Consider the following 144,179-nt stretch of genomic DNA (forward strand, 5'->3'; position numbering starts at 1 on the left):
AGGGAGTCAGAACGAATGAATAAATTAAGAGAAAAAGTACCAAGGGAGTGAGAAGGGATGAATAGTTAAGAATAAGAATAGTTTCAGAGTTGAATTAGAGAACATAAAAAGAATGAATAGTGAATTTGCCATAAGAATATCGGGTGAAAGAAGCAAAATGGGGATTTTTTGTTTATATATAAAGATATGGTTGGGGATTTTAATATATGTTCTATTAACTAATTAAACGGCCTTTATTTGCAGAAAAAGGATTCGACCAATTTTATTTTCCCATTGAAGAAAAAATAAAATTCGTCATTACCTCGAATTACCTGTATTGGCGCTTAATGTGTTGGCTTGTGTTTAACTACAAAATGGACTTTAAGGTAAAAAGATATTTTCCCATAGGTATATAAACAAACATAATAGAGTATTTAGGGGGTTTCGATGTAGTTGTTTTTTTATCCACTTCCAACTCAAAACCTTCGAAATCTGAGTTTCAAAATAACGTTGTCCAATGGATGTCTTCCCTCATCGCAGAGCAACGACAGGATGCCTTGACAATGGTTGATGAATCGTGGCTTGCCATTGTTCTACAAATGGATGACCACCTCCAAACGGACGGGCCGAGATTCTTCATTCTGCTTCCAAACATCCTCATCTCGTAGAACGACCATGGCAAGGATAGGCATAGGTTCAAACCCCAGGCCGACGACGTTGCGCCTCCCATCCTTTGCTACAGAAAAGTCAAGGGAATTCTAGCCAGGGTTAACACTAACAACAGCGCAGAGCTAATCCTAATGCAAAGCATCAGGCTTCTCAGCTCCACAGAAGGTGAATTTTCATCTCGGGAATGTACCAACTCTTAGAATGTGTTGCTACATTCATGATCTTCTCATACACAAATTCAATATGTAATTCGATATTCCTGTTACATGCCCGGCCATTGCTCTCAAAATCAAATTACCATAGCTCAATGGGAAAACTGCCAAGATGTACAAGGGAGGGAAGATTTCTTTGACCATTCATTTCAAGTATTTGTTATAAAAATAATTAGATTATTTTATTTAATAACAATAAAAATAATTAGAAAGAATTTGGAAATTTATTTGAACACTAAGAGGAGGCAAGAATGGTGAGGGTTTTTGAGATCACGCTATGTGATGGTGTCATCTTGATCGTCAAAGGAGATTATATAACTGACAATCAACGACTCTACTGAAGGTATGAAGAAGCATACAAGTTTTTGCATGTCAGTTTTCCGATCTGAAGTACTATGGTGCAGATCATGACTCTCATATGTTTGAGCGGTCGCCATTGTGCCCTAATCGAGCGTCATCTCCCTTGACCCAAGGCACAGTGCATAGATCGGAACTATGGTTCTTCGATCCAAACCTCCGTAATGTAGATCGACCTCTTTTATGGACGATGGCAATGGAGAGGGTGTATGCACGGTATTGGTTTGAACCTGGAAGGCTCTTTCCCTCTCTAAACTGTAGGCATTTTTACAGATCATACAAAACACTTTTAGATCTGGTCATCCAGAAGACAGAGCAACCCACGTTCTGGCTAGATCTGAAGATATCTTTATGTCTTGGTTCTGTAGTGGTGGTTTGGCGCTTGTACCGTACAAATCTGCATTGGGAAGCAAGGAATCACATCCCTGGACTAGATCTGGAGAAACAAACAATAAATCAGGCTCCACCATGCCTAGACCTAATGGATTCAGAGCCCTACATTGCAGATCTACAATCTTTCTACACTAGATCTCGTTGTCTTAAGCCATATCAGGATTCACTTCATCGAGTTGGTATAGATCAAACGATTTCTACAATGAATCCCATCAACACACCTTCAAAGATGATTGCAAGGCAATCTGGGACATTAGAAACAAAACCACCTTACGACATCAATCTGGACCTTGAATTTTCGCAATAGGTAGAACCAATCCGCTTCCATTTTTTTTAAAAACACTTGCCAAGAAGTCTTCTTTAGTTTGGGTGCATGATACAAACATAGTACTCCAAATGAAGCAAAATATCATGCAAAAATATGGATATCCAATGCATCTGCAACACCTGATCTATGAGGGCAGATATATGTAGGATAATCGATATTTACAAGAATACAACATTAGATAAACAACCACCATAATCATCAATCTGCATCTGAGAGGTGAAGCAACGGGATCCAGTAAAACACAAGGTGTTGGAGGAGGCTCTGGGATCAGTACATCTAAGGGTACAGGATCACAACAAGAACACATAAATGGAGGACCCTTCTACAAGAATATTCTGCAAGGAAAAACTGCAGCTACAACACCCACAAAACAAGCACACACTGCCCCGAACCCCTACATAGTGGAGCAACTAAATTATATTCCAGAACTGCATATAGACACTACATAAATAGATGATCAATACACATCATATGAATCACAAGCCATTATTTGCAGATTCAACAGTTTATGGCCAAAACTAGTGGCGCTCTTTCATTGGATCTTCACCAACTGGACAATTCAATGCGAAATACACCTCTACTCCAAAGGGTTTTTCATTGTAAAGTTCCCATCACCGGAGGCACATGACATTATTCTTCAAGAAGGACCATGGTTACAGGGATCAATGGGTCTCTTCATTACCCCATGGTTCCCATAATTTGATGCAAACTCCATGATTGTATCCAAAATGTCGGTATGGGTCAGGCTACACAACCTCCCCTACATTTTTGGCATAATCAAGTCTCATAAGGTATTGGGAATATCATAGGTCGTTAAATCAAAACAAATACACAAAGAATGGAGGAAATAATCTATACTCTCGCACAAATTTGTGTGGAAGTGGATCTCAGCAAAGGCTTACTAGACCGCATACAAATGATACATAATAAACAGAATTGGACTCAGCTCTTAGATTACGAGAACAAAACCTTCAAATGTAGAATTTGACGACAAATAGGACATCAACAAAACACATGCCCTGAAACCAAGAAAGACACACGAAGGAAGAAGAAAGTAGGAAAGCAACCCAAAGGATGGCAATTCCCTCCAAATGAGTTTGATGATGAAGATGACAAAGCAGGGAATGATCCCATTCCTAATGAAAACAACCAGACATCAAAAGAAATAGAAGAAAAGGGGAATGCATCACAAGATCCATCTGACTTACAGATCACCCTGGCTCAGCCAGAAAAGATACCAGAAGAAAAGGATACCAGTGGAATTAAACGTCAACATACATCAGACAACTCAGATTCAGACAAGGACTCTACAAGAATAGAAGAAGGAAATCAGCTTGCTCTTGTCTCTTCCACGCCAACTCAAGGAGAATGGCGCAAGGTAGAGAAAAAGAAATGGAGAAAAGCTTAACTTTTCTCTTCATCTGTATTTAGTTTTTTTTGTATGAACTTATGATCATCAGTCATAGACTAGATGATGGAATGCTATTAAGCATCTGCAACATGTAATTTTGCTTTCATTAATAAAATTACGATTTTTCCTTGTTGGGGGGGGGGATAAAAATAATTAGATTATTTTATTTAATAACAATAATTATTTTTGTTTTTTGTTTTTTTTTTTTTTGTTTTTGTTCTAAACAAATAATAAATTAGGTTATTCTCTAGCTAATTAATTAACTTTTATTAGACATCTTTAATAAGATTAAGAATTCAATTTACATATAGATTTTTAACTAAAACCAAACATGTGTGTCAGGACTCATAGGCCTCAAGGGTAGCAACTAGCTCTGATACCATATGTAACGACCCCAAATTAAACAAACAATAATTCTATGAATTCATAGGATTCATAATTCACACCCAATTATTCAACTATTGCACATAGAAATTTGAGAAATATGATTAAGGAGATGACTTACCTGTATTGACGATATTCCTTGCTTGTGATTTTGGAGTTGAATACTCCTTGAATTTTGCTAACTGCAACAAGGTTTTGGGGACGACTCTCCACCCAACCGTAGGTTCAGTTGCACATAATCTTTCTACAGCTCCCACCTTTGAGCCCTCAATCAACGTACTACTACCAGGGAATCCTTTGTCTCACAACACTTTTCTCCTAAAAGAATGGATGATGGAATAATGAATCTCATCCTCCTCATCGTCTATTAAATAGACCAAACAAGTGAAAGGGGACAATATGCACACATTCCACGCGTCAACATGCAACTTTTATTTCTTTATTTTAAGTTTTACTTAATTTAATATTTCTCTTAGTTTAACTCTTTCTTATTTTATTTTACTTTTTGTTAACTTCACTTATTTTTACCATTCTTATAGTTTGCTTTTATATATATTTATTTAGAACTCTAGTATTGTTATTTACTATTTTATTTTATTATTTATTATTATATTTTCTTCATTATCTATTATTTATTTACTATTATTATTTTTTCTATATTGTTTATAAATTATTTGCTTATATTATATTATCTTATTTATTATTTTTATTATTATTAGGGGACAGTGCATCCCAAATATGTATGGAAGACCGCCTTCAAATCCAAGGAAGGCCTTTTTGAATGGTTGGTTATGCCCTTCGGTTTGAAAAATGTCCCTGCTACTTTTATGAGCCTAATGGATGACATCTTGCGACTATTCACTAACTCATTCGTGGTTGTTTATTTGGACGACATCCTCATCTCAACAAGAGTTGGGAAGAACACTTGCAAACATTCAATAGGTCCTTCAAACCCTTCGGCAACACAAACTGTGTGCCAACCTGGAGAAATGCACCTTTGACATGAGCTAGGTCCAATATTTGGTTTACATCACAAATGAGTGTGGTGTGCATGTGGATCCAACTAAGATCCAAGTCATTTGGGATTGGCTAGCCTCGATCACTCTAACAGAACATCTCAACTTTTTAGGTCTTGCAAATTTTTTTCAAAGGTTCATGTTGGGATTCTCCCATATCACTTGGCCTTTGAGTCAGATTACTAAGTGCGAGGCGAAGTCAAAGTTTTCCTGGTCCGAGTCTCAACAGAAGACATTCGTTGAGTTGAAGCACCGACTCTGCTCTACACCGGTACTCACACTGCCAGACCTGCAACAACCATTTGAAATCAAGACAGACGCTTCAAACTATGTTATTAGTGCAGTTCTCACCCAGCACGGGCATCCAGTGGCCTATCACAATGAGACACTTTCCGATACAATTCGGAAGTACCCCATCTATGATAAAGAGATGTATTCCATCGTGCAGGCTTGCCAACAATGGAAGCATTACATTATGGGGAAGGATATATCATCCACACTGATCACCAACCTCTTCAGTTTATATAGACACAAGGGAAGTTATAGAACGATCTTCATCAGAAGTGGTCTACATATCTGCAAAAATTCCACTTGAACATTAAATACAAAAAGGGTAGCTCCAATAATATTTCAGGCTGTCTCAGTCAACCCCCAGTTGCAGCACTGGCTACTATTCTCAAGTCTTGTGGCCAAGAGACCTCTAGATGGTCGCAACTATACAAAAATGATCTAGAGTTCGCCTCCACATATTATATGCTAGTATATGGAAAGCAAGTTCTTGATTTCCACCCCTAGGATGCATTATTATGGTACTTGGGCCACCTTTGTGTTCCTTCAAGCAAGCGTGCCAAACTGATTTGGGAGGCGCACTACAGTCGGGTTGCAGAACACTTCAGTGTGGAGAAAATTGTGGTTGTACTCCAAAAGTACTTTTATTGGCCCAAACTTTGACTAGATGTTGGGAAATATATCAGATCATGCACTTTCTACGCCATTGCCAAGCCAACCATAAAGAAGTAAGGCATGTACACTCCTCTGTCTACTCTCAGCCAACCGTGGCAATTCATCTCCATAGACTATATGTCTGACCTCCCTTCTACCAAGCATGGTAATGACTGTGTATTGGTGGTCACGGATATATTTTCTAAGATTTCTATATTGGTGACCTACAAGAAGAGTATCACAACAGAGGAAACTGCCAAAATCTTCTTTGAACGGGTATGGGTACATTTTGGGATCCCGCAGACCATTAAATTAGATCAGGATAACAGGTTTTTGAGCACATTCTGGTTAAGCCTCTGGACACTATTGGACACTAAGCTCACCAAGTCGACAGCCGTCCATCCCCAGACTCATGGCCAAACGGAGGTCATCAATAGGATGATAGTGCACATAATCTGCATGTACAACTCCAAGCATCCACAAACTTGGGATGAGAGTCTTCCCTACGTGCAACACAATTATAATAGAGCTCTCCATAGCTCGAATGGTCGCAGTCCCTTTCAAGTGGGTTTAGGATTTCAACCATTGTGCCTGATTGATCTTACCATGCCTTATGCGACTACACAAATAAAATCCATACATGTATTCTCCGAGGCTGATAAAACAACCAGATTTAGTGAATGCATCCAACACATCTGCCAGCAGGTTCATGACATCTTGGAGAAGTCAAATGCCAAGTACAAGAAGCGACATGATCAACATCGGGTGCCACACAAGTTTCAGGTGGGCAACAAAGTTTGGTTGCATTTGCAAAAAGAATGTCTTACCGGAGCCCATCGGAAGCTCATACCACTCTGATATGGTATTTACACCATTACCAAGGTTGTGGAAGACAATGCTTTTGAGCTTAAAATTCCACCATTCCTTGGCCTGCACCCAGCCTTCAATGTGGACAACCTTCGACCATACTTCCCACCATTACTAGACACATCAGACATTACAGAACAACTCACACCAACATAGTTAAACCCATATTGCATGGAATAGGCCACAACTGATCGGAATATGGACACATAGGTCATGAACACTCGCCAACAGAAAATCCAACTATATCGCATTATCAAAGCTGGCCAACTCCTGCACCAAGGCAAGCGGCTCACCCGGGACCAAGTTCAGTAGAAGTTTCCCCATCTCATGGAGGCACTCAATGCAATGGGGACCATTACTTCCTAAGGGGTGAGAAATGATCCAAGTGGATGTTGGTGGCCACCTTCCTATTCCACTTGGACCCCCACCATTATCTCTTTCAGTTTTTCAGCTTCCTTAATTGTAGCACAATTTACTATTTTTGGCAGTTTTTTCGGGTCCTAAACTTCGGAATTGTTTTTAAGGTCCTAAACGACGTTTTTTGGGGGAAATGGGGCCAACATTGAGCCTTGTATGTTATAGGCCACTCATAAGTTTTAGTCCTCGGATATATATTTCTAACGAGGTATTGTGCACGTCAAATGAAGATTGTATGCCAAAGTTACGACGCCATGAAGTTGATGTACCAATTTACCCAAACAAGGCCCATAATTTTGGCGCTTCATCTCCTCACAGGGCTTTCACTGGGACACCAATACCATACCACGTGGGGGATATATATTGAGTAAAAAATGGCATAATATATTAGGGGATATGTAGTGGGTGAAGGGTTTTTATATTGGAAGGTATAAAAAATGGAGCTCAAAGTTAATGTAAAAATATAAAGGGGTATAAAAAATGTTAATGAAAAAATGGATACTTACAATATCTAGTGAAATTAGGGGTATTTTAAATTGGGAAAGTGTATTGGGTTTGTATTGATAAGAGGTTAAATAATGTGATTTTTAGAGGTATTTTCCAATATGTAGTCAAATTAAGGGTATTGTTTAATATGCTATGAACACACGTGATATGTTAGAGGTTCATTGAGTGAAGCCCCCATGCATCTCCTAGGGTTAGGTTTTTGGATGTTTAGCGTTTTCCATTGTTTCTCAATAATAAATAGGCCTCTGAGCCTCATTGTAACACATTTCAGAGGCATGTAGCCACCACATCTCTTCTCAAAGATAAGCTACCATCGCCCGAGCTAGTCTTATTTCCATTCTGTTTGTAAGCATATTTTAGTATTTGATAGTAATGAAATGAAGTTTTATTTATGTCGCAGCTCGGTATTTATGGTTATATCAGTAATTTGTTGTGTTCCTTTTTAATTTTGGATAAGAGTAGTCTGCTCTTTCTCTGTTTTTTTTGCATGTCACCAACGAGGTCAGGATATAAGGAGTTAGGGCTCGAACTGGTCAAACCTTTAGAAGACCAATCTCGCAAATCCCGATGGCCTCTCATGGAGGAAGAGAAGAAAGACAAGGGGGCAGGAGATCCTTTCAGAATATTGCTCGAAGAAGACCTCGAGCGACAAAGGAAGGCGGTCATGGACAACTTTGCCTAAATCCTTTAGCAGCTACCCAAGGGCAACACATCTCCTTCTAGCAGGTACTCTGGAAGCACCACACCCTTTAAGGTACAAGTTAACTTTGACATCCCCATATTTGAGGGTCATATAGATGCGGACGCCGTAGATAAATGGTTAAATCTATTAAAAGGATATTTTTATGTTTGTGATTTTTTGAGCTGGGAAACTATTACTTTTGTACTTCTCAAAGTCGCCCCCCATGTCAATCACTGGTGGGAAACCTACTGTGATAAGAAGGATGAAATTACACCCTCACTATTTTTGGGCGCACCCACTTGGAATTCATTATAGGAGACCATCAAGGAGAAGTACTACGATATTGGGAGCTATGAGGATATATACATAAAGTGGACCACGCTCCAGCAGGGAAGGGACCAAGACATGCCAAAGTTTACCAATGTTTTTCATACCCTTTGCACGAAGTTGGGTATTAAGGATTTTAAGAAACATTTGGTACTCAAGTACTGCGACTACCTACACAAGTACATCTAGGATGAGATGGAGTTCCTGGACATCTCCTTACTTGGCACGGCATATCGATACATTGTCAATATTGAGCAAAAGTTTAAATAGCAAAAGCGAGACTTTGGATCTGTGAATGTAAAGCAAGGGAAAGGCGCCCCCAAACTACAGAGCAAAGGGAAAAGCTAAGGCGGGGTGACCCAAGATAACCTGCTGAAGCCGCAAGCAAAGAACAACACCATGAAGACAAAAGAGGACATGGGAAAGTGGTGTGAGTTCCATAAGAGCTCCACCCACAACACAAGTGAATGTTGGGCCATCCAGTCACTAGTGGCCAAGTTGAAGGATTCCGAGTTAGACGCATGTTCCGACTCTGAGTCAGAACCCGATAAGGGGAATGACAAAGGGAAGCAGATCATTGATGTGGATCCCAATGCCACTATGGCCACCACCAAGATCCAAAAGATTGAGCCTGAAGATCAAGAGGATGGGAAACACTTATTCCAATCATAGATGTGGGTGAAGGGTTCGCTGTTGCAGTTCATTGTCGATAACAGGATCCAAAAGAACCTCATTTCAACAGAGGTCATGAAGCGACTGGGCTTATTGACTACAACACATCAGCAATTGTACACCATTGGGTAGGTTCACCAAGGACAAGATCTCCACGTCAGCCAACAGTGACGCTTTCCCTATAGCATCAAGCCCTTCACAGATGAGGTACTGTGTAATGTTGCTCCTCTTCAAGTTTGTGATGTATTATTAGGAAAACCATACTTGTGGAAGCGACATGTTGTATATGAGTCTAGACCCAGCTCTATTATTATTTCTTTAGTTAGTAAGTTATACAGGACAATGAAGGTAGCCCTGCCTACCGCCATCTTTTTAATCTCTATTAAGCAATGCAGTAAAAACATCTCCTAGATTGGGAAATTCGTTTTCTTTACGATTCGCTCTCAAAGTAAGGGGAAGATCGTAGTCACATCCATGCCCCCCGGGAAAGGTTCCTCCACACAACAGAAGCAGGTGGATATGGTAGTGGAAGAATACAAGGGCATCTTCTCCTCACCCACAAGGGTACCGTTGCACTGTCAGGTCGAGCATTTGATTGATCTGACTCCCAAAGCACCTCTACCCAATGAGCTAATATATCGCCGCTCCATTATGGAAAATGAAGAGATCAAGCGGCAAATCCAAGAGTTGTTGCAAAAAGGGCACATTTGACCAAGTTCCTCATCTTGTGGGAGCCCGATTATACTTGTACAGAAGAAGGATGGGGCCTGGAGGCTTTGCATTGATTATCGGGCACTAAACAAAATCATTGTCAAGAACAAGTATCCAATCCCATGAATTGATTACCTTCTGGACCAACTCAAGGGGGCTAAGTATTTCAGCAAGATCGATATGAAGTTTGGTTATCACTAGTTTCCAATAGAGCCCACAGATGTATAGAAGACCGCCTTCAAACCCAAGGAAGCCCTTTTTGAATGGTTGGTTATGCCCTTCAGGTTGACAAATACCCCTGCTACTTTTATGAGGCTAATGGATGACATCTTGCAGCCCTTCACCAACTCATTCGTGGTTGTTTATTTGGACGACATCCTCATCTACAACAGGAGTTGGGGAGAACACTTGCAACATTTTTGGCAGGTCCTTCAAACCCTTCACTAGCACAAACTGTGTGCCAACTAGAGAAATGCACCTTTGGCATGAGCCAGGTCCAATATTTGGGTTACATCATAGATGAGCATGGTGTGCATGTGGATCCCACTAAGATTCGAGTCATTCAGGATTGGCCAACCCCGACCATTCTAACGGAGCTTCATAGCTTTTTGGGCCTTGCAAATTTTTATTGGAGGTTCGTGTTGGGATTCTCCCATATCATTTGGCCTTTGAGTCAGATTACTAAGGGTGGAGCGAAAGCAAAGTTTTCCTGGTCCGAGTCCCAACAGAAGGCGTTCGTTGAGTTGAAGCACATATTCTTCTCTACACCAGTACTCACACTACTAGACCTACAACAACCATTTGAAATCGAGACAGACGCCTCAAACTATGCTATTGGTGTAGTCCTCACCTAGCACGAGCATCCAGTGGCCTATCATAGTGAGACACTTTTCGATACAATTCAGAAGTACCCCACTTATGATAAAGAGATGTATTCCATCGTGTAGGATTACCAACAATGGAAACATTGCATTCTGAGGAAGGAGACGGTCATCCACCCTAATCACCAACCTCTTAAGTTTATACAAACACAAGGGAAGTTGTAGAATGATCACCATCATAAGTGGTCTACATATCTGAAACAATTCCACTTGAACATTAAATGCAAAAGGGCAACACCAATAATGTTGTAGACTGCCCCAGTCGACCCCTAATTCCAAAACTAACTATTGTTCTCTACTCTTGTGGCCACGAGACCTCTCGATGGCCACAATTATACAAAAATGATCCATAGTTCGCCTCCACGTACCAAATGCTAGTAGATGGAAAGCAAGTTCCTGATTTCCACCTCCATGACAAATTATTATGCTACTGGACACCTTTGCGTTCCTTCAAGTGAGCGTGCCAAGCCGATTTGGGAGGTGCACTATAGTCGGGTCACAGGACACTTTGGTGTGGAGAAAATTGTGGTTGTACTAGAAAAGTACTTTTATTGGCCCAAACTTTGACTAGACGTTGGGAAATATATCAAATCATGCACTTTCTACGCCATCGCCAAGCCAACCATAAAGAAGTAAGGTATGTACACTCCTCTGCCTACTCTCAGCCAACCGTGGCAATTCATCTCCATAAACTATATGTCTGACCTCCCTTCTACCAAGCATGGTAATGACTATGTATTTGTGGTCGTGGACATATTTTCTAAGATGGCTATATTGGTAGCCTGCAAAAAGAGTATCACAACAAAGGAAACTGGCAAACTTTTCTTTGAACGAGTATGGGTACATTTTGGGATCCTGCAGACCATTATATTAGATTGGGATAGTAGGTTATTGAGCACATTTTGGTCATGCCTCTGGACACTATTGGACACCAATCTCACCAAGTTGACTGCCTTCCATCCCCAAACTGATGGCCAGATGAAGGTATTCAATAGGATGATAGTGCTCATACTCTGCATGTACAACTCCAATCATCCACGAACTTGGGATGAGAGTCTCCCCTATGTGCCACACAGTTATAATAACACTCTCCATAGCTCGACTAGCTGTAATCCCTTCCAAGAGGGTTTTGGATTTCAACCATTCTGCCTAATTGATGTTGTCATTCCTCATGTAACTACACAGACAAAATCCACACATGTATTTTCCGAGGCTGATAAAGTGACTAGATTTATTGAACACATTCAACACATCTGTCAACAGGTTCACGACATCTTGGAGAAGTCAAATTCCATGTACAAGCAGCGACATGATCAACATCGGGTGCCACACAAGTTTCAGGTGGGTGACAAAGTTTGGTTGCATTTGCAGAAAGAACACCTTACCAGGGCCCATCGGAAGCTCAGACCACTCCAATATGGTCCTTAAACCATTACCAAGGCAATGGGAGACAACGCTTTTGCGCTCAACATTCAACCATTCCTTTGCCTGCACCCAATGTTCAATGTGGACCGCCTTGAACCATACTTCCCACCATTACTAGACACATCAGACATTGTAGAACAACTCACACCAACAAAGTAAAATCCATCTTTCATGGAATAAGACACAACTGATCGGATTATGGACACATAGGTCAAGGACACTCGACAATAGAATATCCAACTATATCAGGTTGTCAAAGTTAGCCAACTCCTGCACCAAGGCAAGTGGCTCACCCGTGACCAAGTTCAACAGAAGTTTCCCCATCTCATGAAGGCACTCAACACAATGGGGACCATTGCTTCCTTAGGGGGAGGAATGATCTAAGTGGATGTTGGTGGCCACCCACCTATTCCACTTGGAACCCCACCACTGTCTCTTTCAGTTTTTCAGTTTCCTTAATTGTAGCACAATTTACTATTTTTGGGAGTTTTTTGGGTCCTGAACTTCCGTGACGTTTGGAGGCCCTAAATGACGTTTTTAGGGAAAAAATAAGCAAACATGGGTCATTTACTAATGTAGTCCACTCAAAAGTTGTATTCCTCAGGTAGATATTTCTAACGAGGTATTGTGCTCATCAAACGTAGATTGTATGCAAAAGTTACGACCCCAGGAAGTTGATGTACCAATTTACCCAAACGAGGCCCATAGTTTTGGCATTTCATCTCCTAGGGTTAGATTTTTGGATGTTTAGGGTTTTCCATTGTTTCTCAATAATAAATAGGTCTCTGAGCCTCATTGTAACACAATTCAGAGGCATGTAGCCACCACATCTCTTCTTAGAGATAAGCTACCATGGCCCGAGCTAGTCTTATTTCCATTATGTTTGTAAGCATATTTCATTATTTGATAGTAATGAAATTAAGTGTTATTTCTGTTGTAGCTCTGTATTTATGGTTATATCTGTAATTTTTGCGTTCCTGCTTAAGTTCAGATCATGTTTGGCTTCTAGAAGCCCTTGTTTGTTTTATTTTGGTTTAACACATATGACCCCACATTCATGCTTGGAATATGGCATGTGGGTGATTGGTTAGAAGAGAGATTTGGTTAAGCCCAATCTATGGTCAGGTTGTAAGTGGAAGTACCTCACTTGGTTGGCTTTTACATATGTTAGTACGAGTCATTTCCCTATTGTGATCAATGAGCGCAAGTACAATTATTGTATTGATGTTATCGCTGGTTTGTCATGGAATTATTCTGGTTATAGGCATGGTTAAATGATGTGCTCTTGTTATGGATCTATTCATGATTTAATAAGTTATTTAATGGCTAATGTATGCATGAGCTAACTAGTATTTGATGCAGCTAGCTTGAGAGGACATTGTGTAGAAAGTTCACCTGTAGAACAAACCGATATATGCAATGTCCTAAAGCATAATACTTGTTCTACTTCTACAAAACATTAAGCGGAAGCATAATCAAAATCATGAGCAACATCAAGTAGAAACATGCATAGCTGATAAAGAGAATTAATCACACATAACACAAGAATTATCCAGGGGAAAGCACCAACGTAAAACCCCAACCATGTATTATCAATCAAGTGGAAATCCTTTTCAGAATACAAAAAGAATTAGCTCTCAAGCTATTCAATTCTCAATGAACTATGAATATATGAAGATATATCTCATGAACCACCCAAGCCCTGTTTATATAGGCTTTCCCTATGGTCCTTACGTAGTTTGCTTAAGAAATAATAGCAAAAGCATATGCTATTAATTCCAACATACCAAAAACAACCAATGGTCCAACTACGTATTCCTTGAGAACACTAGTTCCTCGACCATGCAAAAACTACTTACTAGAAATAGTTAAGCATCTGATAGTACACTGTCCCACATTTGATCTCAACTGGGTCTCTGATAGAACTGACATGCAACAGTTATCCATGAGTGAATCCTCAGTGATCTAAAATAATAGTTGTCACATGCATGCAAGCATTAACAAACTATATTTTATTATTTTAACAACTTGTTAAAATAATATAACTGGACTTGACTAGTTAGAACTAAGTCAACTGATTCTCTTATTATAGAACTCATGATTATTCCCTCAATCAGTGGAGGAAACTCATGAGCATGCTCACAAAGACTTCAAATTCGAATTTCCTTAATTAATTAATATTTCAAACTGCGGTTAAGACCCAAATTAATTTTACTTCCTATAGATAGACTAGGGATTGCTATAAATAGCAAGGGACCCAGAATTCCTATTTTTAGAACTTTCTATTTTTAGCAGTTTCACCTCTCACCTAATGTGGCCAATGACCTCACTGTCCAAACTGCTATTTTTAGACATGTTATTTTTAGCACATTCTAAATTTATCATTTCTTGTTGCACACTTTTCAACACTCCCTCTCAACAAGAAAGGGATTATCAACGACCCCGATCCTGTCTCTATGGAACTCAAACTTGCCCTTTGACAATGCCTATTATCACCCCAAGAAACTCTCCTAGGTTGTATATCAGAGATGCTCGGGAACATTACAAACTCAACAAAAGTGTTGGAAAATGGTGGGTGAATGTAAGAAACGCTGCATATTCAAGCCAGATAACCACTTCTACTATGCTTAACCCCAGACATGGGTGAACACCCCCAGACTACAAGGCTTTAGACCACCAATTATTCACAGTTTTAAGGAAAATGTGATGATGGAGAATACTGATCACACTAGCAGATGCATAGGACCCTGTGATGGCCAGCTACAACCAGTTAAAAGGTCTGCAAATCTATTTCTTAATGCACAGACAGGATGACAACTCTCTGGCATTAAAAGAACAGAAACCTGCATACATATTCAATAATACATGCTAAATTCTAACACAGAGGTGGGATGATAGCCCCTCTAATGCTAAACATCAACAACACATGAATAAATGCATAACAGGCACAACCTGGAACAAAGAAGAAGTGGAAAGTGAGCAATTAACAGCAAATGAAGCTTGTATTAGCTGAAAATGAAGACCAAAAGCTGCAGGTATCACAGTAGTTACAATCTCCAGAAGTTGAACCTTACACCAAGATAACACTCATCAACCATCAACCCCCTTTACACTTTGTCTTCTCGATATATATATATAGAGATTGATTACAAAGATATTTTTCCAGGCTTATGCGTGGAGGGTTATAGCTGACCACCAACCACATTTACAATCTGAAATGGGCCTCTGCTGCAATCTGAGTGTTTTAATGAACAAAATCGACCTTTTCTGGTACTCTGTAGTCCTTATCTGAGCAGATGGAATGTTGACTGAAAGAAACCCATAATTGATAAATGCTATAACTGCTTGAGGATGTCCTGTTTCCTTCCTTAGCCATGCTGCTCTTTGAATGTGGTAGCTGAGGATTAACTACGCCGGGCACAGGTAGGCGACTGCCTTGATTCTTTGGCAGCAGAGAGCAGTTGGGAGTATTACAGACAGTATGGCGAGGCAGACTTGAACGGAGGAACGAAGCTCCACCGTCAGATCGCGCAGATTGATGGTGGGGATTAGTTGATAAGGAGTATCGAGAGTTTATAAAATCAGGATAGACGAGAGCCGTCAGATTAGGGTGCGGTGGATCCGACGACCATTGCACAAGGAAGATGCGAGGACGATATTGGGCGAGGAAAGGCGGTTTAGCGGGAAGCAGTTAATTCAAGGATCGAATGAAGGCACAGGGCTTCGAAGAGTTCTGTAAAAGGATGGAGGAAAGCGAGGAATGAAGATTTTCATAGAAGAAACAGAGACAGCGGAAAGCGGGAGCGGAGGAGAATATAGGTTTACGAAGGATTTTGGGGGAAAATAGAAACAGTGGGAGGTTAAGATGGTATGAGGAAACTAAAAGAGGAAGGGAAAAGAGACTGCTGCGAGCTCCTATTTCATCATGAACCCACCACCAAACCCGAATTTGGCCCTTAATCGTTGAAGTTGTAGCAGAGCTAACACTGGCTCCTTTTAGGGATGAGATCCTCCCTGTGAGGTATTAATAACTGCAGACCAAGGCCTTCACACAAAACCAGCTTAAAAACATTTGCCTAGTATCCATTGGGCATGGAGTCAAATCAAGTCTACACTAAAACCTGTAAAGAAAATGCTTACAATCAACACAATTACTCAAAAATTGGCCAACTAATAGGCCATCAAAATTGTTTCTCCTGCTCTCATCCCCTTCATCATAGAGCTGCAAAACAGGATTGAATTGATCATCTACCTCAAACAATTTAGGACATTTGAGCTTAAGAGGTAGATATTGATCAAATTTCATTTCCCCTCTGTGTATTTTCCTCCTTAGACGTTCTTTACAGGAGCCTTTGTACACCTGCTGAATAACCACAGTTGCTGTGTACTTATCTTTATCACTTGTGGCCTGCATAATAAATATGAATGGTATACCAATGTGTTCATGTGTGGAGGATACAACGACCTCATCTGCTCCAGTATCTTGCTTTGAACAATCTTCATCCAAGGAGGATTCCCACAACTGTACACCCTCTTCCTTTGTCATCTGATAAGCTGCCTTTTCAGTCTTTATGGAAGCCATCTAAGTAGGTTTCAGGATATCAAGACTGAGATGATCAGTTTCAGCCTTGATCATTGAATTTTGTTCTGCCTCAGTGTTCAAGGGGCAACTTTGAGGGAATTTCACTTGAGCAGACAGAGAAACAAAAGATGATGGGGAGCTTTCTTCTCCCTCTTTGATCACTGGGCCGGGGACAAAAGCAGGCTGGAAAATTTGCAGATCTGCGTAATCATGGGAAGATGGGCTAGCCTCAAGCTCAGCTTCTTCGAGGATGAACGGATCTGCTGCTACTTGCTCCTGCTGATCAGCTTGTTGTTCTGTAGCTACAACAAACTGATAAGCAATGCCTTTGAATAATGCTTCTTCATTGGCAGCTCTGGTTAGGAAAGGGGCACTACCCTTATCTTCCAAACCATGGACCACCTCCTCCTCTTCATACTGCACTTCTTCCATGACAAAATTCTGTAAAAGGGTCTTCACCCCTTTATCCTCATTTGTAACTTTATTTCTTTGCAAAATCTGCAAATGTTCATTTGCTCCTCTATAAGGATTTGGAGTTGGAAGAGAAAAAGAACAATGAGCTTCAACTTCCTCAGAATACTGCTCAGTTTTTAATTTGGAAACTTCAGAGGCCAAAAATTCAATCATCCTAGCCAATTCATCTATTTCAGAATCATAGGATGATGAGGATTCACCTCCCTATCTTCTCCTTTCATCATCACCTTCGAGTCTTTCTGCAACAATAATGTTTGCTTCTACTTCAAAGGCTACAGCTTGCATATCAGCCAAAGAAGTACATCTTCTTTCTCTTAATAGCAGGCAGAACTGAGAATCGAAGGCATTAGCATAAATAAGCATGGCAGAAGCAGGGGTGGGTCTTACTTCAGCTGGCATTCTGCTGTACATATGATTGAATCTGATGTTGAAATCAGATAGCAGCTCACCATCTTCTCTCTGCAAGTTCCCGAATTCAGTATGATAATAGAGCAGATCTTTATTATTCCCCCAGTGCTTTAAAAATACATCATCTAGGGCCTCAATATCTGCTATAGACCTAGGGGGTAAATTTCTGAACCATTTTCTAGCTTCCCCATCTAGGCTTTGGACAAAAACCCTCATCCAGACATCCTCTTCATTGATATCTAGGTTATCAGCATAACTATAAAAGGACTCAAGGTGCTCTTCAGCTGATATTCCTTCTGTACTAGTAAACTTTGGCATAAATTCTTGATAATCTCCTGTAGGCATGGCATTCAAAGGGGTAGGCAAGACTAAGGGTCCATACCTAGCAGCAACGATTCTTTCTATCTTTGTAAGAGCTTGCTGGCATGCCATGACTGAGGTAAATGGAAGGATATTGGTAGACTGAGTGGTATGAATCAATGAAAAGAATGACAGAAACAGAGGAATATGATGGACAACATGGATGCTTCTTTGAACTGAGGTCTGAAAGGGAAATGAATAACTAGGAGCTGCATGAATCTCTGAAGGTATTTCTACACTGGCAGAGATGCATGGGATTTCTAAGGCTTACCTGGTCCTGATGCTCCTTACTGCGATATTTTCTTCTGCTTAACGATCTTCTCAAGATCAGGCACTGGTTCAGTTGGTGATTTCTAAAGATATCTCCGAGCATACCTCACAAACTGAGCCAAAACTATAATGTGGAGTCGACAAAGGATGGTCTTCCTCCAATGGAGTCGCCAGATAGATGATTACAACCAAAATATGTGTCCAAACCTTGTCTATCATCAAAATATGGAACTGTGTCGTTCTCTCAGGGAAGCTGAGCTTCAATCTCCTCTCCCCGACAACGGCGCCAATTAATGTTATCACCCCAAGAAACTCTCCTAGGTTGTATATCAGAGATGCTCGGGAACATTACAAACTCAACAAAAGTGTTGGAAAATGGTGGATGAATGTAAGAAATGCTGCATATTCAAGCCAGATAACCACTTCTACTATGCTTAACCCCAGACATGGGTGAACACCCCCAGACTACAAGGCTTTAGACCACCAATTACTCACATTTTTAAGGAAAATGTGATGATGGAGAATACTGATCACACCAGCAGATGCACAGGACCCTGTGATGGCCAGCTGCAACCAGTTAAAAGGTCTGTAAATCTATTTCTTAATGCACAGACAGGATGACAGCTCTCTGGCATTAAAACAATAGAAACCTGCATACATATTCAATAATACATGCTAAATTCTAACACAGAGGTGGGATGACAACCCCTCTAATGCTAAACATCAACAACACATGAATAAATGCATAACAAGCACAACCTGGAACAAAGAAGAAGTGGAAAGTGAGCAATTAACAGCAAAAGAAGCTTGTATTAGCTGAAAATGAAGACCAGAAGCTGCAGGTATCACAGTAGTTACAGTCTCCAGAAGTTGAACCTTACACCAAGATAACACTCATCAACCATCAACCCCCTTTACAATCTGTCTTCTCGATATATATAGAGATTGATTACAAAGATATTTTGCCAGGCTTATGCGTGGAGGGTTATAGCTGACCACCAACCACATTTACAATCTGGAATGGGCCTCTGCTGCAATCTGAGTGTTTTAATGAACAAAATCGACCTTTTCTGGTACTCTGCAACCCTTCTCTGAGTAGATGGAATGTTGACTGAAAGAAACCCATAACTGATAAATGCTATAACTGCTCGAGGTTGTCCTGTTTCCTTCCTTGGCCATGCTGCTCTTTGAATGTGGTAGCTGAGGATTAACTGCGCCGGGTACAGGTAGGTGACCGCCTTGATTCTTTGGCAGCAGAGAGCAGTTGGGAGTATTACAGACAGTATGGCGAGGCAGACTTGAATGGAGGAACGAAGCTCCACCGTCAGATCGCGCAGATCGACGGTGGGGATCAGTTGATAAGGAGTATCGGGAGTTTATAAAATCGGGATAGATGAGGGCCGTCAGATCAGGGTGCGGTGGATCCGACGGCCATTGCACAAGGAAGATCCGCGGACGATATCGGGCGAGGAAAGGCAGTTTCGCGGGAAGCAGTTAATTTGAGGATCGAATGAAGGCACAGGGCTTCAAAGAGTTCTGTAAAAGGATGGAGGAAAGCGGGGAATGCAGATTTTCATAGAAGAAACAGAGACAGCGGAAAGCGGGAGCGGAGGAGAATATAGGTTTACGAAGGATTTTGGGGGAAAATAGAAACAGCGGGAGGTTAAGATGGTATGAGGAAACTGAAAGAGGAAGGGAAAAGAGACTGCTGCGAGCTCCTATTTCATCATGAACCCACCACCAAACCTGAATTTGGCCCTTAATCGTTGAAGTTGTAGTAGAGCTAACAATGCCTTTGTCAAAATATCTGCATCCTGTTCCTCGGTCGAAATATACTGCAACATCATGATCCTCTTGACCACACAATCCCGTAGATGATGATAGCGGATATCTTTATGCTTGGACCTGTCTTGAAACACTGGATTCTCAGAGAGTTTAATGTAACTCTGATTATCACAATATATCATCGTCGGATCCATCATCTAACCAAACAATCCCACTGGGATCTTCCAGGCCTCACATGCAGCCTGACTTGCTACCATGTACTCTGCCTCCACTGAGCTAAGTGCAACTGATCTCTGTTTTCGGCTATACCAAGAAACTGCAGTTGACCCAAGGTTGAAGATCCCTCCAGAAGTGCTCTTCCCATCTGATGGACTACCTACCCAATCTACATCTGCGAAACCTTGGAGCTTCACTCCCTCTGTCCGCTTGTACCATAATCCATATTGTGTAGTGCCTCTGAGATATCTCAACACATGCTTTGCTGCCTTCCAAAATAACTTGGTTGACTGAACCATATCTTGACTCAGCTGTTTCACTACAAAGCATAAATCTGGTCGTGTGTTCACTAGATACATGAGTGAACCCACAAGCTGCCTATAAACTGTAGCAGCTACTATCTCACCTGAAGTAGCATCCTCCTTCCTCCAGTTACCTGCTAGAGGAGTCTCCATGGGCTTGCACATATCCATGTGGAAGCGCCTCAGTATCTCATTGCATACTTGCCTTGAGAAACAAATACTTCCCCATCTTTCTGCCACATCTCCATGCCTAGAAAGTAGTGCGTGAGGCCCATGTCCTTCATCTCAAACTCTCCTGCAAGATCCTTCTTGCAAGACTTGATCAACTCATCATCACCTGTCAAAATCAGATCATCGACATAAAGTACAATAATCAATAGCTTACCATCTACAATGATGTGGTAGAGGTTCACATCTGCTTCACTCTTGGTGAAGCCCAACCTGGTGAAATAGTTGTCAATCCTGGTATGCCAAGCACGGGGTGCTTGCTTCAGCCCATACAATGCTCGCTTGAGCTGACACACATGTGACTCACAATCGAAGGTCTCAAATCCTTCGGGCTGCTCAATGTATACCTCTTCCTCAATCTCCCCATTGAGGAAAGTTGTCTTCACATCCATCTGATGGATCTTCCAACCCATCTGTGCTAATAGTGCTAGAATCGATCTAATCGATGAGTACCTTGCAACAAGAGCAAAGGTCTCATCATAGTCAATCCCCTCAACCTGTGAGAAACCACGGGCAACAAATCTTGCCTTATGTTTCTTAATATTGCCATTAGTTGCTTGCTTTACCTTGTAAAGCCATCGGGAAGTAACCACTGACTTGTCCCCCGGTCTAGGAACAACATCCCATACACTGTTCCTCATGATAGAATCATACTCCTCTACCATCACATCCATCCAAATTGGCTGCTGCACTGCCTCCTCAAAAGAAGAAGGCTCGGTTGCTACACACTCCCCAACCAGGGCCATGTAGCCAGTGTATCTATCGGGAGATCTCCTCTGTCTACGATGAGAGGATGGCTGCCCTACATTCTCTCTCGCATCCTGCATCAATCTATCAGCTTCCCGAGAGCATTTCCGCCCCTCTCTGGAAGACTCTCCAGTAGTGGTGATCTCCACCACTAGAATCTCTGCATGCAGCTGCTCCACATCATCAGGAGGCTCCTCCTCCTTAGGAACTAGTAGTTCCTCATCATCACCATGCAACTTGAGCTCCCTCTCAAGTGACTCTCGCATGGTTCACCGCTCATCGAACTTCAGATCCTTGCGCACTCTGTCCTCTAACTGGCAGGCAGAAACACCCGATAGTTATGAGGTGTATCCATATACCCCACAAGTATTCCCAACTCAACTGTTGGGTCTAGCTTCTTCCGAGCATCTTTGGTCACATGACAGTAAACTGGTGATCCAAAGATATGGAAGTGACTTACATCTGGTCGCTTCCCTGAAAAAGCCTCTATAGGTGTCTTCATCCCCAAAATACGATGAGGACTTCTGTTCTGAAGATACACTGTTGTATTGCATGCCTTAGCCCACAAATGAAGTGGTAGGCTTTGGTCATGCAACATCGCTCGAGCTGCTCCCACAATAGATCTGTTCTTCCTTTCAGCCACCCCATTCTGTTGTGGGTTATGAGGTGCCATGAGTTCCCATTTAATTCCTTCTTAAGCACATAAGTCTTTAAACTGCTGGGAAACATACTCTCCACCGTTATCACTCCATAAGGCCTTTATCTTCCTCCCTGATTCTTTCTCTACCAAAGCTTTGAACTCACAAAACTTCAAGAAGGTTTGATCCTTCTTTTGCATGAAGTAGATCCAACATCTACGAGAAAAATCATCTATAAAAATAACAAAGTACCTTTGCTTCGCGGTGGAGGCTGTAGAGAAGGGCCCACATACATCTGAATGAACTCGATCCAGAACTGCTCCTGCTCTACCATCCCGATCATGAAAGGAAGCCTTCACATACTTACCCAGAGTACAACCTTTGCATGTGCTTGTCTGCTCCAGTTTTCACTTGGGTAATTCGGTAGAAATTTGCTGCATGATCTTAAGGGCCCCTTGATGCAAGTGGCCCAGTCTTCTATGCCATAACTCGCCAATATCTTGGCCATGCACCTCTTCTGCCTTGGAATTGAGAGCAGCACAATCTTCTACCTGTAACTTGTAGAGATTCTTAATTCGAATCCCAATCTGTTTGGTCTATCCAGTGCCGATATGCCTTAGGAAAACCTTTCACAAACTAAAGACTACATCATATCCTTTATCCTCAATCATAGCAATAGACACAATATTCTTTTTCAGCCCTGGTACATACATAACATTAGAAAGAGTGAGGGGAGAACCATGCTCCCTCTGAAACATAACTGTACCTTTACTCGAGACACAATACTTTCCGTCATCGCCCATCTCGATCCATATTTGGAGATCCTTCTCCTCCAAAGTGCTGAAAAGATTCTTGTCACCTGACATGTGGAAAGAAGCTCCACTGTCCAAATACCAAACACATCCCATGCTGGATGAAACCATGCATGCAATAAGCGAGAAATCCATCTCAAACTGTGGAGCTAGTGCATCACCATTAGATTCCTTGGAGGAACCTTTCTTCTTGGACTTCCTCTTTGGGCAATTATTAGCATAATGACCCAACTCATGACAATGAAAGCATCTCACCTTCGACTTGTCAAAATTCTTCCCTCCTTGAGAAGACTTGGAATGGGATTCCTTCCCTTTTCCTTTCTTAGCTTTAGAAGCTAAAGCCAAGTTCTCTTCCTCATCATGTTTTGATGAAGAAGCTCCATCCCTGGTGCTCTGTCTGATCTCCTCCTGCATCAAATCTGACCATAGTCGTTCCCAATCTGGCAGTTTTTCCCTTCCATTCACCGAGTCCTGGTAGCTATGCCAGCTCTTAGGAAGGCCAAGGAGTGCTAGACTGACCATATCCTCATCAACTGTAGTGACTCCTATGCTTGCAAGCTCATCTCTGCAGGTGGTGAGCTTGTTCAAGAATGTAGAAATAGAGTCACCCTTCTCACACTTGATCTTTCGAAGCTTGTCCTTCAGTGCCAACTTCCTTTGATCACTGTTATTCTGATATAAATCTTTCAATGTTTTCCACATTGCAAATGGAGACTCCTTCCCATGGAGGCTTGAGACTATGTGATCTTGAACACCCTCCAAGAGAATTCTCCTAGCTCTAGCCACACACTTACCCCATTCCACCAGCTCAGTCTTGTCAATAGGCTTAGGGACTTCTTGATCAATGAAATCCTTAAGACCATTATCTTCTAAAACTACCTCCATGCGATCCTTCCAAGCTATATAGTTTGAGCTGCCATCAAGGGCATACTCAAGCCTCAAACCATTAAACGCCATCGATGAAATAGATGTGATAAGAACTTGAGATCTATATCAAGAATAAGAAACTTCGAATTCCTCCTGCTAGTATATTGTTCTTGCTTGATCACCTGTGCTCCGATACCATGTAGAAATTTCACCTGTAGAACAAACCAATATATGCAATGTCCTAAAGCATAATACTTGTTCTACTTCTACAAAACATTAAGCGGAAGCGTAATCAAAATCATGAGCAACATCAAGTAGAAACATGCATAACTGATCAAGAGAATTAATCACACATAACACAAGATATATCCAGGGGAAAGCACCAGCATAAAACCCCAACCATGTATTATCAATCAAGTGGAAACCCTCTTCATAATACAAAAAGAATTAGCTCTCAAGCTATTCAGTTCTCAATGAACTATGAAGATATGCAGATATATCTCATGAACCACCCAAGGCCTGTTTATCTAGGCTTTCCCTATGGTCCTTACGTAGTGTGCTTAGGAAATAATAGCCAAAGCATATGCAATTAATTCCAACATACCAAAAACAACCAATGGTCCAACTACGTATTCCTTGAGAACACTAGTTCCTCAACCATGAAAAAACTACTTACTAGAAATAGTTAAGTATTTGATAGTACATTGTCCCACATTTGATCTCAATTGGGTCTCTGATAGAACTGACATGCAACAGTTATCCATGAGTGAATCCTCAGTTATCTAAAATAATAGTTGTCACATGCATGCAAGCATTAACAAACTATATTTTATTATTTTAACAACTTTTTAGTTAGAACTAAGTCAACTGATTCTCTCATTATAGAACTCATGCTTATTCCCTCAATCAGCAGAGGAAACTCATGTGCACGCTCACAAAGACCTCAAATTCGAATTTCCTTAATTAATTAACTCAACTGAGTTAATTAATTAATATTTCAAACTGCTGTTAAGACCAAAATTAATTTTACTTCCTATAGATAGACTAAGGACGGCTAAAAATAGGAAGGGACCCATAAATCCTATTTTTAGAACTTTCTATTTTTAGCAGTTTCACCTCTCACGCAATGTGGCCAATGACCTCACTGGCCAAACTGCTATTTCTAGACATGCTATTTTTAGACATACTATTTTTAGCAGGTCTATTTTTAGCACATTCTAAATTTAGCATTTCTTGTTGCACACTTTTCAACACATTGCGCCTTCTTGATGGTTCTCTAGTGAAGTTAAGAAGATCATGATAAGATATGCATTCATGACCTCTAGCTACTATGTTTACTATATGTGTGACGAAACGTTTATCATGTCATTAGCATGTTTTGGGCAAGATCTAATTTGTATATAATTTGTATAGACTTGTTATCATCTTAGACTGAGTTCTAGAGAATTCTGGGATGTTTTGGGCAATGGCTTGTAGGTTGGCCTTGAAAAAGTGGCATTGATCTCACAACTATACGCACGAAACTGGAAAATTTCGGTTACAACCACATGGAGGAAGGCCTGGGCATGCAGTTGGAGCCTTCCAATCGCACACACAACTTGACATGCTTGTGATGAGGGTGTAAAGTTGGTAAAGATAAAGTTTCAACTAAGGGATTGATCACTAATGGTTGTTGTTAGATACTTGGGTGATCTGGTGTCCCTGAGGGGTGGAAGTATGTTTCCGGTTAGTAGACCCCACTTCCATAAATGGAACTTGGAGTTCGGGTCATATCATAGTATCACTTAGCTCATGTTTACCCTTAAGAGCTTGTGAAAGCGAGTAAATATGGGATAGGGTGGTTACAACTACGCTTTTTTGTCTTGATTAAATAAAGGGCCTCTTGAGCAACTCAAATAGAGTCATGGATCATGTGACCAGGGACAAAGCCAAATTGTTTAGGAGATACAACTGAGGAGGGTAAATTTTTTAGTATGTTGAAAATGACTTTAACAATGACTTTGCATATCAAGTTACATAAAGATATCATTCGAAAGTTATTAAAGGAGAGGGGTTTTGAGCATTTAGGGATAAGAGCAATGAATGCAACATTGAATGTTCCAGATGCCCTCCCTAATGTCCTGGCCTCTTCCATTGCTTGCAATATGTCATTCCCAAACAGGTCAAAAAATTCTAAGAACAATTCAACTGTCCACCCACTAGGGCCAAGGCTCTTATCTTTTGCAAAAGAGTGAAGGGCACCTTCAATCTCATCCAATGAAACATACCATCCCAGACTTGCGGAATCTTCGTCTGAGAAGAATCAAAGAAAACATTGAATAAACTGGAGTCGGTCTTGAATCCTTTTGACAACAAGATCCTTGTATATACTAGCGAAATGAGCCATAACTAACTTTCCAAATCCTGTTGAGAGTAGTGAAAAGTACTCGTATCATCTTCAAATCCCCATATATATTTTTTTAATCTTCCTATGGTCAGCAAAGTTGTGGAAAAAATTAGCATTTCCATCCCCTTCCCTCGCCCAAATCGCACCGCTTTTTAAACACCACCTCTCCTCTTTGGCTTTGAGAAGTCGAGCTTTCCTTTCATCCAAGGCGTAGAGATGATGTTTAATGACCTCTGGAAAACCTGAGGATATAAAAGCATTTTGAGAGGAAACAAAAATAGGTTCATTTTCTTCGAACTCCCTTTTTTGATCAAGAATATGGTATCTAGCCCATCATTTGACACATCTTTTCAGTTTCTGTATTTTATATGTCCAAGAATCTATTGCAAACATCGATGGACCCATTGGGATATGTTTCCAGTAAGAGTGTATCAAAGATATGAAGAAATCCTCCTTAATCCAAGAGTGGTTGAATTTGAAAGGGTATTTAAAAGGAGAGATGTTAAACTCTAGCTAGAGGAAAATCGGGAAGTGGTTAGAGGTGATATTGGCATGCTCTAAGAGCGGTATCTACCCAAACAAGAACCAAGAAATCTACCATCAAAAGTCGATCTAATTTTCAAATTCAGGCTTCTGTGATCCATATATTCAATAATGAGAAACACTTTCTGTAGAAATCACATTAGGAATGTTTGGTCGACGTGTTTCGAACCATCTAGTGTGGTTCATCGTCAGGACGAGATGGAGAATCAGATCATGGCATCAGATTAAATAAGGAGAGTGCGATGCAAAGAAGCTTAATTCTAACGACTAGATTACAACAATTACTTTTGAACAAGAATATTTATTAATAAGGAATAATTTTTAGAAAGAATTATTATTATTATTCTTAGAGTTATTATTATTATTCTTATTATATTATATTATTTAATTAATTTATTAATATATTCTAAAAATAAACTAAAAAGGAAAGAAAAGACCAAAGAATTCTAGGATAATAAAGAGACGACAAAATAAAAAATAAATAAATGCAGGTTTAATAAGAAAACAAATCTAAAACAAATGGAAAAAATCAAATAAAAATAAAGAGCAAATGAATGAATGAATATATATATATATATATATATATATATATATATATATATATATATATAATGCCTCAAAATTGATAAATGTAGAAGGGATTAAAAATGAATGAAAATTTGGGAATTCAGCCATGGCAGTAGGATGCAGAGAGACCCGTGGGAAACTGGGAACCTGCATGGCACTGAGGGCAAAGTTAGGGATCCCGGGTGACAATCTAGGCGGAGGGGCAAGCAAAGCCATGACTCGCATCTGCTGGCTAAGGGTGCAAAAAGTGGGTATAATTGCAAACATCCTGCCAGGCTCTGGACGGTCCTGTGGGCTTGGCTCTAGATGCAGCGGGACGATTGGAAATTGAGCCATAGCAAGGGGGAGGGATACTATGAGGAGCCCTAGGAGAAGAGTTTGAAATCCACTTCCCTTGGCCACTTGCGGGCTCTGGGCTACCTTAACACTTAGGTGGAGAAGTATGTAAGGGAGGACCTGTATAAATGGCAATGGAGGGATGCTGAGCAAGGTTTAACGAACTTGACTTCGTTTGGATGTCAACAGGGCTCCACTGCACAGGTTATGGCTCGAGCAACGAGAGGACGTGGGTGTGGTAGGAGAGGTCCGGCCCCCCATACAGACAAGGGGTCGAGCACGTTATAATCTCGCATGGGTCGTAAGCCTATTGAGCACCTCATAGAAGAGGCAACAAGGACATATCAAGATGAGACGGACGTGAGAATTCAAAAGCTGATCGAAGACTGGGAAGCGAAGATCAAGTAAGAAAGTGAATAAGAAGAAGAGCTCGACAATTGGAGGATGCTGGTCCCAGATCCAGGGAATACCTGTGGGAGAATTACTCAGTTTAAACACACCCTTTATCTGTATTTTCTTAATGAAAAGCCTTCTTGGAAAAGCGATGGAACAAATCTCTGTGGGGATGGCGGTTACAGTGCAGGGCCTGCCAAACTATAAAAAAGATATGGAGAAAATCCTCTTCCAGTTGCACAAACAGGACATCAAGATGGATCAAATCGACCACCACATCCCTTGCATTCTGGAGCTGTATGGAATGCCAGGGGTGACTACTGGAGATCCTGCTCCTGTTGCTTCTGTCTCAGATGAGCAAAAAGACTAGACTCCCCATGCATAGTTTTTGTTTATGTGGTTAGCTTTTAATTTTCCTATTGCATATGCTAGTTTTTACAGTTATATAGTATATGGACATGAGATTGAGACTTATCTAGATTGGCTAGAAAGACTGAAACAATTCTATTTTGGATGGCTTATAACGCTAGCTGGTGGCCAACAAACTTGGTTTCCCCTTGGGGCAAGTTGAGGCCACCCAGTCAACCTGTGTGGTGTAATGTTTTTGTCCAGAATGACTATAGTAGGCAGCAAGGTGTCAAAGCCTTCCTCAAAGCGAGCAAAGGTCCCAAGGTCAAGAAAAAACCCATCGACCGCAGTTTAGGAGTCCACCTCCCCTTCATCCAAGGGACGATTAACAAGATTGCGAGAATCCTAAAGAAGCATAATATTTCCTCGACCTTTAGACCCCTCAACACCATTAGGAGTTCCCTCAAGTCTGTTAAAGACCAAGTGAACCCTATGGATATGAAAGGTGTTTATATCATCCCTTGTTCCTGTGGAACCTCTTACATAGGTGAAACTGGTCGTTCTATAAACTAGAGGATTAAGGAACACACTGCTGATATTAAACACGGGAGGACAAAATCCTTAGCTTTAGCCGAACATGCAGAGAAGACTAAGCATCATATATGCATTGAGGAGGCTAGGGTTATCACTAAGATTCCTCATTTTCATCATCGTAAGTTTAGGGAAGCCATTGAAATTGAGAGGTCTTCTAGTAATATTAACAGGGACGACAACTGGAAAATTAGTAGCTGTTGGATTCCCGCCCTCTCTTCTTAATTCTCTCTGGCCTATTGTTTCTTTTGTTTTTGTTTTTGTTTTTTTTCAATTTATTATATATATATATATATATATATATATAAACAATAATTATTAACATTCTGATAGAATTTGTTCTTGCATTATAAATATTTTTGTGGTAATATTAATATAAATATTAGTAATTCTAATATTAATATGAATGTTTAACTTTTATTCATAGTGATTTATATATATTATTATTAGCAGTTGTCTATAACGCGACTTTTTGAAAGCCTTTCCGGCGGGTTTTTCCGGTCGAAATCCGGCAGGAATTTATTGGAATTGCAAGTTTGATAGCTAGTTTCTGCACAATGAAAGCGTCCCAGGGGTTTTCGAGGGTGCTGAATCCAAATATGCAGTTAAAAAACCATTTTAACTGCAAGAAATCAAGATTTAACCTCAATTTCTTCCGCCGGATTCCGTCACCGGAATCTCCAAAAAGTCGCATTATAGACAACTCCTTATTATTATATATACAATTTAACATTAATATTATTTATTAATATAAGTAGGTGTTTATTAAGAATCTTATATATATATATATATTTAATCGTTATTATTAATTTTAATCTTTAGTTATTTATATATTTATTGATAAAGTAAAAAATGAATGGAATATTATTAATCCTAATATACAATTTTATATTAATATTAATTTCTATACATAGTGATTTATATATATATATATATATTTTGTTATTATATATATTCAATTTAACATTAATATTATTTATTAAGAATCCTTTATATTTTTTTTATATACATACTATATATTTAATCGTTATTATTAGTTTTAATCTTTAGTTATTTATATATATATATAGATAAAGTAAAAAATGAATTAAATATTATTAGATATAGCCATTAGATAGTTAACTAATAAAATTAAAAATTATATATTTATTAATTTAAATATTGTCTCCTTCCCATAGTCAAACATAGGTGTTTTCTTCTAGCTGTTAGGTTGACTTGTCTTCTTATTTAACCTAAATCTTCAATGTGACTTCTTCCGGAAAAACTCTTTATACATTAAAAATAAATGAATGAAAATTTGAAAACACAAATATATATGAATATAATAATAATAATAAATTTTTAATAAAAATAAAAATAAATTAAAAATGAAAGTAAAAATAGATAAATAAATAGATAAATAAATAGATAAATAAATAAATAAATATAAATAACTAAATAAAAATATAAAAATAAGGCAAAGGAGAGTAAGAGAAATAAAAACTTCTTAGGAAGAAAGGGAAGGGACCCAACAACTACTAATTTTCCATCCATCATCTCTATTCAGATTACTTGGCCTCCTCTCAATCTCTATCGCTTCCCTAAACTTGTAGTGATGAAAATGATCAATCCTAGCAATGACTCGAGCTTCTTCAATGCATATGTGGTGTTTTGTCTTCTCTGCATGCTTTGCGAACGCTGAGGAGCGGGTCCTCCCATGTTTGATCCTTTGATTTATTGATTGGCCAATTTCACCAATGTAGGGTGTCTCGCAAGAGCATGGGATTACATAAACACCTTTCATATTCTTATGGTCCACAAGGTCTTTCACTGGTCTAGGGGAACTACAGATTGTGCTTAGGGGCCTAAAGGTTGACTTAACCTTATGCTTCCTTAAGATCCTAGCAATCTTATTAGTAGTTCCTTGGATAAATGGAAGATGCACCTGTGAAGCTCAATCTTTAGGATCTTTTTTAACCTTAAGACCTTTGTCAATTATAAGGAAAGCTTTGAGACACCGTTGCCTACTATATCCATTATTTTTGAAAATATTAAGGAGATGAGTTCTCTCAACATTAAAGTGGTTGTAATCTAACCGTAAGAATTAAGCTTCTCTGCATCACACTCATCTTATTTAATATGATGCCATGATGTGATTCTCCATCTTGTCCTTACCACGAACCACACTAGATGGTTCGAAACAAGTCAACCAAACATTCTTGATGTGATTTCTACCAAAAATATTTCTCATTATTGATTAATTACTTAGTAATCCCTAATTACCCAACCTCCTATTTTTCCAAATTACAATTAAGCCAATTAATTTGTAAAACTATACTATATTTATTCAGCAAACACCAAAAATTTACTTATTTCCTTAGAAGAAATGGTATTATTTTCCCTAACTTCACACCCAAAAGCATTATAGCAAACAAAGCTCTAAAGAATCAAAACATAACAGGACACCTTTAAAGCATCTTCCCTCCTCTTTTTGAGTGACGAAATACTACAGACTCATGGTGCTTTCTAGACCTTCATGAAAGCCTCGTCCCTCCTTTCTTAGCCCCACCATCTTAAATGAGCGAAAAGTCTCCATAGCGATTAACTGGACTGGGCGGCATTTTCTGCTCTGATTTTGTTATGTTTGAGATTATTATTGATCTTTAGCTTTGCTTCCATCTGCAAGTTTTTGAAATCTCGGAAATAGAGATCGAGCCGCGCCGAATAATATAGGGTTTAAGCGCAAAACCCTAAGGTCAAGGTTCAGTAAAGTGAAGAATGGGGTTCCAGATCCAACCCCAAGGCTTGCAGGCCATGCTGAAGGAGGGCCACAAGCTCCTCTCTGGCTTAGACGAAGCCGTCCTTAAAAACATTGATGCCTGCAAGCAACTCTCCCAAATCACACGGACTTCTCTCGGTCCGAATGGTGCGCATTTGCTATTCCATTCTCTTAATTTTCCTGTTTGTTTCTGCACTCAAAATGCTTATCTTAAGAACTTTATACTAGCTGAAGAAGCGGGCATTTACCCAGAGAACATAATATTTCAGTCATTTGTTCTATTATGTATACCAGTTTAGATATGTTATACTTAAGCTGTTATGCAAAAGAAACTATAAGGCATTATTCGTAGCTTTTGTCGTTCCAGAAGCTGGTTTCGGTGGGCAAGTGTCTTGATAGTATTCTCTCTCAATCCAGTACTAAAACTGCCGGCTGTTTTTGCACGACGCCTTGTGAGCCGTCTTTGGATTGTGGCTGTCATCTGGATTGTAGTGGTTGTCCATGTGATGTTTCAAACTATCTTTGACATATCCCTGTGCTAGGATCTTGTTCCACTATAATGTGCCCCGTATAATATAGACTCATGAAGTATTTTCCTGAGATGCAAACCATGATGTGACAGAATAGATGACACATATAATAGAGGTTATCTCTCGAGTGCTGGTATCATAGTATCCTATAGAATTTTTGTGACGAACAAATTGAAGATGGCACACATCACAGATATCATCTCTCGAGTGCTGGTAGTACAGACTCCTAAAATATTATTGTGATAAAGTAAAAATTGTAACACAAGATAACGTCACACTCGAGTGCTGGATATGATTAAACTCATTTGATTCGATTCCAATCCAAAGTGCTTTTTAATCACTATTCCTCTAAAAAATATCTGATCCATATATAATGGAATACTTAGTCTACTCTTTATTCACTTGACTTAGTGGGCCTTCTATGCACCTGCAGTTTCCATGCCCATTGTTTTTCTTATTAAAATCCTATTTTTAAAATTTTTTTTCGGGTTTAAATCTGGTTATGTATTACAAATGCCAACTAGTTTATTCAGAACAAGCAAATAATAGCATAGGATACATGAGATTTCCAGAAAGCATGGCAGTTTTATCTCCTGGCGTCTTGCTTTCTTATGCTGCAGGGGTTTTTAAGCTCTTTTCCTCTAGTGTTGTACTAAAAGGTACAGTGGTTGGTTTGGAGTTTCTTATGTTTGAGGCTTTAAAGTTTAAGTCATTCCATTACGGTTAACTACCAGTTTGCTAATTAGTTAATTTTCTATGTCAGAGTTTATAGAGTTTGAAAGTACAATAATTTATAAAACTCGATAGTTCTAGGTGAATGGATCTAGAACTACTTTATGAAAGCTACGCACCTTTCGCATTTCCCGCCCGAAAGAGACATAGACCCAGCTTCATATAGGTCGTTGTAATTAGTTGAATATAATTGGCTTTATTCAAACTTCTACCTGATTATACACTATGTCGAAGCTCTCGAAGAGAATATATTGTCAATGGGCTTTTCCAATTCTACCAACATACCAAACACCAAGGGATATTGTACAATTCAACTATATGACAATTGGAGTCTTTCTTCTGTTAGTTAATCTGTAGACTAACGAAGTGAGCAGTCGATTTGATTTATGTATCATATCTAGAGATACATTTATCCTTGTTACTGCATGGCAATTCACAAGGCTAATCAATTCCAATGCAATCAGCGTTTCATTGAATCGTTACAAATATGATAGAATTATTATCTATCGGACATGAACAGAGCCTGTCTTCAACATAACTGGTCTTATAAGTAACGGCCACTGAAGGTTAAAAACAGAGGATATGCTTTGGAAATTCTTCTATCAAGTGAATGAGTTCGTTAAGTCTGGTCTTATGAACTGTGTTAATGTGGTTTGCTTAAATCTAGTATATGCAAGCATGTTCCCAGCAATTCCACGAGAGGTTGATGTCATGCCTTTTGAAAGTTTTCTGATAAAGAAATAATGGATAAGTATACGATATCTGAAGTGAAACAAAGATAATGACAATACCCGTGGGGCTGTGGTTTGGCTGTGAAGCCATTGGTGTTTCAACCCACCTGCTGGGGTTCAATTCTTCCCAGAGACATGGATTAGCAGTTGGGGCTATATGCAAGGCCTGGGCAATTTTGACAGAAGAGAATCCTCTTGTCATATCACCTTAATGAAAATCCTCTTTTCAGAAGAGAATCCTCTTGTCCTCTGAATGAAAGTGCTTGGGACATGTGAATTCCCATTTGAGGTCTGTCTTGCCTACCGAAATGTGCTGCTTGTGGTTCTTGATGTATTTGGGCCAATTGTAATGCTTCTGGAGTTTAAAAGAAGAACTTATAAAAAAATAGAGAGAAAAATGATTATAGTAGCAACATTGTATACCCAATCCCCAAGTTAGCACCTTGGTGCATGACTTTTAACCAGTCCCCAAGCTTTTTAAGGTGGGCAAGGTGAAGAAACCTCCATCTTGAATCTTCAACCATGTGACATAAGCTGGTGGTGAGGTAGATCTAAGCACCAAGTAGGAACAATGCTACAGGTGTGGATGCTGCACAAGTTCATCCAGAGGCAGCCAAGCACATACAGAATAAAGGCAGTCTATTATAATCTTGATATACAACATATTAAACATAAGTTAAGAAAGTTCCATGTATTCGTTCTTTAGGAAAAAAAGCGATCTGTTGCATAAGCATCTGAGTTATAACTTATAACTGTGCCAACTTTCAGCTTTACCTTGTCCTTTCAAAGATATCAGCTTGAAGTGAGCAGATGGGGCAGGTAAATCACTGGAAACTTCAATACCATATTTTAAAATCTTAAAAGAGTTTCAAGTCAAGACGGGAGCCACAGATCTAAGTATTTAGGTGGAATGAGAGAGTAGAGAACACATGCACAAAAAACTCCATTCCTAGCATTTAACTTGCAGGTGAGGAATTATCTTTCCTTCCCAATATTAATTATTATTATGATTAAAACTAACAAGGCACGCGAGTCCAATAAATAAATTTATGAAATAGCCAACTTTCCTGCCAGGCATTGCTGATATGTCACTGATGTTTTGATGAAGGCCTCTGTGAGGCTAAGTACTTGTATTCCTGTATTTGGTGCTCTTCTGCAAATCATGAGCCCCTCTAGTGTTAAATCTAACTGGAAAGGGAAGCGTTTTGTCTCTTAACCAATGTTATCAGGACCGGACTGGAGCCGGTAAAAAACCGGACCAAAAAACCAGTCGACCAAAAACACATAACATATTCAAATTTTAAAGAAGAATACATATATTCATGTGCATCCATATGAATTCAGACCATTTATACACAAATAAGCAAAAGTTCTCATTTATAGAGCATGTAAGGGTGCACATAACCAAAATAACACCGAGTGCAATCCATCTCTGAACTTAAAAAACATAAAAAATAGGCCCTAGATGGCCTTTAGCATCCAAAAAAAATCATGCTACAACAAATACCTACATATCATCAAAATCTTTGCCTATATTGGAATCTTCACCATCAATATCACCCTCTAATCATTACATTAAAGTAAGATAGGAAATGCTTAGCATGTCAATTCAAGATTTTGTTTGAGTGATGGGTACATTTATAGAGGAGTTCAACACTCCTTAATGTCCCCAGTGGATTAATTGCCCCAAGGGACAAAGTAGCCTATCAATCCCTGTAGACACTATAGTCTCTGATAAAGGGAAAAACCCCAAATTACCCAATGTTTGGGCAACATGGGGTAAGTTTTGGGGCAGATAGGGCAAAAAGCCAAAGTTGGGGGTTGTCACCAACCCCTCTCAATTAATTAAGATGAAGAAACACCCACAAGGAAATCTATAATTACAAGAGAGCTAGAATCATTTGGATCATCATTGATGGATTGATTTGTCTTTGTTTTCTTTGAGCCTGAGGCTCCGAGGGTTTTAAGACCCGTTTCTCTTCTTTGACTAGTTTTAGTGGAAGTGATCCCACCCTACCTGGTCACCCTTTTTGTTCTAGCACAGGTCATGGGAGCAGTTCTGGTTTGGTTTTGAAGATCAAAGATTTTTCCCTGTCTTGCCACAATATATTCCTTTGAGCAGCTTGGGTCTGGTCTAATAATCACAATGGCTGATTTCTTATGATCTCTTCGTGGACAAAGGTTGTCTTGTGGATATCCTGTTATCACTGGGAATCTGTCTCAAGAAGCGAAGGTTTTTTGTGGCATTCGGTGGTTTAACAGCCATCAAATTATTATTCTTATACAACAAGTTCTACCCTTGTAAAGCTGATGGTTGTTGAAGTGCTGGACAAAACTGTGAGGCTCTGTAAGGCATGCGAGAGCTTTTATGTAGCCTATAGGGCTTCTCGCTGCGGTGTTGAAGTTAGTATTTGGAGCACTAAAGGTTTTGTAGCAAGCTACGACCCACTTGTGGAAAAACCCCATCTAAGGTTGTGGGGACGGGGTTCTCGGAACAGTAATCAAGGTTGAATTAGCGTCCTTTGTGCATGAGTTTGTGGTGTAAATTGAGAATCACTCAGGCAATGGATCTTCTCAAACAGTTAGCAACCAGTTTGAAATTTATCACCCAGGGATAACGACATCCTTTGTGAGATATAATGATGTTTTGCCTGCGCCGTTCTAAAGCATGGGCATCAAAGTTTTTCGATCAGGCAAATTTAAATAGTCTTCAATTGCAGTAGCGAGCAATCTGCACGTAATCGTGGAACGTTGATTTGGTGGCACAACGATAAATCTGAACATAACTGTGGCCACATCATCCTGAGTCAGATCTGCAGCATCCTTAATCCGTTGATGTGAGGTATTCCCTGCGACACAAAATACATTAATTAATCACTTGGAACCCATAGGAGGGGTAACCTGACAGATAAGCAATAGTCAGAATATTAGTACAGTAGCCACAAAATTGAGCTAGTTACAGTTACATTTGACATTGTACTTAGAAATACACTGGTGGTTTTTTGGTGGAATCAATTTACTATGTTTTGGGCAGTCAACTCTAACTCTCTGTGTTAGAAATCATATTGCTGTGGAGACATTTATTACTGTTTTATTACATGATACCTACTGTTAGAGGGGATTAATGAGTATTTACTATTGTTGCTAAATTTTTTTTGGATTTATTAAAACCCTGGCCAGAATAGAAAAACCTATGGCCAAAATTACCCTAGGACATTACACAATCAATGCCACTTGTTGACCACTGGAGTGGCACCTGAGGATTATCTGAAGACTCCATGCCTAATGGATAAGGCACTAGTTTACATTTTGAATCTATATCTCAAGTTTGCTTGTTTATTCATATGCTTGCTTATTTCTTGGAAGCATGTTATTTTTGATGAGCATTTCAATTAACTTTAACTGCATCTCCTAGAAATTTCACATCACCCTTTAACTTAGTTTTCCACTTAGGGACCGCCCCCTTTAGCTAACCTAGGAGATAGCTTAAACGGAGAGAGTTGGGAATATGTGACAGCCCCTTCTCTTAGTCCTTGCCACCAACCACACCTTGTGGGGTTAAAGGCTTTTCTCACTAACAGGTAGGTGTAGACGGCAAGCATAACACCACTAACATCAAGGTACACAGAAGGATTGGTGCTCTTGATTAAATGCTAGTTTGATATCCTCATACATGACAAAATCCAATGGAAATGTTGCAATTCCCCTAATCTTGAAATCCTAAACGCTGTTAAGTCTGTTGGATTTTGAGTGGGATGTAAAATTCTACTTTCTCCGTATGAAATCCATTGTGTTTAGAACCACTCTCAAAGGAGAAATATTGGTAGGGCCATAGGCTTGAATATTAGACACCTATTATGGGCTAGTAGCAAGGTAAGAGAAATTATTAAAAACAAAACAAAACAGGCCAAAGAAAAATTATTAGAAAAAAAACAGAACAGGCCCCATGTGCTGTGCTGTACTTGGCTTTACTGAACTGGCCGGTTCTATTACAAAACTGGTCGGTTTGGTACCAAACCAGCCAAGAATGGTTGAGGAGGCTGATCCAAACTGGTTTTGCCCTCCAACTGGTTGGACCGGCCAGTTCAGACCAGTTCGGTCGAGTTCTGATAACATTGCTCTTAACATCATGCTTTATCTATTTTTGACCTGGCTTTATCTTTTTCCTTCGATTACTAATTTGCCCACATAGTGATTTTTGGTTGGTAAAAAAGGCTGATCATTTTATAAATGATAGAAATATTGGTACAAAAAGGGGTAGACCACAGCTAATCCCTGGAATTAATTTTGACATGGCATGAAATCTACTTGATTTGTCATTTCTATGCCTATGTATGGATATATACAACATTCCATATTATCTCAACTTCTGCCATCTATGTACACCATTCCTTATTATCTTAACTGCTACCATCTAAGACTTTAACAAACAAAATTCCTACTGATATAGTTGCAGAGAACAGATTGCACTGCAACATTTGTATAACATTTCCCTTCACATTGGAATACACAGTGCAAAAGTTATAAGTGATTGCAGCTGCTAATCCTAAGAATTTATCATTATTATGAATTGTATAGCAATAGTATGGCCATGGGCTTTGGATATTAGGCACCTATTGTGGCTCAGTAGCCAGGTAAGAGAAAAATTAAAGAAAAGCAAAACGGGTCCCACGTGTTGCGCTGTACTGAATCGGTGACAAACTGGCTGGTTCGGTACGGTTCAGGAGGCTGATCCGAAGCGGTTTTGCCCTTGAACCAGCTGGATGGCCGTTTCAGACAGGTTCAGTCTGGTTCTGATAACACTGCTCTTAACATCTTGCTTTATATATTTTTGGCCTGGCTTTATCTATTTCCTTCGATTACTAATTTTCCTACGTAGTGATTTTTGGTTGGTAAAAAAGGCTGATCATTTTATAAATGATACACATATTGGTACAGAAAGGGGCAGACAGCAGCTAATCCCTGGAATTAGTTTCGACATGGCATGGAATCTACTTACTGATTTGTCATTGCCATGCCTATTTATGGAATATACAACATTCCTTATTATCTCAACTTCTGCCATCTCTGTACAACATCCTTCTTATCTCAACTTCTGCCATCTCTGTACAACATTCCTTATTATCTTAACTTGTACCATCTAAAACTTTGACAAACAAAATTTCAACTGATATACTTGCAGAGAGCAGATTGCACTGCAACATTTGTATAACATTTCCCTTCACATTGGGAATACATAGTGCAAAAGTTATAAGTGATTGCAGCTGCTCATCCTATAGATCAAAATGACAAAAAGGATAACTGGTGGTGTCTCAAGCAACTCGGTGTCCAAAATAGTAGCCTGGTCTTATGTCAATGTGCTGTCTTCTACCCGCAGCATTTGCTTTTTCTTAGGAAGTCACAGGTTTGAAGCCAGAGGTGGCCGGGTGTGTACACCTCTGTAGACCTAAGCTGTCCCGCAAGCAAGGGGGTGTCATACATCAATTCGGTGTTTGGCTAGATCATGGCCTTAAAATTAGATTATTATTATTGCTTTTATCATGTATATGTTCCAAAAAACAGAACAGGATTTCCATAAGAAGGTTCGTCATTCAATTTTGATGCGATGTTTCGTTGATTTGGTCTCTCTGCTCTATCTCCAACTGCTTCCTGTTCTCATACAATTGTTCTCTTCATCCCTCTTTTCTGTTTCTTGTTCCATCATCCTTATCTTGAGATTGTGGAGCTCTTCAGATTTTCTGAACCAGGCTTCAACTACCACTTTATCCTTCTATTTCTGAAATTTATTGAGAGTTTGAGAGCTTTGTCTAATAAGATTCAGATATTTGGACAGGAAATTATCATGAGACTCTCTATAGTGAGCTGTCATCTTGTTCCTGGAGTTTGGAGAGAGGTCCTGACTTGGGTCATTAAATGTTACTGTAGTATGAACCTCAGCCTATGCAGGTTCACAATGTGAAGGCTTGAGACCCCTTTGATCTGGAGGGATCTTAGAACGTTAGAAGATGTTTGCGCTAAGTTTACAGAGCCAAATGGTTCGGTAATCTTCTATACCAAGGGTGAATCCCAGTCTCTGCAAGGGGAAAGATCATAGGTACCTCTCTTGTCTGCAAACTGTAGATATTCCCATTGGTATAATTGCGATTGTCTGGCCACTGTTGGAAAAGTAGGAGGAGCTTCGTTACCCTCTGCCTTCCACGCTCTTTATCTCCCTACTTTCCACAAGTTTCAAATCCATCAGCAAAAACGCTGTTCATCCTGTGTCCATTCTCCCCAATATACCAGCGGAACCTACATTCGATGGGTGAAAGAAAAATCCAGCACAAACAAATTGTTGCCCAAAGTTCAGCCAAAGCAAAGATATGATTTAAAAAATAGAAAGGAAGGGCCTACACTACTGGCAAGCTGGCAACCTGTAAAAAAGCAGAATAAGTTGGGTACTAAGGATGGAATATTGTGGTACCTTGATGCCAAGGATGCCAATCTAAAGCAGAGCAGAAATCAAATAGCTAAGCAGTGTGCCCAATCCCTTTAGCGGCCACCAATTTCCTCTCCAAAATGTTTGCAGCAAAAGCCCAATTCATACCATTGCCACATACAAGCTTGCAAAGGTTTGTAACGAGACAAAATCTGGAAGTGCCCCATTCCTTAATAGTTTTGTCTTCAAATTGACATCTCAGATGCTAAGGTGACTCCACTGTGAGTCCAAGATCTTCCATGATTGTTCCTGGATGAAGGTCTTCCATCTTGTTCTTTTTCATTCCCTTATGTTGTCGCCTAAGATGCACACCTAAATGTGGGCAATGTCTTCAATCCTACTAAGTGTGGTCTTTAAGGCACAATGCTAAGAGAAGGGGCTGTCACCTATTCTTAACTCTCTCCTTTTAAGCTCTCTCCTAGCTATAAGGCTAAGGGGGTGGTCCCTAAAGATAACACTAAAGGAATCCTTGTCCCTAAAGATAATAGGCAAGGCAATCACCATTCAATATAACTTGAATTAGATCTTAAGATTAAATTGATTAGCAAGTATGGGCAATTAGGAGCATATAACAATCGACAATTTAGATAAATCAATCATACTCAATGGATATCCTGCAAGACAAATATCGTTGACCAATGCAAAATATTCTTGCAAGAGATATGCTCACAAATAGAATAATAATACTTGCAAAAGAGATATATCAAGAAATTGCGCAATTGGATAGCTGCAAAATAAGAGGTCAGTGCAATAAAGTCACAAGAGATTATGCACAACCTGATGTATGAGTAATAGGAATAAAATGAGACTTGCAAAACAATTAGAAATTATACTTGTTTTGAAGAGAGATGCTCCAAGAGATAGAACAATATCAAGAGACTATGAGCATGTAATTGAAATTAACAAGTACAAGGGCAATAAAATGTAAGATTTGCAAGTAAAATGAAATGCTCACAATAATAACCAATTGCAAGATCACGAAGTGGTTTTGGTAAATTTTAGTTAAGGCTATTCTATGGTGAGACTTCCCCCCAATTCCTCAAAACTTGGTAAGGGTTGAGGTGAATTGCAAGAAGGCTAGGATGCACTTGTCCTTCATTAACAATACCCACCTAGACTTCAAGACAACCCACATGCCTTCATTCCTACAAGGGCTCGACCATAAGAGAACTACGAGGTCACATGTTTTAACCTTTGCTCCAAACTCAAATTTAGGGAGATTGAATGATAGTTGACGAAGGTTGTTTTAAATATCTATCAACCAAGTGTATGCTTGGAGATAAATTTTAGAGATCCTAAATATGCAAATTAGATACTAAGTTAATACAATTGCTTCAAGTGAGATTTGACAATTAAATAAAATGCTTCAAATGTGAAATGCCTTATGAATATCAATTAACAAATACCATTCCACTTAAGTGATCAAATTAATTCTTTAGAGTGTTAAATGGTCAATGAAACAAAATTTGATTTACTCAATGAAGCAAATGACAATTAAATCAAGAATTAGATCAAGAAGCTAAAATTACTTCAATGTAAGTGCAAATTAGACAAGTGAATAATGAAATTACTCAATGAACACAAAAGCAAGTTAGATCAAGTAGATGACAAGTGATTGAAACTACTTGCAAAATGAAATTAGATCTAGCAATGTTAATGCAGCTAGATGATGAAAACATCCAAGGAAATTAATCTAAGCTAACAATGCAACATGAACAAGTTAGTCACCACCATCGAAGAGGTCCTCCTTCCAAATGAGGAGGTGGGATACCAAGGGGAAAAACCCAAGCTCCCTCCAAGAAAATATTCTTTTATTATTATTACAAGTAAAACCCTCTTAGAGAGAAGAGAGGGTTTAGATCTAGAGGAGGGTTTACAACATAAAGCTTCAAGGAGCTAAACACCCTTTTCCTCAAGATTCAAAATAGAAATGGAAATTATTTACAATGATTTTAGTGAAATTACTATGGAATTTGATAATCGTCCATGAAAAAGCTCGTTTTCTCTTTAAGATATTTTCGCTTAAGCTTTGACGTCCAAGGGAAAGGAATTTTTTGCACAAAAGCAAGAGAGATCCTCTTCTTTGCTAGCTGCCAAGAGAAAAAGGCCTCAAAAATATGGACGACTTCCCCAAAAAGTTCGATCTATCGATTTTCAAGCATTTGATTTGAGATCCTTTCAAAATCAATTTGAAAAACCCTAGCCATCTAGCCTCCAAGAGGAACTACTCAAGAGAGAATGGCTTGATCCATAAACTAGGGTAGGTTTAGCTTCCAAAAAATATTTGTCTTCTTGAATCTCCAATCTTTTACCTACAAAGAAAAATTAATGCAAGATCTCCAAGCCAAACCCTCTTCCTTCAGGTCTGCACAAGCATAAAAGAAGACCCAAATATACACAAGAGAAATGTGATTTATATACAAAAAGGGTTAGAATATACACAAAAATTTACAAGTGATAGCCCAAAGAGTGTGAGGACATCTCCGCTCTTGGGCAAACAAGTAATAAGCTTTGGATTAGCTAGATCTGATAAATAAAGTGCATAAATGAATAGATTTGATGATTAAATGATAATATTCACAAGCTATGTCAAGGAAGCTCCCTTTAAAATAAATCGTTTGATAAGCCTTTGAGAAAACTCAATGCGGGTTCTTCCACTTCTATTCCTTGAGAGTTGGTTGGTTCGACCGAAAACTTCCCCAAACATTTAAGATTTGATTCATAAGATAGATTTCTACACTAGAAATAATTTTGTTAGAACATAAGGAGATAGATAACACAATGAATGAGAGGACTAGCGGTTCAGCCAAAAACCCACTAACGCCTCAAGTTCTAAAGTGTTTTTCTAAACTCAAATACTAATGTAAGATACCTTACAAATACAAGATCCACAACTGGCAAGTGAAATAACAAAATTATGATTAACACTAGTAGAATATTAAGAGAAAGGAAACTAGAAAGATTTTATCGTAGAAGTCGAAAGAAAAACACCACATAAATTTTACCCCCAAAGTTCTTCATAATTATGCAGAACTTCACTTAGCCAAAGGCTTGATTTTCATGTTGTTACAATGAGAGAGCAAAGGCTCTATTTATAGAAAAATATGAGAGAGGAGTATCTCCAAGTGGAAATTTCTAGATCCAAGGAGAAAGTGGCTTGATCCATGTCAACTTGATCTCCACCCTTGATGAGCTTGCGCAAATCCTTAGGAGAACTAGCCATTTTGCTTGAAGGAGTGGATGGATGGTCTTGGAATTAATTGCTGGAGTGGTTTGACCACCAAAAAATATTTTCCAACTTTTTGCCTCAAAGAATTCTCGTTCAATTTTTTGGACCATTAACAGTTGAAGAGGACCAACAGATTTTCCTTGGGATTTTTCCTGCTTGATTTGTGGAGATTCCTTAACTTTTTAACTTGACTTCTTTTTTGGGAAAGTCCACTTCAATTTTTTCTTTATGTTTTTTCCACTTGGAGAGAATTTTTATTTTCTCTCATTTTATTTTCTTGGTAATTTCTCGCCAACCTATTGCCAATTTGTGTTAAAAAATGGAAAAAATAGGAAACGAGGGGTAATGACACATTTTTTGACCCTAAAAGCGTGTCTAGATAGAAAGTTGAGGTGTAGAGGTCTAATTTTGATTACTCATACCCCCTACAACTTCTATAGACAACACTTTTTACATTTTATATCAAATAATTGTTAAAATTCCCGACCAATGGAAATTTTTGATAATTAAAAAGATACACTTAGACTCAATTTTGTGAAACTTTAGACATGATCTGGTATGGCATTTTACACCGACTCTATACACTAGGACTCACCTAAGATTTTACCATCAAGCCTCATTCTAGCTTTGGGGTATAATTAGGAGAAAAACTCAACTAATTATTTAGTGTTGAGAAACACAAATAATTAGCTAAGGAAAAAACTCCCTAGAGTGAAAATCCTTTAGCAAAATCTTAAGCTACTTTGTTGTGTTACATGACTCAATTTTCATCATACTAGAATCATTTTTTACAATAACCCCACAGGGCCGCAGGATTTGGGATACATCGTGCTGACAATCTACTGCATGATGATGATGGAGTTCTGAAATTGTGACTGCTTTGACCATGATGGATTGCTTTGAAATATGTTTTGCATATGGAGTCTTTGACAATTCTGTAGTTGACACTTGAGTGGTCAACACCTCCCATTGCTATAGGAATACTACCGGTGAGCTGATACTCCTCTCTCTTGATGGGATGTTGATGTTTTTGTCATGATGTAAATTGTCCTTAGGGTATAAGGTGGAAGGGTCTGCATGTAGGAGGTTTTTGAACATTTTTCCAATGCCCATACTTCTTCATCCCACTCACTAAGGGCGCTCTTTCATGTTTCAACATCGTGATCATTGGCATTAGCACTGACAATTGGCATGCTTAGTTACTGCGTAGGAGATATGCATCAATAATTGGGGCCATATAAATATAGGAAAAAAAACCAATATTGTTTATTTGGAATACTTTTGTGATCTTTTACAAATAAAACCTAAAAAATATAGAATTAAAATTGATATTTCTCAGAAAGTCCCATTTTCCAACAAATACGTTGCATCCGAGATTGATCCATGGTGTGCATTGTGATAGTCGACATTTTGAATCACAATCAAGACTCATCACTAGGAGAATCTGTCAAGAGAAATGGATCTTAGCTAAATAAATATAACTTATAGGAGAGAATGTGAGAAGGAGCAACCAAAAAATGTTGTCCAAGAAGGAAAAAAACCTAAATTGATAAAAATAAAATTAAGAAAAATTAAGAACACATAAAAACAAATCAATGAATAAGAAAACCTAAATACTAAGTTAATAGTAAGCATATAATACAATTAAGTAATTACTAATAACAACCTAAAATATTTAACAAAATTAAATAATAACAACCTAAAATATTATGTAAAATTAACCTAGAATAAGAAAACCTACACTACATGAGCGTGCATAATAATTAGTACATTATAAAATTATATGATTAAAAGGAAACAAGTAGATGGAATCAAAATAACAAATAATACCCTATAGTAAATATTAGTACCTAATAGTTAGTACACAATAATATTAAGAAGAAATAAAGAAAAAGGAATGAAAATAACACAAAAAGGATGATCGAGAAATAAAGAAAGCAACAAGAACAAAGCAAGCATAGATAGCCTAAAATATATAAGTAGATAATAAATAATGTAAAGAATCCACGAAATTCCGAACTAATAATATCAACAATTTTAAACATAATTCTTCTCATATAAACACAAAATTTCTCTACTAAACTTTGCAGCGAAATAGAAACAAAAGTAACAACAATCACACAATATAAACACAATACTTTTCTGGGGAACCCAACTGGGAAAACCCTCTCTGCTTGATTATTGATAGAAATTGAGCATTAGATCTCTTGCAAATACAACTAGTTTCAATTTGAAAACAAACTTATTTTCTTGCCTTGAACCAGGCTTGAAACCCTTACAAAATGGTTGATCCCTATCTGCTCTCTATCAAACTCACACAAGCCTCAACACACAAGCACCAACCTGTGCTCTCTATTGCTTTGTCTCACCAACTTGTGCTCACAAGAAAATGATCAAATTGTGCCTTTGTTCCTCCTTATAAGCACTTCAAATGGGCTATTACTGGCAAGTTCTAGTTGAGGTAAGTTGAACTGTTGATTGATTAATTAACAAAAGCTCTTTGGTTGTGTTAACGATTGATTAATTAACAAAAGCTCTTTGGTTGTGTTAACTTGTCCTTCCTATAATTTAGGAGCCTGACTCAATCTACTCATCCTTTACCCAAAATAACTCACCCTAGAAGACAATAAACTCTACCTTCCACTAATTAGCACTAGTCAACTACTTCTTGCACTCCTAACTTTTAGGAATTCGCCCTAAATTTTAGGAACTCGTCCTACTTTTTAGTAATTAGCTCCTAACTCTTAGCCGTTTATTAGGTCTGTCCTAATATAGCCGTTTTTCAATATAGCCGCTTTTAGTAAAACCTAGCCGTTGGATGATCTGCTCCCCATTTTTATTATGCAGCCATGATTTGGTTCTTCGGGTTGTCCTGACGATGAACCACACTTGTTGGTTCGAAACGCGTCGACAATTTTTCTATTATGTGCTTTACGTCGAAATACTTTCTCAATCTTGATATGGATCACAAAAGCCTCAACTCAACAAGAAGAAACTTGTTGAGGCTCTAAGTCACAAATCAAGGAACCCTTTCTCGCTATTATTTTTAACAAATAAATGAGACAAATAAAGGAATAAATGAAAACAAATGAAAAAATGAAAATAAAAAGGAAACATTAAGAAAAGGGAAGAAAAACCAACCACAAAAAGGAAAAGAAAGAATGATTAGCATTATATTAAACCCAAAAAGAAGAGAGTTAGTAAGCAAGGCAAAAAGTTAGAGTGTCATTAGAGGGATAGGAACAAAAAGACACCATGAGATGAAAGGAACGTTGTGAGAGGAGGAGGGGGGGGAAGGAAAACTAGAAGGGAGGGGCAAGGCTGCAGGGGAGTAGCCCCCTCGCCCCCCTCGAATCCGCTCCTGAAGCACGCTCTGAGCGGGAGCAACCTAGGAGCACGCTCCCCAAAAAGAAATTCTCCCTGGCTTTCTTCACAATTTTGTTTGTTTGTTTGTTTTTGAAAAGATGTTCAAAACACAATTTTTTTCAAAGAAACAAGAGTTTTTGAATGGGGTAGCCTAATATTCAAGCCTGTGGCGTTAGTATTGATATGCAATTCATGGTAATGTTAAATTCTTAAAGTAAAAGGATCATCTTTCATTGATCCTTTTACTTAAATTTTTAATATTACCATGAAATGACTCAGGGTGTTTGAGAGTGGTTCTGACCTCATTGGATTTCATATGGGGAAAGTAGAATTTTAGATATCACTCAAAATCCAGTATACTTATCAGTTTTTTTCAGGATTTCAGGATTGGGGGGATTCCAATGTTTCCATTGGAATTGGTCGTGTACTAGGGTATGGAAATCGTATTTAATCAAGAGCACCAAGACCTCTATGTACCTTGATGTTAGTGACATTGGTTGTCGAACCCTTCTATCATGACCCTATTAAAAATGTACCCATCGCTCAAACAATATCTTGACTTGACATGCTACGTTTTTTCTATCTTATGTTAATGCTTAGAGGGTGATATTAATGACAAAGACCCAAGACAGGCAATGATTTTGATGATATGTAAATATTTGTTGTAGCATGATTTTTTTGGATGCTAGAGGCCATCTAAAGCCTATTTGTTGATGTATTTTCGGTTCAGAGATGGATTACACTCGATGCTATTTTGTTTATGTGCACCCTTACAAGCTATATAAATGAAAACTTGTAATTTGTGGACCCGTGGTTGATGAAGATTATAAATACTAGATGAATGATGTTATATGGCTTAATCCATGTTTGTTTGTTTGTTTTTTTTCTTTATCACTTTTTTATCATTCTACATGCTTTTGTTGACATATATGCATCAAAATATATAAAAATGTATATTATACAAAAATTTGCTTCCAATTCGCTCTCGACCTGGAAACTTTTGAAAATGTCGCTCCCCGCTCCTGTTTCCGACCCCCTCCCAAGCACCCCTGGGGAGGGGACAAGACAGGATGAAGGGAATGAAAAGAAACATAAGAGGGGAAGGGAAGAGGAGAGGCAGAAACAAAGGAGGTTCAAGGATACAAGAGTGGGAAGGAAAAATGATTAAGGAGCAGAGAACAAGGGAACAAAGAGATAGGAACCAAGACTTGATCATCAAGAGATTAGTGTTGAGTGAGCAAGGGGATCCAGCTCTTGCTAACTTCTAGTCCATCATCCCTATTGAGATTGTTGGGGTGCTTTATGATTTCCAATGCTTCTTGGAATCTTCATTTGAAGTTGTGGCCTTCATTTATAAATGATGGTCTTCAAGTCATAAATGATGGTCTTCAAGACATAAATGATGCTTATATAGTCTTGCAAGAATGCTCCACAAGAGCTGAGTGTAGCCTCTTTCTTATGTCGGCTCCATGCTCTTAAGTCTTGTCCCGAAGGACTGACCTGTCTTGCCAATGTAATACATTCTGCCTGAACAAGTAACCTTGTACTCTCCTTTGAGTTAGAGGTGGTCCAAATTTTCTTCGATGTATCTCATCTTGTGTCAGATGGTTTTAAGAGGTTTGAATGATGTTGTAATTCCATTCCTTCCAAGGACTTTAGCGATTCTATTGATGGTACCCTGGATGTAGGGAGGAATTGAGAGTGGCATCTTTCTTCAGCTCTTTTGATGGCTCTAGTAATGTCCTCCTTTCTGTATCCAATACTTCAGATGACCTTAGTTAGGTGGTCTATTTCTTGTTTGAACTGTTCTTTGTCAGATATTCTGGAAGCTTTAGTGATTAGTGTATTCAGGACACCAATTTTTTGTGCTGAATGGTGGTGTGAATCTGCATGGTGATAGCTGTCGGTGTGTGTTTTCTTTCTGAATAGTTGATGCCCAAAGGTCCCCTCCTTGTTTCTGGTGAGTAGAACATCCAGGAAAGGAATGCTGTTATTATTTTCCTGTTCCATGGTGAATTTAATGTCTTCCGATATTCCATTCAGATGGTCCAAGAACCTGTCTAACTCCATATTTCCATGTGACCATGTTACGTTGGTATCATCAATGTATCTTTTCTATCTTTTTGGTTTCGGGGGGTAAGTGTCAGTGGACTTCTTTTCAAACATTTCCATGAAAAGATTGGTGATAGTGGAGACCCCATTGCTACTCCACTACTTTCACTGTCAAATTTATAATCATCATGGTTCAGATATCAATACTAGTCAGAAATGCCAAATGATTGTGCTTTTAGTGCTTCTTGATATGAAAGTGCAACTCTAAACAACTCGGTCAAGATAATTTAGAAATTAGCAGGCAGTGATCTATGTCATAAGGTTTGTCGAACTTCAACCTTGAGGTTTGAATTTTGGCGAACCTTAAAACTTTTTTGAGGTTCAGCGAACCTCATAGCCATTGACCAACTCCATAGAGCAGAACTCATAACTTCATGTCACAACTCAGGCTTGTAATTTATCCTTGCAGTTTTGATGTCCGTGATAGCAATTTTTTATGTTCACTGATGTTGATTTCTTACTATTTTATCCTATAATTCATTTTAAATTAATATATGTGTATATAGACACTGACAAACCTAATGGCGAACCTCATAAAAAAATTCGAACTCAAACCAAACCTAATATTTGCCGAACCTGAATTCGAACCCAAACCATGTGACATTGGCAGTGATGCACTGGGATGAGTTCCTGATGGTAGGGTTCATGCTCCTGAATCATGGTTACTCGAACAGGTACATTTTTCCATGTTCCCTTTTCAAGGGGGCACTAGGAAACAGACAAGATTAACACAACTCTTCTCCCCTTCAAACCCCCCTGCCAATGCAAATTGGGTACTCTAGGATGCATTTCTTCAAAAAAGAGGAATGCTTGGATGCTCTTTGACCATGTTTGATGTGACTTCAATGTCATTTGTAGAACCGATCTACATCTTTTGAATTTTTGAATATAATGACAAATGCAATGATGTTAGATGATTTGTGATTAGTAATGATTATTATGTTATATTACATGTATCTTTTATTATGTATGTACTATATTACTATGTTATGTATCAGATTTGTGATTGATTCAATCATTAACATTATATCACAGATGTTTCAGTTTTCATATATTTAAATTTTTAGTATTTTGGGAAGGGTCACCTATGTTGGAGACGTCAATGTCCCCTAAGACCTTCCCTAAAAGTTGGGGGGGGGGGTGTTTCCACATGTCTGTGGGATGTGTTTTGACATCCCCACTTCATGTAAAGTTGGCGGAACATTGGAAACCAGTTCAATTAAGGAAGTCTGGAAAATTTCTTTGCCATTCGAAAAATGCTCTGTAATAAAACTTTCAAAATGCTAGATATTGTTGTTGGAAAATCTGAGATGAATGGTTGGTGATGGTAAGTAAAAATGAAACATGAGATAATTGATGAATTGTTAAATCCTATGGTCAAGATTTTTTGTTCTAACAAAAACCCACGACGAGTCTGTGAAATAGATGGATCTGAGTGAGACAAACACTAAAAACATATCTTGAAAGTAGGACAAGAAACAGGAGGCGTGGTAAATATAGGAATCAAATCTTAAATCTGTTCATATAGGAAAAAAATGAGGGTTTTTATTATCATGCAGTCACCAATTGAAGTGTTGGCTGTATTTTTCACATGCTAATACAAGCGATTAGGAGATACACAGAAATATGTGGTAACTAAATTTTGTATCCAGTAATTTCGATTGGGATAACATTATATTTGTCAAATTGAATTCTCTGTGGGTATAAAAACTAAATTACTGTCCAAAATACATTTTCTGGAGATTATGATGCCATTTTAAAATAGCCATGTAACAACAGAAGCTAAGTAGCTGGTCTGTGTTGGTTCTCTTGTTCATGTTATTCTTATGATGCTTGAACTGTCTTTTTTCCAGGTATGAATAAAATGGTCATTAACCACCTAGACAAACTTTTTATCACAAATGATGCTGCTACTATAGTAAATGAACTTGAGGTGCAGCATCCCGCAGCAAAGCTCTTGGTGTTGGCAGGTAAAGCTCAACAGGAAGAAATTGGAGATGGTGCCAATTTGACGATATCATTTGCAGGAGAGCTTCTTCAAGGAGCTGAAGAGCTTATTAGAACAGGCTTGCATCCCAGTGAGATAATAAGTGGTTACACAAAAGCAATAAATAAGGTGATTAGCCTTTGATTGGTTGCAAAGGTAGATAGAAGTACAGGGGTGTTTCCTTTTTATCATTTCACTGTCTATCTATGTTTGAAGTATATTATAGAGTATCAACATAGTTCTATGTTCTCTTATTTGTCAATAACCTTTATTCCTATATTCAGGCAATTGAGCTTCTAGATGAACTGGTAGAGAGAGGTTCAGAAACAATGGATGTTAGGAATAAAGAGCAAGTAATCCTTAGGATTAAAGCACCTGTTGCCAGCAAGCAATTTGGACAAGAAAGCATTCTTTGCCCTCTTATTGCAGATGTAAGAAAACTATTAACTGTATTTTTCATGTATTATGAGTTACTTGTCAGTAATGCAACAGTCTAATTATCTCAAGTTTGCAGGCATGTATTCAAGTTTGCCCCAAGAATCCAGTGAATTTCAATGTGGATAATGTGCGAGTTGCAAAACTCCTTGGTGGGGGTTTGCATGAATGCACTGTGGTTCGTGGTATGGTCTTGAAAATGATGCTGTTGGAACTATCAAGCACATTGAGAAAGCCAAGGTCTGAATTTCAATCCTATATTTGTGAACGATATGGATTTAACAATTAGTCCTTTATGATTGTGAATGTATTTATAAAGGGGCTGAGAAAGATCAAACCCCAGGGTGTATGTCCATCGGATTAATCATTAGATCTGTTTGTTCATTGCTTCAAAATTAGCCTGTGTTGTCTCCAGGGTCACTGGTTTCTTGTGTTGACTTTTTCTTCCCCATATAGCATCAATTTAGTTGTTGTTTTTATTCTTATCTGACTTACATTGCCATCAATTGTTATAATTTACAAATCCAAATATCTTTTGTGATGCTTTAGATGTTCCAATGCAAATTTCTTTCCAACTTGAAAGCTTGTTTATATGATGGTGTAAAACCTACTGTATGCATTCATTTAGTCAGAATATTTCAGTGTTCAATCGCTGTTGAATGTTAGAACAACTGAGACATTTATGATTGAGTGACCTTGCTCTGGGTATTTGCAAGAAACAGTTTATTCAAACCATTCAATTACTAAGCTTTCCATATGTTTGGAGATGGGTCTCTTTTGTAGCCTGTAGGTGTTGAGATTTGTTGTAACCAAGGTACCTTGCCCCCAGCGTTGCTGATGCATGAATAATCTCTGATGCTCATTGGCCCCTTTTATTCATGTTACTTGAATATCTGAGCTTCCCTGATTTTGATTTAATATCTGTTCGCAAGAAGTATAAAGAACAATATATGATATGATATAACCAACACTAACCCAATTTCTCATATTCTTGTGTTTATCAGGTTGCAGTCTTTGGTGGAGGTATAGATACATCAGCTACAGAAACCAAGGGTACTGTCTTGATTCATAGTGCTGAACAGGTAATCTTTTTCCAAAAGTATTGCAAGCATTTTCCTTTATGTACATCTCCCATGCACACTTTTGTAGTATTTCATGAATTGAGGAGTACATTTTCTTCAAATTTTGCCTCTTTGGTTTGCTATTCTTTAATGATTTATTATTTGCCCCCTCTGGCATTTCATAACATAGGGTGTTTGTGCATGTATGAGTATAACATGATATTGGATCCATGGAAGCTTTGCCTCTAAGAGATTTTAGCTTGTAGATTTGAATGTGCTAAAGATATTAAAGCGCATGGAAACATGAAGTGTAGGTGTGCACTAAATGTAATTTGGCATAAGTGCACATTAGTGAAGTGTGCAGGGGTAAAGTAATCCAAAGTCAGGTGTGAGTGTGATCATAACAAAATGGAATGAGTTAAAGGATAGAAAAAGACATTTGTATTGAAGCACAGGTTGACGTCATGCCACACCAAAAATTGGGCACGAGATGTTGACACCAGGTTGACTGTTTGAGCATTGAAGCCTTAGTCAAGTTTTGTCAACAACCTAGTCAAATTTGATTGCTAGATTACTGGGAACCATCACAATCAACGTCAATAACTTTAATATGATTTTATGACATTGGCTTAGACCACATGGTTGGTCATGATTGATGATTTGGTTAGATCTGAGCACCGGCCTATATATTTATTTCTGGTGCCTGAACTCTCTTGGTTGAAGGAAATTTAGTTGGGTTGAGTGTGAAGACTAGGAGTGATCCTTTTTTTTCTCCATATTGCTATGCTCCTACTCTCCAGCTTGTAGGCTAGAATAAGATTGCTGGTACCTTGCCAGCTTCAATCAACAATTAGCTCATGTTGAGCCCCAATCAACAGCTCACTAACAGCAAATATATCAGTAAGTTACAATTCGGTTGGACGTGATAAGAACTCCTCTCTACTACGTGAGCTAGGTCCAATTGATAGACTAGGAGCTAAGTCACTTGGTTTGAATTTGAATTTGAGTTTCAAGGAGCTTGAAGTTTGATAAAAAAAATATTAGTGAATTTTTTGTCATAAAATTTGGCATTGAATTCAACACATGATTAAATAAAAAAATAAAACATATATATTCACATTGAGTGGAGGGCTGTGTGTCTGCGGCCCATGAGGAGGAAACTCATTGGGTAGACTCACATGGGAGTCTGACACTTGGTTGGGCAGACTTGTAGAGGAGTATGCAGCTGTGCTGCTATGGGGAGGAAACTCGTCAAGCAGAGGAAGCTGGAATTGGGTTGAGTGGACTATGGAACAATATGCAATTGCATGAAGGGGTTTCCGTGTGAAAACTATGGGGAACTGGTGATGGCTCTTTTTTTGTTTAAATTGTTCAAAATTTTTCCTTGTCAAATTTTGGGGCTGAATTCAAACAAAACCCCTATTTTTTGCCAATTTTATTTTCCTTGAAGTCCAAATATGAGGCTGAGTTCACATTCCGATTAAGATTCGCCAAATGTGGACTGAATATTTAAATTGCCTTCAAATTAAGCGAAATTTGAATTTAGAGATTTTATTTTGTTGTTGATATGTATTGCACTCAGTGCCATTTTGATATATTCACCCTTACATGGTATAAATATGAGCAAACTTCGCATATTTTGTCTCTAATAGTTTGAAATCTGGTTCATTGACTTTCATTCAATTTAGTTTTGGCTCAAAACCCGGTTAGATAGGTGGGTTGTTCAAAACCCAGTTTTGGTCTTAAAAATTATGATCTCTACTTGAAATGTCTCAGTGGAAAGAATCACCAAATACATTTAGATCTCTGTATGCATGAGTGAACCTGATCGTTTGCGTTGAACACACAAAAAGGTAATAAACAAATTTGGATAAACATGTGTTCTTGAAGCCTTCCCAGTTATAAGGATTAGAGCGTTATCGTCATGTTGTCATCATTATCATCATGTTGTCATCGTTATTGGAGATTAAAGAAATTGTTTTTTCTATCCATTTTCCATTTATCATAGTTATAATTATACAATAGCAAAGATGATCATCCCCATGTTGTTATTGTTGAGGCTTAAGGAGTTTTTTCCAACCATTTTTAATATGTCTATTAACAAAGTTGTAACTTATAGTTTTACAGATAGGAAAGTGTGTTAGTTCTACATTCCCTCAAATCAGTAGAGGTTGTTGAAATTGGTTAGCATTAGGAGGTACTCTCACATGCCCTTTGGTGGTAGACTTTTGAGAGAGAAACACCCACAAAGATGAGTGTGTGGGCTTTGCACCCAAGTTGAGGGCTTTGGACCCAAAGTGAGTGGGTTTTGCACCCAAGTTGAGGGCTTTGGACCCAAAGTGACTGGGCTTTGCACCCAAGTTGGGGGTTTTGGACTCAAAGTGAGTGGGCTTTGAACCTAAGGAAATAATCTATTATTCTAATTTAATGTTGAGGTTGAGATTGGAGGTTCCTTGAAGGACAACAAGGCTTCTTAAGAGACCTAAGGACAAGTATAAGCTACAAACCAATGGAGAGGTTTGGAGGACAAGGAGCAATAAAGGATCATTCTTCTTGTGTGTTGTGAAAGAGGCTGGATGTGACTTGGCTGCAGGTAGCAAAAGGAGTTGCACGAAGAAGGGCTAGCTGTGGAGAAGTTTGGTTGAATAAGGGTTGGACCATGTTTTGTATAGGCCATAGCTTGAAGGATGTTGATTGTAGCCCGAATGAGGCTTGGTAGGTCTAGCTGCAACTAGAACAAGAAAGACTGAGGTTTGTGTAGGGGGGTCGATGCTAGAAAAGGGAGGATGAGGTCAAGCTACAACTAGAACAAGAGGCTGCAAGGGCTAAAAGAGACACGTCGTAGGTGTAGCTAAGTGGTTTAAAGGCCTAAGATGTAGGCTGTAGTGCAGGAAGGGTTGGACTAAACCTTAGTTATGTAGCAGAAAGGAAAACACAACAACGAGGGCTTGTAGAGGTTGGTTGAGGACTAAGGGAGGCTTGAACAGAGTTGAAGAGGCTAGTTGCAAAGGACAACATGTTGGTCATGGAGAGAAAAGGTGGTTGTCTGCTATAGGAAGGCTGTATAAGGAACGTTAGGTAAGCAGATAAATGTTTTGTTAAATCTAAGGAGGGCTGGTAATGCCTTTGTTTACTACAACAATGTTGTTAGAGCACTGTAAGTGTTGATATTTGGGCAAGAAAGGCATAGAGGACAAAGCCTCAGGCCTAGGTGAAATGGTCAAAGGATTGACCTAATATTTGGCATTGTACAAGGATGTAAAAGGATGTCTCTTTTATCCTTAGTATGGGAGCCCTGTGTATTTTCTTGTTAATGGACATATAAGAAAATAAGTTTTGGGCATATATCTTGTGTACTATATATTGATCTAATTGTTGGTGTAATTTCCAATGTGCATATTTTAAAGTTAGTTATTTTAAGTGTGTTTATGTTTTCTAGCTAAAGCATAGACTAGACTTGTGGTGCATGGAATTCTAACATATGGTTGTAACCTATAGCTGTATAGAAAAGTGTGTTAGTTTTACATTCCCTCAAATCAATAGAGGTGTACATCCCAAACATAACTAAATGGTCTTTCATCTCTCACATGAGCAATTCTATTGGAATGGCATGACTCCAAACTATTTTTTGATGGTAGGAGGTGTTGTCGCTCAGATTGTACAGGCACGATGCAACAATGACTTAGGTCGGGGGTTGCCCCTCTGATCCTTGACCTCTCCGTTCTAGTTGTCTCCCAACAATGGCTAAAGCATAGACTAGACTTGGGGTGCATGGAATTCTAACATATGGTTGTAACCTATAGCTGTATAGAAAAGTGTGTTAGTTTTACATTCCCTCAAATCAATAGAGGTGTACATCCTAAACATAACTAAATGGTCTTTCATCTCTGACATGAGCAATTCTATTGGAATGGCATGACTCCAAACTATTTTTTGATGGTAGGAGGTGTTGTCGCTCAAATTGTACAGGCACGATGCAACAATGACTTAGGTTGGGGATTGCCACTTTGATCCCCGACCTCTCCATTCTAGTTGTCTCCCAACAATGGGCTAAGGGCGGTAGTCCCTATGGAAGATGGAGATAAAAGACAAGTTGACAACCAACAAGTTCGGGAGACACGATTGAATGGCATAGCCACTTGGTTGATTCAACAAGCTTTTAGAGATTGTATTTAATTATCAATGAGACCAGTGCCTTATGGAGTCAACTTGCTTTATATCAATTAAGGACCAAATGACTGGATGAACAACGGTTGCTTGAATGCATAACTAAATGGTCTTTCGTCTCTGACAGGAGCAATTCTATTGGAATGACATGACTCCAAACTATGTTTTGATGGTAGGGGGTGTTGTCACTCAGATTGTACAGGCACAGTGCGACGACTTAGGTTGGGGGTTGCCAGTCTGATCCTCGACCTCTCTGTTCTAGCTGTCTCCCAACAATAGGCTATGGGCGATAGTCCCTATGGAAGATGGAAATGAAAGACAAGTTGGCAACCAACAAGTTCGAGAGACATGATTGAATGGCCTAGCCACTTGGTTGATGAACAAGCTTTTAAAGATTGGATTTAATTATCAATGAGACTAGTGCCTTATGGAGTCAACTTGCTTTATATCAATTAAGGACCAAATGACTGGATGAACAACCTACAAATGAAATAACAATTCATATAATATTGAAGCACAATATAGGAAAGCACATATCAACACATAACACAGATCAATGAGACACAGACACCATGAACTGTAACCTAATGTCTTTTATTATGAAATTCAAACGTTCTTAGCAGAACAATGGCTTTACACTAGCGTTTATAAAATTAAATCCGCCAAAGATGATGTATAGAAGCAAAATGCCTTTTATTTATAGAGAAATCCATCAAAGTGGAAAATAACGACTAGTTGGCTTGATCCATGTCAAAATAATCTCGAAAGTCGATAAATATTTGATCAACTTTTAATCTCTGTCGTTGAAAATATTTATTTTTGAGGAATTTTCTAATTTTTCATTAAAACCATTTTTTATTAATCCAAAAATTGATTTTTTAGATTAATTTCCTCAAAAATTTGACTTAGACTTAACCACCAAGGTCCAAGGGCTTAATTTAAAAAAAAAAAATCCATTTTTGCCTTGGTGGGGGACCTCCAAAAATTAACTTCTTTTTGACCCACGAATTTTTCGGTCATTTTTCTAAGATTATTTTTTGGCTCTAAATTAATTAATTTTTTGGCTTAAGGTTTAATTTTTTTAATTAATTGACACTTGGGGATTAATTATTTTTCCACTCTCAAATACTTTAGTCATGGTGTTTGATTGCGAGAGACCATGCACTAAAATATTTTTACATCAGATATTACAATAACTCAACCCTCAAAGGGGGAATACTCGTTTGTTATAGATCCTCATAATTTATATCCAATTATGCGACACACTATGATCTAGTAGACTAGCTCACTTGTAATAAAATAATTTAGCCAAATAACTTAAATTATTCCCAAATCACTTTTACAATAGAATTGACTAAGAACACTAGTATTTACTTAAGACTTTGACCATAAATTCCACCCTAGCTTTGGGGTTTAAGCTGGAGGGAAAAAACTCTTTCGATTAGCTGTGTTTAGAAACACAGGTAATCAATGAGGTTAAAAAACCTCCTAGGATGAAGTTCTGCCAAAATCATAGGCTTACCTAGGTTGTTACATAATTAAATGGTCGTACTAGCATAATTTACATTACAATTTGCAAAAATTGGGTTTACAATGACACGATAAGTCGTTGGCTGATGATTTTGATCTTCGAAATTTTTGCACAATTGCTTCCTTGGACTTGTGACAAAATAGGTGCAACAAGGGGAACATGACGTTGTTTTATATTTAGTCCTAGATATATTTGCTTCTAGAATCAGGAACAATGGGTGACTTACAAATGGTGATTTTTGTAAGTTTCTTAGTTAAATTGTCTTGTAAAAGGGTGTATTTTCGATAGAAGCTGAAACCCTCATTGAGTTGGCCACATGGAGGATAATAGTTTTTGATCTTCAACTATGTGATTTTTGTGGAAAGATTTTCACCCTCTCACCTTGTATTTGATGAGGGGGGATGATATTAGTTATTAACAGTGAGGCTTCTTCACCTATGTGAGTTTTGCGGAAAGATTTTCATCCTCTCACCTTGTATTTGATGAGGGGGCATGATATTAGTTATTGACAATGAGACTTCTAGTTTTGAAGCCTTATTAATCAAGCATGTACGAGTGAGCTTGAGCAACATCTAAAACTAGATCCTCAAGCTTGAACCAAAATCACCGTTGTAGCCAAAATCAAAGCCATGAGTGTGATTCATTTTGCGGTTATCTCCAAATTGCGATTAGTTTCCAGTCATCTTCAAATCACCATCTGTGGGAACTTCGAATTAGTAGAATACAAACAACTTCTTGCTAGATTTGGAGTTTTGGAAACCGTTGAGCCTTAGAGGCAAAATTCCAACAATTTTTGGTCAATTTCAAACCACCATTCATCAGTTTGTGGTCATCTTTAAACCATATTCAGGGAGTTCTTCCACTTCGTAGAAGACTTCAATTTCTAGTTAGAAACAAAATTAAGGAACTACTTTGAGCCAAGTTCAAGAGTTGGTGGCTAGCCTTAAACTACCATCAACAAAGGATACTTCTATTTTTGCTACATCATTTTGTTTGTGGTTTTCCTTAAACCACCATTTTAGAGAGCACATCTAGCCACTGATTGCTATCCACATTTATATGTCACATCTCTTCTTGGACTCAAATAAACACCTTCTAATGAAGGTAGGGGGGGATGTTGGACACCTAATCTGTTAGTGTTATGGTTTGGAATGTGAACTGTGACGAAGAGTGTTAGTGTGATATTTCTTGGAAGGTGTACCGAAAACACTTCACTTAAGTCACTAAGTGACAAGTGACCCTAACAACCAGTTAATGGCTTCTTGTGATTTAAATTTGCAATAAAAATGGAAAACTTGCAATAAAAGAATAGATGATCCAAAATAGAAAGCAATAATTAAAATATCCAATGCATTAACCCAATTGGAAAGACTTTAAATGAATCACATTTGCGGAACTACATTTGAGGCTGGATCAACATTTGTGGTCATTTGGGCATGTGGGGGGCTACCTGAAGGACCACCCCCTCATGATGTTTGAAACATCTCACACATACCCGGGAATCACTGGGACAATCAGCTGGATCACCGAACCGTCAAGTGTACGAATGTCAATCGTGCGATAAGGAGCTGATGTCGAGCACATGAGAAACAACAAAGTCAAAGGACAATAATGAGTCCCTTTGCTTGAACTGAGGCACCAAACAAAGATGGAAGTTGAGACCAACATACACCACCCTCTAGACCACTCTTCTGGTATCAATGTGATGAGTTTGACAGAAGAGGGCCCGCCAGAGTTAAGGCAATAAGGAATCCTCAACAAAGGCACGAGGGATCATAGTAGAGTGATTGATGGGATGACACTAGGGATGGTGATGGAAGGAAACAAGATGGGTGGCACACTGACGACTTCCCTTGTTAGAGCATAATAAGAATGGTTGACCTGCCAATGACTAACATGATTCCAGAGAGGATGGTTAGTGACTCAAACGGGGGTTCGGCAAAGACATAGTATTACAGTTGGAGGCTAAATGAGTAAAATGGGAGGATGCGACATGACGACAAATGAAACATTGTAACGAGACTCTAGGGGACTTGGAACAAACTCCATAAGTACAAGGGTGACACATCTCGGATGTTCTGTAGAAGGGTGACACATCTCGGATGTTCTGTAGAAGGGTGACTCGATGTTGCCACATGGGGAGTCTCGGAGGGGGCCATGAAAACATGAGTAAATGATGGTTACTCATGACGAAAATCGACACGTGAGTCAACCAATACAAAGGTAAAGTGGTACCAGAGTACGGGTGGCTTAAATGAAGAGATTCAGTTTTAAGAGGTGACAAAGTGAGACCTCGTGGAAAAAATGGCTTCTAGGTGAAGTTTCAAATTACCAAAAAAAAAGAGAAACCCATTATAGTACTCAGTGAGAGCTTTCCAACAGCGCTGATGGTTTGTTAAATAGAGCTACAGTTTGGTCCCAATGGGCGATCGAAAAACTAGTGTTTTTCCTATAAAAACTTAAAAAGGGCCTTTTGCCTCCAAATCCAATTCATTTGCTTAGTGAGTTGTGGAGAATTTGGGGAGGAGAAGAAGACCCTAAATCTTTTGGAGATTGTAGCAGACAAACTGAACGACGTAATTAGGATCTGCGAGTTGGAACGTAGATTATTTTTAGATTAGGGCTTCAGTTGTTTATGGGGGACCCTTGCTCATCCTCACAATCACAACTCGCTTTTGGGGGCCTAATTTTTGCCTTAGAGCACAGGAATGGGCCCGCAAGTGTGTCCAACACAATTTTGAAGGCAAAAACTGTGTTCTGGGCTGAGAGGATGGGTAGGACTGGTGGTCTGCTGGGAGTTGAAGCTAAGTACTGTACATGCATGCCTTTGACTCTGGACTGAAAAAACATAATGGTATTTTGCAGGTATGGCAAAGCTGAAGGTATCATGGCGAGAACGAGATTTGGAGTCCCTCCGTGTTGAGATTCAGGGGAATCAAGCAGTGAGAGGGGTGTTGGCACGATATGGCATGTTGAAGTTCTTAGAGAACCCTATGATGAGGGTTGGTGAGCCCTTGTTGTCAAGGATAGTGAGTTACTGGGACCCAGATCAGGAGGCCTTTGTAGTACAAGGGCACAGGATCAAGATCATGATCCAAGACATATATTTTCTGACAGGACTGCCCCCCTTGGGGGTGGTAGGGGAGATACATCCAGTGCTGCCTCATGGGAGGCATATAGATGAGTTTGTTGATCGTCACTGTGTATCGGGGAGTCGTGCAAATGGCACAACCATACAGATCAATGACTCAGAGAGTGTACTGGGAGGGACCTACTATGGGTGGGCCCAGATGATGTTGTTGTCATTGAAACGACAATTGACATTATGCAAATGGAGGACCAATGATAGTTGTTCATTTGGGATAGTTTTATGCTCACTCTTCTTTGAGAAAATCCCCACTATTCGACTTAATGTTCAAATCTGTGATGGGCGCCCACAGGACGCCCATGATGCACTGTTGGGGGTAACTACTTAGACGAGGTGGAGGAGGGGGAGTCAGACGAGTGTTCCAACTTGAGTTTTTCGCTCATTGGGACTAAATGCCACTATACATATATGACTATCCATACAGTCGCATGAACTATCAGGGGGATCTTGACTTACCAATTCCACCAGAACGAGCATGGGGCCCAGATGGTAAGTGAAAGTTGCTATACAGTTGATGCATTTATATTTTTAGAAATATATGTATGTGGTACTGATTTCTAAACTTTGTGGTATGCATATATAACACTAGTGAGGCTGACAGGATACATGGGACGAGCCGCAGTGCCAGGGGCTACAGATCAAGGTGGTACCTCATCACAACAAAGACTAGATGATGTTGCTCTACTGGAGGATCTCCGACGCAGATTTGACGTGTTATTGACTGGGGTGATAGACTGAATGGAATGAGCTAGAAGATAGGTATACAAATGAGTGCATAGGTCTTCCCTCGGTGTGGGGAGGAATCACGCGGTGCCTTGTGATGACCGGTTATGCAATATGAGATCTACGGGTTGGGGGAATGGAGCCGTTGGCCCGGGAGCCTCCAGATGATAGTGATTAGGCATAGGGACATGTGGGTCCCCATTTTTGTTTTATGATAACATGCAAGTGAGCATGTTAGACGTATTTAGAGTAGTTGACTCAAAACACTATATTACGATTCATATTTATGATTATGCATCATTTTGTGACAATTGTGGTCCACCATTTGTTTATGGATGTCTACTTACATGTGATAAATGCCAATTTAGAATGTTATTAGAAATGGTATATACATAGTGATTTCGGGCTCTAGGAACATGATTGAATGAAATGGATTCAAATTCGTGCACTAAAAGCTTAACTCGTAGATATTTTCTAAATAGGATAGGATTATGCACACGATAAATGCCATTCAATTGCATGACAAGTAGTAAGGAATCAAGACAAACATGAAGGTGAAGGATGTGACGGTCAAGGGCATCAACTAACAAACCTATCACAACATCATATTCGACCTAGTTATTGGTGGTAGATCCAATGCAAATGCCATTGGAGTGGACTAACGAATGCAAGGGGGTAAAAATGGCCCAAGTTGCCAAGGCTAGATTCCTGGTGAAGTGACTCACACCATCGACAAAACTGATATAAGGTGTGGATGATGGATCCATCTGAAAGATGCAAGAAGACAATGTGTAAGAATGTGGGGGATGCAAACTACCTAAATGCAAGAAGAAAGAAAGATATACACACATTTCAATGGGAAATGTTATGGGTAAAATTTCTTGAGGTAGAGTGCATTTTGAGGATTAGGAAGGATTTCTCCTTTTGGATCCTCTAACAAGTATGCACCCTTGCCCAAACACTGCGTGGTAATGTAATGGCCACATGGTGGATGTGGTTCAAAGAAAGGGGTGGTTAAACCAATCGACCTCACCGTGGATAAAGTCTTTGGATTCCACAACATATTGGTCATGGGTTTGCTGCGGAAGGAAGTATGCACGATGGTGCATATCATCCCAAGGGTAATCAGGAGTGGTCATAACTTCTATGATGTCTTCATTAGAATGGAAGATGAGCGGACTGGAGGAAGGACCACATGATGGAGAAGAGCTACATGGGCAGCTTGCGATGCTTGGAGCATGCAAATACTAGATGAGCTAGGCTCATAAGGGGTAGGTGGTGGACCATAGTAAGCACCAAGCAAAGTGGAATCTTTGTAGACTCTTGGAGAGACATTGGTGAAGGATGAGACATTCGTATTGTTAGCCATGAAGGAAATGTTGGACTAAGGTGAAGTTTGGGCTTTGGGGTCATAGTACGTCAACTGATCGATGATGACGATCTTTCCATTGTGGGGAAAACACATCTTACGGTGAAGCGCAGATGCGAGAACTGACATGGCATAAGTATAACTACGACCCAAAAGGATGTTATAGTCTAAGGGAGCATCAATGACTTCAATGTCAATACAGACAGTCTTATTGGCAACTGTGATTGGGCAGTTGTGATATAAGCCAAGGGGCTGTGAAGGATGACCATCCCATGCTCGAAGAGTGATGGTGGACGGGGATAGGTCAAGGGAACCAAGTTGGTTCCAAATACAGACGACCATCACACAGGTCGAGGCGACTTCGTTGATGATATACTGCTGAACATTGGTTTTTCTAATGGAGACTGGTATTTGAAATGCAACGGATGAAGGTAGGGGAGGATTTTCCGACTTGTCAACATGAAAGACAATCATCTGATCGTCTTGAGGATCCACGACACCCAAGGCAGATAATAGAGCTTTTTGTTGGGATGGGCATGTCTGGAGGACTTCCAACATTGACATGGTAGCAAGAGATTGCGCCAAGTCATCTACTATGCTATATGTATGGGTGACTTTAGCAAAAGCAACATTTCGACTTAATGAACCTTTTGGGATCTTTGGAATAACCTCAAACTTAGGTTGAGGGATTTGTAAGGTACCGTGGATGATGATAGAGGCTTGGTGGACACTTTGGGTTGGGACTCAGTCGCTGACTTAGCAAGTGGCTTGTCATATTGGCGCGATCGAGTCTGAAGGTTGACTTGCTCGGTATTTACCTCATTAGAATTCATCATAAGAATATGATAATCATGGTGACCAGATGGTGGAGCTGGTTGAGCTGCTTGACCTTGTGTAGGTTGGGTAGCTATATATCCTTGGTGAGGGAAAGGATTGGTAAGCACTGTCGGTTGAGATGAAGCAGGTGGGGGAGGAGGAGTGGTGGGTTGCGATCCTCGAGAAGCTGCTTGAGCTTCCCATACTTGTTGCATCTGAGGTAAAAGAGGACACTCATGGGTATAATGACCATATACGTCGCAATAAGCACAAGGTTTGTTTGTACGAAGAGCCTTGTTTTGCTTGGGCTGACCGCCCTGTTGTTGGGTTGCGGGATTAGGTTGAGGACCTTGAGGGGAATTGGGTCCACTCTATTGAGCATAACTTGTCCTTGCGGAGGAGGTGGTTGTTGTGGAGGAGGGGGAGCAGGCATGGGGGGCTGGGGCGCTGGTGCCTAGGAGTTGGAGCGCTAGGGGGTGCATACTAATTATAAGGAGATGGGGCAACATTGGGGTAAACAGGCAGTGCAACAACTAGCCCTGGCATCTGTTGATGCAGATGGGGATATGCAAATGGTGTGCTGGGACCTGGATAAGTGTTGCCTGGTGGAGGATTAGGGGAGGGATTATTGTAAGTGGAACTGGTCCCTCCCTGAGGTGGACCATAAATCACATGAAGTGGAGCATATGGTTGAGGGTGTGATATGGTTCCAACTATGCCATTCGTGACATGAGATGCCCCTGGTCCATTAGTAGCACTAGGTCGATGCTGATCGGGGATGCCAGTGTAAACATAACCTGACTGGGCGTAGATTAGATCAAATTTTAAGGCTATTTGGAGTGCCTCTTCCTCAGACTGGGGGAAGTGTGATGCGACATCTTTAGCAATGGGGGCCAACAACGATCTAAGGAACCAATCCATATAGACTCGGTCTTCGAAATCAGGAGCTCTACAGATACTCCTCCTTTTACGCCATTCTTAAACATGGTCGAAAAGGCGAGTGGCAGAAATTTGACGAAAAGAACTCAAAAGTTCGGTACTGATATCATAATGGAGAGGTAACTGGAAATAGGAAAGAAAAAGTGTGGCAAGAGTCACAAAAGTGGAATGAGTGGCTCTACGCTGATCAACATACCACTTAGCAACAACTCCAGTGAGCGTACATTCGAACAAATGAAGACTGATGGAGTCTTCAGTAATGGAATTTGATGAACACCACATGTGGAATGAGCGAACAAGATTAGTGGGATTTTCTCCAAGATTACCTTCAAACTTTGGGATGTCTGAAGGGTGTTTAGTAGTCATAGCTGGCCAAGTGGGATCATGGAGAAGAGGCTCATTAATAAGCTGACTAAAATCGGGGAGACTTAAGCCAACCATAAAAGGAAGCAAGGGAGTAGGAGTGACCACACCAGTGGGGGTTTTGTTGGTGGGGGCACCTTGGTTAGTATCTGGGTTACCACCTCGAGTTACCGCATCCATATTGTTGTCTGACACGGTGACGATACAGGGTTGAGAAGACGCGGAATCAAAGGATGAACTGGATGAATCACCAAAATCAGATTCAGAATGATGACTCGGTGGAGGACTGTGAGGATGTACTCTCTAACTCGACGGGGAGGAGTAATATGTCCTAACGGAAACTGAGGGTGAAGACCTCAAATTTGATGCAACAAACGCCCAAGGGGCGCACTGATGTCTAGACAATAACGATCTAAGGACTAAAGGGTGTTACTCTAATACAAGTAAACACGCCCTATCAAAGAAAAAGACCTCTAGCCTATAGGTGATCTAAATCCTCAAACAATCCTAGATCTACTGTTTCAGATAGCCTTCCAAAGAATTTATTACTTGCCAGAATCTCATCCCTGCAAGTAGAGCTGTCTAGAAAAAGGTAGGGTAGAGAACCAACTGCTTCCCACAACCAATCCTATAGGGTATTTTCCTAAGATTGGTCATTGCGGTTATGTTCGTCCCACGGGGGTGGTCGAGTCTTGAGCTTCTTGGTAGTCAACCACTGCATGAGATTCCCTGCGACGGGTTGGGTAGCCCCAAGGAGAACTGCTTGCACGATGACCTAGCCTAACCCCCTCTAAATCGGGTTTCTGATACATTCTGGCTTTGATTGTGGGATGATGAAGGATTTTAAGCTCCCTAATATGTCAACTTCTTTGTCAATGAAAACGATCGATCTGTGTTATTGGAAGCCTATCCCACTGATCCTACACTACAAAGATTGTTTGGCCTTGGTGCCCAAGTGGGCTCAATCTTTGTGTGTTGATATATTAAGGTGTAGTGTTTCAAGTCTTGGCTTGGCGGTGTTAACCAAGCTCACGTTCGCTTAAGGTGTGAGTGTGTGAAAATAATGTGTCAAGTGGATGAGTTAATTAAGCATGTTTCATGATGCCATGTGCTGCTGAAAGTAAAATGCTGAAATACTGTAAATAAATCTAAAAATGATAGAAAATAAACAACCAATCAAACACACAAAACCCCACCCACAAGGGCTACTAAGAAGCTAAGCAAGAGAGGGCAAATGAGCTACTCAAAAGACACATAAAAAGGCCTAAATGATCTAATGTGAAGGGATTGGGATCTGGAGGCACTAATCTTCTGTAAATGGTGTAGACAAACCACAAAAATTAGAGGTGAAAAATGCTGCAAAGGATAGGAGTGAAGCTTTAAGACCTAAGATGCTCAAGGGGTTCTTGATGGGGAAAAGACAGACCCAAACTCTAAAGGGAGAGAAGGTAAAAGAAACCTATCCAAAAGATATGAAAAGTAATGGATCAGACTCTGTAAATCAGTCGTTGAAAATGCTGAAAACCCTAGACTTCTCACTCAACAAATCTCTTTCTAACAATATAGAGGTGTACTCTAAACCCTATGGGGATTTTTCCTTTCTCAAAGAGACAAAGAAACTGGATCCATGCCTGAGGGAGGCTGAAAATAGAAGTGAACTACCCAAACCAGTCTGCAGACAACACTCTTCATTTTTTTTTTTGAAAAGTTTATGGAAAAATTCCAAAATGCAAGTATTGACCTGAAACGGGGGAAAACACAAATTTTGGGCCAAAAAGTGTGCTCTGCAACTCACTTAGGGGGGATGAAAAGTGTGTTTTGCTTCCGAGACTCTTGGTTGACAGATCTCTTACAGATTTTGTTGTCTCTTGCTCGGTTGGTGCCTGTGACCTGTGGAAAGAACCAAAAAACCACCAGAATTTGAAAATTTGACAAAAAAGGGTTTAATACTATAAATAGAAATTGAGAGGCTAAAAATAGTTGTAGAAAACCTTGAAATTTTCTTAAACTTCAATCACCCAAGAACACTGTTAGTACATTAGTGGAGTCGCCATTTGTTAGTGTGAAATTACTTGGAAGGTTTACCAAAAACACTTCACTTAAGTCACTAGATGACAAGTGACCCTAACAACAAGTTGATGGTTGAAGTTGGACCTCTTTATCAAGAATTTCTCTAGACACATATGCCTCTTCTAAAAGCAAATGATGGGCGTCTAGCTGACTTTGGAGATTTTTCCTTTCAGCTGCTAGATTAGGAAGAGTTTTGGCCCAACACTTTAGGGCAGATTTCACTCTTCTGAGTTTTTCTTCCCATACGTAGAATGGAGATCCGTTGACTGGCTGGGACCAACTTTCCTTGACTATTTGCAAAAAATTGGGTTCCTTGATCCAGAGAGGGCTAAACTTGAAGGGGATGGGGCCAAGATCGGTATGAGCCCGGAGTTCAAGCTTGATAGGATTGTGATCAGAGATGCTGCAAGAAAGGATTTGCATACTAGCGTCTAGTCCAAGCAAAAGAAAGGAACTTTGAACAAAGAATCTATCCAGCCTTGCTGCAATGTGTCCAGGGCCTACTCTTTTATTTGACCAAGTATACTTACCAGAAGCAGGCTTGATATCTAACAGGTCCCAATCTTGCAGGAGATCCTCTGCCCATTCCCTTGCCGGATCTCGCACAATGCAGCCTCCTCGCTTTTCTGAAGTGTGCAGCGTGAGATTTAGGTCTCCTGCAATAATGACGTTATCTAGATTGCCCAGATCTGCTTGGCTTCTTATTGAGTCCCAGCAGGCCTTTTTTTCTCCAGCATTGACCGACACATAAACATTGAAGAGGCAAAAAGTTTCTTTAGTAACGAGATGCTGCATTTTTAGCATCAGCCAGTGAGTATTTGAAATCTCAGACACTAGCGAAAACCTGCTATCATTCCAAAGAGTACCCAACCCTCCAAAGGCTCCTCAGGCTAAGACAGCTATTGCTTTACTTTTATTCCAGAGATTTTTGCTTGTTTGGAGGAAGTCTGAATCCTCCATCTTAGTCTCTTGGAGAAGGAATATGTCCGGGGCTTCTATTCTTATTAAGTTTCTTATGGCCTCTTCCTTAATTTTGCTCCCCATACCCCTACAATTCCAGGAGATTATTTTTATTATTTACCTTTGCTTTGCTGGGCTCCCTTGGAGCGTTGATGCTGGTTTCTTGTCATCTTCGGCTTTTTTGCTAACAACCTCTCTAGAGTAGGTTGACTGCCCTGTAACTTATCCTTGTACGTTTCTTGCTCTCTTTTCTCCTAATCTGTTTTGCGCCCTCTTGTGGATCTCCTTACAGAGGTTTGGGAATCGCCTCTTTCTCCTTCCTCCTCCGTGTCTTCCGATTCTTGGTCCTCTTCCTCAACTTCGACAGGGGTTCCTTTTGAGCTCTCTGCAACACTTGCATCCTTGGAAGAGATAGGTAGATTACCTTTTTCTGGAGAAACTGCATTTTGGACCACGACCTCGTGGGTGTCCTCTGGCTGCGAGCTAAGAGGATCGAACTTGTTTTTTGTAGCAGGCTTGGGCGGGATCTGCTGAGCAGAGGCCTGGTGAGGACCTTTGCCATTAGTGCCTCCCGACTTCTGTGTCTTGAAAGAAGTTTTGGATCGTTTGACTTGGTTCCAGCCGTCCTCCTTCCCTTGCACAGCTTCGTTGTTGGTCGGGCAGCCTCTGGCGAAGTGGCCATAAACATGGCATTTCCAGCATTTGAAGGGTAGCTGCTCATAGTCCAGTTTTTGCACATGCGTCCAGCTTTCGACATTGATTTTGATGGCCTCTGGCAGCCCCACCTCTAGATCTACTTCTACGCAGATCCTGGCACAATCATATTGATCCTTATTATTCGCTCGATCTATAAATTTCCCCAGGGCATTTCCAATGTGCATCAAAGAATCCCAATTCCAGCAATGAACTGGGAGATTTGGAAGCCTAACCCACACCGGGACTGCTTTGGGTACATCTACTGCTGGATCGAAGTCTGGAGTCCATTTATTCAGGTACAAACCTTGAGGGCCCATGAAGTAGGGGCCGTTTCAGAAGATCAGATCTTTGTCATCCTTTGAAGTGAATTCGAAGAGGAAGAATCCTCTCCCCAGAAAGTAAGAGGTAACACTTTCTTTGATCAACGGCGCCCAGTTTCTGTTGACCCAGCTCTCAGTGGTTTTGGGGGATGGCCATAGTCCAGTGAACTGGCCGATGAGAGCTCGCTCGGTCAAAGACAATGCAACCTGGATCGGGGTTTCAGGAGGAAGAGAGATCTCTGGAATATCATCCAATTTTTTAACGAATTTCGCAGCTTCAAAATTCTTCTTCTTTGGGAGCCCTGCCAAAAGCCGGTTAAAGGCCTCAGCTGACGAGATCGGCGGTGGAGGAGGTGGAAGAGGCGCCTGGGGAGTGCCCAACACCTCCATGGGCGCGAGCCCTAGAGCGCGAACCTGTCAGTAATCGCAGAAGGGAAGCGCAGCTCTCAGGCAGTAGCGCAGTCAGTTCTAAAAGAATTATATATGTGTGAAATCAAAATAATTATTAAATAGTGATTTAATAAATATTCTAATAACATAAATAAGGAAAATTAAATAAATAGTGATTTCTGTAAATATTCCTAAGGGATTAAGTCAAATGTGACAAGGAATAATTATTTAAATTATGATTTAATAATTATTTATAGAGAAAATTAAATAAATAATGATTTAATAATTATTTCTAGAGAAAAGTAAAGAAATAATGATTTATCTAACTATTCTCATGGGTTTGTTGATTTGAATTAGAAAAATAATTTAATAAAAGTGGTTTACTAATTTATTTTCCATAGTGAAAGTGATTTTACTATGGTAAAATTAAATTTACATGGTATATTTCAATCCACCTAGTTAGAAATGGTTAGTTGATCATTTTTTGGTGATAACAAAGAGTCTGAAGGACCTTGGAAGTTGAATCCAAGGTTCATGGACATTGTATTTATATGTTTATCAATCTAATGAAAAGATATTCCATGTTTATCTTTAATTTTGGCTTACATAGTTCAACAATTTGAAATTGTTCAGAAACATGTTTTAACCATTGGGAAATTTGTGAGAGGCCCTAGTTGATAACTTCAATCCTACTGTTCATGCAATTAATAGTCAAATAAAAGCTGCTAAAACTTGTAACTAAGGTTCCTTTATAACACTTTTTAAAAGAAAAAAAGGCTTTAGATTCACGTTGATTATTGATTCCTTGGCTAATATTGGATTACTAGTGAAGTAATGGGAGATTGAGAGATATAGGGTGGAACCCAAGCTACGTATGGCCTAGGTCCATGACAGGTACCATCAAAAAAGCCCTAGGCAATGTCCTTGTTAATAATACCTTCATTTATCACGCCCAGACCCTTCAACTTAGGATGAGACTTATAGGATGGGAGAAGGGCAAGAACCATCACCAAAATCTTATAATTGAGTATGGTTCCTTTCCATGACACATTTTAAAAGAAAAAAGGGCTTTAAATTCACTTTGGTTATTAGTTCCTTAGCCAATATGAGCTTTAATAGTGAAGTAATGGTAGTCTGAGAAATAGAAGGTGAAACCTAAACTATAGATGTACTTAGGTCCCTGACAAGCACATTCAAAAGAACCAAAGAACCTTAGGCAACGTTTTTGTTAATAACAACTTTATTTATTGTGGATGAGACTTGTAGGATGGGAGAAGTGCGAAAACCTATTTCAAAACTCTAAAGAAAGGCAATTGATCATCCTAAAAAAGATTGGTGTTTCTTGCTAGCCATGCGCCTGAAGTTACCAAAAGAGGGAGGCTTTGAGCTCTTTAATTCACTTCTAACATAATATGCTTGAAAGCACTCCTCTAGACCAGATTTGTCCCATAAGTGCCCTTTGGAAAGCTGTCGCTCAATCTCGTTCTAGATTTGCCTTGTAAATGGATATCATAGTAAAAGGAAAACATAATTTTTGTCATTTTTTCTATAGAGGATACAAAACCTGGGGCCTACTTTGCTCCTTAGTTGAAGTTTGTCCCCAGTTAGGACCCCCTTTTTAAGAATTTTCTAAAAAAGAGATTACCCTCATAGGAGGTGCTTTAATTTTCTAGACCTTATGGGACCACCAACTAATATCTGGTACCTTAGGTGGCTTAAGTGTGAGGTGCCCTAAATTGGCCACATAGTGAACTCCATGGTTATTTTAAGATCACAAGACGTCATCCTTGACATCTCTAATTTGTACATGGGCATTTCTAAGTTTTGAGACATAGAGTTTTCAATTCTGGTTCCCAATATCATTGAGCATTGACCTATGAGGATGAAGCCATTCATCACTGATTTTATTAAGTGTGCATTTGCCCACTTCTTGTAATTGTTGGACCAATGCCTCAAGGAGAATTATGTTGTCTCCACGTGCTGCTATCACATCCATTCCTATTTTGACTTGAGCTTTCAAAACTACCTTCCAAGCCAAAATTGAGCAACAATGGGATAATTGAGTGTCAACTCTTTTCATTAATTAGAGACATTGTGGATATTCTTTCGTCTTCTTTAGATTTAGTCCAAGACAATGGCAAGGGCAATATCTTTTTCAATTAAAATCCTTATTTACAAACTATCTCAGGTCATAAGAATCCATCGACCTTGGCTCTTGGGAGTAGCAAATATGTTCCATTTAATGAGATGTGAGCCTAAATATTCATTGTGACCTTTCCAAAGGTAGTTGTAATAGATTTTCTTGATTTTTTAGGATGTACTTGGGTATATGTGCCATAAGATGGAAGTACAGTGGGGTAGCTTCTACAATAGATTTGATGAGAAATAGGCAACCACCTTGGAAAATCCATCATTTGCACTTGAAATTTACTCTTATTTGATCTTTGACAACAACCATTCATAGTCGAAACCCCAAATTTATTTGGCTTTAAAACATAGCTCGAATACTTGCAGTCGTCATTAATTTCAAGGGTGGGAAAGGAGAAAAGATCAATCATATTCTTCCTCTACAACCGAGAGAAAAATCATTGACTTGTTTATATTGAATACTATGCTTGTTGCGACACAAAATAAGTCCATATTCTCCTTATCTTGTGCAAAGCAGAAGCGAAAAAGGACATTGTCCACAAACCATAGGTGGGTAATTTGCTCTTGCTTTGTTATGTCGCCTTGCCTACAAAATCACACGACTGAGCCTTTCTGTCACCAATAGGAATAAGTATGGCAAGAGTAGGCAACCTTGGCAAAGTCTTGGGGAGGGTTTAAAGAAATCCGAGCTTGATCCGTTGACAAGGACAACAATCATTATCGAAGTTACATGAGGTGTAATCCATTTAAACAGAAGGAAACCCACACCCCACATGTAAAAGAAGTAACCTAAGGATAATCCATCACCCTCTATCATAGGCCTTTGATACATAGGAATTTTATATTTGTTTCTAGATACATGGTGGATTTAATCATATGCATGCCTTCTTGGGTCGTGTCGTTGGCCTCATGAATAAGCTTGCCTTAGAGAACCAAATTGATCAAAGGGAATGACCTTTGACAGAATTGGCTTTATCCGAACAACTATTACCTTTGAAATGATTTTGTGTAGCCAATTACATTTTGAGTTTGACCTAAACCTATCAAAGAAGATTAGGCAATTAACCTTGGTAGTTACAACTATAAAAGTATAGTTATAACTTCCTAGCACCCTTTCGGATAATTGAATCTCCTTAACTATAAGTAAAAGTTTATCGCCTAAGACATTGAAAAAAACAACAAAAAATTTGGTGGTCCAACCTTCGAGACCAAACTCTTAGCTCTCCTAAATGAACTAATGATTGCTCGGAGCTCCTCTTTGGACATTGGTTTGTAGAGGGATGCATTCTCTTCCTCATCAATATGTCTTGGGAAAAGTGACACCAATTTAAGTACTTCCCCCATATTTGCTGTGTCTGACTCCTTGAAAACTTCTTTGAAGTAATTGATTTCCAACTTACCCAGGTTGAGAAACCCTGAACCTTATTCCTTTACAATCATTAATTTTCTAAATAGTATTATGATTTTTCTTATATCTTGCAAAGTTTTGGAAAATTTTGGTGTTTTGGTCCCTTGCTTCAAACCACAATTTTTGACTCTTCAAATGCCACATCTTCTCAAGGATATTGGTTTAATGCTTTTCCAGAGTACAAGTTTTCCATGCGCATCACAAATTGCCTCTAGTTTGTGTTTAACCTCTATAAGAGTTTGTTTTTTTTGCTTATGCCGCTCCATAAATCAATGAACAACTTTCTCTTCTATTTATCTCAATGAAGCAACAAATTGCGTATAAATGTGAACCTCAAACAATTTTGTTCACACTGCTAATTCTCTTTAATTATATCTTGGAACTCATCCTATTCCTCACTCTAGGTTGTATTCCACTCTTGCCCAACACTAAGTGGATTAGGAAATGATCAAAACATCTAATTTGCCTATCACAAGTTTTGAGTCGATCAATTCTTTGAAATAATGCATGATGTGCAAGGAATCAATCGAGTCTTTTGGAGACCCCACTTCATCTAGTTTTGCTATTGATCCACTTAGGGCGGAGTTGGATAGGATTGATGTCTACCCAACACGCGAATTCAAATTTGTCCACAAAATAGTTAGCCAATATATCTGCACGAGTAGAAGGACCCCATATTTCCTCCCTACTAAGAGTCAAATTTAAGTCCTTTGGATTGCAAGCATTTTAAAGCAAGGGGTTTCTCCAGACCTATATCTCACCCTTGTAGGGACGATATAAGTTAGCAGAGATAGTGAGAGGCTCCATTCGTTGCTATATACCATAGTACAAAGCCTTGAGCAAACAATAAAGCAATTGATCAAACAAAGATTCATATGAATCCCATTGATAACTCCCTAGAGAAGCCAACTAAATCCACGCTAAAAAAGTCCCAACAAGAAAACAATTTTTTCAACTCATGTGTGATGGTCTCACAGAGGGGTATTGCCTCTTGTACCATAATGGCATTTGAATTATTAGATTTTACCAGTGTTTTAAGGGATAACCTTTTGGCCCTCCCCCTTAGGCATCTCATATTTGTTGACATAATCTTCGTCAGGTAATTGCCTTAGGGGCAATTTTCGCTTTGAGAACCTTGGGAATCACTTCTTGTTTCCTTGGTTAATTTCTCGTGTTGCCTTTTCGTGTGCAAGATTGAGGGCATATTTACACCTTGCTTTCAATGGATCAGTTCACTTAAGTAGATGAAACCCCAAGCCCAATGAAACTCTTAGCACTTAAGAGGAGTTCCTATAATTTAGGAGGTAGGGATCCCTTCAACTAGAGGTTGAAGGATAGGTGGGAAGAGAAGGTCTAAGGATGCCTAGAGAGTGGAGGTGAAATAGATTTGCATTCCTCGACAGTCCCATCGTAAAAGAGCCACCAACATCTAACCCCACTTTAGGTCTCGAATGCTTAATCCTTGAATTGGACCAAAGGGAAAAGAACAAAACACTGGGGAAGAAAGCTAGACTTAGACCTTGGTTGGTTATCTTGTTGGTTTGTAGTTACAGTATGAAGAATTTGTGAAGTAATGCATAGATGGCATTCTTTGTGAGCTTTCCTCTTCCAATCATTAAATTGGATGTAAAAAAATCAATCCATCAAGAAATTCCCTATATAAATTATGTCAATGAAGTAGAAGATGTTGAAACATGTAGAAGGCAAGGAGACTTGAGACTTTGTTAAAATTGGCAACTAGGGCCGAACTCCATGTGGGTCATCTTACTTATGGCAGCTGATATTTTTCTTGGATCCCTCTCATCAAGAGGTGTAGGATTGATCTAAAGATCATCCGATTCCGATAAGTATTCATGGAGTTATGAATTTATTTGTGTTATAAGTCAATTCGTCAAGGTCGGCCAGCATCCAAATAACACCCACATGTGCTCAACGTTTTAGTATAAAAGGAGATGACTTGAGAGTCATTTCACACACACTTCTCTCTTGATTTCTCTCCACTTGTCTTGGGTTTTAGTGTGAGAGAAATCTAGGAGGAAGAAGCCCTAGACGTTGGAGGAAAGGAGGCTGCCCTAGCCGCAGCAAAGAAAACAGGCCAGCGAAGCTATGGAAGGGATCTACGTTGACCTAAAGGAGCTCATGGAAGAAGTTTAATGCAGCTATGGAGGAGGCCTTAACAAGCCCTAGCCGCAGTCCTAAAGCAGCCCTAACGCTGCCCTAAATCTGCCCTAACCGCAGGTCTGCCCAGCCCTAACCACCTCAAAACAGGGACAGCGTGGAGAGGTTGAGGGCTCAAACACGCCCTAAACAGCAGCGTGCTAGGGGAGGTGTCTCATGAAGGTGTGCCGCAGAGATTAAGAGTTGTTTTGGTGGATGGTTAAGGGTTGTTGCAGCATGACGAGATGCCCTAACCAGTCACAGTATAAACAACAGTGAAAGCAGACTTGGAACAACAGTGCTAGTAGTATGATGGCAAGATGCATGGGCGGCAAGCATGGTGCTGCAAATTGGGACATCAACATGGTACAACAATGCTACATTGGGGCAGCAAGCATGGTGCTGCAAATTAGGACAACAACATGGTACAACAATGCTACATTGGGGCAGCAAGCATGGTGCTGCAAATTAGGACAGCAACATGGTACAACAATGCTACATTGGGGCAGCAAGCATGGTGCTGCAAATTGGGACAGCAACATGGTACATCAATGCTACATTGGGGCAGCAAGCATGGTGCTGCAAATTGGGACAACAATGCTACATTGGGGCAGTAAGCATGGTGCTGCAAATTGGGACAGCAGCATGGTACAACAATGCTTCAATGGGACAGCAGCAAGCATGGTGCAGTAAGCACATTGGGACTGCAAAGGTACATGATGAAGTACAGTGATGGGTACAATCATGATTGGTAAAGCATGATGGGAGCAGCATGGTGTAGCACAGTGAGGTGCAACATGATGATGAGGAGCAGCACAATGATAGGTGCAACATGGTGATGGAGTCACCTGGGAGAATCAGTTGAAGCAGCATGTCTTCGACTGAGTTCAACTACCTCATGTATCATCTACTTAGAGATGATCTATGCTTTTATTTAGATAAGTCAAAGTGTTGACTTATGTTGTATGTGTACTATCTCTCTCTCTCTCTGCTGAACTATTGAAGAACATATAAGAAGAATTGATCAAGGGTTTCCCCACATTGGGGTTTGTCCTTGGCTAGCGCCACATCTTGTGTCCTTTTGTCTTGGCTTGTCTTCTATGATCTATGTTTATGTTCTATCTGCAATTTATTTTAATGCTGATGTGATTGCTAATCTGGAAAAGATATTGAGCTAACTGTGAAAATTGAAATAAATTGCTCTAAGCATAGAACATACCTAAAATTAACAGACTTCCCCTCTTGATGTAGTAGGATTAGCAAAATATGAAGCTTGAGATGGAGATGCTTGGAAGACGAAAATATCGATTATATCTTCATCAGTGTTACAGGAGTTGACGATCACTTGCGAGTTCTCGTGATTCCAACTCAAATCGACCACCAAATGAGCAGACTTGAATCTGGGTGAGTCAAACTCATGTTGATTCAATTTGACTTGTGGTCAACGTTAGTTTGACTCGTGACTTGACGTTTGAATGTGATTCCAATGATTTTCAAAGCACTCGACGAGCACACTGGGATTCTTAGGTTAAAGGTTTGCGAGGGTTTATTTTGTGGTTTCGCTGGTTCTTGTTGCCACTGTGCTTGAGTCTGTGCAAATGTATTCACTTTTTCTTATCGCCAGCGCGTCTGGAGTATCCAGAGATGTGGTGGATCAGACTCAATATATGTTGCAAACGGTCTTGCATGCCTCGTGATTACAATCAATATGGTAGTCAACTTCATGTATTAGGCTTCAACATTGGTCGACTTGATTTTGTCGTGCAACTTCAAACGCTTGGCACAGACAAAACCTATACACTTTGTCCATTACAAATTGCAAATCCTGACTACTACTACTCAGTTTCACCGTAATCACATTGCTGTAGGCTTCCCTACAACTAAATGCCTAGATCAAACAACGACCAACCGATATATAAATTGTGGTTTAATTAAAGTTATTTGATTGGCCAAAACAATTGCACCAAAATAACCACACACAAGGCATTCTCCAAGTTGGGCGCTGGATTCAACAACTACAACCATCCATATAATCATTTCATATATATATATATATATGTATATCCTACTGTGTATATTTTTTTCCCAAGAAAAAAATTGTAATTTCCATTATCAAATTGAAAATTACATGTTGTATCAATTGCATAAAGGTTATGCGTATATCAGAGATGGACCGAGCCATCTATCCAGTGTCAGATCATAGTTCATACATAAAATGTCCATAAATATATACATAAAAAAGCTAGAAAATATAAACATGCAAAGCATAATATCAGTCATATGTATCTATGAAAAACAACTGGAGGATCATGGTAGATCATTCGACACATCTCCTTTCGCGTGCTCAATAAATGGCCTGTGCCTACTGTGTGTATGTTAAGTGCATAAACAATATTGATTAATTAATCTAGATTTATAGATATTAGATTTATTCATGGAGAAAGAGAGTCACCCTAGGTCTACCAAGTATAGGTATCACATGCTTGTGACTGAGCTTGTAAACAACATTTTAAAATCCCGTGTAAGGAATGACATAAAATATGACTTCCAAAAGAAAATATAATTCAATTTATGCATAGTGAAATTGGGAATTTTCATCTTCCTTTCAAGTTTAAGATGAAGTGTAAGTGGCATTTGAGATCACACGAAGGGATTTCATTTAATTTTTCAAATTTTTAGCATATTTTTGGATCACCTTTAATTTTAAATTTTTATTGTCTTTCACAGGAGCTACAAATTAAACAGAAGCCACAACTCCAAATCTTAAGCGACAAATTAAATGCCCAAAACAACAATGTTGAGGGAGAGGAACTTTGCTTGGGCTTATTGTGACAAGATTCTCAAAGAATCAAGGCTCTGTAAATTTTACAAAGGGAAATGTAGTGGAGGCATTTATAGATTCAAGTACCACCTTACACAGATACCTGACCATGATATAGGTATCTGCAAAAATGTTGACCAAGATGTCAAACACCAAGTAATCTTGGCCCTTGATATGTTGAATGAGCCAGATGCCAAGAAAGCAAAGGAAAGTGTAGAAGTAGAAACTCTTGAAGCTGACCATTCTTCTTCTAATACCCCCTTGTTACTTCCCTTTGTTGAATCCTCAATGTCGGGCCCAATTGTCCCACACATGCATCAAAGTCCAAGTCAAACTCAATGCCAAATGAATCCTCCCGCATTCAACATTGGAGGTGGAAACATTAAATACTTTTATTTGCTCCCTGCGCAAAACTGGTTTCCAACATACATTGGATGCCACTCGTTGGAAAAAAAATGCCCATAGTCAGACAAGGAAGGCCGTTGCTATCTTTTGATACTATTCTAACATGCCTTTCCACTGTACCAAAAGTCCTTATTGGCAAGCTATGATTGATGCAGTTGATATTGCAAGTCCATGGTTCAAGGCACCTTCATTAGAGAGCCTTAAGACAAATTTGTTGTTAGAGAGTGTTGAACATGTCATGCTTGTGCTATCTGAGTTTCGTTCATCATGGGTAGAAATAGGGTGTGCCATCATGAGTGGTGGATGGACAAATCAGAGGAATAGAACTTTAATAAATTTCTGTGTATCTTGTCTAGCAGACACGTGTATATCTTTATTTGTCGTATTCACCGATTTTTCCCCGATCTGATTAAAACTCTTGGCTCTTCTGCCTTGCTGATTCTGAATTTGGTAATGTTGATTTCGTACACAATAACAAGGCTAAGAGGTGTTGGGGAGATGATTGCGCCAAGAGGCGCTCTCTAGCCCAGTATGGAAGAGATGGTGTAATGTCCTGTCCTGTCCTGTTAAACATTTCGATGTTTTAATGTTATGTCTTGTCTTGTTAAATATTTTAAGTCAGTCAAATTACTTGAAGAAAAAAGAAAAAAAAGTTAATAATTCAAATATAATTGAGGTAAATCAGTCAATTCACTGTTTGAGGTTTTTTGGCTCAATGTTTTGACAACCCATGGTTTTTCCCATGGTATCTTTCTCTAATATAACCTATTTAAAGGCATAAAATTGCATTGGAATTACAAGAGCCGCCATGCCATGTCATGTAAACATTAGCGGTTTTTTTACTTCGCTAATGAAAAATAAAGTTTGCTTAGATATAGTGTAAGTTTGTCCGAGTAAGGTGAACCGTGAAATTTGTTCCAATATTGTTTAAGTGTTTATGTTTATGGTGAAGCGTGAATTGTGCTTCAATGTGTGTTCATCGGTATGTCTAGTGTGATATATATATATATATATATATATATATATATATATATATTTTTTTTTTTTTTTAAATGAAATAAAAAAAGGGATGATAAATAAAAATCGGAATAATGACGAATGTATATTCCAAAGGGATGATAAATAAATATCAGAATAATGACGAATGTATATACCAAAATCATCTCTAGCAATATTTTTATTGTTTTGATCTGAATTTATTTTTTACAACTTTTTCCATTGTTTAAATTTATTTCTAATATGGAATTTAGTTCCAATCAAATTTTAATTTTTAATTTAAATTTTATAAAGTTAAAATTGCGAAAGCAGAAGTTAAGTAAAATTAAATTAAATTCTTTTATACTTTTCAAATTAATTTTTATTTAAATTTATAAGTATATTTAAAATTAAAACCAGCCTAGATCCATCTTAACATTGGATATACCAAGCGCCAAGAGTGATCAAATCTCTTTTCGCCCTTAAAGACGATTGCATCTCAATATATTTGATTTCTCTCGATGCTTGGTAGATCCAGTGTTAAGATGGATCTAGGTTGGTATTGACAAGAATGAGAAACATTACTAGGCAATTCAATGATACAAAGAAGCTAGTAAAAAAATTAGGTAAATGGAGAATACAATAATTTGTAAACAAGATATGGTAAATAATTGTAGGTGTACTATGGAATATAGGGATAGAACAAAACAAGATATTATAAATTAAATAGTTATCCCCTAACCAAGTATGTCCAAAGGTCACTAGGGATGTAGGAGAAACAATATAAACAAAGGGATAGGATGTGGAGTAACCTTTGTATTTTAGCGAGAGAAGAGGAAAATATTGTGGAGGTCTAAACATCTTTACATCTAAACGTCAAGCCAAACTCTGATATTAAAGGAATCAAAGAAATTATTTTGTCAATGTCATGATCCTCCAAAATTCAAATTGAATTTTGATGGTGCATCAAAGGAAGTCCAGGAACAATTGGCATCGGAGGAATTATAAGACTGTAGAGGTAGTCCATTTTTCATAGGAATTATAAAACTGTAGATGTAGTCCAATTTTAATTTGCTTTGAATACAAGGAACTTGATAATAATGTGGCATAAATCATGGAACCAAAAAAACACAAAGATTGGTAGAGTATGAGAATATTGGGACTAATGATTGAATGTGATTCCAATCTCATTATCACGAATCTATGTTGATTTACACGAGACTAAGAAGATGATAGACTTGTGAATTGGTGATTAGCAACCTTGCTAAAAGAGAGATGAACGTGATGTGAGAACTATTCTCAAACATTTAGAAATTTTTGCAAGTCTGTAGACCTCCCAGTTTCAAGGTTTTAGCATAATGGTTAATGCCCACAGCACCAAAGTAGTTAGCTGATACAGTGATGTGTAAACATTTAACACAAATTCTTTTGAAACAGTTAGGACTACTCCACTCCATTTCACTTTCAGCTGATATAAAATTAAACAAGCAACCACAGAAATTTGAGACAAGTATTTTTGGTCAACTAGACTCCGGAAAAATCCATAAGGGAAAAACCAGTACTAAAGAGGAGTTTTTATTTGCTTCTCAGGAAATTAATTACACAGCAATAAAACAACAGGGTACTTATCTCCCATTTCTCTGCCATTGTTCAGCCTTTTGTCATACAAATTCGTGCCCCACAGTTGACCTGACAGCCACAATAAATGCACTGACAGCTGACTGATATGCCTTGAATTTCATGCTCTTTCACTGACAAAATTCCCTCGAACTTCATGCCTGAGATCTGCCCCATTTCTGGAAATTCGGGCCTGCAAATGACTGCCATCTTCCTTGATTTTTGGGTCTGTAAATGTCAACACAGTCCCTTGAAATTTGGGCCTGTAGCAGACAGGCCTCTTCCTCAAATTTTGAGCCTGAAACTGCAGCTATACTACTAATTTGCATTAGTTTTCTTCATCAAACAACTACCAATGCATAAACCATAAAGAGACAAGAGACACAAAATATAGCCTATCATCTAGGGCTAAAACCTCTCACTCTTTGAGAAGAAAACCCAAACAAATTCTTCTTCTTATAGAGATTCCAATTGACGAATACCAATACCAAGACACTTGACCTATCTGCCACTCCATGACCAGGACATAAGATCCTTAGTCAACAATAGTCAACCTTCTGCTACTTCCTCCTCCTCGACTTCTTCTTTAACCTTGGCTTTCTTTTGCTTTAGACTTTAAGCCTTCTTCCCCTTCAGCTCCCTAGGAGGATTGCACCACTGCTGCAACAAAATTCTCATCTCCCCGACCCTCATAGTTGCAATAGATTTCTTGAGGACTGCACCACTGCTGCAACAAACTTCTCCTCTCCTCGGCCTTCACTGCTGCAATCAATTTCTATTTGTACCATACTGCTATAACAGACTTCTAGTATGTATAAGTGTTTTCTGCCCTTAAAATAGTCCCATAAAGTATCCTTAAGAACCTCACTTTTCTTGCTTTTCACTTCGTTGGTTATGAGACTACTGCTTATCCTCTTCGCACTTCCTTTTTTCATTCAAACTTCAACTGAATTGCAGAAGATGAGATGTCCGAAATTCTGTGTGAAAGATGAAATCTGAGCTGCTTATTTATAGTAGTTTGCCTCTGTATATGAGCCGACAAGAGTGCATGTGAGACGACATGTCTTTTGGGGAATTTACATTATTCTTTTTGAAGCTGAGTTGAGGAGGAGACTTTGCTTGGTCTTGGAGGGTTATTTATACTTATCTAATGACGCATATAAAATGTAGTATGCCCAAGAAGGGTCCTTCATACATGACATATATTCAAATTGACTTTTATGACTAGATGACAAATCCTAAAGGCTCTCAATGGGAGCCATCACTAAAACTAAAATTCCTTGCTCATGAAACCCATGAGACAAGCATAATAATAATTTTTATTTTTCTTCTTTTCATCAATTACATAAAATCACAATTACACTTCATTATGAAGATTGAACCTAGTTACTTTTCAACACTCCCTCTTAACTAGGGAGGTATTCATAATGGTACTTGGTCATTCTCAATTTGATGAATTTCTCATAAGAAGAGTCAGATTGGTAACCCATCTGTTTAGCATCATATCAACCAACATTGTCACATAGCAAGGACTTGTCTAACAAATCTATCTCTCCACGAGATCCGAGCACAATGCTTGCGAGACCAGTGATGTATAGACACCCTCATCATTGTCTCTCTCGGAACATACCCCATCCGGGTTCTCAGGTTGTGTTCCACCAGGACCATTCTTATCTTGAATTCCCAGTCCTCAAAGAATATCGGTCCTCAACGACTACTCTTATCTTGGATTCCCTAATACATCCTCAAAGAGCATCGAATGCCAGATGTTTACCCAATCCTCCATTCTGTCTTCCCAAGTGAAGATAAGAATGATGTGTCTATCTCTTCCTCCGAATTATGGGGGACATATCTATTCCAATAAAAGAATGTACTCATTCCTACGGAAGTAATGTACTTAATCGCCCTCTTGGCTTAGGAATTTGGAAGAAACTTGTTTCCAGGCTCCCTCTTAATTAGGGACCTACAACAGCTCCTCAGGTGGAGATGATGGGACAACCAATTGCTTGAAGAACTCCTCTTCACGATGTCATGAACTTCTTTTCGTTATTTAGGAGTCTTCATGTTTGGGACTTCTACATAGGGCACCGACTGTCCATCACTTTCATTCATGAGCCAACCATGTCATCATTTGAAAGTGATCCATCAGTCCATATCTGCCCTTCCTTCATGCCATGCTGCTTTCTTTATGCCATGTTTACGTAAGGGTCTTTCATCCTACTACATGTGCATCGGTGGTGGAAGACATCCATAGATCTTCCCTCAGTAGCCCTACATAAACCCATTCAGATATTTGTTGAAAAATAAAGGAATGAACATTAAAATCAACATTACCTTTGTGATGGTCTTTCATCATGACATCTTTTAGTTTTCTTCAACATCCTGTATACATATCGACACATCTCCCAAAGATAGATATTGTCAAGGGTCTCTTTCTTTTTCAGATTCTATAGGAGTCTTCATATCTTTCATGGAGATATCCTAGTCAAATCTTCCTGGTCTTTCGGATGCTGATTGCCTTTACCATGGTTACATATTCCATGATCTCTTCCTTCCTTTCTTCACACATTTCATTCCCAGGAGCTTCCAATCAAATTTCCCCAATTGTAGTAAACCACCTCATACTTCATATGGGGACATATTATGTTGATTTCATCTAGTGAATGTGTAACCCATGCATTCCTGCATCCCTTTGAGGGAGGAGATCCTTTCTTTTGATCATGCTCTTAAGATAGAGCATTGGTTCATGATACCTACAACCATATGACATGACTTCCACAACATCAAATGTAAACATACATACCTCTATTTTCCTTTGGGTAATCCAGACTTCTTGCAACAGCTTCCTTGATTGAAAGAGCTTCAATCCCTTGATCTGCTTCACTTTTATGTCATCATACCATTATCCCATGAATTCCTCAAGATTGGAATTCTTGATGAAACACTTGCTTTTCCTTGTGATTGGTGAACCTTCCAATGAAGATTCCATCAGATAATTTTGAGGATCTAAAGTATCCCCATCAACAAATGTTTTCTTTTGACAAATATATGATGAACCTGGTACTAGATGACCTTGCCACTTATGTTTCTAATGAAATTCCCAAGAGCTATATCCTTTACTTCCAAACCCTCTTTCGTGCTTCTCTAAGATGATGTCCGGAGCTCTTGCTTTCAATGCTTCTATGATCCCTTGATGCATCCCATTTAGTGAATTGTGATAGCCATATCTTACATCAGAAAACTTAGGAATTTGAGAAGAACTTAGGTGAGAGACTATCTCAGTAATAGAGATCTCTTACTTCCACTTTCATGGACTTCTTTTCAGCTTCCTCTACTTCTTTGGCAATATGGGCTTCTTCTCTTGCTCTTTTGTTGTCCTTCTTGACCTTAGGACAATCTCTTTTGTAGTGCCCATATTCTTGACACCCATAGCATTGAATCTAAGACATGTTCCTTTTCTTTTTCCAAGAACCAAACTTTCCAAATTTTCCATTTCTTCTTGCCATTATAGCATAAGCTTGAGTTTGCTCACCTGCTCCCACATTAGGTTTGATCTTTAGTCTAGATTCTTCAATCTTGCATAGTGACCATAGATCCTGGAATGGAGTAGCTTCTTTCTTCCCATAAATACTTGAAGTAAAGTTACCCCACTCCTTCGGTCATGCATTTAATACAAGTGTAGTCATTTCACTATCAGACATGACTTCTCCTAAATCTTGTAGTTGATCTCGGGTCTCAGATATCCTCATAAAGTATGAGGCTATTCCATCTTCCCTAGACATCTTCAACTTGTAGATTTCTTGCCTTAATGAGATGACTTCTCGAACAGTTACAAAATACAAATCTACCAATTTGTCATATATTTCTTTTGAAGTTTCGAGTTTATATATATATGGGATGAAGGGATCCTTGATGGATTCTATAAGAACCATTTGAGCCCTAACTTCCCCTTTCATATACTTGGCAAGAGCTTGAGCATCTTCCTCTCTTGGTTTTGTGATAGATCCTTTGACATGTTCCATCACCTCATTTTCAATGAGATTCATATCTGTCCTTTTCTTCCATGCAAGATAGTTTGAAGCCCTAACGAATTTGTTGCTTTCCTTGAAAAAAGACATTTTGACAGATTCAGATATGGACGTAAATATACTTTCTTGAGTTTGATGATGATATAGAGGATAGAAAATTTCTCCTTGATGAAGGTAGTTTTCTTCAAGAATGATCCTTGGTCGCACAGAGAGTGAGATGACACCGCCTTTTGATCTAGTGTCCTTTGGATGAATAGTCTTCAAAACACTTTAACTTGTGTAGATGTAGGGTTTTGGCCTTCTCCCTTTTGATGATGATCCCAATACTTCTTTGATCTAGGGTTTTGACTTCAAGATGATCTTCGCTTTGAAGCCTTCCTTGAGATTTGATCCTTGAGTGTCCCTTGATATGATGCCCTTCCTTGGCTTAGTCACCTTTGCCTCTGAAACCATGTGAGAAATCTAGGGCATAGTAATTATGTGATTTCTCTTCTATTAGTAATTGCTTGTGAGTGCTTTTTACTTCTTTAGATTAGGATCTTCTTTTACTTAGGTTGTGAGTGTTATTCTTCATCAAACAACTACCAATGCATAAACCATAAAGAGACAAGAGACACAAAATATAGGCTATCAGCCAAGGCCAAAACCTCTCATTCTTTGAGAGGAAAACCCGAACAAATTCTTCTTCTTATGGAGATTCCAATTGACGAACACCAAGACCAAGACCCTTGACCTATCTGCCATTCCAAGACCAAGGCACAAGATCCTTAGTCAACGATAGTCAACCTTCTGCTCCTTCCTCCTTCTCGACTTCTTCTTCAACCTTGGCTTTCTTCTGCTTTGGACTTCGGCCTTCTTTCACTTCAGCTACCTGTTGAAGAATCTAGGGCAGTTGTAGTTAATGTGATTATTCTTAGCTTGATAACAATTTGTGAGGAGTTTTAACTTTTCTTCTTAGCATAGTCTTCACATGTTATTATTAGAGTGCGCCTTCTTAGTTCATCAAATAGCTACAAAAACAAAAGAGACAAGAACACACAATCTTGGCTTTCTGCCAGGGCCAAAACCTTTCCCTCTTGGAGAGGAAAACCTGCACAACACAAAATTCTTCTTATAGAGATTCCAATTGACGAATAACCATGACCTTGACCCCCTCGACCTACTAGGCCACTCCAAGACCAAGACACCAATCCTCCTATTCTGCTGAGATCATCATCATCACTACTGCTTTATTGAGATCATCATTACTACACCATGTCTGCTTCTTCATTGAGATCTTCATGATTGTTGAACCCATGCTACACCATCACCGAGAACTTGATCACTGCTGTACTATTACTGAGATCACTACCATGTCATCGAGGTTTCTTCATTAGGATTATGACTGAGACCATAGGTGTCATTATGCTGAGGTCTTGTGACTGCCTTTTCTTCCTGTACAGAGGCCTTCATGATACTGTCTAGTATATTGAGACAGAGTGTTCCCTTCTTGTATTGAGACCCTCATCATTATGCCAAGACTGTAATCATTTCAGTGACACCCATCCAAGATTACAGTGATGCTGTCCATCGTTACTGTCATGTGAAGAGTGTCCGAGATTCTGTCTTCTGCACCCATCCGAGATTACAGAGTGTCCGAGATTTTGTCTCCTGCACCCACTGTGTCATCCGAAGCTTCAGAGAGGTGTCCGAAAATCCTGACTGTAATTCTGAACCTTAACGCCTAATTATAGTGGTTCTGCCTTCATAAATAAACTGACATGACAGAGTGAAGTGCTGTGTCTTCTTTTGTGAGCTGACTTGTCATTTATATTCGTTTGTAGGCCGACATGACTGTGTTTCACATTGTTTTGCTGGCAGACTTCTTCTTGTGCATGTCTTGGAGGATTGTGCTTGTCTTGGAGGGCTTTTTAGACTAGTATTCATTTACACATAGGCTCAAGAAGAGCTCCTTATACATAAATTTGACTCTTTGACTTTCCTAGACCTATGAAATGAGCAAGAAACTCATTCTTATAATTTACAAAAACAATATTTCTTTTACTTGACAAGTACAAAGATCAATATTACATTTGTAAATACTGAACCTAGTTACACTTTCTTCAACACTCCCTAGGAGGATTGAACAACTGCTGCAACTGACTTCTCCACTCCTTGTCCTTCACTGCTGCAATTGATTTCTTGAGGACTGCACCACTGCTCAACGGACTTCTCCTCTTCTCGGCCTTCACTGCTGCAATAGATTTCTTTTCGTCCCTTACTGCTGTAACGGACTTCTAGTACGTATAAGTGTTTTCTGCCCTTAAAACAGTCCCATAAAGTATCCTTAAGAATCTCGCTTTTCTTGCCCTTCACTTCGCTGGTTATGAGACTACTCCTTATCCTCTTCGCACTTCCTTTTCTGATTCAAACTTCAACCGAATTGCTGAAGATGAGATGTCCGAAATTCTGTGTGAAAGATGAAATCCGAGCTGCCTATTTATAGTAGTTTGCCTTTTTATATGAGCTAACACGAGTGCATGTGAGCCGACATGTCTTTTGGGGAATTTACATTATTCTTTTTGAAGCCGACTTGAGGAGGAGACTTTGTTTGGTCTTGGAGGGCTATTTATACTTATCTAATGACTCATATAAAATGCAGTATGCCCAAGAAGGGTCCTTCATACATGACATAGACTCAAATTGACTTTTATGACTAGATGACAAATGCTAAAGGTTCTCAATGGGAGCCATCACTAAAAATAAAATTCTTTGATCATGAAACCCACAAGACAAGCATAATAATAATTTTGTTTTTCTTCTTTTCATCAATTACATAAAATCACAATTACACATGTCATTATCAAGACCAAACCTAGTTACTTTTCAACAGTTTAAAGCTATTAATGATGGAGAGATACATGAGGACCCTTGTTTAGACAATAACCATGATCGAAAGAGCAATGGAGTACGTTACTCATGGTAAGCAAAAATGGAGAAAGGCACAACGCAGATGAAGCCCCCCTTCTATCCATTGGTGAAGAGCGCGCATGTGATATTGTTTTAAAATCAGGGAAGAGAAATGTCAATCCCCTGTGAAAGTTGATGGATAGAATTTCAAGCATATGTTGGGGGAGACGTAGGAAAGATATGACAAGCAGCAGCCTGGACAGGCTATGGACGTACGAGAAGATCGTTTCCCTCTACTAAAGGGAAAGCACCTGTTGCAACGATGGAAAATAGGCCATATCAAAGGGGGAAAACTTCCTGCTTTAGATACCTAGAAAGGGTAGATCCAATCTAACAGAGATGCAAATCAGGCAGCTTGTCACTCATCTCCAATAAGAGCAAAAGTTGAAGAGTATATAGGAAGAGGGGAGTTGAGAAAAGGGAAATGTTTGTACAGAGGATTCAGGGTTCCCTTCATCTTCTCAACAGGACAGTTCTTAAGGCATTGGCAGATTTCAAATCAGCAGTTAAGGATATGATATTCAACATGGTGAAGGAGACCAAGAGAGCACGTAGGAGACTGAGAAATGATCTGCATTTTAGCACAGGCTCTGCAGCAAAAACTTGTTGAAGATAGCAGATATATGGACTTGATTGTTGAATGATGTCCAGTCTCAAATCCTTCATGCAACATCGCGATGGTCCAATTGAATAGGAGGGAAGGGATCTTAGTGAGGAGTTGATGTAGAGATTCTTTGCAATGTGCTCTCATTTAAGACAGTTTCTGTGGAATCAAGGATCATGTCTCATGATTGAATATATTTTGGAAAATGTTAGGAGTCAAGAGATTGACTGGTGACAAGAAGTGAGTAGCAATTCCAGCAGTGATGGAGAACCAGATCCCAGGAACTCCAGCATCTCAGGAGTCTGTTCCATGGCAGAAATATTTCTTTTTAATTTTTTTTTATCAATTAGCAGTAGACAAATCAGTGTGGGGCATATCTGCAGTAATTCTGTTAATTGACTTATGGTTTAGATTTGAATTGTAGTTTAGATTTCATATTTCTGTGCACTTAATTAAGACAGTTTCTGCAGAATCAAGGATCATGTCTCATGTTTGTTTATATTTTGGAAAAAGTTGGAAGTCAAGAGATTGACCTGTGACAAGAAGTGAGCAGCAACTCCAGCAGTGACGGAGATCCAGATCCCAGTAAATCCAGCATCTCACGAGTCTGTTCCATGGCAGAAATATTTCTTTTTGCATTTTTATTTCCAGTTAGCAGTAGACAGATCAGTGTGAGCCATATCTGTAGTAATTCTGTTAATTGGCCTATGTTTTAAATTTTATCAGATTATATGGGGACATCTTTTTTAATTTTGAATTGTAGTTTAGATTTCAAATTTCAAAGTGATATCTTTTTTAATCCTCAAAGCCATGGCTTCTATGTCCAGAGAACATGGGACCAAATAACAAAGTTAAAATAACCCAGAGTCTATCTGAAATCCCTGTAATTCGTCCTGTACGGTAAAATCTATGTTCTTTTATTTTCACAAAAAATGTTTTCTTGGGTTAATGAAAATCGTTAAATTAAGTTCAAATATCTCCTCCTGTCTATATCTGCTCTAGAAAACCATGACTGGCTGGCTAATTTAACTTGTTTCAGTATGGAGCAAAATGCAGCTTGTCTGCATTTGCTAAAGCATGTAGTGGATTAAAATGTGGTTTAAGCCTCTAAAAGTGTTCTAGTTCCCTGTTGCAAAGTATTTTGCACTAGTATTGGATTCTGTTAAGAAGGATTTGGGAAGGCATTTATCTCTATGAGACATATCCTTGATATAATTATCCGTTTACTAGCTATCTTAACAGAAAGGCAAGCTAACACTGCTTTTATTGCTTACAAGTTACATTGCATTTCTTTAGACATGCCATCTGTGATTATTTGTCTTAGATGAGTATGTTATGACATACTTTTACGGACTTTATTTGGATACAGCTGGAGAATTATTCGAAAACGGAGGAGGCAAAAGTTGAAGAACTTATCAAAGCTGTTGCTGATTCTGGTGCCAAAGTTGTTGTGAGTGGAGGAGCTGTTGGTGAGATGGCATTGCATTTTTGTGAACGTTACAAGTAATGCACAATCCTTTGCTTTTAGATGGCCTGATTCAGTTTTTGGTTTTGGTTAATATTTTAGTTATTCTGCATTTGCTTATGTTGGTGGTCATATTAGAGAATTCGACATGCCGCTTGCTATCTACTCCCTTCCTCTTGAGTTGCAAAACAATGGATCCAGATTTAGAAAGGGAACTTTCTTTGTTGAGAAAATATTAAAGCATCATTCCTCATCTTATCTTGCTCATTTATTGGGTGCTGCTACTGCCCAAAAATTCTATTACAACAGATTTTGGAGCCTCATTTTGTCTAGTCTCAGTACAGATTTTGATGCTCCTACTTACACAGAGATCTATTTATGCAATTTCTGTAAAGTCACAGATTCTCATCGGTAGTTTTCAAATTAGATTACTAACCAAAAAAATCAATTTCATTATCATACATCTGAACTCTATGTTCATTACTTCCAGTTGTATCTTTTACTTCTCTGTTTTTCTTTCCAAGATTATGGCCAAGCCAGACACCAATTTGGTGTATATGAGGTTTCCTTGTTTGTGGGACAAGGGACCACCTTTGCACAGCGATTTGATTGCCAAAGTCTACGGAGGTGTACATACTCTAACTCAGGGTTGCAGGGGAGCAGCCCCCCCGCCCTCCCCCTTCAAATTGTTCGTGGAGCATGCTCCCGAAATTCGCTCTCGTCGTGCTCCTGCAAAAAAAATTTGCTCCCTGGGTTTTTTCACAATTTTTTTGTCACAAAGATGTTCCAAACGCATTTTTTTTCAAAGTAACACGATTTTTTGAGTAGGGCAGCTTAATATTCAAGCTTATGGTCCTAGTATTGATATGCAATTCACGGTAATGTTAAATTTTTAAAGTAAAATTGACATTCTCTTTTATCTTTCATTTTCATAAATGAAAGATAAAGGAGAATGTTACTTTCACTTAAATTTTGAACATTACCATGAAATGATTCAAGATGTTTTAGAGTGGTTCCAACCTCATTGGATTTCATATGGAGAAAGTAGAATTTTAGATTTCACTCAAAATCCAACTGACTTATCAGTTTTTCATGATTTCAGGATTGGGGGGATTGCAATGTTTCCATTGGATTTTGTCATGTGCTAGGGTATGGGACTCATATTTAATCAAGAGCACCAAGCCCTCTATGTACCTTTTGTTAGTGACATTGGTAGTCGAACTCCTCTATCATGGCCCTACTAAAAATGTACCCATCACTCAAACAAAATCTTGACTTGACATGCTACATTTTTTCTATCTTATGTTAATTGCTTAGAGGGTGATCTTAATGACAAAGATCCCAAGATAGGCACTGATTTTGATGATATGTAGCTATTTGTTGTAGCATGATTTTTTTGGATGCTAGAGGCCATCTAGAGCCTATTTGTTGATGTATTTTCAGCTCGGAGATAGCTTACACTCGATGCTATTTTGGATATGTGCATCCTTACATGCTATATAAATGAGAACTTGTAACTTGTGGACGTGGTTGATGAAGATTATAATTTCTAGATGATTGATGTTATACGGTGTAACCCATGTTTTTATGTTTTTTACATCTAATTCATTATTCTACATGTTTTTGTTGACATATATGCATCAAAATATATAAAGATATATATTATATAAAAATTCGCTCCCATTTCACTCCCAAACTGGAAACTTTTGAAATTGTTGCTCCTGCTTCTGCTCCCACTCCCCGCTTCCAAGTAACCTTGCTCTAACTCCCGCTGTATTTGAATCTGTGACCTCTTACAGGGAAGCACATGTTCTCAACCATTAGGCCAACCACCTACTTAAGCTGTACTGTTGGGAATTTTTAACATTTGTCTTCTTATTCTCAAAACGCAGTAGGACTGTGGGGGTGGTGTTCACTAATTTCCACCTTTAATTAAGCATAGTCATCGAAATCAGAAAATTTGAAATTTTGTTGGACACAAAATTTTTTTAGGATATATTCTTTGATTTTTTGTTTTGTTGTGTTTTGTTTTATCTGATGTAAGAAATCACAAATTTTGCAAGCAACTCAGGCAAAAGTAAAATGGTTACCAAGGAGGATTCATTGAAATTATGCATGGCATTGAAGAAGATATCAGAAATTTGGGGTATATTTATTTTTAATCTATTAAAAAAATCTGCTTTCAACCCAACTTATTATTTCAAAATTCACGGTTTACATGATAGTTGTTATTCTGTCCTATTCTTGATACCCAATTGCAACCTGCATCCCTTTCATTTAGGTTCCAGTGACAACTTGAGCTTCTACCTTACGGTTCACTTTCTTTCCTTGTTAAACCTCTTTCTTTACGTCATTTGAATCATAATATTTGGCATCTACTTTCATTACCTCACCCTTGTGGACCCCTCTGAGGGTTGACTAAAAGCCCCCTCTCAAGTTTGCATACTTCTGTTCATCACCCAGGGCTTCCTTTCCCCCTTGAATGAACCTTCACTATCCCTCCTTTCACAGGTTGCACCATCTTGATACCCAATTGCAACCTGCATCCCTTTCATTTAGGTTCGAGTGACAACTTGAGCTTCTACCTTACGGTTCACTTTCTTTCCTTGTTAAACCTCTTTCTTTACGTCATTTGAATCATAATATTTGGCATCTACTTTCATTACCTCACCCTTGTGGACCCCTCTGAGGGTTGACTAAAAGCCCCCTCTCAAGTTTGCATACTTCTGTTCATCACCCAGGGCTTCCTTTCCCCCTTGAATGAACCTTCACTATCCCTCCTTTCAGAGGTTGCACCATCTTAATGTACATTGTGAAGTTATTATTATTTATATTCCAAGATCCATGTCCATAGAATGCTTTTAAGTTACAATTCATTGTCTCTTACTGGAAACCCTTCTCTCAAGTGCAAGGAGGCCAAAGGCAAATTGTTGCACCTTGAATGTCCATGGAATGGTTTTAGGTTTGAAGTTATTCTAACTCAATGTCTTGTTGGAATCTCATTGTAAGATGCAATGAGGGAGGGGAAAGGCAAATTGTTGCATCCACGATATACTCTGATAAAGTGCCTCGTGTTGCATCTTGTGCTTCATAGCAGGGGTGAAAGTAGGGCACTGTTCGGTGTTATCAATAAATGAAAAATCAATAAAAATACAAGGACACCAATGGCAAGTTGCACCCAGAAAATACTTACTGCAGTTGTGATAAATTTTTTGTGAATGATTATGAATTGGATGAAAATCAATAGTGCAATTCAGTTTAAACTGACTGAGAAGAAACTGGGTTCAACTTGCAAATGCTTATACTGCAGTTTGAATTTCCTGGATGATCTTAATTGCAATGAATTCTGTGTGCATTTGTACACTTACAAATATCTTTGTTTGATTTTGTACCAGACAATATGATTTTGAATTTTACTGATTAGCATTTGGTAACTCTTTTATGTAAAAACTGAAAAAATTATGGATCACAGTGATATGGGTAGTATTAAACTACTTTAGATCATAACTCAATGTGTCATAGACCTAAAGAAGATAAGATATAAATGGTAGCGTTTGGTTGACAGCTCTCACTATGGTTCAATTACATTTTTTAAACGTTCATCATCTTTGAGAGATAAAGATATATTCATTCACAATGAAGGTGCTAAATTCCTAGACATCAAAACATCCATCTAGAGTAGAACCAAAGAAGGAAGGATAGCCTCTGCTTGCAGGCAGAACTAATTTGAGCTGCAGGTTATTGTTGTAGTACCCCTCCTCCCGCCACCATGAGTTGGGGCAGCAGGCCCTACCTTACACAACTCCTAGTCATCTAATGCAAAATTTTTAAGGAGTACCAACTTTCAATTAGGCTCCACATTTTACTTTCACCAGTTTCAATGAAAATATAAAAATGAAATCCTCACAGAATTATCTGGTTTGAGATTGGAATCTGGTGGACTTACTTAATCCTCAGCTCCCATCTCAAGTCTCTTTGCAAGGACCACAATGCAAAGCCGGGTGTACCTTCTACTTTCCCTGGGATAGTCTTGTTCCTCCCAGGACCCACCGAGCTTCATGTTACACCTGTGGGATGAGAATGAAGGCAATACCAAGGTTCCCATTCTCTCACACAAACAACCCATTTCTTTTGACCCAAAATTTTCCTAGCAGAACCACCTTCATTTTCTCTTCTCTTTATAGCCTTTAAATTTTAACGCAAGTGGCAGATGGCCCATGCAGTTTCTTTTAAATTTGAAAATATTTCTCTTTTCTGCTTTTGATCGAGTAGCAATAGAAGCTGCATTTGTGCTCCTACTCTGTACTGAACTTGAATGTATTTTTAGTACCATTGATCTACTTATCGTGGTCATTCATTGGGATTTACTGATATTATCTTATCTTATCTAATTTTCACATGAAATCCATGTTTGCTTCATGGAAAATCTCCCTTTCAATTATATTTCTTCTAATTTTACTCTACCCATGTGGAACCCATGTCAGTTGTCTGATCACCCTCCTAAAATCCTTTTAAATTTATGTTACTGTGTTGTTCACATTCATACCCATCTTAACTAATCTAATTAGAACTGAATTTGTTGTTAACATTTCTTAACTTGACTAATGCAACACTTAACTTAGGTAGGTCATTTTATTCTTCATATTTGCACCAAACTCTTTTATCTGTATGTTAATTAATGAAGAGGTATTTGGTTTTAATACTATTTCCTTAGGCCAGGACTTATGTTTTGATATAGCTGGGAACATCAACATTTTCACATATTACTATGAGGATCAACGTTTGTTTCCCCTTGCTAAAATAGGGTTGTACTAACTTTATTTTCTTGTAGCTTACTTGCTATGCTCCAACCTCGTCGAGGCATAAGATTACACCCTCACTTAACCCTTAATTGGTCATTACCTCCAGTCCCCCATTAAATGGTGTACCATGCCACTATGTCTTGTCAGTTAACCAAGGAACCTTGTCTGCTCTAAATTTGTCTATCCAAAATCAGATAACAGTGCTCTAAAGAAGGAAATTAAATCATTTAGGTGGTATAAAATCAAATATGCAATTATTGGATTTAGTCTCTACCAGAAGGTTCTTTTCCACAACGCCATTATTGCCTATGAGCACAAATTAAGCAAACTAGCATATATTTGATTATTAGCACTTTCATAGTATAGCTAATCAAATCATGGTTCCTCATCTTGAAAGGTTCTAAACATTGTTTTAAAATTCAGAATTGGACTCAATTTGCTGAGGGTTAGACTGGAGTCAGATCAAAATTTGATATGAGTCGGTTGATGACTCAGTTTGTGAACAAACTGGCTTACCGGAAAATTACACAAGATATGAAATTTTTAATGAAAAATATATATATTCATGTACATTGATTGTTGAAGAATGTAACGAGGTTCGATCTTCATAATTGTATAATGTAATTTATTTGTCAAAAGAAAAATTATAACGACTTATTAAAGCATAGGTTTCATGCTTGGGCAATCATGTTTATAGGTCAAAGCCCTCCATTGTAGGCTTCTAGGTTTTATATTGAGTCAATAGAATCATTGTCTAATTTTATTTGACCCTTCTTGGACTTTTGTATCATGTAAAAATAATTATTCTTGAGTCAAATAGGTCATTTGACACCTCCACACCAAGTCGGCCCTATGATGATGAAGTCGGCCTACATTAGGGCAATTCGACCCACAAAAGAGGCTATATATAAACAGGTAGTTCGATCCATTTGCTCACTCACTCAACAAGTTTGATACACAAGAAAGAGAGGCTAAAAAAGGTGTGAGATTCCAAGAGAAGGAAGAAGACAAAGTCAAAGTTTTGGGCTATCTTTCTCTCACACGTGTGAAGTTATTGGCTATTCCTGGGTCCGAAATTCTGAAGTCTACTGTAGGTCGAAGTTCTACTGCTGGGGAGGTTGAAATTCTGTTGCTGCCATGTCAAAATTCTAGGTCGAAGTTGCTGCTGTTAGAACATCACTTGGAGAAGAAGGAAGGGTTGACTTGGTGATTGGAAGAAGTTCGTGTCTAGGTCAAAAGAAGGAAGAGTTCTAATTGGGTTTTACCCTTATAGGGGTTTTGCCCTGGCTGTTCGCCTACATCTTGCGATCTTCATATACATATAAATTTGTAATTGCTCGATGAAATAAAATATAATAAAGAAGTAAAAGAAGCCAATATAATTCACAAGTAATTATCAAAGAAGAGGAATCAAACCCTAATTACTACCATCATTGATTTCTCAACATGGTATCAAAGCTAAGGTTAAAGATGGTTGGAGATAACTTTGTTGGCTTGAAAGGAAAGGATACTCCCTCTATGGCAAGTTACTTGAAGATGGGATTCAATATCATAAGAATTGTAGAAAGCTGGATTGGAAGGATCTTCTACAACCTATCTAAGAAGGTCAAAAGCGAAGGATTCTTGGCTGCACTTACAAGTACTCTTGATGATGACAATGCATGGATCATTGATAGTGGAGCATCAAGACATATGACAGGAGAAAGCAGACAACTTCATACTCTATCAAAGGAACAATCATCTCATGTAATGGAGCTAGGAGACAACAACAATTATGCAGTCAAGGGTCTTGGATCTACATCTTTGAAGCTGGAGAATGGAGCAAAGCTACACCTCAATAATATACTCTATGTTCTAGGTTCGAAAAGTAATTTACTTTCAATTTCTTGTTTAGAAGATAAAGGAGATAGGGTTTCTTTTGTAGATCGTAAAGTCTTGGTTTGGGGAAAGGATTCAAGCATTGAAAAGGCAAAAGTTATTCGAGTTCGTGAAGGAAGACTATATAGAGTTATAACACCATCCCCTCAAGCTTTAGTTCACCATGAAATCAATCCCAACGAACTATGGAATAGAATATATGGGCATATACACTACAAGATCATTCCCTCTCTCAATCAAATGGTAAATGGCATCCTTAACATCAAAGAAAATCGTGAAGGAGTTTGAAAAGGATGTGCTTTGGGAAAGAATACAAGGAAGGCTTTCACAAGCATTGATACAAGGTCTAAGGAAATATTAGACCTCATTCATTTTGATGTGTGTGGGCCTATGTCTAACAATCACTTGGAGGCCATCTTTATTATATGACCTTCATTGATGATTACTTTAAAAAGACATGGCTCTACCTTCTCAAGACAAAGTATGAAGTGTTTGAAAATTCAAGGAGTTTGGATCTGAAGTAGAGACCATGACCAAAAGAAAGATAAAGACCTTGAGATCGGACAATGGTGGGGAATATACTTCAAAATAATTCGTTGCTTATTGTGAAGTAGGTATTAAGAGGGAGCTCATTGTTCCCTACAATCTCGAACAAAATTGAGTTGCAGAAAGAAAAAATAGAACAATTGAAGAATGCATAAGAACTATAATATTTGATCAAGATGTTTCGAAGTTTCTATGGGGTGAAGCGGCTATGACAACAATATATATACAAAATAGAAGTCCTCGTAGACATTTTGAGAATATGACATCTCAAGAAGCATTCATAGGGAAGGAGCCATGTGTGGACCATCTTCGAATATTTGGGTCCCCGCGTACATCCATGTTCTAAAGGACAAGCGAAAGAAACTAGATTCTACAAGCATCAAAGGGATCTTTGTTGGCTATAGTGTTTCTTCAAAGGCATATAGAATCTACATTAAGGAAGGAAGACAAATTGAAGTAAGCAAGGATGTTATATTTGATGAGAATCATGCCTACAAGAGATCCAAGGACATTCTAATTGAATCTGATGATGAAGATACACCACTATTTGAAGAAGAAAAACATCATGATGGGACAACTCCAAACCAAGAAGAAGAAGATGAAGGACCAAGTGAACTGATTCACCCTGTGATCATACCTAAAACAAGGAAAAAGCCAAATTGGTTGAAAGCTACTCCTGAAGATGCCGAAGGAGATGGAGCTGCTAAAGGAACTTTTAGAGAAAGCAAAATACCAAAAAGATATTCAGGATATGCAACATATACATAACAAAATTGATAGAAGCTAAACCAACTATATTTGAAGAAGCCACTTATCTAGAAGAATAGAAGAAGGCGATGCACAAAGAATATCAATCCGTAATGAAGAATAGAGTCTGGGAAGTCGTTCCTAGGCCAAGGGACAAATAAATTGTCACTGCAAAATTGATTTACAAAATCAAACACGCTATTGATGGAAGTATAGATAAATACAAAGCTAGATTTGTTGCAAGGGGTTTCTCTCAAAAGGAAGGTATAGACTATGAAGAAACCTTTGCATCTACTGCTAGGTATACCACTATAAGATCTTTGGTTTCGCTAGCTGCTACAATGGGATGGAATATTCATCAAATGGACATAAAAACAACATTTCTGAATGGGACCATCAATGAAGAAGTATACATTGAACAACTAGAACGCTTTGAAGTAAATAGCAGGGACACATGTTTGCAGACATAAGAAAGTCCTATATGGCTCAAAGCAAGCTCCTAGAGCATGTTATGCAAGTATGGATGCATATCTCTTAAGAATTGGGTTCGTCAAAATTTCTGCATATCCAAATATCTACATTAAGGTAGTGAACAATGAACTGGTCATTATACTACTTTGTGTAGATGATTTGTTTATTACAGGTATGGAGCATAGAATACAAGAATCCAAGAAGATATTGGCAACTGAATTTGAAATGAAAGATCTGGGACTTATGCACTATTACTTGGGTTTGGAAGTTTGGCATAAACCCATAGAAATATATCTGGGTCAAGGTAAATACATAATCAAGATTTTATATGAATTTGGTATGATGGATTCCAAGCCTATGACTACTCCCATGATCACTAATCTCAAGAAGATGAGGAGCTCTGATTCTAGTCTCGTCGATCCTACTAACTATCGTAAGTTGGTGGTCTCTCGAGTCTCTATTGTATCTGGTAAATACAAGACCTGATATCTGTTTTATTGTAAATATTCTTAGTCAATTTCAGTTGGAGCCTCGTCATGACCATTGGATAACTGCTAAGCATATCCTTAGATATCTCTGTGGCACTACACATCATTGCCTAAAATATGATGGAAAGGAAGCCAAGTTGACAAGTTTCACAGATTTAGATTGGGATGGCAGTGAGACTGATGGCAGAAGCACTATCGGTGGATGTTTTAGTTTGGGTGCTGCAATGATCTCATGGATGAGTAGAAAACAAGATCCTGTTGCATTAAGTAGTGCTGAAGCTGAATACGTTTCTGCTTGTGAAGTAGGAAATGAAGCTGTTTGGTTGAGAAAACTCTTGTTAGATTTGTTTGTAAAGCTTCTAGATATTACTATAATAAATTTTGATAATCAAAGCAACATTATTAAGATGTCCAAAGACCTGTATTCCAAGGAAGGACAAAGCATATCAACAAGTACCACTACATTAGAAGTTTGGTACAAGACCAGGTCGTAAAGCTACAATATATTCCAATAGATGAATAGGTAGGCTGCGTGTTGACAAAGTCTCTTCCAAATCAAAAGTTTGAGTATTTTAGAAGCATGCTTGGTTTGGATGATATTGCAAGCTTAGTTGATAACGAGAGGTGAAGCATCAAATTGGGTCATAAAGCTACAATATATTACAATAGATGAACATGTAGTTGATGTGCTGACAAAGTCTCTTCTAAATCAAAAGTTTGAGTATTTTAGAAGCATGCTTGGTTTGGTTGATATTGCAGGTTTAGTTGATAAAGAGAGATGAAGCATCTAATGGTGGATGCTTGGGAGGACATCTGGCTGGCCTATGTGTGTTTGATGTCCTGACCCCGAAGAGGGAGGGTGGCGTTGGTCTTGGAGGTCTGACCTTGGATACATACCTAGATCCCTGGGTTGATGGTTAGTTAGTAAGCCTAATGGTACCTAGACTGGCTGGAAACTTTAGTCCATTTTAGTCCCACTTGGATAGATAACCCTAGTTAGATATCTAGTCTGTGGCACTGAGTGTTCGTGGACTCTTCATAGTTCATGTGTTTTTGAGATCTTCCACACACACACACATAACACACACACATATATATAGTTAAGAGGGAGTGTTGAAGAATGAAACTAGGTTCGGTCTTCATAATTGTATAATGTAATTTATTTGTTGAAAGAAATTTTATAATGACTTGTTAAAGAATGGGTTTCATGCTTGGGTCATCATGTTTATAGGTCAAAGGCTCCATTGTAGGCTTCTAGGTTTTATATTGAGTCAATAGAGTCATTATCAATTTTATTAGACCCTTCTTGGGCTTTTGTATCATGTAAAAAGGATTATTCTTGAGTTAAATAGGTCATTTGACACCTCCACAACGATTCGACCCTATGATGATGAAGTCGGCCTACATTAGGGCAATTTGACCCACAGAAGAGGCTATATATAGACAAGCAATTCGACCGATTTTCTCATTCACTGAACAAGATTGATACACAAGAAAGAGAGGTAGAAAAAGGTACGAAATTCCAAGAGAAGAAAGAAGGTAGAGGAAGAAGACTAAGTCGAAGTTTTGGGCTATCTTTCCCTCACACGTGCGAAGTTATTGGACTATTACCGGGGCCAAAATTTTGAAGTCTACTGCAGGTCGAAGTTCTGCTGTTGGGGAGGCCGAAATTTTGCTGTTGCTAGGTCAAAATTCTAGGCGGAGGTTGTTGCTAGGAGAACATCACTTGGAGAAGAAGGAAGGGCTGATTTGGTGATTGGAGCAAGTCTGTGTCTAGGTCAAAAGAGTCTTGGACTTTCTCATCTTGTCTTTGTATCTACTAGGGGAAAAGTTCTGACTTGGTTTTCCCCTTATAGGGGTTTTTCCCTAGTTGTCTGCCTACATCTTGTGTCTCTTGTTCTTGTGATCTTCATATACATGTAAATTGGTAATTGCTTGATGAAACATCATATTATAAAGAAGTAAAAGAAGCCAACATAATCCACAAATAATTATCAAAGTAGAGGAATCAAACCCTAATTACTACTAGCATTGATTTCTCAATATTGATGTAAGTCCAAACCACTAGGGACCAAATATGCAAAGTCTGCTTGTGTGTATACCATGGAAGGGTGAATATAGGAAGCTCTGAATTGACCTTCCATACACATTAAACTTTTATGAAACCAAAAACTTTGAATATAATAATAACAATGCATTTGATAAAAATTAAGTATCTAGTTGAATGACAAAGCCGAAGATGTAGAATGATGCATTATTGATTTATATTATATGTTAACGCCAAGCGTTGCTAATATAGTGAATTATGATGCTTTGAATATTATGTAGGTCACAATAATGTCTCATTGAAACTATTTAAAAATGGCTTTTATTTGTTTCTTATTATTACATAACCATGAGATTCTAGAAACACCTAGAAAATCAGAAATAGATTTGGCTGGGGTGAAATGACATGACAATAGGTGGCAGGTCAAGCCAACGATAGATGGACATAAAATGGAAATACCATTTCACGACTTGCCAAGCAAGCAAGCAATGCCTCATGAACTTGATGAGGCCACACCTTTACGTACCATCCAAACAATAACTACACATTTAGCATGCCCCTCTACCCATTTATACAGCTTCCAACAATTATTATTCCACATCTTCCTATTGAGAAATTCAATCCTGACTACTATTTGAGTTGGCCTATTTAGGGGTCGATTTGCCTGCAGAATTCTTTTGATTATTTATAATTGCTGTTTGCATGTTTTCTGCAGAAAAGCAGAACTATCAACATATATTATTGGCTTCCTTCATTCAATTCCTAAGTGAGAGAGACTGGAAAATTGAATTAACTGCTGCCAGCGATGGTTTCCTCAAGGCTTCTGGCCATGGTGGTAAGAAATCTGATTACCAGGAAGCAAGGCCTTGTTCCCAGTGGGATGCAGAGTGAATTTTAGGTTGTACTGGCTGGTCTGACCAGTTCTCTACCAAATTGGCTGGAATAGTAGCCAGAGTACTTCAAGGGCTGGTCCGTCATCCTTTAGGGTCAAACTGGCCAGTTTTTAAAAACGGGTTTCAAGAGCCTTCTAGTCATCTAACAGGTTGGCTCAACCCTGTTTCTTTTTTTAATCTCAAAAAGTGGGTCAAAAGGGTGGGGCACTATAATAGTAATAGGCCTAATTGATGCACGATCCATTGTCAGGGTCTTCAAAGGCTTGCCATATTCTATTAACCATTAGTGTAAATCTATTTGTAAAATAGACTTCAATCTTCAATGACAAAATGCCATTAATATAAATGTGTAAGCCTTGGCAAAATAATAATGTAATTGGTTTTCTGGCCTAGCTTTTGTCATATTTGTTATAGATGGTTACTTGTTTCTTATTGCCTTTTTATAAGCTGCTAGTCACTGAAGCACAACACTTAGCTTTGAGATTTGGTCGAGCCTGTGTGCCCCTTGGGATAGTTTATCCCCCCCATAGGTGGCTCCCACCCTTAGCCCCTCCCCTTCCCATGAGGTTTGAACCTGAGACTTGAAGGGGAGTAAAGCACAAAGAAACCAACAAGTCTACACCCTATGGTTAGAATTTATTGATTTATAATGTATTTTTTCGAAGAAAAAGTCATAATTTTATTCAACCTGAAAAAAGGAACAAAATTACATTCTGCAGATGCTTAAGAGCATTTGATCATGTCAACCCTTCGGCTGATGAGCAATAAAAAGAAGTCTGTAAAAAAATACATAATTTTTTTAACAGGAATGAGTACTCTTTCATTAAATCTGTGCTCGGTTGAGGCAAAAACCCGAGGGATTTACATTGCAGAAGAATACTAAACTTCATGACTAGAGAATGCTGGTTGTAACAGTGTGCAGATTACATACAAAACCACAATACTGAAAAGTACTCTTATTCTACTATTGGTATATATCCGACAAACTTAGACAAAAGAACTAAACATTTAAACCCAGTCATCTCATATCTAACTTAGGGAAGAGGGTCCGCTGGACGATTTAGATCAATTTCCATGTTCACTTCTGTCTTGTCTGATTGGTTCATTCTTCTGAAGTTGAAGATTCACCATGATGCTGCGAAGTGCCTCCACTTTGTCCTCCAGGCTAGCAATCCTCTGATGCTGACTCTCCACATTATCTAGTGTGTTGCTCTAAGAGGTGCAGTGCTGATGGAGCATTACTTGTAGGTCATATAACTCGGCCCTCATCTCCGCAAGTTCCATTCTGCAATGCTTACAGGATGTTGAAGCCTAAGGGCTAGAATTCGCAGGGCCACCCGTTGAATTGCCCTTTTTACACTCCCTTCTGGAGCCACGGCTAGTGCACTGCTCTTGATGACCCCATGGGCCCGACACCATGGCATCCAAAGCCCTTTCCAAAATAATGCCACTCACGCGAGAGGGAAATTGGTGCACTCTTCGACTACCTGGGGTGGTAACTACTAATGCAGAGAAATTAACACGAGACCTCAAACCCCTTCCTAAATTGAATAATTGAAGCACAAGTGTTACTAGAGAGCCAAACCCGGACAAGTGCCTGAAGTGAATTGTTCTGCAGAAAATCCTCAACCCTTCAGAGGGCTCAGCACCTTTGAGCTCAACAACCCACCACCACACTGCCCGCAGCTTGGGACCAGACTCCTCCCTAGCCTCCAGGATGAAGCATACTATGAAACCTGGCGCCTATTTATTCTATTCACCCATCAGGAGGAATGTGCGGGGCTGGCTTTCATCTGCAAATTTACCAGTGTTCCAACGCATCTTCATCATCGATCTGCTGTGTGAAATGACTCCTCCTCCATGCAGCCGGGCCTTCATATTAACTGTATAATTTTGTGCAACTAAGGGAGAAATTTTCTTCCTTCCTTAAAAAAAAACACTTTATGAAGCGAATTATTTCCATGTGGCGCCACAAGTGCTAGGCAGGCTCTTCTAGATGGTCAATTCGACTTGCCTAGAAACTTACCTGATGGCTAGTTGGCTTTCATTCAGTTCACATGGTGGCTATATAAAGAGGTTAATTCACTTTCCCTGATATGTAATTCGATCATGCACACTTTGCTCATCCAATCTCCTACGCGAAGGTATTCAAAGAGATGTTTAAGGGTCAGATCAAGTGAAGAAATTTATCTTCTATCTTTTATTGAAGACTGTGATTTGGTTGTTCATTATTCTGTGATCTGAGCTCATTGATTGGTCAAAGATTATAATTGCTTCAGGCCTGTAACTAGGCCGAGATTTACTTCAGATCTGCCTCCACAGATCTAGATCTGATACATTTCAGATCTGCCTCACACAGATCTAGATCTGAGCCACCTCAGGATGCCATTTTAGAATTGTGATCTGGTCTGAGCTTATGCCTTCACAGATCTGTATTCTATCTCAAGTTTGAGCCTCAGAAGGGAAGAAGATCTGAGATCTATCTCTGTGGTATGGTGAGAGGATCAACCTCTTGTTTCAGATCTAGCTGGAAGACATTGTGAAGAAGACCTTAAAACTTGTGGAAGCTATTATCAGTGGCAGATCTCTTATCATCACTGGTGATCTCTTTCACATTGGTGATAAAGTTCTTGCATCAGTATTTTATCTCTCTCACTATTAACAGATTCATTGGAAGCCTATTATTTCGTTTCATCATTAGTAGATCTAGTGGAGATTTCTCTCGCATTTCTGGAGATTTCTTTCTTGCATTATTGTTTGGCAGATTTCATATTATTGGCAAGATCTCTATCTTGTATTATCATTGGTGGCAGATCTCCCTTGTATCAGATCTCACACTTCAGAAGATCTGTCCTAGTTTAAAAAGGGGTAATGTTGTTGTCATTGAGAAAAGGGTTTTGTACTCTGCTTATGTATCTTTGTTGAACATTTGATGAAGATCTAATAGAAGAATATTCTTAAAGGGTTTTCCCCCACAGTGGGGTTTTTCCCTGGTCTTGGACCAAATCTGCTGTCTTACTGTTCTTTGACTGTCTTCTATATGGTTATTGGTTACTGTCTGCACTTAAAGGTTGAAGATCTAAGTTAATTAATTGCAAAATTTAACATTAACCGACCGCCTAGTCCTCGCCTGAGTGATTAAATGCAGTACTTTGGATAAGCTACAACACACAGGATACATACATTTTCGCATTAAGTGAATCCAGAACAGAGACACTGCACTTTGAAATAATACATTTGCATGAATCCAAGACATGAGGGCTGCCACGTTGAGCCTGCTGGTGGCTTCCGATGCCACCAGGCATGGGAGATCCATTATGGAACAATTATTGAACTTGATGTCAGAATGTTTTTGCAATGTATGAGCGGAGGGAGTCAGAGGTACGAGAGGAATGACGATGATAAGGAGTGATTATACATTGATTCCAGATTGAGATGGGTTCTTATATGTATGAATATGGGATTATGGCTAAGCATAGATAACATCAAGGCATAGGGAGTTGGTCTACCTCACCATTTACTTTAGTTTTACCTTCTTCCAGCAAGCAAGCCTTATTGGCCATTTTATCCACATCCGCATTGAGGGTCCTCAGAATGTGAAAAGGTTGCAAGCTAGAGGAGGATATGATACCTTTGATTCAACAAAGTAACAAACTGAGCCCATTATCTCTAGGAGAGGAGTCGGTTCTCAATAGGCGGTTTACAAAAAGGTCCCAGAATGCATATGTCCTTGATTCCTCTTTTATTAGTTAAGAGAAGACCCAAATAGAGTCCATAAGCTTCTGCCTGATAGTTGGTTTTCCTACCCAATCCCCAAGCATACTTATCAACAATTATTCCTTCGGGATTAGAGAGAATCCCCCCCACTTCTGCCACATCTGTAAAAAATTACATAAAATTAGCTGAAGTTGAGTGTGATAAAAATCACGTAACTTCTCCTATTTTTTTTTCCTTTTCTAAACCTTTTGGCAAACCCCATGGCTGGGAGTCACTGTTACCATTGCCAATTCATTTCCATCTGACTTATTGATTTATAATGTGTTATGAGAGATTCAATCTCTAATTGCATATTGCTTCTCATACAGCTATGTAGAGCTTGCATAAGTCTTATGTTCTCTGTTTTTGTTGGCATCCGTCCTGTTGGGTCATTTGATGACACCTGATGTCAATAAACAGCTTTTGATTTCACTTGTAGTAATGTTAACTTTAGGCAACAATGGTATGTTCTATGCTTTAGAGCAATTTTACTTCAATTTCTTTATTAGCCCAGTATCAATATTCAGATTAGCGATCACATCAACATGATAGTAAAATGCAGATAGAATATAAACATAAACAGTAGAAGACAAGCCAAGACAAGAGGACACAAGATGTGGCCCCAGCCAGGGACAAATCCTTGATCAAATCTTCTTTTAGTCTTCAATAGTTCAGCAGAGAGAGATAGTACAATTTACAAATCTGATAATTTATAACAGCAGCAAAAGAGCCCTAACCAGAAAAGTCAACGCTGGTCAACAGGGCAGATTTGACCCTCAGCAAATCGGTCAACTTCAGCCTCCAAACAGCAAGATAAAACAGCCCTCAAAACATTCAAATTCAGCCCAGTCAAAGTCTGGTCAAACAGCCCACCTGCAGTCAGCCTTAGCTGCAGTCAATGTTGGTCGACAATCAACTTTTAGCCTTGATTTCTGTGCCCAGAAATGTGGCCTGCCCAAACAGAGATAGCCCTCATAAAAATGCAGTCAAAGGAGGTCAACGCATGCTGGTCAATGCTTGGTCAAACTGTCCAGAAATTCGGTCTCTTGAAATTTCGGCCTCCTGAAATTTCAGACGTGTGGAGAGAGAGAGGCTTAGAAATCCATACCCAATCAATGAGAGAGAGAGAGAAGTGTGAAGATGAGTGTGTCCAAATGAGGTTAAGTCACCTTCTATTTATATGCAACGTTGAGGATGAATAGACGTGACGGTTGGACTTATGAGCCTACATAAGATTGTTGGCCAATCTTGACAATTTGACCATAATCAAAATAAATTCATAACTTCATTTGTACATGTCAGAATCAGATGATCTTTAAATCAATCCTACACTTCTCGGAGAGAGGAATCCAAGAAAAATATCAGCTGTCATAAATAAGATGACCCATGTGGAGTTTGGCCCTAGTTGCCAATTTTAACAAGTAACTATGGACTATTTGAATCCCACTTCTATGGTACATATTTATTAACAATCTGAAACACAAAAGTGGCATAATGCAAAATTGTTCAATTGATTAAATGGAAATAAGTCATGGCAGTATCTTTCAGAATGCAATATTAATAAGGTATCTAAACGTACAATTTTAATAAGGCATCTAAACCTAGTGACTATGAGATCATCACTATCCGGGTGAAATAAAATATGGACCATGCTCTTCAAAATCCAACTGCGAGCATGATTTATAACTCCAAGATTTTGGCATAGGGCCTTGTCTTGAAGGACCATCCTATAGGCTTTTATCATGTAATTAGGGAGTAGCTAAGAGTTTGTAGGCCCAAGAGATTGGGGCCTTGCTTATCCTCCTACATTGTGTATGCAGTAGCCTAAATGTGTGATCAAAAGGCCCTTGTTTTGTATCTCAGAATAATGGGAGGGTATATTGGTATTTTTGGCCTAAAATCCAACAGGGCTCATTTTGGATTGATGGAATTGCAGACATCAGATGTTAACAATGCACAATCTGGTTGCAGGAAGGGAATTCAAGGGTTGTAAATCCATTTCTGTGTTCAAATGCAGCAATTCCACCTATCCAAACTTGCAATTTCAGCAAAATTTGCCTGGCTGGATTACAGGTTGCAGGAAGGGAATTCAAGGGTTGTAAATCCATTTCTGTGTTCGAATGCAGCAATCCCACCTATCCAAACTTGCAATTTCAGCAAAATTTGCCTGGCTGGATTACAGTCAGTAAGTAAATTTATAAATGTCCAACTAATGACCACCAAAGTAGGTCAATGGGATTGAAGAAGAGTACAGTAAGTATGGCTACAATGTGGGAGTGCTAGCCCATCTTCTAAAAAATGCTAAAAATAATATATAGAGAAAAAGAAACCAGTGGTAGTGCTGCCGTGATAGGTATATAAGAGACCATGGTATAATACTAAATACTCAATAGTCTGCGGCACGATGCAAAGTAGTATTGGCCTGCTAAAAAGGAATGAGTGAGTGAGATGGTAAACTCTGGTAAAAAGGAATGAGCTAGAGATGTCAAGTGCTCTCGAGTCTAATGACCGATGGTGAAGGAGGCGAACTGGGTATAGGTTATCTGTCAAAGTCCCCTGGGGCCAGCAGTGGATCTGACTGTATGATCCTGCGGGGGGATGTATGAATGAGGAATACTCCTAAAATCTGATGTCGAAAGGAAGAAACTATGAATAGGTCTCTGGCCATTCCCATGGGATTGGGAGGTAGTCGAAGATGTCAGGACACCCTGCTCTGGAAAATTTAAGGATGGAAATTTATCTTAAACATTGGAAACCTTGGCGAATCTTACTAATCCATAATATGCAAACTATAAAATGCTTGGTGATATTTTAGTAAAAATATTCAAACTTCTAAAGATTTTATATTGTCTCTATAAAGCGATTTTTAAGGTAAAATAATTTTTTGTTATAAAATTTGGGCAAATCATTTTCAGGAAAAAATAGGGATTCGCAAATCCTTTTTTTAGAAAAAGCATGCAAAATTTAGCCCATCTGTGAATATTAACCCTTAAAATTTTCCCTGGTCCCTATGGTGCTCTGAGAACCTGTGAAATGATGTATAGTTTGGTATCATTGAATTGGTCTCAATGGTATCTGTTGATCTCACCGAGGGGAAGGCTGAGAAGAGACATGAGACCTCACTCTTCTATTGTCTGGAGCATTCTGAACTTCTGCCTGTTGCTTGTGGCTCCGGTCTGACGAGTCCCCATGAAAGTATGAGTTGATTGTCCTGGTCATCCCAGGGAAGGGCATGGTGCGTAGGTGCTGAGGTCAGTGGCTGAAAATCTCCCTGATGAAGAGTGCTAAGCATTGCTGGTTCTGGTACCTGAAGCAGGTAGAGAGGGAGCCTTGCGGATCCTGCTATAGACAGTGATAACATCCTATTATCTCATAATATAGGGGGCACCTAAAAATGAGGTGCGTCTCTGTCTCTGGCTCCTGTAGGTGACAGTTGCCAGATTGTATCCTGTCATGGTATATGGTGGTCCGTTTCAATCCGGAGTCTATGAGAACTAGCACGGAATTGCCCCAGCGGGATCCTAAGCAAATTCGTCCAATGACTGCGTGTGTAAGGGGGGCAGAGTCACGGACTATGATGCCATCCTGCAGCTGTAAAAAGTGCTCTAGGTAGAAGGACATTTACTTCCCACAACCATTGCCATCCGATAATGAGAAAAGGTTGAAATTGTAGAATGTAGTCTTCTTTGATTTTGTATGTATAAAAGACCTGTTGTTGATAGCTTAAATACAGTAATATTAGCACACAGGTTCATTAAGACTACATGGGGTCTTTACTGATCATGCATGTGGGTCTGTACTGTTTTCTAACAGCAAGAATTTTCTGGAGAAAATTTTTTGCTCAGTTAAATAGCCATCTGATTCTATTGTACTGTTAAGTAGCCATCTGATTCTATTTTTTTCATGACTGCCTGGATACCAAGCCTAAAACTTGTGTATAAATGCTTGCCTGTGAATCAGGTGAAAAAAATAATTGTGACCTCCAGAAAATGCATTTTATATGCCTATGGGTAGAAACATGTATGCATATCTTACAACAATCGTACGCCTTTATAGATTAATATTCTAGTTATTTTTTCCCCAAACTATATAAAATAAAGGTAGTATCATATAGTATCAAGTGGTCTAGACACAACAATTTATTTTAAACGAGCGCTACTAATTATTAGGGTTGTTTTAGCTTTATTATGAAAAATCCATTTGTAGCAATTAATTTGAAAGCAAATCTGTTTCAGTTTTGCTCATTTTGATGATCACCGTGGCTCTTTTGTTTCCCTTAATTTCTGCTGTGAGAGAACATATCTGGTAAACATGCACGTGTGCATACAAATTCTATATCTTGATAGTCTTGGCATGATTCCGGCTATAGATGATGTTATTCTGAAATCTATGTTTAATGTTTAAATTTCCTTCATGCGGTAACTTGCACATGAATATCATATTTTAATAATCGGTATTCTGAATGACGCAGTCAAAACACATTTTCAACTAAAATAATGTGAAAAGCATAATCTCCACAATGCCTCTTTAGTGATGTTCTGTCGCACTCTTTTACAGACTCATGGTTTTGAAGATTAGTTCAAAATTTGAGCTACGCCGATTTTGTCGCACAACTGGTGCTGTATCCTTAGTAAGCATTTCTATCCTATATCTCTTATTAGTGTAATTGCTTTGTATCTAAACTTTAAAGGTTGACATATTTCTGGAAGTTAATGTGTTTACATCTGTGTTGCAGGTTAAACTTGGCCAGCCAGGTCCAGATGAGCTAGGATTTGCTGACTCTGTTTCAGTGGATGAAATTGGCGGTGTTAGAGTAAGTTCTTTTCACTTTTTTGAATAAAAGTTTTGTTAAAGATTTTGACAACTTCATCATATTAAGGGTCCTATGCTTTGGGTCTTACGATACTGAATTGTTAATTTAAGAGCTATTTTGACATTATTCCTAGCATGCTGCAGGTGACTATTGTGAAAAATGAAGCAGGTGGAAACTTGGTGTCAACAGTGGTACTCCGTGGAAGTACAGATAGTATATTGGATGACCTTGAGAGAGCAGTTGACGATGGAGTGAACAACTACAAGGTATTTTTCTTGGAGTTTCCTGTAAATGTATAATGCTTTTCCCACCATGTGTGGGTTTTTTTTGCTAAATATTGCTACTATCCTATATTTTTTCACTATCTAAATTTCGTAGTTTTTGGTGCTTTGCCAACTTATATTTTGCTTCAGGCCATGTGCAGGGACAGTCGTATTCTTCCAGGCGCTGGTGCTACTGAAATTGAGCTGGCGAGTAGACTAAAGGATTTTGCATATAAAGAGACAGGGTATCTGTTACTACCATAAAGTTTTTTGGTTGGGTTGACAGTATGTTAGCTTACATAGGTTTTATTCTCCTGTCACTGGTTAAAAAGGGAGGCTCTGTTGTAATTCCCTAGTCAGAATCATTTAAAGTCATTTAATCTTCAATTTAAAAGAAATGTGATAGGTTGCAAAAGTGTTGTTTGGCTTTATTAACATTGGTAACTCCTGTTTGCACATCTGCCTAATGTGTGATGTGGAGGCAGGCCTCTCAGTTGAAAAATGTACAGATTGCTCAAACTATGGGCTCCTCATATCTGTCAGATCTATTATTATGAGATTACATCATTGTTGTGCAATAAAGAGTCTTAGATTTGGCATTTTCTAGGAGTTGCATTTGCTCCCCCACATTGTACTTGAACTGGTTGTATCCTTCAGTCCCGTTGACCTATTTATGGTCATTTGCTGGATGTTAATAAAATTATCTTATTTTATCTAAGTAGTGGCTTCTGCACTGATATTAGATACCCAAGGGTGTTAGCTACAAGGCAAAGATGATTGTTTCTAATTGTATGCATCTTCTTTATACATGCATGGCCTTTATTAAACCTTGTAGATTGTTGACCTCAGGCAGTTGTTTTGATTAATTAATTATCCAGAGACTTGACCAAGTTGTAGCTTAGATGTGATGAGGGTATTTGTCACTGCATTTTTAGGGTTTTGAGCTGTGCATTTGCTCTTCAGGATGATACAGAAGAATCATAATCATCATATCTCAGGGCTTTCATCTTTGTGGCAAGTTTCCTTGTCCATTCAGTATTGCAATTTACTTTCTTTTCTGAAGATTATGGGGTTGGCTGGTGATGTTCCGGCCATTCTTAATTCTGCCTCTGGTTTGTGATTGTTCCTGTCAGTGTTATCAGAACTGGACAGAACCAGTCTGAACTGGCTGGTCAGACCGGTTGGATGGCACAATCGGTTCTGACCATCCTCCTAAACCGTTTTTGGCTGGTTCGGTACCAAACTGGCCATTTTCACTGAACCGGCTGTAAAGCTGTTTACAATGCAGCATGTGGGGCCTTTTTTTTGATAATTTAATTTTTGTCTTAGCTGGGTACTAGACCGCAATAGGTGCCTAATATTCAGGCCTATGGCCCTACTATTTCAATGCAATTCATGGTAATGTTAAATTCTTAAGTTACATTCTCCTTTATCTTTCATTTCCATCCTTTTACTTGAATTTTGAGCATTACCATGAAATGCTTGAGAATGTTTGAGAGTGGTCCTGATCTCATTGGGTTTCATATGTAGAAAATAGAGTTTTAGATCTCACTCAAAATCTAGCAGACCTAACAGTTTTTCAGGATTTCATGATTGGGGGATTGCAATGTTTCCATTGGATTTTGTTATGTCTGAAGGTATGGAACTAGTATTTAATCAAGAACACCAAGCCCTCTATGTACCTTGATGATAGTGGCATTGATTGTTGAACTCCTCCATTGGATTTTGTTATGTATGAAGGTATGGAATTAGTATTTAATCAAGAACACAAGCCCTGTATGTACCTTGATGATAGTGGCATTGATTGTTGAACTCCTCTATTATGATCTTAAATTTACCCTTCACTCAAACAAAATCTTGAATTGACATGCTAAGCATTTTTTTAGCTTATTTTAATGCTTAGAGGGTGATATTGATGACGAAGACCTCATTCTGATGATATAGGTGTAACATTTTCTTTTTTGTATTCTAGAGGCCATCTAGGGCCTATTTTTTTTGTTTTTTGTTGTTGTTGTTGTTGTTTATTTTGGTTTATGTATTTTTGGTTCAAAGATGGATTGCACTCGGTGCTATTTTGGTTATGTGCACCCTTACATGTTCGATAAATGAGAATTTTTGCTTACTTGTGTATATAAATAAGCACTTGCTGAATCTGGGACTGTGAACCACCTGCCAGTGTATCAAGTAGGGTCCATCCCAGTTGGATGTGTCTTGCAAAAATCCTGTCAGACCTGGGTTGACTCAGTCAAAACTCATCCTGATGGCAAATATTCATTGAGTGAACATGGACTTGCTCAAAATCCATCTTGCTTCATGAGACTTGCCAAGTCAAATCTGGATCAACAAGCAGATTTTTGTGTTGCTGTGCTCCTTTTTTCTTGTTTTCAGCTACAGTTTACAAAAACTGGTGAGCAGCTCCATCAACAACCACCACAGCTATGGTTGGACAGTGGCACACCTATTAGGGTTGATTAAAACCCAAGGCTCTCACCTGCAGCTAGGGCATCAAACTACCAGCAGATTTTACTTGAGATTTCATGCTTGGATCACATTCAGGAGGTACAGATACAGCATATAGGACAGCCCTTTATTGGCACCCTTTTTTAGAGGTTAGGGCTGTTATATTTATCATTTATGCAGTATTTCGTAATTTGTCGTATGAGTTTAGGTTTTGAGTTGACTTTTCGAGTCTTGACATTTGACTTTCACAATGGATGAACGATGATACGAATCATTCTTTATGTGATTGAAATTTGATCATATTTGGTATTGGCTATGTTTTGTCATATGATTTGTCACACCCTATTCATTGTGAATGTCTTGTATAATGTAATCTTTCATTCATAATGTAAAAGCATTTTTATTTTTCTTGACATATATATATATATATATATATATATATATATATATATATATATATTTTGTTGTGGTTCACGGACACCCGTGGTCATTGGGTAGCCGTTACGTCCACGGTAAGAACTGAGCAGATCGACCCTGAAGGGGATCAAGCCACTCGGCCTATATCTAGACCTGACCCCAAGGGCTTTCTGGAATTGACCCTGTGACCTCTCAATTGGCGAGGCACTGATTTGGCCGGTTGAGCTAACTCTTGGGGCTTGACAATATATATATATATATATTTTGGTATTTTTGATGGTGGTCAGTCTGAAGTCATTGCAGAGTCTTTGGCTAAAATGAGTCATGCCCTGACTTGAGACATTGGTGCGTGCTGTATTCATATGCTCTAGCTGCATTTTCCAAAAGCTGTTAGTCACAGTCAAATTTGTGACTAAATTAAGTTTTGAATCCGTATGCAATACTTCATTCTGTTTCTTATTGGGGAAATTTCTCTTCTAAAATATGTGATAGAATGTTCAGTCTGAAGAAGATAAATTGGTGTTTTAAATGATACAAACAGTGGTGTATATGCTAGGGGATGCTGTGGGTCTTACCTAGTGCACTCTTTTCACTGTCTGCAGATTGGATCAGTATGCGATTAAAAAGTTCGCTGAGAGCTTAGAGTTGGTTCCTAGAACTCTTGCAGAGAATGCTGGATTAAATGCAACTGAGATTATTTCGTCGCTTTATGCAGAACATGCTTCTGGTAACTTCAAAGTTGGAATAGATTTAGATCAGGGACTTTGCCAAGATATGACAAGCGATGATGTCTGGGATCTTTATCTTACCAAGTACGTTCTAAGATAATCAAGCTTCATCTCATGTACTTTGCAAGTCTTTTTTCCTGTTTCAACCAAAGTTGTTTGTTACATCTTTCCTGCTGATATTCTCTTACAAAATAATCTACAGATTGTGCTTGATTTTGAAGACCTCATTTCTAGCAGTTGCTTTTGCCCAATAAACCTTCGTTTTTTTTCCAAATTCAATGGTTGCTCGGTTAGGTCGAATTTGTGGTGTTTCCAATTTTAGGATGAAGTATCTTAAGATGACCCAACTAAATACACACTAATCTTTTGCAGGTTTTTTGCTTTGAAGTACTCAGCTGATGCAGCTTGCACAGTCCTCCGTGTAGATCAAGTATGGGATATCTTTTATTGTATTTTTTGTTGGATTATGAAAGAGAGATGATAAATCATTATAAATAGTAACAAATTTGTTCTTATAAATCCTGTTGATTTGTCGGCAGATTATTATGGCAAAACAGGCAGGTGGTCCAAGGAGGGATCAACCAGCGCCAGCAGATGAGGACTGAGATTTTATCTGGTTCCAACATCACTTTTTTTAGTATAAAATGTCTGGGTTATCCTATTCTTTGGTTGTGGTTTTGCAGATTCGTGTGTTTGCTTCTTTTTCTGCTATTGGGAACAAGCAGTAATGTATCATTATTTTCAACGAGGGTGCTTGATTACCTTAAGAAAGGCGGCTTTGTAGTTTCACTGTGACATGACTTCAAGTGACATGGTATAGATTTTTGTTTTATAGGTTAACTGGTGCCCTCGTCGTCATACAAATATATTTTACTTAAAAATGTGTGAAACTTTATTGCCGGAGTAAAGAAAGATGAAAAACAATCTACGAGTATGCTCTTTCTATCTTCTGCTCGGATGGCATTGTAAAAGGATTTTGATATAAAATTTTTGAAGATGCCACACAGCAAATACTGAGGATTTTTTGCCTCTTAGTTTGTAAACTGTGTTTAGACTTCTAGCATTGAGCTAGAGATTTTTCTTGGAATTAAACTCTTGTCAAATTTTATTTAATATAGAAAAGGCATTGATACATTCAATATATGTCCTTGAGACCCTTAAAACTGTAATGAACTGCTTAAAGTCTTCCTGTCATCTGGTTACAGTCATGAAAGAAAATTTGTAAGATTTGTCTATCATCCAATAATGGAAAAAATGAGAGTAACAAGTTGTCCTAAATATCTGCAACTACATTATGTGACCATCAAGAGAAAACAGGACTGCAAATTCTGTCTCATCAGTAGAGTATCAAAACTGAAATCACCCACCATTGGGATACAAGTGAAGAAGATAGAAGAGAAGTTGTTTTTGTGATATTCAGTATTTCTTATGATGTTTTGGAAGAGTGGATGTCGATGACCAGCCTTTTCTGTGTCGAAGAGATAACTATGTTTGAATCCCAAATACGTGTAGGCCTCTTATAATCTACTCAACAGCCACTTAATGAGAAAGATCAGAATATTGAGTTCTACCCAACTACTGCTTGTTTGACCTAGGTCAGGCCACCTTTGAAGGAGATCCAGCGATTCCCATTAAAATGAAGCAGTTTGCCTGCCCCACAAAGACCTGGGTTGTTTTTAGAGGCGCCGTTAGAAAACTCCCAGGCCTTAGATTTGCCAATGCTCGACTTACTGCAGCTGTCTTTTCTTCCTGGGCTCTGAAGGAAGTTTTATTCCTTGATAGGAGAATTTTATCATGTAGAAATCCTGTGAGGGGTTGAGATATTCCTCATGAAAGGTGGCTTTGTTTCTGGCGGTCCATATTGTCCATGAAACAACTGCTGGCAGGTGTGAATGGTTCTTCATCTCTGGGCATTTGGGGAAGCTATTCAAGGTCAAATCTAGGGTCTTTTCCATGTGGTCCTTCTTCCAGTAAAGGATATTGCAGCATCCCAAACAGATTGAATAAATTGACGTGAAACCAGCTGATGATTCTTCCCATCTGAATTGGTTTTATGGAGTATGCACCTGCCAGGGCCTTGCCAAGATCTTTTTGGACTTTAAGAGGGGTTTGTAGCTTCCACACCACAGACCCTCTTGTTTCAGGGATGGGATGGCACTGCAGTACTCTCTTTTCACATTGCAATTCCCTAAATTTTGGGTTGTTGACCACACCAGATTATCAGGTCCGTTCCTGATTTGGATGGAGGCTGTCATTAGGGCTTTTCAAAAGCTTTCCATTCTTTTGAAAGATTTCATTGGAGAGATATTCAACCTGATGACCAAAGAGATGCCTTGTGCTTATCTTAATCGTCAGCTGCTGTTTCATAACCCTGTTGAGATAGCTGAGTCTTCAATTCCTCTGAAACTTTGTAAACCTCCTTTCCCTCTCTCCAAGGTTCCGTCCATAATCTACATTTCTCCCATTGTGCATCTTCCATGCTAAAGAGTTACCTAACACAGAGAAGAATAACACAAGAGCTGATCTTTCCAAAAAGATGATCCTGTAGAATATTTCTTTGTGGGGTTTGTTATCCATTCTTGATGATGATGCTGCTGCTGAAAACCTGGCAGAGACTTTCAGTAGATATGATCCTCCCAATGTTTTTGGCAGCAAGGGATCCCCTAAATAGATGAATGTGCCTTAAACCTCGTCATGTTCAGTTTTCAGATTTTGTAAGGGAAATTCTTGTCTTTTTCTTTTCTGTCCAGAATAAGCTAAAGTATTTCTTTTTGTTCTGGTTGAGATGGCCTTGGAAATGAGTGCCAATAGACAGGTGCCCCTCCGTGACTGATTTGACAAGACCTGTCTGCCTCCTAATGATAACCATTTTTTGCATCAGGTGTCAATCCTCCTCTCTCTTGTTGTATACCCACTGCCAGTCCTTTATGCTATAGGTAGTAGCCTTATCTCCAAACACAGGTATATCATTCCGATGTTAAAAGGGAGAAGCCTCAAAGGGTAGATTGGTTGTTATGGCATACTGATGGTTCATTTATCTACAAAAGGCATCAGCTACTGAAAGGAAGGAGTGCGGGTTTGGGGGATGAAGAGGGCACCCCTTCCTAAGCCTCCTTGGAGGCTTAAAGAAACGTAAAGCAGGACCATTGATAAGCACATAGAAAGAGACGGTAGAAAAACATGCCTCTATCCATTTGACGAGTTGCAAATTGAAGACTGCATGAAATTATGAATAAGAAACTATCTTAAGAAGAACCAATTTATGTTGTCACAGGACTTCATCAGGTGCAATTTTGCAATTCTGCATCGTCTCCTGAGCAGCACTTACTGCATGATGTACAAGCTTGCGATCAGAAAGCGAAATTGCTCCTTTGAGATTGCCTTAAAAAAAATAGGCTCGATCCTGTAGACAATAATTTTGGTGTGATTTTATATGGCTGATTACAAAGAGTGCAATAAAAGTGGAGTTAAAAGCTTCAAGAACTCCCCCCTTCCTAGACTCCACCACTCTTAGGAGGTTGTCTTCCATCAGTTCATAGAGCCAATATAGAAATTCTATAGGGAATCCATCTGCCCTGGGGCTCCTATCATGTGGGAATGAGTGGACCATATGTGTCAACTCATATTTGCGGATTCTGCATAAATCTCCTCATTTTTTTCTGCATTAACAAAATTGCTGAAGCGGGAGTAAACAGCCACAATCTCTGTACTGTTGACTTCTTGTGTTTCAGTCTATAACACCCTGAAGAAGTGTACCGCTTCATCATTTAGGTCTTGGAAGGAGGATATTGTGTTCCCAGTATCCTTTAACTCTCAGATGATCTTGTGGTTCTTGCTTCGGTTTGCTTAGTTATGAAAGAATTTGGTGTTGCCATCCCTCTGTTTTAGTCATATTGCCCTTCACTTCTGTTTGTACATGTTCGTCTCGCACTCCAGTATTTTCTTTTCTGCTTCCAGTGGTTTTATGATTTCCAGTTCCTCATTGGAGAAGACATCTCTTGCATTTCATTTATAAACCTGCTCTATCTTCTGCTCTATTTCTGCAAGGTCCTGTTATTTTTTGGAGAATCACGTTGACCATTATTTGGTGAGCTTGTAAGTAGATTCTTTTTGGAATTGTTGCATGGCTCACTTTTCCCTTTTTCCATCACAATGCTTCCATTCTTGAGCCACTAGGATCCTATGCAAAAGTGGGGGTTGAATTTCAATGGGCAGGAGGTTTTTGCCTGCTTCATCCAGTTAAATAAAGATAGGTCTGTGTTCAGAAGGACTCCCTATCTAAGTACTAAATCTGGTCTGTAGTCAGAAAGATTACCAATCAGAGTTCTAAATCTGACATTCTCTTCTAGAAGGTAATCTGGAAAAAATTTAACCATTTTGAAAGGTCTTCTTCTACCCTCATGTTGTTTTGTCATGTAGGAACACAATCAGTGGGTTCAACGTCACATGGGTGGTTGTCCTCCAGCTTCTGATTGAAGAAGACTGATAAGGGGTCAGGTCTTCCTACACTTGCTCAGATCTCACTTTGTTTTAGCTATAGTTATGCCTGTTTTCTGGCGTATTAATCCTTTTTCTTGTTTAATTATAATTATGCTGTATTTTCATCTGTTAATTTGATTTTTGTAGGCAATATTCAATTCATTCTAAATACAATTGTATATTAAATTTCTATTGCTTTATTGAAAGTCATTAGTAATGGTATTCTCTGATTCAGCTGTTTTCATTATTGATTTGTTTTGTGGTTAACATAAATACAGGTTGTAGATATTTCTTATTGTGCAGAAAGTTTCAGGTGAAACTAACATTTATTCTGGTGACATTGCCAATCTAAAGCAAAACGAGGATACAAAATATTTCATTCTCTAATTCCAATGAAATGAATTATAGTTTCAATGCTGAGATTTAACAAGATAAAAAAGGTGGAGGATATTGATGGAGTTATTTCCGTACAACTAGAAGCTTTTCTCTTCCTGCATTTCCGGCTTATTAATCCTTTTTATTGTTTAATTATAATTATGCTGTATTTTCATATGTTAATTTAATTTTTGTAGGCAATATCCGATTCATTCAAAATACAGTTGTATATTCAAGTCTATTGCTTTATTGAAAGTTGTTAGTAATGGTACTCTGATTCAGCTGTTGTCATTATGGAATTCTTGTTTCAATGCTGAGAATTAACAAGATATAAAGGTGGAAGATATTGGTGGAGTTGTTTCTGTACAACTAGAAAGTTTTCTTCTTGCATTTTAGGGTCTCTGTTTTGCATTTGTTGAGAGGCTTTTGGATATATAGAAGTTGAACATCCTAGTTCCCTGGAAATGTAGTATTGGGAGTGTCTTGTTTGTGTGGTGGGCTTCCCTTTCTTCTGTATGATTGACGTTAAAAACTGAACAGGCAAAGGCGTCTAAATTGGTACTTGAAACTCGCAAATTGTAATGCTTGTACTAACTATTTCTCATTCTTGTACTTGAATACATATCTACTTTTCCTGTAAGCTAGTTTTTCTGTAAGCTAGTTTTTCTGTAAGATGCACTCAACATATTCCAAAATTTGCATCTACATTTTAGACATTCAAGTTCAATCTGGGAGCAATCTCTTTCTGAAGAATGGGAAAATGTTTTTGGCTTCGAGTTCTGAGCTGGAAATTGTTCCAAAAGTGCAATGCAAGCAAATGGTGGTGTTTACTGCTATAAAAATTATAATGCTTGTATGCATTTTTGAGTAAAAGTTTACACATTTTTTTTATTGTAACCTTGACAAGGCTACATCTTCAACATGTCCAATAAATCAGCCCAATCGGGGCGGGGAATTGAACTGGTGACTTCACATCAAGGAGTGCCTTAACAGAGCACCCGATCACCGTCTATCCAAGACCCCGTGAAACAACATGTGTTTAGAAAAAAAAACTAAATGGTTGGATTGCCCCAGGCAGTGCAAATTACAGAGCCTCTTAAAGTTCTGAAGCTATTTGTTTTTTCCTATGTTGCACTGCTTTTGGGGACGAGGGGGACTGGGGGACGAGTTTCTGGTACTGCTAGAGCGCATCCCCAAATTTTCCAAGGAATGGCATGTTGGGGACGGCAATAATATATATACATATATATAATAAATATTATTATTATTATTTTAAATTCACCATGTGCATAAAGATAAATAATAAATAATAAATACATCATTGCAATAAAATTACAACTATTGAACTAGCTAAGAACCCTGAAATTCATGTTAATAATTACAAAGCCAAATACATAATTGCAAATCTCAAATTCAAGTTGAAGTTTTTAGTTCAAGGACGCTGAGTGAAGAGCAGTGTTGAGTAAGTGAACTGTTCTCCTAGTGTGACACATGATAGTTAGTTAGAGGGTATCCATCTATATGACTGTCCAAATGGCCTAGCGCTAAAACACTAACTCTTGGTAGTTTGACCTAATTTGTCTTGCCACAAATGTCAAATCAAAAACCCAGGGTTGAATTACTAGAGCTAGTTGTCTTGCTTGTTATTTTTGGTCATCCAAAAGCAGATTCAGTTTTACTATTCTTGGTTGACATTCTTGCATGTAAACTAATTGGCAAGCATGCTAAATTTGTCAAAATCATACCTTGGCTCAAATTCCTAATATTGCCAATCTCAACACCTAAATTGACCTTGATGTTGTTAGATTTGTAAAATAAAAGCTAAGTTTGACTAGTCAACCACACTAGATATTTTCCTAATCCTGTGAAAGAAAAAAGGGCCTTTCTTACAATCACTGCTACTAATATGGCCAAGTTAAACAAATTCAACTTCCTTGGCATAGCTAGCAAAGTTACAAAGTGTGTTTGAGCCTTAAACATAGTGTGGTTTCTTTACATCAGTCTGAGATGTATGTAAGTCTTGAATCCTGGTTTATTATTCTTGGACACTTAAATGTAAGTCTTGAATCCTGGTTTATTATTCTTGGACAAAGTAAGTGTAACGAACAGTTTTGGAAACATTGGTCTCAAGAGGAAATGCGCTGAAGTGAGTCATTGTTGGCAGCATTTACTTCACACAGGAGGTTATATTAAAAAATAAACATCCATACAACTTCCATTGTTTGAAGGAAAGCTATCCAAGCAGCAAAGTAAACCCAGTGAAAATCGGGTGAGACATACTGCTTTTTCCTCGGGGACGACAGAACGGTACTCGAAAAGTCCCCAAAATTTGCTTGGGATGGATTGGGAATGACTTGGAAGTCCCCAAGTCCCCAATGAAGTCCCCAAAAAATTGGGGACGTTCCCAAGCCCTGTAAAAGTCCCCGGTACGCCAGAACGTCGGGTACGAGGGATTTTTTGGTGGGGATGGGTCCCTGTGCAACATAGGTTTTTTCTAGCAGCAAGCCAAACAACTTTTTTGAGCCTGTCATATATTTTAACGTCAGGTACAAGGGATTTTTAGGTGGGGATGGGTCCCCGTGCAACATAGGCTTTTTCTAGTAGCAAGCCAAACATAGGCCTTTTCTAGTTGCATTGGTTGTGGGATTATTGCCTCTGTTGCGATCTGTGATTCAAGTTAGAGAAGTGCCTCTGAATTATTGCTAATGGTTCATCAATATAGTGCATCACTTGCCAAATGTGATGACGCGAGTTTATATTTCAGTTTTGATGGACATATATGTATATTTTGGTCAATTTTAGTATGTGGCGGGTATGAAACCTGCTGTGCAATTTTTGCACCCACCAAGTTCATTGCCCATTCCCTTTCAAGGCTATGGCTGGATGTGATGTTGTCAATTGCAACAGGTCACATTATTTCTGCTGGTGACTTCAGTCTTAAGAACAAAAGCAAATGATTTCAACAAATTGGACTTCACCACCTTCTCTATATCAACCGCTGAATTTTTGTGGACCTTCCAAGGCACTGCAAGAACATGTTGTAAAAACAGTTGTGTTTCAGCCTTCATCTTCTTCATGTCAAGGTCAAAATAAAAGTCATCGAGAGGGTCTGTATGGCTTTGGCGTGATTGTCCGATATAAGCTGTCAAGATGTTGCAATAGTATTGTTAAATTGATACGGTTATTGGACATTTTAATGTTATTTGTTTGATTTTTCGTTTCACCAAGGATCCCATTGAAGTAATATATGCGTAGGGCACTTGTTGCACAAAAGAGATTTGGTACGTCATTAGGAGAAGTTTGCAAATAATCTTAGGTTATTGGCATCTTTATTGAGGATCCTTTGCCCTTAAGATAGATTTTCTCCTTTAAGAGGGGATACTAATATGACTATTAAGAAGGCATGCCAATAATTTATGATCGTTATTTGAAGATTACTTCTCTTACCTCTTGAATTGAACCGATTGACACAACCCATAGTTTGATAAGATACATTAACTTTGTGCTCTCCAAGAGGCGAACATAGAAGAGCACTTCATTTTCAAGCGTCCCTCATGCTACATGAGATTCAAGGGAGATTTATTGTTTATACAAATATTCGAGTGGCCGTGTCATTGAAATATTTCATTATCATGTCGAGAAGTTTACCTATGTTTGAGATGAAGGACTTTCGAGTGAGTGGTTTTGTGGGACTAGAAGTTTCCCACTTCTATGTTTGAGAGGAAGGACTTTTGAGTGAGTGGTTTTGTGGCACTACTTCAAAGTTGTGATCCAGTGGGCCAATCATGCATTTCTTGACTATTTAGCGAAGATGTCAATCCCTTATTAGACACATCATGGACATGAAACGTAGTGGTCTATTGTGCCTCTCTTGTTTTGTTTTTCGATCATATAAATTTATTGCAAGAGCAGTTAGACTTACTTGTCACAATACTTTGGGGGTTGAGTGAGTTCCAATTTCACGTTGAGTAGTTTGATGTCTACCACTATGTTTCTCTACGTTAAGAGAGCTTCAACCTTTGAGATGACTCAACCTAATCCATTTAGCTTGAATCATTTCTCAAAAGACATTCTTAAGCATCATGATGGTATCTACGTGATCATTGATAATGATACACTAGCATTTGTTCTATTTTTGCCGAAGGTTAGTGCTCTTTCTTTTGCATTGAGTAGTGTTTGTGCATAATTTTGCCCTATGGTTTATGATCTTTGTTTGTTTGTTAGTTTGTCTACAAATCGGCAAGATTAAGCTATGGGTTGAGAATAGTGACTTAGGGGCATTTGAGCCATCAAAATCTGTTAGGGTGTTGGCATTATGATGCATGTGTTGTACTTGATGGCAACCCTCTCATAGAAGAACAACTCACTTACATATAACTAGATGAATCTACAGAAGGGATATCAGATGTGACTGAATGCATGGGATGCAGGACAGCTCAAATGATAAATTCATAAGTGTGACAAGTTAGCTTTGCCATCAAGTCCAAAGGGGGAGATTGTTGGCATTATGAGATAAGTGTTGTCCTTGATGGCAAACCACACTGATGACAAATCATAGTGCAGAAGGTCAGCAGCAAGGAATTGATGATCAGACTATAAGAAGAAGAGAAAATTCATATACGTAGGTTCATTAAGCCCAAGTCGCGTATACACGCTGGTTCGCTATATACCAAGTCGCGTATACGCAAGTTCGCTATATACCAAGTAGGGTATACACGCAGGTTAATGAACGGAAAAGGGCGTACGTGTCGGAAAGCTTACTTTTGGTCCGTGGTAGTTAGTCCTCGGTACTTGAGCCTATGTTTTTGGACCAAAGTATCTCGACAGACGTGTTGATCCCTAGTATTGAGTTGATGGTATTGTTTTACTATGGTTTTGGACTGTGGTATTGTGAAGGGCCTAAGGCTATATAAGGAGAAGAAGATCATTAGGCAATGGTAATTAAAAAGGTTTTGAATATCTGAAAAAGAATGAGATCAAGTATGCAGGTTATGGGTTGAGGATGCAGTGCTTGATCTGAGCTAAGGAGGGATCTCACCGGTAGATGGAGAACAAGATCTAAGGAGAGATCGGGATCAAATGGTTTGAAATGAACTATCTCTATATGATTGACTATGTTCATCCTAGATCTGTATACTGACGCTTATAATGATCTGATCTGAGTATATCTTAAGTTAGAAATCGCTGCAAGTCATGATTGATTATTTATAGATCTGTACGCTGGTTGGCTTTGGAGAAAAAGCGTATGTACACAGGTTCGGCTAGTTAAAGTAGCGTATGCCCTCTGATGCATGATTTTGATGATATAGTGAGTTCTGAATGTTGTTGCAGAGTTCTGCTCTGTGTTGTTGACAGGGTTTCAGTGATTCAGTATTGGGTGATTCAGAGATTGATGATGTAGGTTGTTTTATGGATCCAGTATGAAAATGTATGAAACGTGGTCCCGAGAAGAACGTAGAGTTCAGTAGGCTGGCACCTACGTACTGGTAAACATATCAGCCAGTACAAGAGTCAGGGGGTTGTAGCTCCCTTCCAGGAGTAGCTGGAGAACGAGTAAAGGTTGGAGCATTCTGTAGGCAGGCACCTACGTACTAGTAAATGGATTGGCTAGTACAAGAGCTAAGAGGGTTGTAGCCCTCTGCAGGTTGTAGCCTGCGTGCTGGTAAAGGACTGCACCAATACATTGTAAAAGAAGTTTTCTTATTAAAGGAAGATAGAAACAAATTGCAGCAGGTGGTTTTCACCCACATTGGGTTTCCACCTTATATCATGGTGTTCATGTGTGTGCCTTATGTGTGACGATCTGCTCTGTTTTACTGCATCTGTTTACTGTTAATATGGTTAATAATGTTCTGATCCATTTACTGAAGATAAGCGAACTGAATCATAAGATTATTGCATGTACGCTAGTTGCCCTTAACGAAGTCGCGTATATACGCTGATATCCTTAACTGAAGCTGCGTGTATGAATCTGAGTATGAAATTGAAAAAGTTTTATCTGATCTGATAACACTGATTCACCCCCCCTCTCAGTATTATTTCCAACAATTGGTATCAGAGCAGGTCCTTTGATAGAAGCTTGATCGCTTGAAGGAGATCCGTGGAACAATGGGAAAGAAGCTTAAGAAGAAAGCTCATAAGAAGAAGAAGACATCTCAGAAGGACTATGACAGTGGGAGAATCGATTGGGGATTAGGTATAAGAAGCTCTTCAGATTCAAAATCAGATTCAGAATCATTATCAGGTATGAATGTGTTATCCTCTGATGTTCCAGCTATATTTCCTTGTGAAAGAGATGGAAGTGATAGTGAAACTACTGAACTTGCTTTTATGGGTGAGCAAGAAAAGTATCAAATAGAGGCAGTATTCAGAAGGCTTACAGACAAAATTAAAGATCAACAAGATCTATTGAACAAAAGGGAATGTGCTTTCAAAGAAGAAGTTACCAAACTAAAAGCTCAATCAGAGGAAGGAAACTAGGTAAGAAAGTTACTCAAGGACAAGGAAAATCAATGTCAAAAATTGCAGGGTGAAGTGACATCATTAAGAGATGAAGTCATTGAAAGAAGCACAACCATCAAGAAACTCAGAGATAGATCCAGTTACTATGAAAGTCTTGAAGCCACGATCTGCTCGCTAAAGGAAGATCTTGAAGAATCAAAGAAGCAGAATAAAGATCTACTTCAAGCTCTTGAAAAACAGGTAAACGAAGATATCAGCTTAAAATCTGAACTGGAATGTGCCTTCAGAATTCGTCAAATGCAACAGGATCTGAATGAAGAGCAAGAAAAGGAGATTCTCAAACTAAGGCATCAGTTGGAAGAAGGAAGGAAAGCTGAAGAAGACATGAAGAAGCAATGTCTAGAAAAGGAGGAACAACTTCAAGTTGAGGTAAACATCTTGAAAGGTAAATTAGAAGAAAAGGATAAACTGTTGAGATTTCAAGATAGTACTAAAGCCTTGGATGATATTCTTAGTAGTCAAAGGTCTCCTGCTATCAAGACTGGTCTTGGTTTTCATGAATCTGTTGAAGGTGAATCTAGTTCACAAGGTGAGGCAAGGAACTCTAAAGAGAAATCTAAAGTGATCAACAAGGAGAAAAGAGAGATGAAAGGTCAATCTCATCATCAACCAATTGAAGAAATTCTTCAAAGAAAATCTTTTACTCCTCCTATGAATAATGTTGAATGTTATGTATGTCATAATCTTGGACATGTTGCAGCTAGATGTCAAAGAAGAAGGGTTCAAGACCATCATGTAGAAAGATCATCACATTCAAGGTACTTTAATAGATATTGTTTTGCTTGCAATATGTTTGGTCACAAAGCTGTTGATTGCTACAGGAGAAATATGAAACATGTAAGATGTTATGCATGTAACAAGCTTGGACATATAGCAAAGAAATGCAGGAACAAAGCACGGACTTCACACCAAAAGGAGAAAACAACATCACACTTGAAGATATGGAAGAAGAAGGAAGTACAGACAGAAAGATGTGGCACAACACAAAATACTCAGGTTCAGCACAACACAGACATAATAAACTCAGAGGGAGCTGAAGGTGTAAAACTTAAGTGTCCTGAAACTCATACGCAAGTTTCATAAATGGAAGTCGCGTATATACGCGAGTTATACACTGCAAAGTCGCGTATATGTCAGTTTGTGGAAAAGCAGTGGGGACAGACTCAGAAAAGGGGTCTGATATGTTTCAGTCCAGTATATGCTCTATTGGTTAAACAGTTACAGTCTGCTGAGGATGTCTAGAAATGTCTTAAGATGCTAGAAGTGTTTTAATTCTAACTTGATGATGATGATGTCTTGATGCTTACTACTGATGTATGCATGTTCAGATCTAACAGCAAACAGATGGCACAGGTTGAGGGGGAGAATATGCCTTTAATATTGCATTGTTGGCATTATGGTTGATAGTCCTTGGTGATGATGCTTATGATATGTTGTGGCTATAAGTTGATCTCATATGTTTCTTGGGGTTATATATTTTTGATGATCAGATCATATTAGTGGATTGGTTCTTAGATGTGCATATATGATGATCCTCATAAGGACAGGGAGCAGTACAAAGCTTAACTCACAATCTTCATTACTTGATGCTGCTGACATATAATATTGTTATGATGCAAGATTCCTACAGTTCTTGGTGCCCTTATGGATGAGGATTGTTGATGTTGATGATAGTGTTGGATACATGAATGATTGCTCAAAGCTGGTAGAGATGATGATGATGAGCTCTTATCTATATGATGATAGGTTGATACTTACATATGTTGATGATAGTTGGATCATGTAGATCTTGATGAAATGGCTATGGTGGTTTCACACATGATATAATGTGAATGACACTGAATTCTGTTCAAAGGGATGAATTGATGCAGACATATCTTGTTATAAGTTGATGACTTATTCTCTACAGGACATTTACAGGTTGATGATCTAGAATGTGTTGTACGCTAGTTTCATAAAGTGTATCCGAGTACATACGCAGATTTATGTAGGTGCAGTCGCGTATATGAAATTTTGAAGAAAATCAGCAAGGACAGAGAGTCTGGTATAGGTCTGACAGAGACAATCCGGCACAGGAGAAGGAGCACAGAAGGAAATCTTGGTTACTGATCTAAAGTTGCTGCTGCTATCAGTTGTTGGTGACTTTCATAAGTCTTGGTCTAGATATTTCATCTCTATGTCATGTATCTCTTTTGTGATATCTCTTTTATGGTGTCAAGGTCATGTAACGGCCTATGTTGGTTTCCCCACTATGCCTGGGATGAAAATGTAATGCTCTTGCTCTATCATGTGATGTATCCCCACTTGGTTGGGTGGATGAGTCAATTCTAGTATGGCTGTATGTATTGAGTCTTTTGGTGATAGGAAGGTCTCTTATGATGTATAAGTCATGGTTCTTCTTGAAGAACATCTTTTTGCAGATCTTGCTTTCAGCTAGGAAGAGCATGAACAACACACTTCAGCAGTATAGAGACTTGGCATGTACTCAGGGGGAGCATGGACAGATTGGTACACTTTGGCATATACAAAGGGGGAGCACATTTGGAGATTTCAGCAGGTACTCAGGGGGAGTATAGACAACAAAATGTTTATCAAGGAAAGAGAATATGCTGGTCCACCCTTTGCCCTTGATGTCAAAGGGGGAGAGTGATTTGGTGTTGTTGCCATCAAGTCCAAAGGGGGAGATTGTTGGCATTATGATGCATGTGTTGTACTTGATGGCAACCCTCTCATAGAAGAACAACTCACTTACATATAACTAGATGAATCTACAGAAGGGATATCAGATGTGACTGAATGCATGGGATGCAGGACAGCTCAAATGATAAATTCATAAGTGTGACAAGTTAGCTTTGCCATCAAGTCCAAAGGGGGAGATTGTTGGCATTATGAGATAAGTGTTGTCCTTGATGGCAAACCACACTGATGACAAATCATAGTGCAGAAGGTCAGCAGCAAGGAATTGATGATCAGACTATAAGAAGAAGAGAAAATTCATATACGCAGGTTCATTAAGCCCAAGTCGCGTATACACGTTGGTTCGCTATATACCAAGTCGCGTATACACGCTGGTTCGCTATATACCAAGTAGGGTATACACGCAGGTTAATGAACGGAAAAGGGCGTACGTGTCGGAAAGCTTACTTTTGGTCCGTGGTAGTTAGTCCTCGGTACTTGAGCCTATGTTTTTGGACCAAAGTACCAAGTCGCGTATACGCAGGTTCGCTATATACCAAGTAGGGTATACACGCAGGTTAATGAACGGAAAAGGGCGTACGTGTCGGAAAGCTTACTTTTGGTCCGTGGTAGTTAGTCCTCGGTACTTGAGCCTATGTTTTTGGACCAAAGTATCTCGACAGATGTGTTGATCCCTAGTATTGAGTTGATGGTATTGTTTTACTATGGTTTTGGACTGTGGTATTGTGAAGGGCCTAAGGCTATATAAGGAGAAGAAGATCATTAGGCAATGGTAATTAAAAAGGTCTTGAATATCTGAAAAAGAATGAGATCAAGTATGTAGGTTATGGGTTGAGGATGCAGTGCTTGATCTGAGCTTAAGGAGGGATCTCACCGGTAGATGGAGAACAAGATCTAAGGAGGGATCGGGATCGGGATCAAATGGTTTGAAATGAACTATCTCTATATGATTGACTATGTTCATCCTAGATCTGTATACTGACGCTTATAATGATCTGATCTGAGTATATCTTAAGTTAGAAATCGCTGCAAGTCATGATTGATTATTTATAGATCTGTACGCTGGTTGGCTTTGGAGAAAAAGCGTATGTACGCAGGTTCGGCTAGTTAAAGTAGCGTATGCCCTCTGATGCATGATTTTGATGATATAGTGAGTTCTGAATGTTGTTGCAGAGTTCTGCTCTGTGTTGTTGACAGGGTTTCAGTGATTCAGTATTGGGTGATTCAGAGATTGATGATGTAGGTTGTTTTATGGATCCAGTATGAAAATGTATGAAACGTGGTCCCGGGAAGAACGTAGAGTTCAGTAGGCTGGCGCCTACGTACTGGTAAACATATCAACCAGTACAAGAGTCAGGGGGTTGTAGCTCCCTTCCAGGAGTAGCTGGAGAACGAGTAAAGGTTGGAGCATTCTGTAGGCAGGCACCTACGTACTAGTAAATGGATTGGCTAGTACAAGAGCTAAGAGGGTTGTAGCCCTCTGCAGGTTGTAGCCTGCGTGCTGGTAAAGGACTGCACCAGTACATTGCAAAAGAAGTTTTCTTATTAAAGGAAGATAGAAACAAATTGCAGCAGGTGGTTTTCACCCACATTGGGTTTCCACCTTATATCATGGTGTTCATGTGTGTGCCTTATGTGTGATGATCTGTTCTGTTTTACTGCATCTGTTTACTGTTAATATGGTTAATAATGTTCTGATCCATTTACTGAAGATAAGCTAACTGAATCATAAGATTACTGCATGTACGCTAGTTGCCCTTAACGAAGTCACGTTTATACGCTGATATCCTTAACTGAAGCTGCGTGTATGAATCTGAGTATGAAATTGAAAAAGTTTTATCTGATCTGATAATACTGATTCACCCCCCCCTCTCAGTATTATTTCCAACATAGGGTTCGCACTTGGTTTGAGCCACATCAACCCACACTCATGGTTGGTGCGCACGAGCTTTCAAATTGGTGAGATTTTTACCGAGGAGTGCCTTAATAGAACACCTTGTCATCAATTGCTCTACGCCTTGTTGTCCTTATCTCTCTAACTAGTTGTGTTTGGCAACCCTCATTTATATTATGATGGGTACTATTCACATTGATCTATTTTGGTTATATGTGGAAATTAATCTATCTTGTATAGTGACTCATAGATATTAATCAACATATCCTTTTCCTTTTGGACATTAATCTATTCTCTTTAGTAATCACATGCCTTGTGTTGAAAAGTAACTAGGTTCGGTCTTCATAATGACGTGTAATTGTGATTTTATGTAATTGATGAAACTAAGAAAAATAAAACTATTATTGTAATGCTTGTCTGATGGGTTTCATGAGCAAGGAATTTTATTTTAGAAATGGCTCCCATTGTGAGCCCTTAGGATTTGTCATCTAGTAATAAAAGTCAATTTGAGTCTATGTCATGTATGAAGGACCCTTCTTGGGCATATTACATTTTGTATGAGTCATTAGATAAGTATAATTAGCCCTCCAAGACCAGGTAAAGTCTCCTCCTCAAGGTCAACTTCAAAAGGAATAATAAAGTCTCTACAAAAGACACGTCAGCTCATCCTCCTGTCATGTCGGCTTATTATGATGACAAACAACTATAAATAGGGTTGTTTGTACTCCATTACAGAGCAGAATTTCAGAGAGATTTCGGTGAAGGATTCTGTTATGGTCTGCGGTTGGAGGAAGTGCGAGAAGGGGAAATGGAAGCCTAATCATTAGTGAGGGAAGAAGGAAGAAAAGTGAAGCTCTTAGCTTCATTTTCTTGGGTCTGTTTTAAGGGTGTTTTTGCTATCACATATGCGTAGAAGGAGATCACCTGCTGTAGTAAGGTCGAGAGGAATTACAGTCCTCTTAGATAAATGAGTTGGAAGAAGAACAAGTCTAAGAGGAAGCTGAGGCAAGCTAGAAGGAGTCCCTATGCAAAGGAGGTTGAAACTAATGAAGGAATAGGAAGTCGAAGTTGAAGGGTCGCTGAAAAGAAGGAAGAATAAGTTTGCCTGGTGTTGACTTGGGCTTGGAAAAAGAGCAAAGAAAGAGGTCTTGTGTCTTGGTCTTGGAGAGGCAAATAGGTCAAGGGTCTTGGTCTTGGTATTTGTCACTTGGAATCTCTATAAGAAGAATTTGTTTGGGTTTTCCTCTGAAAGAGAGAGAGGTTTTGGCTTTGGCTAATAGCCTATATTCTCACTCTCGTCTCTTTATGGTTTATACATTGGTAGTTGTTTGACGAAGAAAAACACTATTAACCTAAGTAAAAGAAGATCTTAATCTACAGAAGTAAAAAGTTACTAATAGAAGAGAAATCACTTTATTTCTATGCCCTATATTTCTCAACACCCTGAAGGTTTTGAAAGGTCTTTGAATCAACTTAGTGCTTTATAAATATTTTATACTGATTAGATCAGTTAAAGCCATGGTTTTTTGTATTATCAGATTTTAATGAGTGCTATTGTGAGTGGGATTTTTATTAGTTGCTTTGACAAAACCCCATGTTACATTTTAATGTTCCATCCTTGGAGATTGGGAGTATAATGCTTGCGATGATTCGCTAACAACGGTTTTTGTGGCTAAACATCTTAGAGATGGACAATGTCGTAAGAAAGGGCTAAATTTGTTGGAAATACATAGTGATATTGGGGGGGGGGGGTGAGGAAAGGGGGGTGGCATGTGGGAGAATAAGTCTTAAATTTAAATTCTTTTCACTTTATTATTATTAAAATAGAAGCCACATCACATAATCAACCATTAACACAATGCACGAACACAAAGATTAAAGTGGAAACTCAAATTGGGAGAAAATCTTGAATGTTTTTCGAATTGTCTTCAATTTATTACAATGCAACAAGCAACCACTTGTGAGGATACCAAAGACCAGTCACATGCATTTGCGTATGTTGTCAATGTGAAAGATACCAAAGAATAAAGTCCACTGTGTCATTAAGTACCAAAATATCCTCTTTACTGCTTGTATACTTGATTCCCTTGGTGGTGATTGAAATCTTGCAACCATTCCTATTGACTGCATAATATCTACTCATGAAGTTGTCAAGTATAGTAGACTCCCAATCATAGGCTTGTGAAGTGTTGAATTGACTCTAGGGGATTCATCATCTTTATTTAACTTGCATTTGATAGTCATAGGGGTACTAATTGGTGCACATTTTGCCATTCAAAACAGCTCGAGCATCTCCTTGGGATATTTGGTTTGGGTAATAAATATTCTTTCTTTGGTTTGAGAACCTGTGATCCAAGGGAGAAGGATAATTCTCTAGTCACTGACATTTCAAATTCCTTTGATATTTCTTGGACACCATTGTTATTTTTTCTAAAAATGAGATATCTACATATACAAGTGTAATTAGTATATTATCCTTCTCCATCTTGTTGTATAGATTGTTGTTAGCAACCCCTCTTTTGAAGTGTTGTTGTTGAAGATAATGGTCAAGCTTGACAATCTAAGCTCTTGGAGTTTGTTTTAACCCATATGGTGCTTTCTTCAATTTGTATGCAACCTTTAGTTTCGAACAAGTGAAAACCTTATGGTTCTTTGATATATACTTCTTCCTTTAAATCTCCATTTACAAAGGTTGATTTAACATCCATTTAAGAGACTTTGAAGCCTTTAGAACAAACACATGCCAAAAAGATTCTGTTGTAGCGGCTACAACCACCCTCCAAAATTTTGCCTTAACTTTGTTTTGGAGTCTTCCTACCAACCATCCTTAGCAGCATGCCTTGCGTTGTCAAGTACATGAGCTTCAATGGTTTTCTAGCAGATTGTCAGCGTTTGCATGATAGCTTATTTCACTCTCCTCACAGGCTATTTCCCTGGACTTGGTCCAACTGCTGGCTGAGCAGCTCCCTCAAGAAATTGCACAATTCTGGAGGGGAACCAATCTTCCCTCCAGAAATTGCGCAATCTTGACTGGCAGCCTGTTGGGCTCAGGAATTGCGCAATCCTGTCAGTCAACCTTGCCAGTGAAAACTGTGTAATTTGGCCCAACAGGATTGCTTATCCCAGAAATTGCGCAATTCTGGGTAGCAGTCAGCTGCTCCTCCCAGAAATTGCGCAATTCCTCTGGCAGCTAGCCCAGCTCCCTCCCAGAAATGCGCAAATTTCCCCCTTAGGCAAGCATGCTGTTACATGTGCCATCAGGTTGATCAGTTTCACCCGGGACTGAGAAAACTTGACTTGCATGCATGGGCTGCGTTTTCCCGAAATAGAAAAAAGTAACATGCAAAAAGCATCCTTAGATTTTAGGGAGATATTTTTAGTAGCTGGAAGTTACATGTAAAGATCATTTTAGAAACCTTCCTCTAAGTGTCATTTTTTCCTAGATTTGTGGCATGCACGTCATGAGCCTCAAACTTATTTATTTGATGCTTTAGAGCTCACTTCACATCGATCTTGGAGCTGTGACATCCCATTGCACATCCAAGGGTCTTCGACACATTCAACTCAGTTATTTCCGGGTAAGTCCGCTTAACTTGTCTTTTGTAGCGTTTTTGTCGATTTTTGTGTTTTGGCTTGTGTGAGTTATGTCTGCTTGATTTCTGTGAACGCTTGCTGTCGTTTGCATGCATATTAGCTTGTAATAGCATCGTTTCAATGACTCGCTTCATGACATTGTTTTACACGAACGGTCGCCAATTCAACGACTTGCTTCACACACATGCATGTTGTTCTGTTTTCTGAATCTTGCATTCACTGTTTGCATGCACGATCATTCACTCCTGCTTACACTCAGTATCACCATGCATTCACTTCTTCATTTGCTTTCAGTTCCTGTCGGCGGGTCTAGGCAACCTTAACCTGGACTCTGCCTCACCAAGACAACATTGCACAATCCTGAGAGGGAAGGCTTTGCCTTCCTCCCAGGAAATGCACATTTATGCCCAGTGACTGTCCTCTAGTGTTGCATTGCGGAATTCTGAGAGGCAGTGGTTGTTGGCCCAGAAAATTGAGCAACGCAGTCACTGGGCCTGCAACCCTTGCCAGCTGAAATTGTGCATTGCGAATCCCAACACCCAACAGGCCAGTCTGGATTTTGCATTCCGCAATTCCAGCAGTTAACCAACCTCCCAACATTCCAGATTGCCTTTTGCGTAGTTTCGACAATTAGTCTCCCGGCCTCCTAGGAAAAATTACGCAATTCTTGCTAGTCAATCCCCAGGTATGTAGCATGCCATCCCTCAAATTTGCTTTGGTTTTAACTAATAGATGTCTTTCCATGCAAGTCACCATGTCTCCAGATCTAGTAGGTGTTCATTCGTCTTTCAGCAGTTCAGGATCAATGGCATCCAAGAGAGTAGGATCAAAGGACACTGACGGAAGCGCAACTGGAGCAGCAGTTGAGCGAGTGTCTACAAGTTGGCCGATCTATGAAGACACCAAACTGATTGTAGACAAGGATATTATGCTGAAATGGCAAGAGGTCAATGATGCATTTGCAAGCACATTTGGGGAGACCTCGAAGACTGCCAAGTCTATGTGAACATTCACAAGTCTGGCTTGTACCGGATTGCATGCATGTATCCTGTGTTCCCATGCGTGGACCTGATACATTGGATCCTCTAGCACACTGATCCCGAGACGATGAGATTGAGCAGTGTCAGTAGGACGAAGATTGCTACCTTCAGGGCACATGATTATGAACAAATGTACCATATGTCGAAGCTAGTGATCACCATGGAGACACCTTTCAACCTACCCAACAGTAATGCCAACTCCAGGAGTATCTTGAAGAACTAGGTGAAGGAGTCGGCGAAATTCAGAATGAAAGCCAACCAGGTTTACAAAACGAAGATATTGCAGAAGGCCAAGAGAGCACGAAAACCTTCCCGCAGAGTTGGGTGATCGTGTTGGACCAACTGGCCAGTGAAGGCAAAGCATGCAACTAGTCCGACGTGTTGGATCACACAATTGTCAGATCATTTTGTCACCCCGGTGTACAAGATCATTGCATGTTGAAGGCAACAATGGAGGCACTGATCGATATAGCGGAATGGTATGCTTCACCGTCCGACACATTCATACGAATTTTCATCATGGAAAAGCCTTTGCATGTTTTGCCGAAGTTTGCCATGGACAAGGTCGTCATGTGGGAAGTATCATATCACATCTCGACAGGATTGTCAGCTATGCTGCACTGGAAGAAGAAGGCACCTTGGCCCGCTCTTCTGTTGCAGATCGGTTTATACAAGATACAGAACCTCAAACATGCAGATGTCGAAACAGAGGAGATCAAGAAATATCCTTTCGACATTTGAAAATTCAATTTGTATGACCCACATTGTATTGTGAAAGATCACTGCGCGAGAATACAGTTTTAGTGGATCCATAGGGCATGTCATTGCGCGGAGGAAGACACATGGAGATATTGTTACAGTTTCCCTAGGCCTAGTGAACCGGTCGACATCGCTGTGGAATGGTTAACGACGCAGTGTGAAGCAGCATCGAGGAGAGCACCAGTAGCAACAACAACAAAGGTAAACATACCGGCGCGCGACAAAGGCAAGAGGAAGGTTGTTGACAATGCGGATGAGGAACAAAGCTGCAAGTTCGGAGCAAGACCCACTTGTGCAGAGAGAAGCTTTGGCAATAGAGGCAACAACACGACAAGAGGAACACACAAAGGCAGAGAGAAAAATGAAGAATGGAGGAAACAGAGAAGGAGTTGCATGAGTTAAAGGGGCAACTCCGGAAGGAACAGGCACTGTGCAGACAGGAGAAGGAAGTGCAACAAGAACATGTACAACGGGGGGCGCAACATGTATAGACAGATGAAACTGCGCCCGTACAAGTAGTCGACTCATCTGAACAATTGGCACCAAACAGACATGGTGAGCAATCGCAGGCGCAGGGCTTTGTTCAAGAGATTGAACAAGCACTTGAGCAGATGGATACGAATATGGAGCAACATGAGGTAGAGCAAGACATCGACCTCATGCCTTACCACTAGGAGGTTGACTTACCAGCTTCACCAGATTCGGAAGCAGAGCATGTCCCAAGCGACCAAGGAGACACTGAGATCTTTGGAGACAATTCGGAGGGAGAGATGCACAACATCTCATTCCACGAATCACAGCTTAGAGTTGTGCAAACTCACAAAGTGTTTACTCTAGATGACAATACATCTCCTACGCAGTTTGTGGAACGAGTGATCATGTCTGACATGCGCAAACATCCAGTAACATTGGCCGATGCTACCAGAGCATATGCCGAAGCCACTAGCTCGAGTGTTCACTTCCTATTAGTAGAGAATGAGCGAACGGTAGTAGAGAACGAACGAACGACTAAGGAGTTACGGACGACCAAGTAGGGAGGAGAACTTGTTACAACATTCGTCTGAGTAGAGTTGGAGAAGGCAATACTGGATGAAGTATTGTACCTTGAGTCAGTCATACACACGTTGTATTCCAAGTTTGGCACCGTGAATAAAGAAGTTGTCCATCTCAACGGTTGGCAACATCTATGTGCTAGGAGAGCACATATCTTGTCAAACGTGCATACTCCTATTGACTACATGCAAACATGGACAATGAGATACAAGGGAGCCCCGTTACACTTGCCCAAGATGATGAAGCCCAAAACGGTCGAGCTGAAGGCACGTATCTGGAGTCAGATCCGGAACTATGAAGACCTCCCACAGCTCATCACTAGTCTACAGGCTTCCCATGCACGGGTATTCAGGAGTATGGATGTTGTTGTGTGCACACACACGATCCCATCTATTGGGACACTCACCTAAGCAAAGACAAAGGCACAGGTCCGACTGGAGCTTGACTCATACTTTGACGAGTTGATGTGCATAGCCACCAGCCCAGACTTGGTGATTAGTGCAGACACCATGCATCAGTATGTCGCTGGTCTAGCCACACTCAAGACAATGATGCACATGTTATCAGACGAGTTGGACAGAGGAGCTCGAGTAGTGTACCTAGATGCTATGGAGGCAAGAGTTCGTTTCTAGAAAGATGTCACCACAGAGTACACAGACACCATCATAGACTACCAAGCTTGGCATCAGTTTGCTACTGTCAACCATCGCGAGGATGTCGAAGAGTTGGTTTTCCCACAGTTGTCCAAGTCATAGTGATGTGTTGCATGGCTTGCTCAAACCTATTTTGTCTCACATTGGTACATGTGCAGATTGTATGTAATGTTTTGTTAAGTGAAAGTTTAAGTGTCGATAGTTGGATGTAACAGTCATAGAGTAGATGAAGAGTCATGAGGATAGGTGAACAACCACAAAGGGGAATGTCAAGGGCCACCCCACCCTTTGCTATATATAATCCATCATAATTCATTGTAGAGGCTTTTGGTCAGCGAAGCTTCTGATAGAAGTATCTTAGAGAGAGCTTGGACTATTGTAACCAGCCTTGGTTTCTCCACTATGCAAAGCTAGTATATATCTTTGGAGGCGCAGGCGGTAGTGATTGTAACGTTCCGCTGTTGGAACTAGTGGTTGTATTGTATGACTGAAACTTACACTTTTTAATATAACAGAGCCAACACATTTCATACATATGTTGTATTGTATTTCAACTATCTTGTTTACTCTGAATGATATATATATTTGTTTGCTTACGCATGCATGTGTAGTTATTTTTTATATATGTATGTATGAATCTTACTGAAATGCGCTGTTGGTTTAACCATCACTTTGGATTGCTAGCTTACTTGCCTTCCATGTTGTGATGCATGTTTGCTCGTGTGTTCCCTTCTTAACTTCGTGCTTTCACAGGTTTCCAAGGGGCACACTCACCTCACTCTTAGTGTGTTAAAACTACTCATGCACATTCTTTGACTTGCTTCATATGTCATACCCTTGCTACCAACAGTGACATCTTACTTTCCTCTGTGCGAAACCGCGGTCAAAGCGATCGTACGACCCACTGTTGGGACTCCTACACCAAATGGTCTGAGGTCTAGTTGAGACTTCTTACCGGGGAGATATCTGACATGTTGGCGAGTTCCGCACCGTCAACATTTCTGGCGCTAGAAGGAGGGCCAGATTGCAAGCTGTCCTCTCATCTTGTTTTGAATCTTTGCACATCTATCATGGATTCTGTTACACTCACCCCTCGACGATGTTTTTCGCATGTCGAACCTCTCAACATCACGAAGGAGTTCTTTGATCTCTTGTCCGAATTCACGTATGATGGTGAATACGAAGTGACCTGGTCTGAATACTTAGAGGACTTCTATGCATTCCTTGAGAATGCAGACGAGTTCTATGCAAAAGAGGTCAGTCTGCTGCTTGCATACACACTTCTCGAATCCCCACTACGGTGGTGTTGCAGCGTACCGGTTGACAACGTGCACTCAGTCAAGTAGTTCGGTGATCTCATTGAATATACTCTCCATCATTTTGATCTAGAACCTCTTGACCAAAAACTGTTACAACAAAGACAGACCCCACATGAATCACCTATGGATTTTTGGCAGCGCTTCCGTGTTTTGCAGTTTGAAGCACCGAAAAGCCAGATGAAATTTCCATATTTTTGGGATAGATTTGAATATCGTCTTAACAAATTAGTCCATCCCAAGAAGTTTGAGACCAAGCTTCGCTTAACATTATTTAGTGATGGAGTTGTGCAATCACAGATAGATATGGTCGCTGTCCCAAGTGATTGTCCGACGTACCTTCATCAAACAACTCCACCAGTGCAGAGTGATGCGGGGGAAGAGGCACACACATCCGTTCAATTGTCACATCCTCCATTGAGTTGTCACATGCATTTTGTACCTCAACCTTTGTCTTCATACTCAGATGATCCTCCCGATGATATTGTTGTGTTATTCCATTTCAAACTCTACACTTGTTGTGAACGAGGATCAAGCCATCGACGGAGTTGGTGTTGCACAACAACATGTGCTGTCATTCATGAAGAGTATGACTAGGAGCTTGAGCCTCCTCCGTTATTTCCTGACATCTTTGGTGAACCTGCCATCCATGATTTCACATGTGTATCTACGTATGTTTACGGATGCACTCATTGTTGATCATTCGCAGGACACACTGGATGTCAGTCCATTATCTGACAATGGAGAAGATAAATTATTCATTGAAAATCCACTTGACTTTCATTTGCTGTTTCTGGAAATACAGAGGGGGAATTTGTCCGCTTTTCATCTACACCTTTGTTTTGATTCATCAGATCATGAAGATGCCGATGAAATCATCGATTTTGCTGATCATAGTTGTCGTGATCTATTTACTCCCGTATTTGATGGCGATGATGATTCTATCGTAATTGATTTTTTGAAGCCACCTATTTATGATGATCTATCTGTTGACGAAGTAGAAACCCCCCAGAGTGTCGAGACACTTTAGCCCGAGCTAATGGTTATGTCAAGCACTCGCTCTCCTGAGGTTGCTTGCATTTCCGATCAGGAAATGGTTGAAACACCCAAGGCTCTTCATTAGTGATTTGTATGAAATGAAGATCAATCTCACACACATATCATACTTCCTCCACTCGAACTACAAGATCCCATTGCTCATGCATTGGAGGAATCTTACATAGCAAGCACACATGCACAACGCAAGTTGTCTTTGTTTCTTTCATTTGCTTGGATGTCACAATCAAGAGTATGTGTATGCTTAACAACTGCACATAGTGTTGCACAACACCATGATAAGTCCACGAATTGCATGTCATGCACTTGCCCTCACTTATGTTCTGTGGACACTTTTAAACTTGGAGTGTGTTTGTCTTTATTGTTATATTTTTCATGTTTGCTGGTTCGCACAACTGTGTTGCTCGCGAACCATGCCTTCACCAACATGGGTCAAAAAATGCGTTGGTGGCTGCATTGGAAGTATCACTTCACGTGATCAGAGTTATGCACCATTAGCTTAGGAGTATGAGTAGTGTTTTCTTTTGGTTGTTTGCTTGTGTGCTTGTTTTCTTACTTAAATCGCATGTTTTTTTGTCTACTTACTTGTTTGATTTTCGCTTTGCTTTCGCAGCTATTCCTGCTTTTGCTTTGTTTTGTGTTTGTTTGCTTGTTTTGTGCTCGTAGGTTAGTTTCGCATGAAACTGTGTGTGACTCTCGAAACAAGCTGGGTATAGTACAAGAGGACTTGTGCAGTTATCAATACTTGGTTATCTGTCGTCCTGCCTCTGTATGAAGAACTTGTTATCTTCAGTCCATGATACATCAATGGAAAATATGCACTGTTCGAAGTGGACCATGGTGAAAACACAACAATTGTGCGCTAACTAGTGTCACCTACTCTAGTCGGTTGTTTTTGGGTTAACTCTTGCCAACTCAGTGATGTAGGATAAGGTGGGGGGGAAACCTTAACAAGCACGTCAAAGGTATATATAAAACTACTTCTATGAAGGAACAACCTCTTCTGCTCTCAATAAGTCAGGATCCCTCTTCCACCTCTGAAATGAATAAGTGTTGTGCACAATTATGAAAATGAAAATGAAATGAAAAAAAATGAAAAGTGAAAAATTTTGAAAAAATGAAAAATGAATAAGGTGAAAGAAGAAAAAGGCTTCCTGTGCAGAGAGGTGATGCAAGTAACTCCGCCGGGGTACTGACCAGGCTCGCTAGCAGCAGAGCGATGCTTGTGTTCTTGTGTGACTCTACTTGGCACTGTCCAGGCCTGCTAGTAGTGGAGCAACACCAGAGATGTAACTAAACTCAGACGACTATACTGCTTGTGTATTAGTATACCCCTCATCCTCAATCGAAACAACTGCGTTGGCTTGGCTTGGAATGTGTGTCAATCGACCAAGAGCTTGGCAGATGCTGCATCTTACAACCAAGCAAGTGTGGAAATGAAGATGAACAAAGAACTGAGCAATACTTCCAGAGGTGTTAGACTTACTTTTCACGAACAAGGTCCATTTAGAGAGCTGAAGTTCTACCAATGCGTTGCCAAGTGTTGTGGCGGCTACAAACACCCTCCAAAATTATGCCTTAGCTTTGTTTTGGAGCCTCCCTACCAACCATCCTCAACAGCATGTCTTGCACTGTCAAGTACATGAGCTTCAATGGTTTTCTAGTAGATTGCTAGCGTGTGCATGATAGCTTATTTCACTCTCCTCATAGGTTGTTTCTCCGGACTTGGTCCAATTGCTGGCTAAGCATCTCCCGCAAGGAATTGCGCAATTCTGGAGGGGAACCAATGTTCCCTCTAGAAATTGCGCAATCCTGACTGGCAGCCTGCTGGGCTCAGAAACTGCGCAATCCAGTCAATCAACCTTCCCAGTGAAAACTGCGTAATCTGGCCCATCAGGATTGTGAAGCCCAGAAATTGCGCAATTCTGGGCAGATAGCCCAACTCCCTCCCAGAAATGCACAAATTTCTCCCTCAGGCGAGCACGCTGTTGCATGTGCCATCAGGTTCGCTGGGTCCACCCAGGACTAAGAAAAATTAAATTGCATGCATGGGATGTTTTTCTCGAAATAGAAAAAAGCAACATGCAAAAAAATCCCTAGATTTTAGGGAGCTATTTTTAGGAGCTGGAAGTTACATGCAAAGATCGTTTTAGAAACCTTCCTCCAAGTGTTGTTTTTTCCTAGATTTGTGGCATGCGCGTCATGAGCCTCAAACTTATTTATTTGACTCTTCAGAGCTCACTTCTTCACATCGATCTTGGAGCTTTGACATCCCACAACACATCTAGGAGTCTTCGACACATCTAGCTCAACTATTTCCGGGTAAGTCCGCTTAATTTGTCTTTTGCAGCATTTCTGTCGCTTTTTGTGTTTTGGTTTGTGTGAGTGTTCTCTGTTTGATTTCTGTGAATGATTGTTGTCATTTGCATGCATATTAGCTTGTATTAGCATCGTTTCAGTTTTCGTTAGCATCTCACTGCTGTTGCATGCATGACACTATTTTGCACGAATGGTTGCTGATTCGGCGACTCACTTCACACACATGCATGTTGTTCCATTTTCTGAATCTTGCATTCACTGTTTACATGCACGATCATTCACTCCTGATTACATTTAGTATCGCGATGCATTCACTTATTCATTTGCTTTTAGTTGCCCGTCGGCGGGTCTGGGCAACGTTGGCCCGACCTCTGCCTCACCAAGACAACATTACACAATCCTGAGAGGGAAGGCTCTGCCTTCCTCCCAGGAAATGTGCATTTATGCCCAGTCAATGTCCTCTAGTCTTGCATTGTGCAATTCTGAGAGGCAGTGGCTGCTGGCCCAGAAAATTTCGTAATGTAATCACTGGGCCTGCAACTCTTGCCAACTAAAATTGCACATCGCATAATCCCAACACCCAACAGGGCGGTCTGGATTGCGCATTGCACAATTCCAGAAGTCAACCAACCTCCCAATAGTCCAGACTTCCTTTTGCGCAGTTCTGGGAGCCAGTCCCCCGGCCTCCCAAGAAAAATTGTGCAATCCTTGCCAGTCAATCCCCAGGTATGTAGCATGTCATCCCTCAAGTTTGTTTTGGTTTTAGCTGACAAATTTCTTGCCATGCATGTCGCCATGTCTCCAGAGCTAGCAGGCGTTCATCCGTCTCTCAGCAGTTCAGGATCAATGGCATCTAAGAGAGCAGGATCAAAGGAAACTGATGGAAGCGCAACTAGAGCAGCAGTTGAGTGAGTGTCTATAAGTTTTCCGATCTATGAAGACACCAAGCTGATTGTAGACAAGGACATCAAGCTAAAATGGAAAGAGGTCAATTATGCATTTGCATACACATTTGGGGAAGACCTCGAAGACCGCCAAGTTTATGTGAACATTCACAAGTCCGTCTTGTACCAGATTGCATGCAGGTATCCCGTGTTTCCATGCGCGGACATGATACATTGGATTGTCTAGAACATTGATCCTGAGACGATGGCATTGAGCAGTGTCAGCGGGAGGGAGATTGCTACCTTCAGGGCACAAGATTATGAACAGATGTACCATATGTCGAAGCTAGTGATCACCATGGAGACACCTTTCAGCCTACCCAATAGTAATGCCAACTCCAGGGATATCTTGAAGAATTGGGTTAAGGAGCCGGCCAAATTCAGGATGACACCCAACCAGGTTTACAAAATGAAGATACTGCGGAAGACGTGTCAATATTTGGTAATCTTTGCATGTTTCTTATATGGCCAAGAGAGCATGGAAAACTTCCCGCAGAGTTGGGTGATTGCGTGGACCAACTGGTCAGTGAAGGCAAAGTATGCAACTTGTTCGACATGTTGGCTCACAGGCTGAAGGAACAGGTAACAAGAGCACAATAGCTGCCCAATGGCCAGCAAGCAGAAATCTGCATGGCCGCTTACATTTTG

General features: G+C 39.2%; 1 protein-coding gene across 1 annotated transcript; it reads left to right on the forward strand.

The window, feature by feature from the left end:
- The first annotated feature begins 31,485 nt into the window (after window positions 1-31,485).
- LOC149240731 (T-complex protein 1 subunit theta-like) lies at window positions 31,486-115,969 on the forward strand. The gene is given in 14 exon segments (XM_089373794.1): window positions 31,486-31,938; window positions 50,823-51,085; window positions 51,241-51,387; window positions 51,471-51,588; window positions 51,591-51,631; window positions 52,396-52,473; window positions 90,426-90,559; window positions 110,707-110,779; window positions 110,885-110,962; window positions 111,106-111,228; window positions 111,376-111,470; window positions 114,705-114,914; window positions 115,203-115,260; window positions 115,370-115,969. Coding segments are annotated over 14 exon segments (1,632 nt in total). The 5' UTR covers window positions 31,486-31,790; the 3' UTR covers window positions 115,436-115,969.
- The last annotated feature ends 28,210 nt before the right edge of the window (window positions 115,970-144,179 follow it).

The sequence above is a fragment of the Pinus tabuliformis genome, chromosome 8, assembly GCF_031772625.1.
Source record: "Pinus tabuliformis cultivar Carrire ecotype Pingquan chromosome 8, CPIR1, whole genome shotgun sequence".
NCBI lineage: Eukaryota > Viridiplantae > Streptophyta > Pinopsida > Pinales > Pinaceae > Pinus > Pinus tabuliformis.